This window comes from Dermochelys coriacea, chromosome 7, assembly GCF_009764565.3.
Source record: "Dermochelys coriacea isolate rDerCor1 chromosome 7, rDerCor1.pri.v4, whole genome shotgun sequence".
NCBI classification, from domain to species: Eukaryota; Metazoa; Chordata; order Testudines; family Dermochelyidae; genus Dermochelys; species Dermochelys coriacea.
The window spans coordinates 20,036,340-20,180,518 of record NC_050074.1 but is presented as its reverse complement, the minus strand read 5'-3'; the positions used below and the strand labels follow the sequence as shown (position 1 = coordinate 20,180,518).

Sequence of the window (144,179 nt, the reverse complement as noted above, 5' to 3'; positions counted from 1 at the left end):
TTGGTTGTTTTGGTATTTTTATAAATTTCCAAATTCTCTCTTACAACGGATACTTTTTGTTCCATGATCCTCCTTTATTTCTGCCTAAAAATAACCTCACACACACTATTATCTAAGGTCTGGAGAAATTGTTTGTTTGTTTGTTTGTTTGTTTTAATCATTTTATATAAAGACTCAGCAGCTGGCTGTTTCATCACTCTCTGTGTGCAACTGTGAGAGACATTCCTCTTCTAATATTAGCCACATAGCTGAGATCATCGTAATTCCACCACTACCACCACTTCATAGAGTCCTGTCACTTTCTCCTCATCTGAGCTGGATTTATTGCCACGTTGAAGGAAAAGTAGCTGCAGCTAAGCTAGAGAGAGAGAACAGGCCTGACTTTTCACTGCCATTGTGGTGATGCAAAGGGGGCCTGGAGATGTGGATACTTGTCCATTTGAAACTAAACAGGAATCAGCTGTCAGATGATGAACCTATCTGTGACACTTCTCACATGGGCTGGATTTGAACTGGTGTAATAGGCCCAGAGCCAACTCCCATTGAGATCAATGGGAGTCTTTTCACTGACTTTAATGGGAGTTTGATTGGGCTCTGAGAGGTAGAAGGCCATGTTTCCCATTACTAATCTCTTGAGCCATCTAGTGTCTCTATTTTAAAAAGACAGACAGAAAAACGAAACAAAAACCCAGATCTCTATCTCTTTTATCATTATGGGTATCTGGCAGAAAAAGATACAATGCACAGGATTGCTTTGTTGCCGCATTTAGCAACTCCATTTTTCAAATCCTATCAATGTTATTGCAAATGACTCCACACCAGGAATAGCAAGGGACCATATCACTATGTGCAAAATCAAAATTGCTGTTAAGTGTTCTATCTGGTGTCATACATCAGTTCACAGGAAGAAAAAAATTGTGATGAAAGATAAGAGGCTTGCTATTATCTGACTTCTGAAAAAGAATAACAGGCCGGGGGGCTCCTCGTTACAGATAAAATCTAGGAGGCTCCTCCATTACTTTATGCACTGGGTAGGCAACCAGCAGAGTCCCTACTGTTACAAGAGTGTTTTGTGTCTATGTGTCAATAGTTAATAGAAAATGAGTCAGGTGGCACTAAAGAATATGCAGCATAGTTTATGCATTGGTAGCACCACTAAAGTTCATTGTTGTTGTGCACTGCAAATCACTTCTCTTGTGCAGCTCTTAATGACTGTTACTGTCAGAGATCATGTAACTTTGGATGGATAATTTTATGATCGCTGACAACAGTTTTAGTTATGGTGATTAGGGCAAATCAAATCTCATGCTTCAGCATGTAAGCCAATCACCTGACAGAATCCTGGAGGAATTTTTCCTGTGGCAGCTGATTACAACATTACACAATCTGCTATGGTACATGATCAGGCCATATAACAAGGAGTTGACTTCCTCTGAAGCATCAGATGAAGTGGTATACTGAATCAGACCCATGCTCCACCTTTTCCCCTGTCCTGTATCTGCCAGCACCAGATGCTTTAGAGGAAGGTGTTAGTATCCTGCAGGATAATCTGCCTCCTATGAAGGTCTCACCCTAGTCCCTAATAGTTTGAAATTGTTTTAAGCACTGAAGCATGAGGGTTTTTTATCCCTTCCAAAACTCTTTGTTCGCATGAACTACCAATGTGATATATGCCATCATGTGCCAGCAATGCCCCTCTGCCATGTATATTGGCCAAACTGGACAGTCTCTATGTAAAAGAATAAATGGACACAAATCAGACGTCAAGAATTATAACATTCAAAAACCAGTCGGAGAACACTTCAATCTCTTTGGTCACTTGATTACAGACCTAAAAGTGGCAATTCTTCAACAAAAAAACTTCAAAAACAGACTCCAATGAGAGACTGATGAATTGGAATTAATTTGCAAACTGGATACAATTAACTTAGGCTTGAAAAGAGACTGGGAGTGGATGGGTCATTACACAAAGTAAAACTATTTCCCCATGTTTATTCCTCCCCCCACCCCCCACTGTTCCTCAGACGTTCTTGTCAACTGCTAGAAACGACCCACCTTGATTGTCACTACAAAAGGTTCCCCTCCCCACCCCCGCTCTCCTGCTGGTAATAGCTCACCTTACCTGATCACTCTCCTTACAGTGTGTATGATAACACCCATTGTTTCATGTTCTCTATGTATATAAATCTCCCCACTGTATTTTCCAATGAATGCATCCGATGAAGTGAGCTGTAGCTCACGAAAGCTTATGCTCAAATAAATTTGTTAGTCTCTAAGGTGCCACAAGTACTCCTTTTCCTTTTGCGGATACAGACTAACACGGCTGCTACTCGGAAACCTGTTATACCTCTGGATAGTCTTGTTACCCAAACGTCCAATCCTCAGTGGGATCTTGCTAGGTTCTTGGCCTTAATGACGTTCTGTGGTAGTGAGTTCAACAGTCTGATTATGTGTTGAATGAAAAACTATTCCCTTTAATCAGTTTTGAATGTCACCTTTCAGTCCCCTTGTTTTTGTGTCATGTGACAGGAAGACTAGATGCTCTGACCTACTTTCTCTATAATCATTTGTTATTTTATATACTTTTATCAGGCCCACTGGTGTTCATTTCCTTTCCAAGGTCAACATTCCCAATCTGTTCAACTTTTCTTCACAAAAGAGTTTTTCCAGACCTCTCATCATTCTTGTACGTCTCTGAATGCTCTCGAATTCTGCAATATCCTTTTGGGGAGGGATCACTGTACACACTATTCTAGACAAGGGCATACCACTGCTTTATATAATGACATAATAACATTAGTTACATCAGACAGACACTGCAGGATGTTGGGGTTTCATGGACCATATGTCTGACCTGGTACAACAAATCACTCCGTGTCCTATGGCAAATCACTACATCACTTTGATTACCGAATCAGAGACCGTAGTTGTGAGTTAATAACTGCATCAACCCAGTGGGAATCCTTAGAGGGTCTGTGCATCAGGGCAGTAATGCTGCTTGGTGAAGGAGTGGGAGGGGCACGGCCATGGGCTAATCTCTTCCTTCACCCATTTCACTGTTACTAAAAGGGAGCAGATCTTATGCTCGGGAGAACACAGGAACTGAAATTGTGGCTAGCACCTGTCTAAGGGGGTGTAGGGAAAGGCTCTTGGTTCCATCCACCCTACTTGTCCAGCCATATGTTGAATATCTAAATCAATGGAGTTTCCACTTCCTTCAGGCGTCTACTTCATTGTCCACTGACCTCCCCATAAAAAGCACTAGGGTGTAGTCTTGTGCAATTAGCAAAGCTATTAACCAAAGACTGATGCTACTCAGTGGTAGAGCGCTACTCAGGGACATTTGCTTTTGGACTACTGAATCATCTCCCAAGGGACTACGTTACTGTGACTTGGGTGAAACCAAACAAACCCCATGTATATTCAAAACAGGGAAAATAAGTCATGAAACCCAGGAAATTAAAATTGGAGATCTATTCTGGCATCTTGATCATCCCACCACTCTGGCAATGTAGAACAGGAATGTATTCTCTCCCATTTTCAGGTGGGTTAAAGCCAGGGATGTTGAACAAAACAACTAACTTATCTCCAGCACTGATCATGGTTGTTTCAATCACTCGAACGGAGAAGTTAATGTATTGTGACAGGATCCCCAGGGTACAGCCTGGGACTGTGGAACCGCTGTGCCCCCTGAACTCTCTCCAGCCTGGGCTGTCTCTGACAATGCCTTGCTAGTGACCAGCAGCAAACCCTTCCAGGCGCTGTGATCACTCAGCACAACCACATGTGGAGCCCCACAGCCAGCTAGATTGCATGAATGCTCCCAGAGCCACTCATGAATCAAACAAAGAGGCACCAACCAGATCCCCCCCAGCTACCAGCACTGTACACCAGGACTCTACTGTCTTGCAGTGCTCAAGGTGGGCAGTGCAAATATATTAATTGGTTCACCACTACATCAATGGAAAGTGGATATACACCAACCTTTGCAAAACCTGAGCAGATTTGCCACACACTTCATACAAACTCACTGGTAAAGATAAACAGTAAAATAAAGTTATTGACTATAAAAGATAGATCTTAAGTGATATTAAGTGATCGGCAAAAAGTCGAGGGTTAGTTACCAAAAGAAATGAAATATAAGCATGCAGTCTAAACTCTCAGCCCTATTAGACTGGGCAACAACTAGACTAAGCAATTTTTCTCACCCCACTGGATACTGCAGTCCTTAATATACATATTTTTCCCTTAAATCTGGGCCAGTCTCCTCTGTTGGAGTCTTCAGTATTCTTCTCAGTGTCTTTGTTGCTGCAACATAGGTGGGGGCAGGAGAAAGGCCCTGCATGTGGCTACTGTGTCTGTTTTATAACCTCAGTCCCATGTGTTTAGGGAGCACAAGTCCAGGCATGTCTCAGGGCATTGCTGAGTCTCCAGGCAAGGCTGAGCAATTCCCCTGGTGAGGCCTCATGCAGGTGAGTCATTGTATTGTAGCTCCCATGCTGGACAATGGTTGTTGATGGGTTGTTTAACACCCCGCCCAAGTGTTGGTTGATTTTTTTGCATTTGCCTCTGCAGAGCTAATATTTGGCTGATTCCCCAACTTACAGCATGTTTTAGTGACAACCATACAACACAATTCTCATAACTTCATATGCATTAATGATATACATATTTGGCTAGAGAAATGACTTTCAGCAGATCATAACCTTTCCCCTGATACCTTACAGGGCTTTATATGTAAGATCATGATTATATAAAAATGAGGAATATGGGGGTTACAAATGCTCCCCCAAGGTATAGTATGCCACATGTATCACTGTACCTGGTGCTGTAATGGCCACCATCTTGACCAACACTGGGGATTGATCTGGGCACCTCCAGAGCTGAAAGCATGAGCTGCTCCAGCTTCAGCTAAAGCTCTTTAATTGGGGCTGTAACGCACTCATATCCTCTTTGGATTGGGCACAGAAAGGGGACATGTCATACCCAGTGGGTAATGCTGCTATAAAGCGAGAGATTTGGGTTTGAATCCCTGACAAACCAGCTTTAATTACAAAGGAAGAGGCAAACTCAGCTTCAGCCTGGGGGAGTATGTGAAATAGGGAGGGTGGTTAATCATTATGTCATTCCTAGTCACCTGCCACATATGATGTAGAGATCTAATACTATACATTATCACATGCTATCCAGAGGGAAGCATCTGGTATACAGTCCCTAGATATACCCTTTCCTAGGAAAGTCACTTTACTTCCGTACCTCCAGTTTCCTCATCTGTAAAATGGGGATCAAAAGACTTACCAACCCTCTGAAGATGTTATGGGTGAGGGATGCATAGCATGTTGAGATCCTAGAATAAAACACAACAGAGTAGGGCAAACATCTCCTGAGTCATCTTGAGTGCACATTGCTCCAGTATGGATTCAGATTATCCTGTTTACCGTGACCCTAATGGTCCAAATGCAAATTGAGACCAATGTCGCTGCATGCAGTGGCATTGTGCTTGCCTAGACCAGTGGGGCATTGGGTCAGAGAGGGGCTATATATATTTTCATAAGTATAAACCATTAAAAAATTGCACTCTCGCTATATTCTATTTATCTAAACACATAAGAACTGGAGGGCAGGGACTGTCATTTACTATCTGCATGGACAATGAGGCCCTGACCTACACAAAACCTCTCAGTGCTACCACAATATAAACATTACATAGGACACACATCATACAAGAGACAGAGAAAGAAGGGGGAGGGGGAAGAAACTCCAAACCTTAACTCCTCTCCCAAACTATTCAACCAGCTGCACCAAACATATGTCCTCGGCAGCACTGAGAGGCTGCCATCCACACTTGCTCCTTGGTGCAGGGGCCTTTTTTATTTTTTTTTATAGCAGCCGCCTGTTAAGGTTGCATAGATCAACAGCCAGGAATGTCGCTGATCTATCTTTAAAGGGAATAACACTTTCTCTCTCCTTTAGTAAACAGCTGCATGCCTATGATATGCCGTTGCTGCCAAAACTCTAAAAGATTCACTGGGGATCACACTAATCAATTTTTATTTCTAATTAAACGGCTGCCCGAATTACATTGGAGGACTTATGGACAGAAGAAACCACAGTTCATTTCGATCCTTTGGAAGGAGGTGTGGGGTGGGAGGAGGGATTTAGATGATACAATTGGTAGTATTGGTATGAAAAGAGAAAAAAAAGGCAGCAGCAAGCCACCGGTAAATCCAGACAACATTACAATTTGTGCTGCTAAATCAGCCTCATTCATTTTCTCTCTCTCTCTCTCACTTTCAGAAGTACATGGCTTCTGAGATTACCCTGCAAAAAGCTTGGTAAATACAGCCTGGTTTAGTACAGCAGGCTATAATATGCTAGTTGGTGTGTTTGTACCACTCGGCATAGAACTGCTCAAGCTCTACTCCCACTGAATTCTGACTACTACCTTTATTGGTGGGCAACTAATAAGGAGGTGTCCTGATTTCATTTTTGCCCCTTTTCTGGTCTCTCTGAATGCACCCCCTCCACTGTTAGGCCTTGTGCCGTTACCTATCTTGGTGCAACTGCTCCACTCCTAGACTGGGATCTGGGTACAACATCCCATGTATGCAAATCACTTTTTCCTATGCAGGTCCAATTTGGACACTTGCTTCTCTTCCCCTCAGGAGCCTGTGACCAGTGACATAGAAATGACCATCCGCCTTCTTATAACAGGTATGTTTATTAGCAAATGGAACAAAGAATCAGAGAAAATGGTTTCAAAACAACAGATAGTATACACATATATTTAATCTTATCTAATCTTAGGCTTCTCTACAAGCTACATTAGATGGGTTTCCCTCTCTAGTTACACAGGAACAGGGTGCTCCCAATTTACATTCTTTTAGGAGGCCCCACAGCTCTTGGGACCCGGACAGGTGTGCATTTCCCTTCCAGACATTGTGATTTACCTCTCCTAGGGAAGACTCTCTTTTCCCAAAGCCCCACCCTCTCCGTGGTTGTCTGAGCCCAGGTAACATATTGCTCAATGGCTTTTGTTACAGGGCCTAGATATGAAGTCTTCTTTTTACCTCACACCAGTTTCTCCCAGTCAGCCAGCTAGGCCATCTCAGAGAATGCCCTGTGTTGCTCCATCATTTCCCAGTTAGATTCACTCACCCTTAACGGCTTGTGGCAATCACAGGTCTCCTGGCTGTGGGGGACATGCTGGAACGGTCTGCTTCCTTGACATTCCAACGTACCACCTCAGAACTCGGATACAGCAGATTTTGGGGCACAGATCCATAGTCATTACTGAGCATCCCCACATTTATCACAGGAGGCTGTAAGCCCCAATACTGTCAATTGCTAATGGAGATTTGCCTTTTGCTCACGTGAGGCAAACTTGTGTTCTCGGAGCTGAACCTCCCACGTTCTAGTGAAGGTACTGTATATGTGTGTGCTTTAGCAGACAGATGTAAGGATGGATATGGCTAACGTTTCAGGACAAATACAAAAGGATACTTATTTTCTGAAAATACTTCCACTCCATCAATTGTTAAAAATGGGGCAGGGAGAGAATTGATAATTACACAGTATCTTGTGCGGTCTAGCTGGATGCAATTCCACAAGCATAAGGCTCAGAGTGTAATCTGAAGAATGTGATTCTTAAGGTCTAGAAAACAGCTTCTGGTCTCCCTGTGTGATACAACATAGCTTTATATACCCTGTGGGTCTTACAGAAATGATAGCCTGAAATGGTCACAGGTTCCTTAGAGCAGGCACTCCAAGTGTCTTGAACTCACCCACTCCTGCTCTGAGCTCCAGCTGTCAAGTAACATTTTTCCCATACAACTTCCTCTTGTGTAGTATCTGTCAAGCACACTGTACCTCAACATTATTTAGGAAGCTAAATCATATAGCTGCACAGTTAAATGGATAATCGGAAGGGAGAAAGAAATTAAGAGGCAAAGGAAATAGGCAAGGGAGAAAGATTTTCAACTGACATTTGAAACAGCAACGAGATGATAAGGCAGAGAGATGCAGGAAGGCTATTCTGGATGGGAAGTGCTTTAGAGGAGAAGCTCTTACACCAACATCAGTGATGTTGTGTGATGGGGCTGGAAGTGCAGGTCACAGCTAGATGGTCAGGGAGGAAATCAGAGAGATAAGCTAGCTGGAGCAAGTCCATGGGAGGCTAGAAGTACCAAGGAGGGGTGTTCTAAATTGGAGCCTGAAATGTTTGTACTTGCTCTTGTAATTTTATCTTTATGCCACTCACCCTCAATGGCCTTTCTAAGCTGGGAGAGGGAGGAAAAGAAACAGACATTCAGCTTGCACATCCTCATGAAAATAGGCAGAGTTGGCTCACCACTGAGAGCCCACTATCACTGGCTGTTCAGAAAACTAGTGAAAAATGATTGACATTTGCTGCCAAGCTTGCCAAATAATCAATGATTGTACTTCACACCCCTTCACCTCTTCCCTCTCCCTTCTCCACAAGATCACATTGATTCTGTATCCATTCAAGGGGACTGACACACAGCTCTACAAGGTCAGGCCGCAGTACCTGCATAAACTTTGCTGCCCTCAGTCTAATCCAGTGGTTCCCAAACGAGGGGTGCCATTTGTTCAGGGAAAGCCCCTGGCAGGCCGGGCCAGTTTGTTTATCCGCTGCATCCGTAGGTTTGGCCAATCGCAGCTCCCAGTGGCTGCAGTTCGCCGCTCTCGGCCAATGGGAGCTGCAGGAAGTGGCGCGGGCCAAGGGATGTGCTGGCCACCACTTCCCGCAACCCCCATTGGCCTGGAGCGGCAAACTGTGGCCTGTGGGAACTGCGATTGGCCGAACCTACGGATGCAGCAGATAAACAAACTGGCCAGGGGCTTTCCCTGAACGAACGGCGGCCCTAGTTTGGGAACCACTGGTCTAATCTCAGTGCCATAAATTTGCTATTGTTGGTGGTAAGATTACTGACACATCATGCAGGGTAGATGTGGAGAAAAAGTCTTACATTCAAGTGGCAGCTGGTGTCTGTAAATGCAGACATCAATGGGCAAAAGGGGTAAATCACACAAATGTGCCAGAAAAGCCAAAGACTAGCTTCTTTGTTGTAAAAGCATGACACTCAAAGCCAGGGTCAGAAAATCCGGACTTGGTTTCATGGAGTCTGGCTACTGACCAGTTAGGCAACTTTGGAATGTTTCAGATTTCATACCTATCACGGAGGGCAGGCTGTATGTTCCACATGCTAATGAACAGACTCGGTTCAAATTTTTCCAATGAAAAGTTTTTTCAATTACAACGTGGTCTTCCCCTCATCCCTGCTAAAAAAGAGTGCTTTTGAAAACTTTTTTCCCATTTTTTTTTTACAAAATTTAAATTAAAAACATTGTTGAATTTTTTCTTTTACTGAAAACCAAGTTTTCCCAGGAAAATTTGACTGAAAACTGGATTTTTGGTTATCAAATTATGGAGGCCAATTTCAAGAACGTTTTCATCAAAAATTTATGCTCAATATTTTCCAGGAAAAAAAAGTGGGGACTGGGCAGTTGTAACCTGAGAAATGGGAACAACATGGATACATGGACATTTTTCACAACAATTTTTTCCAGTTTTTGATCAGCTGTACCAATGAAATTCAGTCAAGCCAAAGGGAAAAGCTAATAGCTTCTGCATCTCAATATGGGATGGTAGAACTGGCTTAGACAAATTAAGAACATATTTGAGACTTCACCCAATATTAAAACAGAATTTAATTTTTAAATTGCTTGAGACAAACTTCTGTTTCCAGCCACATCTAGACAGAGAAGAGATGAGCTTTCCAGATTTCCAATCCAGTTTTGTAGACCGGAGAGGTTTGGATATTGTGGAGAAGGTTTGTAGAGGCATCTGAACGTTCAGGTGTTTACCTGAGCCAAACTTGAGAGGTTTATCCGTTACTAATAGGATTATGTAGCACCAGATTCAGATACAGAATTTTCTTTATTTGGTAGGTTCAGATCTGCTAGGCTTCCTTGGCTGGGGAAGAGAATTTGGGAGAGTTTCCAATAGCTGGAAAGAGAGAACTAAAGTGAGTGTTTTGGTCATGGTGGCAGAGAAAGGAGTTGAGTTGGACTTCTTGATGGGGAGGATTGCTGGCATCTGGGAGGAAGGATCAGCTGTGTGTTTTGGTCAAGAATGAGCATGAGAGTTTATGGTGTCAGGTTAGGTGCGAAATGGATCAAACTGAGCATCCTTGGTCAAGAGGATTAGGGACCCCCAGTAGACTGGTTAACATTAATCATGAGGTTGAGAAAGAGTGAATGCTTCCTTGTGGATGATGGTCTTCATTTCCATGGAGTGGAGAGAAAAATCAAAAGGATTTCATAGCTAGGAAGCAGGCTAGAACCACCATATGGAAATCTCGGTGTTTCAATATGGGAACATTTCTGATCCTTTGGTTCCAAAAACTGCATTATATTTGGGATTCTTTTCTTAAGTCAAACAAACAACCAAACAAACATCCCTCCCACCGCCACACAACATTAGGTGCAATACACATTCCCCATCCAGAGAAAGCTGAGCAGGACAACTGAAGAACCAAATTTTTAAAAGTAACCATTAAAACCAGGAAGGAAATTGGGAACTGGTAGCACCAGTTTATTCAACAGCCTGTATGAGTTGTAGACCAAGCTCAAGGGCTCTGATTTAATCTACACATTCCTTTTAATTTCTCAAACAGGTGCATGTAGTTAATATGACAACGAGCAACATGTTGAGAGAGTATGTTTCTGGTAATTTATAACCTCAATTTTACTTCCAGTGGCCAACATTTAAAATACAACCTTATCCAAACACTTCCGTGGCAGGGCTTCATAAAAACACTAAAAGATAACAATTGTAAAATTCTGAAAACATAAATTACAGACCCATAATGGGAGGTTTAAGTCTCCAGTTCACTTGGAACAAAAGCAAAACCATAAATTATAAGAAATACATGCTCCAGAGGAATACCTTGCTAGATTTCACTTTATACACCCAGAATAAATTACCATTGTAGATACGATAGAGCTGTTTACTTATTTTGCTAAAAAAAATGGATACCAGGGAATGCATTTATTGAGAGTACAATATATTATTTCCTAGAGTACCTTGCAGGATGGCAAGCGCAAATGTAATTACTATTACCTAAACTCTTAGGCCAGCGTGACAGACTTTTTGCTAAGTGTACAATAATCATTTAGCAAGAATCTGTTGGAAAACAACACAGGGATCTGGAACACATCAAGATCAGCCAGCTAAGCCCTTGAAATACTAATAACGCTCTTTCATTTCTATCGCCAAAAAGTTTTAAAACTCCAGGAAATGTCATGCTCCTGTAGCCTCTGTGTAGAAATTGGTGCACATTGGCTGTAAAGCAACTAAGCTTTACATTATATTGAAAATGGGAATAAAATAGATTATGTGTATAAGAAGGAAACATTCTTATTTTATTGTGACCAAATGTGTTCTAGATGCTAGAGAACGCACACAGAAAGACAGAATCCCCATTTCAAAGATCTTACACTCTAATTAACTCAGTTAACCACATTATTTCCCTAGTTATTAGGGAACTTCTTAAATCAAGGCACTGAGACTCAGAGGCGAAGTAAATAAACTATAAGCTTTATTGATCATATCTACACTTCACGGGCATGTACATAAACTATAGCACGGACTGATCTCCCAAAGTCATGTCTCAACATACACTGGGCTCAGCGTGGAGAACCTGTGAAGGATTCTCTGGGAGCAGACTCCTTCTTTGTTATCAAGATCAGGAATCTGGAGGCAGGAGAAGGTGACAATGATGAAGGTGCAAGATGGTTTAGGATTTTAACAGTGAGATAAAACAGAGAACAGCAGCAAATAAGCACAGGATGCATGTTAATCCCAAACCAGGAGAATTGGTCTGAATTATTTAAATGTGCTCACTTTTATCTTACACTGATTTACATTCATTTAGCACTTCTCATAGAAAAGGACCCCAGAGCATTTTACAAACTGATTAATAATAATGTTTCACATTTACAGAGTGTTTTCAATTCAAATAAATATCACAAGATGCTGCTCAAACATTGATTCAGCCTCACAGGCTCCTGTCCTATCCACTAGATAACATTTCCTTGGTGTATGTGGATCACTTCATTTTCCACTACATAATGTATGCTGGTCTGGGGTGTTACATGCTGACTGTTTAAACAGGCTGCAAAGCACTCTGAAGACAAAACATGCTGTAAAACAGATTACCATTTATACAAAGCAGCGCCAGTAATACTACTCAGCAGTTTGAGACAGGAAGTGAACATCTCAAAGTACAGGAAACACTTTGGTTTGCCCAAAAGGGATGGAGGCCGTGGCCCCTCTACCATCTCCCTGTCCACCCTGCAGATGTAGCAAGCATTTAGTAGCACCAAATCAGTGGATTCCCTGAGATCTACAAATCCCTTGTTCCTCCGCACTGACTCTACACCCTCTTTGGGGAAATCAGGTAATTTCATGCAATAACTTACCTGCTAAAGTTCCCCCAGGTTATCAGGGGGAGCTTGACAGAGTAAGAAGCCAGACAGTAGCTGTCCACCTGCCCCCTTCTTGCTCACTCCTCCCTATCTATGATGCCCCCTCAGAAGGACTTATCTGGGGGAAGAGGGAAGATGGAGACAAGAGTGCAAAGGCAGCAAGCAAACTCCTCCACTACCCCCACCCCGATCATACCACCCAGTTCCAATGCATCAGCATCGGAGGACAAGGGGGTGACATGGCCCAGTGTAATTAACCCAACTGAAACTAGGACACTAACACCTTATGCCTGAGAAGGAAGCTGAGGGAACCTTATGCTGCATTAACCTGAGAAAAAAAACGTGGCTCCTGGGAAGCATTAAGAATGTGGTAACAAGCCTGTCTGAGCTCTTCTTGGATGTCTGCATCTTCCACAGGACAGGATCCTCGCAACTGAGTCCTATTTGCATTGTCGCTTGAGATCCCTTTGCCCATGAGGAATCTGCCTCATCTCCATTTTTATTAATAATCTCTGACATTAACCTTTTGCCCAGCTTTAAATTCCTGCTCCTCTCATGCCTCGTCCTGCTGGTAAATGCTTCTGCACCAGCCTTCGGATGCTTCCCAGAATTACCAGCACACCCCTCCACCTCTGCTCTCTCCGTTCTTGCTTGAGCACTCTTCGTGCTCACTCCATGCTCTGAACGCAGATGGGCACCCAGCACTGATGCCATGGTGGTGAGGGGCAAAAGGGCAAGGACATAAGTTGGAGACAGAGAGAGACACCAAGGGATTTGTCAAATTAAAACCACGGCTGTTGGGTAATTCAAACATTCCCAGACAAGTAGCTCACTGGGGGGACCTCCCCAGTACCAGGGCTTTGTCCTGGCTGCCTGTCCTTCATTACAAAGACTGTACAGAAAGAGTGCGGTGTGGAAGACCAGCTGTTCCAGAGAAGGGCTGCAATGAGCCCTAAATATAGAGCATGTATCCTCAGTTTTGCCTCCCAGTCATATAGCGGCATCAGGATTTGTTTCCTTGATGCTGATGACTCTTGAAGCTGCCTGCTTCTGCCCAGAGTACAGTAGGTAGAAGCATGGCATACAGTCAAGAGCAGCGGTTCTCAACCCGTGGCCCAATTAGCACACAGCTATGGCCTAGCTGTGTGCTAAAAAAAAAATTCAAAATTTGCGGTTCTGGTCTGAAAGGGGGCGGGGCTGGCTGAGGAGGAGACAGTGTCTGGCAGCCTGTTGGAGCGCTCCTGCCAACAGCGGGGTGGTGAGTGTCACAGTGGGCAGGGTGCGGGAGAGTGGGTCTCTGGGCAGGTTTGTGGGGAGGTGGCACACTCTGGGCAATGAGGGGGTGGGGGATGTTGGGCACTAGGGGTTTGTGGTGGGGCTGCAGCTCCCCCAGATTTTAGGTTGCTCAGCCCCACACGATGGGTCCTGGCTGCCTGGCTCCGCAGTGCGGGGTGCTGGGTCCAGCCCTGCGGTGCAGGATGCAGATCCCGGCTACCTGGCCCCGTGCCCAGGGCTCTGCTCCTGGCCCCACTCTGTGGAAGGATCTCTGGGTGTGCAGCACTAGGCATGGGGACTGTGGGGAACTTGGGTGGGGGGGTGCTATGGTTCTCAACCTGTGGCCCACATAACACATTGTGGGCCAAGATTGAGAACCACTGGTCAAGAGCAATGGCTGGTGTAAAGGAGCATCTCTAATTCCCCTTTCAGCAGCCCTCATTCAGGTTAATCCATTACTAGCATTTAATGACAGTGCGAGGGGGTTGTTCCTTTTCCAACAGCTCCTTATTTTAACCCACTTTCCCCTACTAAAAGAAATCAATGAGCCCCTGAAATAATATTATCCCAGCAGGTTGGTGTTTTACCATCTTCCTGACACTGAAAGCACACACCAGGTTAGGCTCCTCTATTGTGGTCCTCGCCCACCTGTGATCAGACACAAGAGTGGACTTAAGCTCCAGTGGAAGACAGCTGTGAATTATGCAAAGGGCTGGGATTCAGGAAACCTGACTCTTTCTCTGACTCTGCCACTGACTTATTTTGTGACCTTGGGCAAGTCACTTTGCCTCTCGGCTTCTTATCCCCCACCACACCAAATGGGAATAACACTGGCTGGAGCCGAGCCGAATTTTACATAACAAATTTGGCAATTTCACATTCAGCAAAAGCAGTCACAATTTCAAACATGTCACATTTAGGTGCAAAACTGTTTTGATTCACCACTCTAAACTCAACAAACTCCAATACATCCAGAAGTCCAACTAGTGAAAAACAGGGAAAACATTTTTTAAAACCCTACCAAATCCCTCCGCCCCCAAAAAAGTAATTCTGACTTTTACTCACTTAATGGTTACTCACATGTTCCCAAGGACCAATTCCTCACATGCCAGAGATCAAGAAACAATCACAATGCTCTTGAATTAACTCAGGTAGAAAACTGATAGATGACAAAAACACCATATCACCTGTGGCTAAATACTTTTCGCACAGCGCTCACTCAATATCTGATATTTCAGTCCTCACCCCCAAAGGAAACCTGCACAATACCTTCAAAGACAAGCTTAGGATCTTAAATTCATAACTTTGCTAGACACTAAAAATCATGGTCTTAATAAAGATGCTGTATTTTTGGCGTAATACAACAATCTGTAACCCACTAACCCCCTGGAGAGGAATGGTGCGTTAACATATATTCTAACTGCTTACTCTAAACAATCTGTTCCACCTTGTATCTAGCTTTGACACTCCGAGCACCTTTCCCAGACCTGAAGAAGAACTCTGTGCAGCTTGACAACCTCACCAACAGAACTTGGTCCAATAAAAGATATTACCTCACCCAACTTGTGTCTCTAGTACCTGGGACCCATACGGTTACGACACCATGACATACCACAGATCAAGGTATTTATGCTACATGATAGAAGCTATTTTACCTCCAACATGCAGCCCTGGCTAACATAGTATAGATTCATAGATACAAAGGTCAGAAGGGACCATTCTGATCATCTAGTCCGACTTCCTGCACAGCGCAGGCCACAGAATCTCACCCACCCACTCCTATGAAAAACCTCACCTATGTCTGAGCTATTGAAGTCCTCAAATCGTGGTTTAAAGACTTTAAGGAACAGAGAAGCCTCCCTCAAGTGACCCGTGCCCCATGCTACAGAGGAAGGCGAAAAACCTCCAGGGCCTCTCCAATCTGCCCTGGAGGAAAATTCCTTTCCGACCCCAAATATGGCAATCAGCTAAACCCTGAGCATATGGGCAAGATTCACCAGCCAGATACTACAGAAAATTCTTTCCTGGGTAACTCAGATCCCATCCATCTAATATTCCATCTCAGGGGATTAGTCCTATTTACCCTGAATATTTATAGATCAATTACTTACCAAAATCCCATTATCCCATCATACCATCTCCTCCATAAACTTATCGAGTATAATCTTAAAGCCAGATAGATCTTTTGCCCCCACTGCTTCCCTTGGAAGACTATTCCAAAACTTCACTCCTCTGATGGTTAGAAACCTTCATCTAATTTCAAGTCTAAACTTCCTGGTGGCCAGTTTATACCCATTTGTTCTTGTGTCCACATTGGTGCTGAGCTGAAATAATTCCTCTCCCTCTCCTGTATTTATCCCTCTGATATATTTATAGAGAGCAATCATATCTCCCCTCAACCTTCTTTTAGTTAGGCTAAACAAGCCAAGCTCCTTAAGTCTCCTTTCATAAGACAAGTTTTCCATTCCTCGGATCATCCTAGTAGCCCTTCTCTGTACCTGCTCCAGCTTGAATTCATCCTTTTTAAACATGGGAGACCAGAACTGCACACTGTGTTCTAGGTGAGGTCTCACCAGTGCCTTGTATAATGGTACTAAGTATGTTGGAACTGTCTAATATTGTAATATCTTGCCCTTGGCTAACCAACTAAGCTGGCTAGCAGCAGGTTTACAAGGTGACAGATAACTAGAAAGCAGGCTTCATAAACTGTCACGTCAGCTTTGTGGAGTATTTTATCACAGGATAATCTGCAGTGCTCCTATGGTAAATCTTTAACAAGGGGAATTCCTGGCAGAGAGGGAGGAGGGGGTTTAATAGTTTGGCAATGGGACACAGAGTCTTTCACTTCTTAGGCCTGGTCTACACTACAGAGTTAGGTCGATATAAGCCGCCTTATATCAACCCTCTGTAGTATCTACACTACAATGTTGCTCCCACTGATGTAAGTCACCCACTATGCCAATGTAATAACTCCACCTCTGTGAGAGGCGTAGCACGTAGGTCAATGTAGTTAGGTCAAAGCAGTGCCAATGTAGACACTGTGTTGCTTACATCAGACTGTTTTGGCTGTCAGCTGCTCTAGGCCGCGGGGCTCTGGCTGTCAGCCCCCCACAATTTCCCACACTGACAGTTAAATTGGTGCAAGCACTCCTGGTGAGGACATGCACCACCAACAGAAGGAGCTAGTATGGACATGCAAAACCAGTTTAATTACTGCAGTGGCTGTGTGTCAACATTACTCAAGTCAACTTAATTTTGTAGTGTAGATTTGCCTTTAGTCACTGGTTCAAATGTAGCCCAAGTCTATAGCAACCAAAACTCATGACTATCTGGAAACTGTTTTGTGGCCTAAGTGAAATTATCTGATGGTCTGAAAACACAGTTCCCAGTGGAGAAGAGGCCACATTACAGAAAAAGCCATGGTCATAACTGGCATTAACTGGTATCATCATGAGCCATGGCAGCAAGGACTGAATGGGTCCTAAAGACTGAATCATGCTCCAAAAGTTTCCTGATCAGATCTGAGGCCACATTACCAGGAGACAGCATGGGGGAAGTGTGCATGCGGCTGCCCAAAACACTTGCTCTGTGGATATGGAGAGGACCTCTGCCACCAGGTCTAATTTAATTCTAATCCAGAATTACATTCACTAAAACAGGGTATTTCCTTAGCAAAGGAGGCCATCTTTCCCCTGGTCCCTTTTAATGTAAGTCCCGACATTGTTGTGGTTCTCCCTTATGACTGTCTGAAAAGGTCAGTCTCCCATTTCTATTTAGATGGGCATGTTATAAACACCAGATCATTCTAGTACCTGAGCACAAATGACTTCCTAGCAGGGTAATTCAGCAGAGCTCATTCTCACAAGCAGTGGAATGGCACCTGTTGCCCACTGCTGAATAGGTACTAACGTGAGGATTTCCAAAGAAGTCACAGGGAGCGAGATGCCCAGTTCTCATCGAGCCAGCAGCCTCAAATAACTGACGGGCCTAAAAGACGGGCTAGTGAAAGAGAAATAGAGCTTAGGAACAGGTTTGCAGAGTTGGAAAATGAAGAAGGGGCTCAGCAGGTACTTATTGAAGGTGGAAGGGTAAGGAAGAAGAGAAGAGAGGCTAGTCCTATAAGAAAAGCGGAAGAGTCAAGGGAGACTACACCAAATATGAGCCCCAGGAGGATACAGGATGGGTTGAAGAGAATTGTAAGGGAAAATAGGAATGGAAAGAACTTGCAGCCAGAGGGAACAGGGGAGAGACTGGAGAATAGCAATGTCACCAGGAAAAGGCAGGTCTATGTGATCGGGGACTCTTTATTGAGAAGAATAGACAGGCCTGTAACTAGAGCTGATCCTGAGAATAGAAGGGTGTGCTGTCTTCCGGGTGCTAAGATACGGGATGTAGACCTGAGGTTGAAAAGGATCCTCAAGGGAGCGGGAAAGAATCCCCTAATTATCCTTCATGTGGGAACAAATGATACAGCCAGATTCTCGCTGGAAAGTATCAAGGGAGACTATGCTAGGCTGGGGAAGACGCTTAAGGAAATTGAGGCTCAGGTGATCTTTAGCGGGATCCTTCCTGTTCCTAGAGAAGGGCAACAAAGGTGTGACAAGATTATGACTGTCAACAGATGGCTTAGGCAGTGGTGCTATAAGGAGGGCTTTGGGATGTATGGCCACTGGGAGGCATTCACGGACAGAGGTCAGTTCTCTCGGGATGGACTTCATCTGAGTAGGGAAGGAAATAGACTTCTAGGATCGAGGCTGGCACAACTGATAAAGAGAGCTTTAAACTAGGAATTGGGGGGAGATGGATGGGAGATGTCCAGAAAATCTCCACGCCAGATTTTAGCATTGAGAGGGAAGAAGATGAAGTAAGAAAGGATACAGCCATGGGTAGGAGAATGTATATAAGGAGCGAGGGCGGTGTGGATACTAGTCTAATAGGTTATACTGGCTGTAGAATGACTGTGCCTAATAGGGTACAAAATGTGAGCGAGGCCAAACAGCAAAAATTAAGATGTTTCTACACCAATGCGAGGAGTCTAGGTAACAAAATGGAGGAACTAGAGCTACTGGTGCAGGAAGTGAAACCAGATATTATAGGGATAACAGAAACATGGTGGAATAGTAGTCATGACTGGACTACAGGTATTGAAGGGTATGTGCTGTTTAGGAAAGACAGAAATAAAGGTAAAGGGGGTGGAGTAGCATTGTATATCAACGATGAGTTAGAATGTAAAGAAATAAGAAGCGATGCAATGGATAAGACAGAGTCTGTCTGGGCAAAAATTACATTGGGGAAGAAAACTAGTAAAGCCTCTCCTGCGATAGTGCTTGGGGTGTGCTATAGACCTCCGGGATCTAATTTGGTTATGGATAGAGCCCTTTTTAATGTCTTTAATAAAGTAAATACTAATGGAAACTGCGTGATCATGGGAGACTTTAACTTCCCAGATATAGACTGGAGGACCAGTGCTAGTAATAATAATAGGGCTCAGATTTTCCTAGATGCGATAGCTGATGGATTCCTTCATCAAGTAGTTGCTGAACCGACTAGAGGGGATGCCATTTTAGATTTAATTTTGGTGAGTAGCGAGGACCTCATAGAAGAAATGGTTGTAGGGGACAATCTTGGCTCAAGTGATCATGAGCTAATTCAGTTCAAACTAAATGGAAGGATTAACAAAAATAAATCTGCAACTAGGGTTTTTGATTTCAAAAGGGCTGACTTTCAAAAATTAAGGCAATTAGTTAGGGAAGTGGATTGGACTGAAGAACTTATGGATCTAAAGGCAGTTGAGGCCTGGGATTACTTTAAATCAAAACTGCAGAAGCTATCGGAAGCCTGTATCCCAAGAAAGGGGAAAAAATTCATAGGAAGGAGTTGTAGACCAAGCTGGATGAGCAAGCATCTTAGAGAGGTGATTATGAAGAAGCAGAAAGCATACAGGGAGTGGAAGATGGGAGGGATCAGCAAGGAAAGCTACCTAATTGAGGTCAGAAGATGTAGGGATAAAGTCAGAGAGGCTAAAAGTCGAGTAGAGTTGGACCTTGCAAAGGGAATTAAAACCAATAGTAAAAGGTTCTATAGCCATATAAATAAGAAGAAAACTAAGAAGGAAGAAGTGGGGCCGCTTAACACTGAGGATGGAGTGGAGGTTAAAGATAATCTAGGCATGGCCCAATATCTAAACAAATACTTTGCCTCAGTCTTTAATAAGGCTAAAGAGGATCTTGGGGATAATGGTAGCATGACAAATGGGAAGGAGGATATAGAGGTAGATATTACCATATCAGAGGTAGAAGCGAAACTGAAAAAGCTTAATGGGACTAAAGCATTTGATACCGTGCCACATGGGGAATTATTAGTTAAATTGGAGAAGATGGGGATCAATATGAACATCAGAAGGTGGATAAGGAATTGGTTAAAGGGGAGACTGCAACGGGTCCTACTGAAAGGCGAACTGTCAGGTTGGAGGGAGGTTACCAGTGGAGTTCCTCAGGGATCGGTTTTGGGACCAATCTTATTTAATCTTTTTGTTACTGACCTTGGCACAAAAAGTGGGAGTGTGCTAATAAAGTTTGCAGATGATACAAAGCTGGGAGGTATTGCCAATTCGGAAAAGGATCGGGATATTATACAGGAGGATCTGGATGACCTTGTAAACTGGAGTAATAGTAATAGGATGAAATTTAATAGTGAGAAGTGTAAGGTTATGCATTTAGGGATTAATAACAAGAATTTTAGTTATAAGTTGGGGACGCATCAATTAGAAGTAATGGAAGAGGAGAAGGACCTTGGAGTATTGGTTGATCATAGGATGACTATGAGCTGCCAATGTGATATGGCTGTGAAAAAAGCTAATGCGGTTTTGGGATGCATCAGGAGAGGCATTTCCAGTAGGGATAAGGAGGTTTTAGTACCGTTATACAAGGCACTGGTGAGACCTCACCTAGAATACTGTGTGCAGTTCTGGTCTCCCATGTTTAAAAAGGATGAATTCAAACTGGAGCAGGTACAGAGAAGGGCTACTAGGATGATCCGAGGAATGGAAAACTTGTCTTATGAAAGGAGACTTAAGGAGCTTGGCTTGTTTAGCCTAACTAAAAGAAGGTTGAGGGGAGATATGATTGCTCTCTATAAATATATCAGAGGGATAAATACAGGAGAGGGAGAGGAATTATTTAAGCTCAGCACCAATGTGGACACAAGAACAAATGGGTATAAACTGGCCACCAGGAAGTTTAGACTTGAAATCAGACGAAGGTTTTTAACCATCAGAGGAGTGAAGTTTTGGAATAACCTTCCAAGGGAAGCAGTGGGGGCAAAAGATCTATCTAGTTTTAAGATTCTACTCGATAAGTTTATGGAGGAGATGGTATGATGGGATAATGGGATTTTGGTAAGTAATTGAGCTTTAAATATTCAGGGTAAATAGGCCAAATCCCCTGAGATGGGATATTAGATGGATGGGATCTGATTTACTATTGAAAATTCTTTCCTGGGTATCTGGCTGGTGAATCTTGCCCATGTGCTCAGGGTTTGGCTGATTGCCAAGTTTGGGGTCGGGAGGGAGTTTTCCTCCAGGGCAGATTTGAGAGGCCCTGGAGGTGGTTTTTTTTTTTTTTTTTTTTTTTTTTTGCCTTCCTCTGTAGCATGGGGCATGGTTGACTGGAGGGAGGCTTCTCTGCTCCTTGAAGTTTTGAACCATGATTTGAGGACTTCAATAGCTCAGACATGGGTGAGGTTTTTCATAGGAGTGGTGGGTGACATTCTGTGGCCTGCGCTGTGCAGGAGGTCGGACTAGATGATCAGAGTGGTCCCTTCTGACCTTAGTATCTATGAATCTATGAACTGGCAAAACAGAGCATTGCTGGAACTCTGCTCTTCCTGAAAAGTTGGGTCCTATTTAGCCCTCCTCCCCCAAACCATTCTTCATCACATTCTATTTCCCTCTCTCCTCCAACAGTGCATGGGTTTTGTGTGGCCAGGCAATAGTTAACAACACTATGCTTTGTTTTTATCTGCCATCTTTCACCCGAGGATCTCAAAGTTCGCAAACTTCGCATCATGTTTTACAGGTTGGAAAAGAGACCCACAGAGGTTCCACGCAGATGACTTGCCCAAGGTCACACAGCAAGTCAGTGGCAGAATTCAGATTGCCTGACTCATAATCCAACCACTAGGCAACACTCCTTTTATTGTGCTTCTTACTCCTGCCAGCCCAGTCCCCATATATGATAGGCCACAGCTGCTCTGGACAACAATGTTGTATGGGAGTTAGCATTTGGGGGAGCAGATGGATGACAAAGAATGACACAAATTGCTCCCTTGCTGAAGGCATAATTTCTTCTTTTAATTATTTAAAGCCATAAAGTAGATGCCATTTGCTGCAATTTTGTCTGCCCTGAATTACTACTGTGCAGTGCCTGAGCCTTGGCAAGAGCTAAACTCACTGCCCAGGCACGCCACCGTAAACTGCTTTCTTGCTTTCATCTGGAGTGGCAGAGCAAGGGAGATTTATATGCAGGTCCATTGAGTATGCTCAGATTCTATTTTAGAGGCCATGGTATGCTCGCTTCTTGGCAGCTATGCTCCTGGTGAGGGCTGCAAGGGAAATATTTCAGTGGATAAACCTTTGACCTACAATCCACTAGTGAGTCCTAGGAAGCAAGGAGGAGAGCTCCAGCTACTGCTTGATTTCTACAATGCAGATCTTATCTTCCCACTCTGGGCTCGGCTCCCTGCCAAATTCCCTCATAAATATGGTGATGTTGGAGAAGCTAACAGACAATGCAATCAAAGTGGGATAGAGAGTGTCAAAAGCAAAATCATAATGGACATTCAAAAAACATCTCCATAAATACTGAGCATCCTTGACAGCACATGGGAGCGGGGGAGGAAAGAAAGAAACATAAATAAGAAACAACTGATCATCCTTGCACAGGATGTCTGAAACTCAGATAGTACAGGCTAAGAGAAAGCACTGCAGATGACAAATTTAAACCCCAAGGCAGTTGTGCAACTAGAGTTATGGTTTGGTCAGAAAAGTTATCAGCCGCTGATTTGTCAGGAGTTGATTGCTTGGCAGAATCATTGGAAATGGGATATTTATGTCAGGCGCCCAAAATACAGACACTTAGAGGGTAAACTGGTGACATCGATTGCAACTTTTAGGGCACTAAAAATTGTTTGCTCAGTAGAATGATAGACAAGATGGCCCTTTGTTTTCTGGACCTTCTGAAAAAGAAAAATACAAACTTCAAACACTGGGCACAATGGGGTGTCTCAATCCTATACAGGCGGGATGGAGAGTGAGGTGGAGAAAGAGATAGACACTATGGTCTAATAGTTCTCTTTGATTCTATGGGCCAAGTTCTGCCTTCACATCCCCATGTGTAACTTTCACCGGAGACAGTAAAAGTTGTGCTAATGTGTTGGCAAAACTTAACCATGTGGTAGGATCAAACTCTGCTCTTTTTATTTGATGGGTTCTAAAAGTGTTTTATTGATTTAATAAAGATAGCATCAAAATTGCTGAATACCTGGAGAAGGACCTGCTTGGTCCCACTCCTGCAACTCATGTCGTTATTCTAAAATATTTGTTACCCCCAATAACAGTAACCCACTATCTACTGAACTCTGGCCACTCTTTTCTAAAAGTTCAATGCAGCTACAAGCATTTTGTGCACAGCGATAAAATTCAGTAATGAAACTACACGCTTAATAATATACTGCACTTATATAGCTGCTTTGATCAGAATACGTTTCAAAACTGCCATTATCCCTCTTCTACAGATGAGAAAATTGAGGCAGAAAAAAGTTAGTTACCTGATTCTCAGAGTTGCCACCAGTTCTCACTAATTTCAATGGGAGATGTGGGTTCTACACATCTTGGAAAATCAAGCCATGCCTTTTTTTTGTTCATAGCTACCCTCCTCCAGTGCCAGTCAGTGGCAAAGCCAGGAATGGGACCTTGGAGACCTGACTCCCAATCCCCTGTGCTAAGCTACTAACTCAAATGCCTCTGCTACTTAGTGACAGGTTTCAGAGTAGCAGCCGTGTTAGTCTGTATTTGCAAAAAGAAAAGGAGTACTTGTGGCACCTTAGAGACTAACAAATTTATTTGAGCATAAGCTTTCGTGAGCTACAGCTCACTTCATCGGATGCATTTGCTTCCGATGAAGTGAGCTGTAGCTCACGAAAGCTTATGCTTTAATAAATTTGTTAGTCTCTAAGGTGCCACAAGTACTCCTTTTCTTTCTGCTACTTAGGGATCACTTTTTCCACTACTGAAATGCAGCCAGTTCTGGGGTGGAACACAGAAGCTATTTAACAGATCCTGTCAGCACTTCATGAGTATTTAGGGTGGGAAATGAAGAAGGACACCATATCCAATTGAAATCGCAGGGGAGACAGAATATAATTACTCACAACAGAATTGGCCCACACCATCAGGATTAATACCTCCACTTGTCTGAACGATATCACAGGATTTGCAGTGGGCCTGAATTTAAGTTTCATTTGAAGGATGGCACCTAAGCAGCACAGCGCTCTCCTACCTCACGCTGGGGCACCACATGCAACCTCCAACTCACTCAAAAGGAGCCGGGGGATCTAGATACCATGGCTCCTGTGTTTATCAGCAGTTTAAACCATTCACTTAGCCAAAAGCTGGCTGCAAATGCTGGTTTAAAAAAGGGCCGAAAAGCCAAAATATTTCCCTAATCCTCATTCACTTTCCAGCAACTGCTATTGATTTCTGCATTAAGGAGTTAAAGCGGCTCTTGTCTTTCATCTTCTCTCAATGCAAACAACTCTGTTGGAGATTCACTCATATTTCTTGGGACAGAGCATTAGCTCTGAGATTTGCTCTTCCAAGCCTGGATCTTTCAATTGATCTAAAGACTGTTCCTTATCTAAAATCATCCTGTAGATTGACAAGGAGCCCAGCCATCAGCAGAAATCAGAAGCCAAGTGAAGAATGCAGGTGTTGCTGTGAGTGACTGCATGACATGATGGTGAGTTTAAAAAAAAAATTTAAAAAAAGAGAAAACTGGGTGTAATTGAGGAAAAGAAAAGAAAATAATGTTGCTTTCATTACTGCCTCGAAACCACAGAGATAATGAGCAAGACAGTGCTCTTTAACGTTCTAGGTAATCAAAGCATAGAAGAGACAAGGCTAGTGACTAGGGCCATACTGATGTACCACAGGTTCCTACTCACCATCATGGTCGCTCAGAGCATAGTACGGTGTTATGAATTAATTCCATACAGTGGTGAGCTCTCCTGTACTCAGACAAACTCTCTCCATGGAAAAAGAAAAAGAGTACTTGTGGCACCTTAGAGACTAAGAAATTTATGAAGTGAGCTGTAGCTCATGAAAGCTTATGCTCAAATAAATTTGTTAGTCTCTAAGGTGCCACAAGTCCTCCTTTTCTTTTTGAGAATACACACTAACACGGCTGCTTCTCTCCATGGACATCAGGACCACATGAACAATTATTTATCTGGCTATAGAGCATCTTGCTGCTGTAAGAACTCATGACATTTGACCCAAGAGTTTGTCCCTCATGCCCCCACTGAAGATAGATAGCTAACTCGGCCTGCTTGAAGTGGGAAATTACCATTTCTTAAAGGAAAACCCACAAAAAGGGGTCCTGAAGGGAGGAGAGCTCCATATGGTTTCCTCCAACTGCTCTGTCACAAGGATGGTGGCTCCTGTAGTCAATGCCCACCCCCCTGCATAAGCAGGGGTGTGGGCAGTTCATGTGGATGTTGGGGGCACATTTGGGCATGCAAGAAGGAAGATCACTGTTTCAGGTTATGAGATTAAATTAAGCAAGCAAAATTTAATCTGAACATAAAATAAATTTTAGCAGGGACCCCTATTAAGGTGCTAATCCCTAGCACAGATATTGCCACCTACAATCATTAACTAATTAGTCCGCACAACCCCCCTGTAAAATAGTGACAAGGAAACTGAGGCAGATTCATGTGCATGGCAGTTGTTAAAGGACCTCAGTTGAGTGACTCAGCAGAGAACCTGGGGACTCATTCCGGGCACCCAGACAACACAGTGAATTTTCAAAGAATAACACAGGCAGTGCTTACTCCTGCAGGGTACCAGGATGATCTGGAACAGAAGCAATAGGGAATGATCCTACCCTGGCCAGGTATGTGTGGAAAAAGAGTACATCAACACTGCAAAATCTATATATCCCACAGCAGCAATTCTCAGAGCCTGGCTCAGCTGACCTGGGCTCACAGGCCTCATGTTACACAGCTGAAAACAGCAGTGTAGATGTTCCCGCTTGGGCTGGAGCCCGGGCTCTGAAATCTGTCAAGATGGGGTAGGTCTCAGAGCCTGAGCGGGAACAATTACATCACTATTTTTAGCCTTGTAGTGCAAGCCCCACAAGCCTTAGTCAGTTGACCAGGGCTCTGAAACTTGCTGCCACAGGGGGAAGGGTTTTGCAGTGCAGACACACCCTAAGTACCTAACAGGAACTCTCCATCTCGAATGACACTTGCTGCACTCACTGACACCTTGTTTCGCTCTCTCGTTACAGTTTATCTTTTACCCCTTTTTGCTTGATAGTTTTGCTAAAGCTCTGAAAGCTTCACTAGAGACAGACAGGCAGGGAGGAAAGCTCTCCACAAGATGCCCCACATCCCACTCTACCATTCTGCCTTCTCCTGTATCATACAACGATCTAATCTTCTACTGCTGGGATTTTGCTGGGCAAATGCTGCCAATGGTGCTTAACTATGTGGTGTTGCAATGATTATTATCATCATCTATCCATATTGTGGAAGAGGCCTCAACCCAAATAGGGGCCTCACTGCACTAGATGCTGCATAACCACGTAGTTCTCCTTGCTCCAAAGAGTCAGTGTGGACAAATGTTGACAGGGATCTGAGAAACTGTGCTGAGGCTCCCCCCAAACTCATCTCCCATAGGATCCACATTGAAATCTCCCATCAGTCTCCAAAAGCTGAACATACAGAATGGGAAATGAGTGCCCAGGAAGGAGAACTGCAGAAGGGGATCTGGGGGTCATAGTGACTCACAAGCTAAATAAATACGTCAACAATGTAATGCTGTTGCAAAAAAACAAGGATAATTCTGGGATCTATCAGCAGGAGTGTGGTAAGCAAGACACGAGCAGTAATTCTTCCTCTCTACTCTGTGCTAATTAGGCTTCAGCTGGAGTATTGTGTCCAGTTCTGGGTGTCACATTTCAGGAAAGATGTGGACACATTGGAGAAAGTCCAGAGAAGAGCAACAAAAATGATTAAGGGTCTAGAAAACATGAACTATGAGGAGAGACTGAAAAAAGAGGGATAGTCTAAATGAATATTTAGTCCTGCACTGGACTAGATGACCTCTCGAAGTCCCTTCCAGTCCTATGATTCTAATTAATTATTCCATGTAGGGAGCAGTTTCTCCCCTTTTCATTACACAGGCAGTGTTCAGACATTAGCTGAGACCCTTATTTCCTTGTGCAGATGAAATGAAGTTTCACTCAAATGACTAAAAGAATCACATTAGCAGAGAAGGTGACAGCATCTATAATCCAAAAAAATATAGAGAGTATCTTCTAATGTCTGCAACCAAGAGCACACCAAGGTTAATATAACTGCTAAAATGAAGCTCTGTAATGCTTTGGTCACTATAGCAATAGAATAGTTTGACAGAAAATGTACCTTATTTAACAGGACAACACAACAACTTGAAGATTGTGCAACTGAATTTATTTTGCAGCTTCAGAGAGTGTCTTCTGCTGTATTATCTTTGCCCTCTGCTCACCAGAAGGGAGCAATTAAGTTGGCAGAGTCAATGACATCTTCCACGTAATGCATGGATTTAATCGAATCCTGATCCCTAACATTCCCTTGAACTCAAACAGCACATAGTAGCCCCTTCTGCTTAAATGCAGTGCAGGCTCACCTGACGCTGAACATGTCAGCGGAAAGCATGTTTGATTGAATGAATTCACTGCTGGAAGGCAACATTTTCAACACCATCACTGGAATCAGTGAATTGAGTTTGACCCAAAGACAGTTCTGGCTGGAAAAATCAGAGCCAGTAGTTACCGGAAGCCAAGAATATCTAACGTTAATGAGAGGGGAAAAAATAGATAAAATGGAAATAATTATGAACTTACAAACTGTGTATGTTTCTTTTGTTCTATATACATTACTTCATATTCCAGGAATAAAAGGATGGGGGAGGTAGCTCACTCTCCTGTCAAAGCAAGATGACTGGAAAAAATATTACACATGAATTCTAAAACAAAAAGCTTCATTACTCTTTCTTTCTATGGAACAATTCCACAGGAACATCAAAAATAATTGGACAAAATGAAAATCCTTTGAATAGAAACTGTTTTATCACAGCGTGAGATTCAGCTGACTTAAGCGCCGGAAAGAAGAGAACCTATCATCCTCTATAAGGACCAGTGTAGAATCTATTCCCTTACAATGTTTCTCATCATAACTTTCAGTTGAGGCTGGGACTCACTCTGATCTCAGTTATACTGGTGTAAATCCACAATAGCTATATTAATTTCAGGAAAGTTATTCCTGATTTACATTGGTGTAATTAAGATCTGTATTTTTCCCCAGCATGGGTCGAAGAAGCATATGCAATGTTGTTGTAACCATGGTGGTCCCAAGATATTAGAGAAACAAGGTGAGTGAGGTAATACCTTTTATGGACCAACTTCTGTTGGTGAGAGAGAAGCACAGTCTACAGACAACCAAGGCCTGATTTTCAGAAATGCTAATGTAACGCCAACAGACCACGGTGGTTCTTGGTGGGCAAGATTGAACCTGGGACCTCTGGAGCTAATGCATGAGCTTCTACTGTATGAGCTAAATACCACAGGCCTCTAAGCCAAGGCTGTAGCAAACTCATCAATCTTCAGGTGGTTTAGGTGCCACTCGAGGGGGGCAGAGCACCACACCCAGCGGGCATGGGTTACACTAAGGGCTGATCTACACTAACGCTGTAAGTCGATCTAAGATATGCTAGTTCAGTTACGTAACTGAAGTTGACAGAAATTAGGTCGACTTACAGACAGCAGTGTCTATACTGCACTATGTCGACAGGAGATGTTCTCCCATTGACATAGCTTCTGCATCTCAGAGAGGTGGAGTACAGACATCAATGGGAGAGTGCTTTGCCATCGTCTTAGCGTGTCTTCATCAAACTCGCTAAATCAATACTGCTGCATTGATCTCAGCAGTGCCGATTTAGCTGGTAGTGTAGACATGGCCTTAGTGTCTGCAACTCCACTGGAAGTCAGTGGGAACTGGAGTTGCTTAGTTCATATGAATAAAATGGCCCTTAATGATTAAGGGGTTATTCTCCCCTTCAGCACATTCTCCCATTTCATTCATGCCAGTTGTTTGTACCCACTAAGGGAAGATTATAGTAAATAAGTTTTCCTTCCCCCGCAACCAACCCAATGGTTTGCTGGATATGCCAAGTCACCTTTCCTAACATCACATATGGGAACCTTTAAAGCTCAAGAACTAGGGCTGCAGTCACGAGTTACCATACTGGACTTTAACCTCTAAAGACTAGGGCTCTGTTTAAGTGAATGTAATGCTCTAAAAACTGCCTGGTTGACCGCCTTAGTACATGTCTATATGGGGAAATTCCATGGCATAGCTACACCAGAATAATTATCCTATTATAATTATACTAGTATGAGTCTCTGTGTGGACACTCAATACTAGAATAAAAAAGTGATTTCATTCCAATATAAATACTCTGCTTTATTATAGCTATTGTAGTATAGCTATGCCAGGAAATTTCCCCATGTTGGTAAGCCCTTAGGAATTGAAGGGCTCTATCCACCCACAAAACAAGTATAAAATGAGCAATGAATGGCAGTGCCTGTTTTTTCCCTCCGCAGTGGCCTCTCCACTGAGAGCCAGACTTAAAGAACTAAGGCCACAGACAAGCTTCCGGTGGTTTTGTCCCTAACACGCTGATCTGAATTTGAAACTCTGAGCTACAAGTGAATGGCACTAGGAACAGGAATCTATCCCGTGAGTCATCCTTCTCTCCAAGAGCAGGTTTGGACACCACTAGCTTGCCAGTGAAAATTAGCATTGAACATCCTCTCAGGCCCATATGGATATTGGACCACATCATATAAGCTGCCCACAACTTTGTGGTAATTTGGCATGATAAGCAGCAGCATCTCAAAACAAGCCAAAGAATGGAAAAGGCAGGGTGCCAGCAGCGAGAAGCATGGTGTATTTGCAGAGCATCCATGCTAGATTACAGTTATTAATTTCTATTTATAAAAAGGCAACTACTGGAAACTCTGATATAAATTATATAAACAATGTTCAATCCCCCCCCACCATTTCCCACTAGCAAAATTTCCCAATCAAGAATCCCATCAAGAAGCCCCTCGCTTCCCATAAGCTTTTTCAGAGTTTTACTCTCCTTGCAGCATGCTCTGAGAGCCAACAGACCCAAGAACCCAAGAGCAGGGAGAGTAGCTTCCAAAGCTGAAGGACCTTCATGGAGAGTACTCTTCCCGCAGCTTCCTCTCTTTGAAATGAAGGTTGAACCAGCTTGAGTGTCTCCACTGATTGCAACTGCTGCAGTATGGCACAAGCAGAGTGGAGGTCTCTGAAGTCCAATAGTACCAAGTCATTGGCAGCCAGCACTATGCCACTGCACATAGTATTGTGCCAGTATTATCATTTTATCACTGCTCATGAAAAGCCTCTTTTCTCGAAAGACCTGTATAATAGCCCGTTCAAGTGAATACAAAATTGTAGCTATGTTGGAGAATTCTATAGCCTTGTTCAAAAAGACTGTTATAAACAATCTTATTTTTTAAAATCAAATTATATAGGTTTTTAGAACCATTTTTCAGAATCCCATATTTCATCCCTATTAAATTAAAGACTTTCCCATAAGGGTTGATTGTTATGGCAACAAACACCACACTTGAAACAGGCACAGCATGACAGAGAGTTGGGGAGGGGGGGTGAGGTGGGATGGGAGGGGTCCCAGGAAGTGCTTACCCAAAATACACTGATGGTCACGGCTGTTTGTCCCTCATTTTAAGTGGTGCTGAATCCACACCAACATTTTAATGAAAGAAAAAGAACCTATCAGTCTAGTAGGATTTGCTCTGACTGTCCTATCAGTTTGATGAATGAACACTGTCCTTTAAGCATTACTACCACAAAGTTAAAGCCATTCTAATTTCCTACCATACGTTGTTGGAGGTCAGAACCTCTATTTGAACATTTTGTTTAAAAGCAGTGGCCTGTATAATTAGTATTGCCAACAAACTGCGGCCCATAAATTCCTAAACACCATGTGTGCAGCTCCTATTCTCTGGCAAAGCTTAGATGCACTGTAAAGTTAGCTGCTGGTATCTAGAAATATATTAGAAGACACACTGTATATACAGACAGCCATAAAGTCTTTTCAGCACCTCTTACTATTTGTAACTACAGCAATCCAGCAGAACTTCTTTACTAAAAAGATGCAAATAAGATAGTAAACCATATTGCTGTAGATTCAAACACAGGGATTCTTCAAAGCAAGGTACCATGCTAAAACTGCATAGCATCAGCCTGCTATTTAAATGCAAATATAGTAAAACCTTGCTAATTCTCAATAAGTAGGAGACATACTGTGAGTTACTGAGTTAGGTCCTGATCCTACTCACACTAATTTAAGTAAGTGAATAGTACAACTGATTTCAAGTTAAGCATGTGCGTAAGAGTTCGCAGTATTGGGGCCTTCCGGGGTAAGTGAACAAGCACATTAAAAAATATTGCAAGTTCTTTTCCATTTGCAGGATTCTTTTTGTATTGTATTCTGTCTTACATTGTCACGTACTACATATTTATATACACATATACAAATGCCATTTTTATGAAATCCCTCAAAAATCTGCTTATTTTCTGATAAATTAATTGTGAGATTCACAAATTCCCCATCCTTGACTTACTGGGGCACTGCACTTTGAGATGTTAGCTTACCTAGATAGAACCCCAGTTCAAGACAGAAACATATTGTTTCACAGCTCTGAAAAAAATTGCGATCATTTATGGATATAACTGAGGGCAGAATCTGGACTAGATTTTTATAGCACAGCAGCAGCAGCTGAGATCTTTAACATATAGATGCTGTTACATTTCAAATGTAAATTTAATCACTTCCATCAAAATCATGGAAAACACCCCTTGTTGAAAACTACTTCCAGATTCCCACTTACTGTGTCAAGTTTAACCCATTGATATTTAGCATGGATTATCCCACTGCAAGGTACGTAAATAAAATTTTATCCCATAATTTCCATGTTTTTTCTTTCATTTTACAAATCAAAACATATCATTGAGCATTTCCTTTTCCCGGGCTGCACATGCACGGATCTACCATGGGAAACCTTTGCCCACAACCTTGACAATCAGCATGACCACACAGCCAATAAAATTGCATCGCACACTGCTACAGCTGTTTCCTAGGTAACCAGCATGGAGCCACATAAACTGGCTAGATGCAGTGGACAGAAATAAATAGCAGTGACATAATCCTGTAACATTTTGACTTTTCAAGAACAGTTTTAACTTGTTACAAATTTATTCTTTTATCTTCCCCGGTCGATTCACATGTGAGAAGTCAGAAACTCACTTTAGATTTTATAATCCCCCTTTATCACTCATCCTGTAGTATTCCAAGGAGGAAAAAAATCACCACACTGGGCTTTGTAATGTACAAATTATAGGCCTAACCTTGAAGTCCTTACTTAAACAAAATGTCATTGAAGTCAGTGGGAGTTTTTCCACAGTAAAGATTTCATGATTTGGCTCTATATTAGTGACCTAGACCTTTATAATCAACCCTATAATTGTCCCCAGTAGTATATGAATTACATCTAAGGATTGTGTAATGGTGTCTAGATATTAGAGTGACTACATAGGTAGATATTATATTACTCATACTTGCTACAACAAAAAGTCTTATTCTCTTATTCAGTAGAGAAGACTTAGCCCTATGGCTATATGGCAACACTCTGCCCTTGATTGCTTACAGTGGGAACTCTCCCACTCACCCACATGTATGCACAACCCTGAAATCAGAATGTGGCCTTTATTTTTTCCACTACTGACATCCTGAGAAAACCAGGAATAAGGGCCCAATCCTGCAGTCCTTACTCAAGCTAAATTCCCATTAAGAACTGCAGCATCAGGTTGTTAAATCCTACTTACAGGCATTGTGAGCCATAACCTGCAGTCTTTGCAGAGGCTTCATTCACAAGCCCCTGAAATCAGCAGGATAGTTCTCTCCAACAGGACTGCAAGAAGTGGCCTGACAACTAACCAGTGATAAGTAGAATGAACATGATATATTTCGTTCTGCCATTCTTGAGTTATCATGATTGTTAGAAACTCAGTGACACACAACATTGCTCCAACCTTTATCAGTTTATAATTTATGTGGTACTATTTGGCAAATAACCCAACATAATAAACTATAATAAGAGAATTGTATCTTACTGTGTGATACAGTAACTAAGGACATGATTATAAAGCGTGAGTACAAAGTGTGTAATTAAGGACATGATTATAAAGCACGCAGACAAGGTAGATTTGTTTGTGTGGCTGCCTTACCAGGGAATTTCCAGTCTTCAAGCCAGATCCTGCAGTCAGCTGAGCAATACTTATGCAATATTACCTGACCCAAAGCCACTGAAGTTAATGGGAGTCTTTCCATTGACTTCAATGTGCTTTGGATCTGGCCCATAATGGTGCTGATGGACCTATTCATGTGAATGAGGAAGTAGTCACAGTAACTGATCCTTGACTTGGAAAGAACAAGGCTGTTTATATAGCATGTGTGTTGGGGGTAGGGATAACATGGAATCTTACTGGCAATATTCAACTTTTTTTTAAGTCATTAACGTCAATTCCTCCTTTGAATTAAAAAAAACCCCAACAATTGTACGTTCCATGGAACACTTTTTGGATGGCGAAAGAGAATTTATTCATGATCACAACGGTTTTGTGCTTTCTCCTGTGATCATACACTCCAAACCATAAACTTTTTACAGCAAAACAAATGTATAAAGAAAATACCTATAGTTGGTTTTTGCTTAAAATATGAATGAATGCCACATTTCAGCACAGCCCATATGACTTTTATGTATTTTAAATATGTTACTTAATGCTCTTAACTCTTTGAACACTTTCCTTGATTAATGAAGCTCCCACTCTTGTGTAGAATGGCTGCAAGTAGCAAGCGATGCCCATTGCAGCAATATGGAGTAACCAAAATGTACCACTCATTTGCACAGGCTTAAATATACTCCTTTAGATGACTAGAACATTTACTTTGGAAACTCATGGCTATGATCTATGTACAAAATTTACACACTGTATGGTGAGTGTGTGTTGCTCTTACAGTGCTGTCGCTCCTAGTCGTGGGATGGCTGAACTGAAAATTTGAACAATCACAAAGAGACACCAGCCAGAGATAATTTGTTTGGAAAAAGGATAACTGGAAAAGAATATTATTAATAGGATGATTGGAGTTTGGCTTGGCAAAAAAAAATCTGAACAAAATCCTGTTTTCAGGATGCTGTTAAACAAGACAAGATGTGAAACTTTCTCTGGAGCTTAGTTATACATTGTACTGTGCCTGTTAAAATTCTGTAGTACTAATAATTTAACTGGGCCCATATTTGTTTTTCCTGTTGAAGGGCAACAGAGTCTCACACTGAAATATGAACAGCTGACTACTTAGCACTGTAAAAAAAGAAAATACCTGGTAGAAAAGGGAAGGAAATCTCTTCCCTGCATGCCCTCACTGTGTCCATTGCCATACCTATAGCTTGTCCTCTAAACATCAAACCAGCTTGTGATGCTCCTTATCCTGCAAGTTTTCTTCTTTCACATGGTTAATCAGACAGTAGTTAAGTCATAACTTCCAAAGACAAACTGCTCTTGAGCAGTGCAAGGAACTAAGGACAATGACTGTTACATGAGAATCTGGTAAATTCTCTATCCAGAAAATTCTCTATCTCTATTCACTGTCCAGAATGTGGATAATGTACCAGCAAACTCAGGTAAGAAACCTACTGCAGTGCTGTGTGTAAGAGGAGGGGGGCCAAATGAGGGGGAAGTCAATTCCAAAGACACAGAAGGGAAGAACCATCAAATATCTGTGAAAGTCACAGAAAGTAATAAATCCAATCATGCTAAAACAATGCAGCTAGTACTTCAGGAGCTCAGTACTGTAAACACTGTTTAAGAATTACTGACCTCCAAACCTCCATTGGTGCAAAAGCACCAATATGTGTCATTGCAGGACAGTGTTACATAGCATTGCATCCCACAGTGACTGCATTAAAGGACTAGTCTGAAGACATTATGGATTTGTTGAAAAAGATGCTTTTTAATAGAATAAAATCTCTGATTTTCAGCAGAATTTAAATTCTTAGTTTAATGAGCTTGGAGTCCAAGTGGAAGCAGTGGATTCAAGAGGTTAAATATATATATATCTTGAAACAGAGTGCAAGAAAGAGATAAGCAGCATCAGAAAAAAGACTCACTAAATATACCAGCTTCACTATTCAAACCTGACACATCACAAAGCAGGTAACAGTGAAATTTGTTTCTATGTCTGGTAACCAACAGGGTTGAAAAGTCTCTGATTTTTCCATTACTTACTTGGTGCAACTGTAATGCTTTAAATCATTCTTAAGCCCTGCTTGGCATTGCAGCGCAACTCACTGCTAACCAACTGTAGCAAAGAAGCTGAGGGGCTGCATTGAAAGGAGAAGCTGCAAAGGCAACCAGAAAAGGAATTCCTGCTCATCTCTGATCCTAAAAGCTTGTGTCAGGTTAACTCCCTAAAACCACTGTCATGGGATCAAGACAGAATTATACTCCATTTCTGACATAGGTACTGTCCCCTGACTACTATCATCCCCATTCATACATACTCCCCATGAACCAAAATAAACTGGCGTGTAAGATTTTAAACATTCTTTAGGTTCTGCCACCTTGTGGGAGTTTCCTTCCAACTTTTATGAGCTGCAGAGCCAACATTAATTTAACATCACACTGTAGAACATATTTCACAGATGCTGTGAGTAATAGTAGGAAAGATAATATGAGTAGTCCTAAACCTGCAGGACCACAGTGAAATTCACAAGTCCCAAATCCCTGTTTGAAGTTAAGCACCTAGAATAATTGCCGTTTGGAAGAAGCAGCAGCCGCTTTAGAAAGTTACATGCAAGATGCTGCATGCTACTCTACTGCCAAAAATAAATATTCAATTTCCCCTTTCTCATATCTTCTCCCAACACAATTAAATGAGCACCAGCTACAATCTTACACCCAGAATGATGGATGGAGGACAGAAGTGCTGCTTTAAAGTTTATTGGCGTTTGGTATATTTCACCCCTTCCACCAGTGCATCAGCCTTCTGATTTATGCTGCTGTTCCTTGCAAACAGGTCATCACCAAACAGGGCTCAAAGTGATCTGTATTCTTTGGGGGGGGGGGAAGGAAACCCTACCAGAACAATTGTTTGTAAACACACAGTTCAAACAGGGGCCTCAAAAGAGAGGCTGCATTCTCAAGCATCCCTCCGGAGCCAAAGAAACAGATCCCCCCCACGCCCCCCCATGAAAAGCTCCAAGGCAGTTTCTCAGGGCAGTGCACTATTCCGCCACCCCCGTAGCGTCCCCCCCTCGTTCTGTCGCCAGCCTTACCTTCCTCCTGCATTCTCTGCAGGCACAGGCTCAGATTCTTCCTCCAGCCTGGCATCCCGGCACCGCAGCAAGCTGCTGATGAGGCGAGGGGGCCTTTTTTTTCCTTCTCCGGCAAGTCTGCACAGGGCCCCCACCCCCACTCCAGAAGTGCCGCGGGCACGGCGCAGCGAGCAGCGGCGAGACCCAGGGCTTTACAAGGCTAGACATTGATGTGCGATGTGCTCCATCAGTGCTTGTGCAGGAACAAGGACGGGGGTGCAGTGCTGGGGGGGGGGGCAGGACTAACAGAGGCAGCAAAGAAAACACCTCGCCGTGCCGCTGGCTAGGGCTGCTTTAAACGATCCTCTCCTGGCCCACGGCGTGGGACTCTGGCTCTGCTGAGGCTTTTTACTGTAGCCACGGGAGCTGCGGTTCCCGGGGGGGGGGGGGGGGATCGTACTAAGTGGCAGCAGAAGCCAGGGGAGCGACGCAACAGTTCATTTCCTCCCTCCCTTGGCGAAGCCTTTGGCTGGGGGAGCACAAGCTGCGGTAAGGCTGGTGACGGGCCCCCGGGGCGGCTGTCCGGCAGGGAGGTCCTAGCGGCGTGCCGCCAGGGCTGGGGTGGCTGGATTCCCGGCAGGAGGTGCCCGAGGTAGTACGGTCCGGCTCCAGGCTGTATCCGAGTCACCGTTTCCCACAGCTGAGCAGGTAAGAGCAGCCGGAGGAGCCTTCCCCCCCCCCCCGGGTTGGGCGTGATTTTCTGCCCCGTGCAGGGGGGGGGTCAATTTGGGGAGCCCCCGGGCACCGCAGGAAGGTGCTCCCCAAAGAATTCCAAGGGGCGCCGGGGGAGGGAGGAAGAGACAAAGAGCGCTTTGGTCTCCCGGGGGGCAGCGCATGGACCATTTGTGTCTAAACGGGAGCTGCGAGGCTGGGCCTGAAACCCCTTGTCTCCGCGGCCGGAGAGGCTACCCGGAGCCTGACGACACCGGGCGCAGCTCGCCAGGGAGCGATGCCTCCCGGTCGTGCCTTTGAGCGTTGTATCGGCGCCTGGTTTGTTTGTCAACTCAGCGGGGGGGAGGGGGGGAACAAAGGGGGGAAACACACCCAGCCACCCCCTCTGCTGAGCACAAATGAGGCTCCTGCCTCCTCGGCCCCCTGGCACGTGTGTGCCGTCGGGTCGTGGAAGATCGCACACGGCGGACTATTCAGCCGCCGCCCGCCTCCAGCGGTGACAGCCCCAAAACCAACCCCCCTCACACACGATTGTAATTAGGTGTTTTCTCTCTGATCAAACTATTTCAATGCACACCGTCCGCTTGCAAAATCTAGTCTATTTGAATAAGTGAGTTAAAAGGAGTTAAAGGAACTACACCGGCTTCTTAGTTCTCTCGCCTGCTCATTTACCTGGCTTTACCTCCACATTTTCTTATAAAGAAAAGGAGGACTTGTGGCACCTTAGAGACTAACAAATTTATTAGAGCATAAGCTTTCGTGAGCTACAGCTCACTTCATGGGATGCATGTTTCCCATTATTTTCTCCCCCCCCCGCAGTGTGAAAACCCACATAAACAACGAGGGGGGGGGGTCTGTTTTACCATATGACAGGTTTCAGAGCAGCAGCCGTGTTAGTCTATATTCACAAAAAGAAAAAGAGTACTTGTGGCACCTTAGAGACTAACCAATTTATTTGAGCATAAGCTTTCGTGAGCTACAGTTCACTTCATCGGATCCCCTGAATGCATCCGATGAAGTGAGCTGTAGCTCAGGGAAGCTTATGCTCAAATAAATTTGTTAGTCTTTAAGGCGCTACAAGTCCTCCTTTTCGTTTCACCATATGTTATCAAATGCACAATGCAAACAGATCTTTTAAAGGAAAATATTTTTCTGGTCTCTTTTTCTCTAATCTGAGGCATTACTTGTAACAATGATAAGTTAAAAATCAGTCAGGTTGATTTTAAGTTGATGGTGTCCCATTAAATATTGTTCAACATTTACATTTTATAATGAAAACCTGAGACCAAGAGAAATAGTTGCATGATTAATTAATATCATTGATTTTGAACATAAGCATTTCCTGGAATGTCTGAAACTCAAACCCTAAAAGTGAAACTGTCCATAAACAAAACCGTTTCAGTCGATTTTCACTGTCCAAGCTGATCGAAATGCAAAGAGTAAATGAGAAGCACAAAGAGTGACCAGTTTTCAGAGTAGCAGCCGTGTTAGTCCGTATTAGTCTGCAAAAAGAACAGGAGTACTTGTGGCACCTTAGAGACCAACAAATTTATTTGAGCATAAGCTTTCGTGAGCTACAGCTCACTTCATCGGATGCGTTCAGTGGAAAATACAGTGGGGAGATTTATATACACAGAGAACATGAAACAATGGGTGTTACCATACACGCTGTAAGGAGAGTGATCAGGTAAGGTGAGCTATTACCAGTAGGAGAGCAGGGGAAAAAACCTTTTGTAGTGATAATCAAGGTGGGCCATTCCCCCCCCCCCCCAATAGCTCACCTTACCTGATCACTCTCCTTACAGCGTGTATGGTAACACCCATTGTTTCATGTTCTCTGTGTATATAAATCTCCCCACTGTATTTTCCACTGAACGCATCCGATGAAGTGAGCTGTAGCTCACGAAAGCTTATGCTCAAATAAATTTGTTAGTCTCTAAGGTGCTACAAGTACTCCTTTTCTTTTGAAAGAGTGACCAGTAAATAGGACTCTAAAAATTCTTTTACCTCATAAACTAAGTTATTAGTAACACAGAGAAAGAAGTTTGATATATAACTAAATGGAATGTATCCCTTTAACTTGACATGTTGTGTGTGTGTTTACCACAAAGGTGTCATTGTAGCACAAGTAGGAATACCCATGCTAGCTTTAAACAAGTTAGCACAGGAAACTATAGTAGCGAAGATGTAGTAACACAGGCTAGCAACCCAAGCATGAGCCCATCAGGAACCCTGGGTACCTACTCAGGTTGCTAGCCTATGTTGCCATGTCTCTTATTGTTACCTGTGCTAGCTTAATTAAAGTCAGTCCAGGTGTGCCTATTTGGACTACAGTAGCACCTTCACTTTGCAGTGAAGGCACATCCAAAAATTGTCTCTAAAGCCCTGGTTCTGCACCTATGTCCCAGTCCTGCTAACATGCCTGTGTGTGACACTTTGCTCTTATGAGTAGGACTAATTATTTGAAACTGTTCATGTAAGTAAAGTTGCATGACTTGGATCAAAGTTGTTTTTGTTCCTCCCCCCCCCCATTGTAATGACTATTCACAAGTATTTAAAAAATCTGGGGGTGGTTGAAAACTACCTCTGTGATTATTTTTTTTAGGATGCCAGAGTTTTGTTCATTCTTGAACATGCAGTTACAAAGGAGACATCTATTGCGTATGCCACCATATTCATGTTTTTAATTTCCTGAGGGCAACATTTCTTAGTAGTAACTGGCAGACTTTTTGGTCTTTGTCAGACCTTTTACAAGCAGTGGTAGGTCTCCCTGTATATCTCTGCCTTCACGGTGGTAGCTATTTTACTGTGTGTAATGGCAGGTGTAACCTTATAAGATTATGGACCAAATTCTCACTCAGACGCCAGAGGGTAGGGTGCAGTAGATCAGCCAGTTTGTGTTACAAAGAGCTGCCCCTCTGGCCCACTTTGGCTTGTTGGGACAGCTGCAGCACTATGGGGACATAGTAACCTAGGGTGTCTGTCTATTTCAGCTTAGCCGGGGGGAGGCAGGAAAAAGGAATTGCCGTTTTAGTAAGAAAGGGAAAGAGAACAGAAGACCAGCCATACTGGGTCAGACCAAAGGTCCATCTAGCCCAGTATCCTGTCTTCTGACAGTGGCCAGTGCCAGGTGCCCCAGAGGGGAAGAACAGAACAGGAAATCAACAAGTAATCCAAGTCTGCAGCCGGGATACCCATGACTGCTGAGGTAGCAGTAACTTCACCCACCATCTTTGGGTTAGATCTCGGATCTGAGGAATGTTTATAATGGGTAGCGTAAAAGCCAGTTGTTTTAAGGGCAACATAAGGTGGATGGATAACATAGCCCACCACCAAACTGATTAGCAACATTCTGAAGGCTTCCTCTGCATCCTTGTGAAACATGAAGGACTTTCACCCAGAGACACTTAAATCACCCTACCCCCTCAAGGAACCAGTGCTGCAGCTACCATTCCCTGGCTGAAGAGGATTCCTTTTGAATGTCACTCCTGTATTGGCCAGAGGAGTGAGTGGTGGTGAACACAAGACTGACCCCCTCTTTGCAAAGAAGAGTGACATCGTCAGTTCCTCCACACTTAGGCCTTGATCCTGCAAACATTTAAGCACATGCTTAATTTTACTCACATGAGTAATCCTATTGAATTCAATAGGACTACTCACATGTCTAAAGTTAAGCACATGCATAAATGTTGGTGGGACTGAGGCAGTAAGCAGTCAAGCCCAGGAACTGAACCCAATTATCACAAAGATTGCTCCCCTTTGCGAATAATTTTTAACTCCTGGAGCTATCCCTCATCCCAAAACAGGAAATATAACTAGATGCTGGCAACTGAAAATATATTCTAGAAAATCAGCTAGTAAAGTCTGTAGGCAAACGTGTGCAGCTTGCCTCTTTTTCCCCCCACTGTATCCAGTTCTAAGGGACATTTCATGATGAACATCAGCTGGCAGCAATAGCACGGCTATCTCTCAAACTCTGGCATATCCACTAGTGGCAGCACAGCAGCAAAGATTACAGAGGATGGGGTGGTTATGTTGAATCACAAATGATGAAGGGGAGGGGTACATTTCTCGTCTGACCTGCTACTGGAACAATAGCTAGACTGCAACCCTAATATAGTAAACTCCTGTTTATCCAAATGTACTGGGGGGAAGGGGGGAAGTGGAAACTTTTGGCTAACCCTGCATTTGGATGCATGGAAGTGCTGTTAACTAACATAATCCTACAAGGGGACACACTGTGGATTCAGATAATCAGAGCCCTACAAATTTTGCATCTGCATCCAATCTGCGATCCGCAACAATGATCCGGGGATATAAAGTATATATCTGCAGATTTGCAGCGCTTTAGGTATAAAATTTGGATCTGCATGCAGCTGCAATCCACAAAAATGGTCTTCAGGTATCCACATCTGTGGGTTCTACAGATAGCAGAATCCTTTTATCCAAAAATCCTAGTTAACTGGAATAATACTGTAGTGATGAACCCCCCCCCCCTTCTGTCTCCAGCTGGAGTTCTGACATGCAGAGATCTCTTGGCTTCTTTACAGTGAATGTGACAGTGTGCAGCAGTTTGCTTTTAAAGGAAAAAACAATCCTCTGTAGTTTAGGTGGAAAAGTAGGTGATAACTTGGGGAGCTGCAGGAAATCAGAATTCTTTAGCTGAATTTGATCAGTGAATGTCACCCTAAATGCTAATGAAAGGAGACAATGCTTTCTAGTAGTTAAAACATGGAAGTGGATGCCTGGACTGTGGTGTTATATTCTGGCTCCACTATTGACCTAGGCAAATCCTTTAACATTTTGGTGCCTTAGTCTCCCCATCTATTAATTTTGTACAATACTTACCTCACTGGGCTGTTGTGCAACTTATTCAGCATTTATGGGCTGCTCAAAAATATTCACAGGACAGGTACAGCATTATTAGGAAAGGGTTTTAAAAAAATCGTCCAGGGTGGCCCAACTTAGCTCCCTCTAAAGTCAATGAGAGTTTTCAGAAATGTGCTGTTTGAAAGGGTGAACATGAAGATGACAAGTGTCTACCTTTTTAAAACAGCTGAGTGCCAAGGCAATAAATAAATAGGCAGAGTACGAGTTGAAAATATTGCCACATGAATTTTACAAATTGTATGTGCCCTAGTCATTATAATTAAAGTACCAATGCTACTAGGCTGGGAGTTTCAAGAGCGTCCAATGTGAGCGTAACACTGTTCCCCTGAAATCAATGGGTCCTTGCTTGAATAGGAAACTGCTACCTATTGAGCCACTAACATTTTTGCTGCATTCTGGCTTTTCCTCGGCAATCTTCCCTCTGAATCAGTGCCCCAGCCTGGTGGTTGAAGGTTCTGTCCTTTCAGTGGCAACCACCACCAACTGGTCAGAGAGGGATTTTTCAGGCAAATGGAAATTTGGAGGCATGCGGATTGTATACATCTCACACTAAGCTTCATGATTTGGGAGAGCTTGTTTGCCTGGCTGTTTGGTCCCAGCTTAGTGACTGGTGGTGCATTCTTCCTAACCCTCTCATTGACTTGTTTTAAATAAGTACTTTTTGGTATTCCCTCCAAGCAAACCTCCCTGTCCTCTAAGCCATGTTACCCCACTGTTGACAGAGTTCCTGGACAGCCCTCCTGGGAAATGGGAGGGACTGCTGAGGCAACAACCCAAAGTGCATTTCATTTTGAGCAGGCTTATATGTCTATATGTGGAGGCTTTACCTCACTTAGTGAGCTGCTACACAACATATAGTTAGAAACGAAGCCAGCACAATGCTATGATCTTAGTTTTGTTTAATTCCGCAGAAAGGAAACATACTTGGATAATTATTTCCAGACTCACTCTCTCTCTTGCATTACTGGGCTTAATCTCTTTCATTCAGTTTATTTTTTTATCTTTCACTAAGTGGCGTGCTGGGCAAACAGTGTATTGTAAATACATCCAGGGAAAACAATGTTTATGTAGGGCCATCTCCCGTCATTGTTTTGATGTAAACTTCCCATTGACTCTGTGGGAATTTTGCAAATAAAGTGATGGCAAGATATTGCATGTGAATTATGCCATCATTGTAAATTAATATTTACATTGATTCACACATAATTCAAGTATAACTTGTCAGTAAACACTATACAAACTCAGATTTTAAGGTGGGTTTATATGGCTATGTGTAAATACCAATACAAACTAAGTTTTTTGAGGAAGGGACCTTGCCTAACTCTATAGTTGTACAGTGGCTAGTATAACAGAGCCCCAATCCTGGTTGGGGCACCATTGTAAAGAAAAGAAAGGACAGCCAAGTGAGTATGGCATTAGCCTGGGACCTAGGAGACCCAGGTTCAAATGTGTGCTCTTCCACAGACTTCCTGCATAGCTATGGGCAACTCACTTAACCTCTCTGTGCTTCAGTTCCCTATCTGTACAATGGGGACAATAGCACTGTCCTACCTCACAAGATTGTTGTGAGGATGAATGCATTGAAGATTGTGAGGTGCTCAGATACCATGGTGATGAGAGGCATAAGCACATATGCTGATAATATAGATGTTTACAAAATGTTACTCACTTTGGAATAGTTTGTGGCCAGACCTGCAGAGAAGTAAGAGAATATGAGCAATCGTTTCTGTCAGAGGTCCTTGCACAAGGGACTGGATGTAATCTGGTCCTTGCACTTAGTGAAACTAAGAGCAAACAGAGCCCCCTCCTTCATTGACTAGTTCAGCTGGCCCTGGGTGGGGATGGAGAGGAAGTGCACTCTGCATCTTTACAGAGTGGTGGATTAGTCATGTTCCCCGGACCTCCAGGAAGCTTTGTGTCTGAGTAAAGCAGGATCTCTCCAGAAGTTTGTTGTACAGCAATCTGCCTCCACTCTGCTGTATTAAGTAAATGGTTTATTTCCAGGACCCAGCCACGTGAAATGAGTCATTGTTAAAAGTAAGTCCGTCCAAATATTGGTAACATCACAGCAGAATTTTCAGAAGCCTTCACGATCCATTGATAACTTCAAGCACTCAGCAACTGACCTTCCAGTGATCTTCTGTAAATCATCCGTCCATCTCCTTGATGGTCATTCCATACTACAATGACCCTCTACCACTCCTTCGATGATAAACTTTCATGAGGTTATTTCCATTTCTACACATAATGTGACCAAAGTATAAAAGATTGCAATTGTTGATCTCCAACATCAGGGTCTGCTTCCCTCCCATAATATTTCAAACATCAGCATTCATATTTTTTTCTGTCCAAGAGATATGCAGGAGTCTTCACCAGCGCCACATTTCAAAGGCTTCAATTTTCTTCTTGTCAGCACCATTAACTTCCCATGATTCAAATCCATAAATCACTATGAGGAGGAGGAGGGAAAAGAGAGGCTTTTCACTAATTGCAACTTCATACATTTCAAGACAACACATTTCCCCCCCGACACTTTCTTAAAGAAGGCCATAGCTGAGAAGTCATCCCTACTTCAGATTTCTTTGGAACAGACTCCTTGATTGGATCTATATGATCCAGATAATTAAATTCATCTACTGCCTCTACAGCTTGTCCATTAATAGTGATGTCTGCATGCATCTTGTTTCTGTTAGCCATGTCACTATACTGCATTTTGTTTTGTAGCATTCAGAAATAGTCCATATTCCTCACGAACTGTTTTCAAAGACTGCAACATTTGTTGCATTGCATCAGTGATGGTACCAAAGAGTATGATGTCATCAGCATATCTGAGGTCAGTTAAGAGACATCTCAGTGGAATTCCCAGCTCCTTCCTCTTTGTCAAAACCTTCCAAGGCTTGTCTCAGAATAAATTCTGTGTATATGTTAAAGGGGTATGGTTACAAAAAGTTACTCTTGTTAGAGAACAGGGGGATCGGAATCGGTTTTTTTTCAGTGGCTACTGTTACAACTCCCTCCTATGTGGGGCTGTGCCTTGAAAATACCAAGTGGTTCATCTAAAGCAGTGATTCACATTTGCTGTGTAAATCACATACCTTTAAAGGTTTCAGAGTAGCAGCCGTGTTAGTCTGTATTCGCAAAAAGAAAAGGAGTACTTGTGGCACCTTAGAGACTAACAAATTTATTAGAGCATAAGCTTTCGTGAGCTACAGCTCACTTCATCGGATGCATTTGGTATCCGATGAAGTGAGCTGTAGCTCACAAAAGCTTATGCTCTAATAAATTTGTTAGTCTCTAAGGTGCCACAAGTATTCCATACCTTTAAAGGTAATACTGCCAGATTAAAAATCACTGTAAATATCAAATCACCTTCATTTTGTTACTGACAACATGCGAGATTGATACAAAATTTATTTACATTTTGCACTTCACTCAGTATGGACAATAATAATACACTATCAGTTTCACATTTGTATAGAGTGGGGCTATGTCTATGCTGCAGATACTGTTCCGGCAGAGCCCCCTAGTATAGATACAGTTAACACCGAGTGAGGGAGCTTTGCTGCCAGTGTAGGAACACCACCTCCCTGAGTCTTCTGTCAACATAGCTGCATCTACACTGCGGGTTTTGCTGGTGTAGCTGTGTTGGTAGGGAGTGAGGATTTTTCACACCCTTGACCAACAGAGCTATGCTGGTGTAAGTGTAGATCAAGCCTATGTTTCATTTTTAGTTCTCATACACAGTCACACTGCTATAATGCTTGGGTTGCAAACACTGCTGGGGAATGCTTAGAGGGTTGGCTGGAATTTTAAAGGGTAGTTTCATGAAGACATTCCTATTGAAGCTTTTTTTTTTTAAAAAAAAACCAAATCTACATTTTGGGCTTAAGAGTGATCAGCCGCTATCCCTTTCAGCTGTGGCTGAGAAAAACCCTACCCATACAAGATACTTGTGTAAAGTACAGAATCACCTTACATTACCAAGAGTTTATGCACAAGTATAAACTTTGTTCAGAAGCACGCACAAACCACAGGAAACACTGTGGGTTCAAGGAATTTGTCCCCATGCAACCGAATCAGGATCAGGATATCATCATCACCACCCTTTGTTCCTACAGGATGGAAGTGGAAACACATCCATTTGCCTGCTGTGTTTCCAGAAGGCACAGCAACAGTTAAGTTGCCTTCAGCAAGAGGTAAGTTATTACACACCCACACCCCTGCTGAACATGGAAACTACAGCATGAGCAGCAAAGGGCTAATATCAGTTCATGGGTACTCTCCAGTGTGTCCACGCCATGTGGGTCTTGCAAGATAAGGACCCAAAAAGTTTCTTGCTGTTAAAGAAATAAGGCTGCCTGCCAGCCAGGGATCAAAACAGAGTGAAAGTCTGAGTGAGTTGATTGTTTTTTCACCAGACATCTTTGCTTATTTCTGAAAGACACTCTGTCAGCTCAGCCTCCTTTCATTATCACACGGTCTGTCTGTAGTTGATCAGCACTTGTGGCCAGGGCTGATGGGGTCTTTAAATATGTCTACAGACATGCTATGTCTACACTACAGCAGCACAGCTATTTGGATTCTGCCAAGCCATTCCATCAGGATACACCTTGGGATCAATAAGAGAGAGTCTTACTGGATTTGTTCTGCAATGCTGTTTCCCACTTCAATGTAATCTTTTCCCCTCGCCACCCCTGACAGCTGACGACTGCAATACCGCATTGCAGAAGTTCCATACTTCTTACTTCCAATTATCCAGTGACACTAACTGTTATGGGCCAGTAGGACTATGGCGGAGAGCAAGGCAGAACCAGAGAAGCCTGTGTCTTGGTCAGTGCTTACTCAAAAACATCAGTGTTTAAGCAAGCCAGAGAGGACGGTCTTTTTTCCTGCTAACACTGTATTATTTATAATAGTGTTGTGCACACAGCTCCACTGCAGCTGCTGTGTATTGATTTCAGGTCTGCCGAGGCAGATTCTAGTAATTCAATACACTGAGGGGACTGACCATGTTAGTCTATAAAGTTTCCTATTCCAAGTAGTCAAAGTGCTTGAAGCACTAGTTGCTGACACAATTGCTTAACACTATTAATGTTTGCTTGTAATTGTATCATGTAGGGAACAACAGCTACTGGTCCAGTTGTTTCTGTTTGGAACAGTCACAAGGTTGCCAGTCAACATCTTCCTCACGGAAATACAGCGAAGCTACTGCACAACTTTGTGTGTTGCTAAACCAGCTAGAGTTCAGCCAGCAGTATATTTAAAGGCTACTTCTTTACTGGGAATAGAGAATAGTGGTGTTAGCACCCATTTGTCTTTTGAAAACCTGTATGTTCTCTTGTAGTGGGATGGAAACTCTTTGGGGAGAATAAAACTTCTGGTAAAATTCTGGGTATTTTTTTCATTCATATGGATTGGATGTTATCTCCAATATCCCCGTCTCTCCTCCCCCACAGTCCTTTCAATATCCCCTCTCTTTTCCTTCCTTCTTCTCTATTAACTCCTCCTCCTCCTCTCTCTCCCCCATCCACCCTGCAAAGTCACATTCAGACATGGTGACAGGAAAGAAGTTGCACCTGCTTACACCATTCTATATTTGGCCCTTGCTGATGGGTGCAATTATTTCCATTGTAAAACAAACCCATTTTTAGTTGTACCACAGTTGTCAAATTCCCTGTACAATTATACAGCATTGCCTCTAGCAATGCACATTTTTACAAGGTTCAGCAGCATTAACTGCTACCTAGTACATAAGGGTCTAATCTCAACCCAGCTTCTCCTTGGACTGGTGCTCAAGGGAAGTTCCATAGATCAGCTAAATGCTAAAGCGAGGGCCATTGCATATGAGAAGTCAGCACTCCACACAGGAAGATATACAGGAGGTCAGACTAGATGATCTGGTGGCCCCTCTGGCCTTCAGCTCTATGATCTGGCTGAACCCCAGTCTGGGAGAGTTTCCAGTTAGTACATGATTTTTTGGTTTGATGTCAGCTTTATAAACATTTTCACTTGAGCGGGAATAAGCCCTTGCTGAGTACATATCTGTTCTACGCCTGCCTAGCCATTCTCTCAATTGGCACGTGTCTCTTGGCTGCCAGCCCTGCAAGTAAAGAAGTTCCTCAGCTGGATCTCTATCATCTCCTGGGAGCCTTCTAATGCCTGTGACACTTCCACGTGGTGATGCAATTAGGAGCTGCTCCTAGGCCTCCTTACTAACAGCCCAGGCCTGCCATGTTGAGAACATACAGACTCCTTCCTGAGACTTCATTAAAAACCTCAGTGTGAGGACAAGGGACACCCTGGTCACTCGCCTACTGAACTATTGGAGCAATAATGATTAGTATATTTACCAAACACTTCACAGTAAGCAACTTCAGATCTTGTATCTTATATAAAGGCAGCCACCTCTGTTAACAGCAGATATTAAAACACTGTCTCAGATCCACAAAGGGACATAGGTGTAACACAACACTGAAGAAGAATCACAGGAACACTCACTGTGCTCCCCAAAGCCGGAGTTAAGTGCTTAGGCTCCCTATCCAAAGAATGGAGAGACAGAGAGGGGCCTTAGAATGCAATCCACAAAAGCCAACACTCTAGACAGAAACGCCTAAGCTAGCCATGGGAGATGCTGATAAGAGAGCAATGTCCTAAGCCTCACCCCTCTCTTTGAGAGAAGCACCGGAGCCAGGGCTGCAGAGAGGCACCTATCTCTGCTTAGTGATCCACAAACAGGCACCCATCTCCTGGAGTCTGGGGGCTCAAACGCCTCAGAAATCGCTTGTATAAATGAGGTTAGGCATCTGCACACAACTACAGGAGAAGGAGGTGGTGCCACGCACCTTATAACTTTTAGCCCACTGGTTAGCGTACTCAGCTGGGATGAGGGAGAACCAAGTTAATTTCTGCCCAAGTGGGAGAAAGGTGGGAGACCCTGCTCAAAACCTCTCAGGAGAGTACTTTAACCACTGTCCTGTGGGATATTCTGATGCGGGGCTCTCAATGTCTCTCCTGTTGGAGCTGTTCCACTGTGGATGATTAATTCAAGAATGACTGTCTCCTATCTCCCAGGCAGGTGCCCTTACCACCAGGCTACAGAGTCTCTCTTATGTGCATGTGCCCAGTGACTGTTTCACTGTGGATAAATAGTTATTAAGTCAGTGAGAGAGAAACACACAGACACAAACACTCTGTAGCCTGGGATTTAGGCACCTATGCCCCAATCCACTAAGATACTTTTCTTTTTCTGATCGCCAGTCCAGAAGCGGTAAGAAAAAATGTACTAGTTGGGAAATTATATGCACTGATGGGTCAGTACTTCTGCACCCCTTTCATTCTGACATGATTTTAGCTCTCAGTATTTCACTAATGGTTAGAACTTTATATGAACACATCAAACTATTTCAAAATGGCAGTGGAGGAGCATGAAGTTAGTTCTCTAGAGAATGACTAAAATCATATTTGAAATGTGTGTGTCTCAGGGGGGAAGGGAAGCAAAACAGTAATCAGAGATGTGATTTCATGTTCTAATATTTCACAACCCAACCGAAGTGAAAACAAAGTGCTATGATGGCACAAGAAAACTGAGGTTACCCCCAGCCTTCTACTGCCACTCAGCATGATATCCTGCTTGGATGTTCTGCAAAATATTGGACTTTAGTCTTTGTGGATCCTCAGTTTAGTAGAGTCATTTCTTAGCATTGATCCAGCATGGACCTTAACCCAACGTAATTTTTGTCCCCTCTGAAATATGACAATTCTGTCCCATTCTGCTCCTTTGTATTGGGGCTGATGATAGCATGCAACATACACATGTAAGCTTCCCCGGGGCATAGAGCCTGGGTCAGTTTTGTTCCTTACTTCAACTCCTAAGACGGTGTTAATAATTGTACTTCGAATTTCCTTTGCCAGCCAGCTACAGACACATTTTTGTGCCTTCGGGGTTTTTATTTTAAGCCAATTTAGTGCTGGAGTGACAGTCCTGGAGATAGGAGTGCTCCAAGCCAATGACAGAAAAGGAATAGCTCAGGCAGGAGCAATGCTAGCTTCCCACCCCTGTGAGGGAGAGAGAAATTCAGTTTCCATGCCTCTTTGGTCCTTACCCTTGCTGTGGAGACTGCCAGTGTCAGTTGTGATGGTGACAAGGGTGTCAATTGCTGCCAATCATGGGGGTGATTGGAGATATAAGCACTTGTCTTCCGATCACTAGCTCATTTCACATAGGCTATCAAACAACCATCAGAGGGTAATGACTGCTGGATTGGCAGTGGTAACCTACAGTAAAGGCACTGTAGCCCATCATCCGAACCAGTTAATCCCTCTCACATTTGAGTTCACTTGCCATACTTCCAGCATTATTTCATTTCTACAGTACTATGAAAATAAAAGATAAAAGCCATTTATTTCTCATAATGTAGCAGTTTGAGAGAGGATGGGCTATGGGAAGCTAGAGATGTTCTCATGTATGTAGAGTAAATTCTGCTAAGAGTGATCACAAGCACTGCTGTGCTGTGTGGATCTAACAAGCCTGTACTGCCATCTATTGTACTGAGAGAGAGCCAGTTACCAAAGGGGGCGATTAACCTCCATGCTGTTGCTGCAGATGGAAAACAGGATGGAAACCACCTACAGCTGGCCTATTTTTTCCCCTAGATAAACTTTACTTTATTTACTTGATAATTTCAACAGTAAGTGTTCAAAAAAAGACTATCAGCTGCTTCGACTCCAAACATAATTCCTCTCCCTTCCTAAAATGGGCTATGAAATATCTAATTGAGAAAATGTTTACATAGGCAATAAGAAATGAGCAGATCAAGACTCAAACAATATACCTAGCCACTTTAAATTTCAGGATGCATGGATGTTGGAAAAGAAGGGGGAGGCAAAGGGGCATGTTCTTCTAAGTGATCAGCTATTTACTTCTGATGTAGAGATGATCCCAAATTAGACCAATCAATGATTTGATCCACTATGAAGAGTCCTACATTTCTAAAAATGTTTTCTAATGTAGAAACATACAGGTTAACAGCAAGTTCTTGAGCCAAATAATAGTTGCCAGTTAGCCATTCTTGCTAGCATGGGGAGGACGACAGGTAATCCTGTGGGCATAGTATTTTTCTGGCAAATACCCTGATTTAATCACTTCTGTGCATCAAAGAATCACATCACATCACACATATGGAGCCACAGTCTGATTAATTAGTCCAGTCCACCTCCTCTTTACTGAGCATCAAGAACTAAACCTTCCATAAGCAGAAATTGTGCAGAATACTTGGCTTTATGCACAGCCATCAAAGCCCATGTCAACAATTGTTGATAAAACTGATATGGCAACAGAAAAAATAGTTTAAGTAGGGTTTTTTTTTTTGTTTTTTTGGGTTTTTTTAAGTGCACTGCATGTATTTTAAAAGCAAAAGCCTCAAAAGCAAAAAATGACCTCAGGCTAGTTTCCTCAGATTCCCAGAACAGAATCTGCTACTTTGCAATGAACTGAAATCTTGCCCATGCAACCATTTAAGTTCAATATAGATGTATCACTTCTCAGCTGTTTATATTTTTAAATGCCCTAATAGCAATTCAGGGGCATTGTACTAGGGCTAGTAAATTCCGAATAGTGTCCCATTGAAAGAGGCCAGGAAACATTCTATAGGACTCAGATTCTTGCCACCTTGTGGGGATGTTGCCATGAACCTTCTGGTATAAAAATAATTCTATCAAACACAGTGGGAAATAAACACAATCATGTCACAGGCAGTGCCGGTGCTATAGATACAGCTTGTAACATCACCCTGAGGCTGTCACTGGAGGAATGTAAAACAACAGGGTTTAAACTCGGAGGTTAGGAAACAGCATCTCTGGAAAGAAACATCCACAGTGAAAGGCAGCATGTGCTTCTCTACCTGCCACGATCAGTACTCCAAAGATTTCTTTAAAAGAAAATCAGATCATGATTGATGATCTTAGTCAAAGTTTCCAGCCATTTGATATCATCCTGTAGCTGCTCCTTAACATGTACACTTGAACAGTTTAAAGCTACATTTTTAGGCCAGGTTTCAGAGTAGCAGCCGTGTTAGTCTGTATTCGCAAAAAGAAAAAGGAGTACTTGTGGCACCTTAGAGACTAACAAATTTATTTGAGCATAAGCTTTCGTGAGCTACAGCTCACAATGAAGTGAGCTGTAGCTCACAAAAGCTTATGCTCAAATAAATTTGTTAGTCATAGATACTAAGGTCAGAAGGGACCATTCTGATCTAGTCTGACCTCCTGCACAACGCAGGCCATTGAATCTCACCCACCCACTCCTATGAAAAACCTCACCCATGTCTGAGCTATTGAAGTCCTTAAATCATGGTTTAAAGACTACAAGGAGCAGAGAAGCCTCCCTCAAGTCAACCATGCCCCATGCTACAGAGGAAGGCGAAAAACCTCCAGGGCCTCTCCAATCTGCCCTGGAGGAAAATTCCTTCCCGACCCCAAATATGGCAATCAGCTAAACCCTGAGCATATGGGCAAGATTCACCAGCCAGATATTACAGAAAATTCTTTCCTGGGTAACTCAGATCCCATCCATCTAATATCTCTAAGGTGCCACAAGTACTCCTTTTCATTTTTAGGCCAGGTTCTGATTTTAGGGACACTGGTATAACAGGAGTGATCATAGAATTCCTCTGGATTTCCACCAGCATAATGGAGATTGGAATTGGGTTTAACCAAGTATTTCTTTGGAAAGATAATTTGATTGGAAGAAATTCTGTGCTACCCCCATTTTTTTTTTTTTTAAATAACGCTCCATCAGAATTATATTTTTAACACTGAGTAGGCAAAGGCTTTGGAAGAGAGATTTGGAGTTGGCTGAATCATTCACAGATAAAAAAGGGAACACTGGATCCTCTTTTCCCATTGCTGCTCCAAGATTACAAAGCATTAGAATCTCCACTTAGTTGGTAGTATTCCTCTTCAGCCTTACTTCGATGCTGCATTCTCTGCAGACAAAGAATAAGACTTTTCCTCTGACCTGGTATCCCAGCGCAGGAGAGACAGAGAACTGCAAGTCTGTAAAGTGACTTGTAGATGTGCAGCTGGAATTGGAAATCCAGCTTCATTTATAGGACTAGACATTGATGTGCAGGCAGTTCCATCAGTGCTTACAAAGGCATGAAAATTCTCTGATGTATGTGAAAACCCGATTGTGAAGCACCCAAAGCAAATTTTGCTGCAGGGATGGAGCAATGTCACCTGTCCAAAGCAAAAGAAACAGATGGCTGGAGAGAGGAAGGGCAGATAGACTGGCAAGTTTCAAGAAGTTGAGCAGTTCCTTAAAGGGCAGGTGAATCTTTAATTCCTGTGGTACAAAAGTCACAGATGATAGCAGAATAAAGGGGTACATGATACAAAATATTTGAATTGCTTAGAGAATGCTTATCAGTGGAATGAAAAGTGTTTTTAATCTAATTTTAAAACAAAACAAAATATATAGTGGTGTACTGTGATTTTTCCCTGCTTCTTCAGGGCCCAGGTGATGAAAGCACACGAGTGTGGACATAAGCCCAGGCTTAAAGTTAAGAACCTTTGATTCCAATGAGACTTAAAAACACGCTTAAGTGCTTTCTTGAGTAGAGATCAATATTCCCATGTTCACCAAAGAACCCAGCAGAATTTTTATTAAAAATAAAAGATTAAAGGATGTCAACACAAGTTTAGTAGAAAAATTACAGTTTAATTACATTCTTCCTTTGGTTTCTATAATACCATATAGAATTCTCATTTCCTATCAAAATTGTTGCACACTGTTAAACTGTTGCTTTCTAGCTGCGTTGCAGTGATGGTGAAATACAGTTCACTGCTGTATATTTTATAAAGTGCTTCAGGGTCCTTCTGAATAAAAAGTTGCCATCTCTCATATGTAGCGAGAGATTTAGGACCTACACTGTGGTTATCTTAACTAAGTGCATTGTAAACTTGTATGTAAAATGTAGTTTCTAGTTAAAAAAAAAGTTCAAGGCTAGTTAAGACAACTCATTTCAATTTAGCACTAAACTTGGGAACTATAACATACTTGTCTTGTCCACTCACCAAATAGTCTACAAGCAAAAAGAAACTAAAGGATTTGATAACAGCATCCTCTAACCCTAGTGCTGAAGGTTCAGAGAGGCACTTATCTACCAGGGAGAGATTACAGACACACAGTGCTTATATGCTACTCCTGAACAGAGGTTTTGACTTTCTACCTAGACTCAGGCAACAAAAGTAGTAGTGTATAATAAACATACAGTCATTCTCATTCAGAACCTATCATCTGCAGATAGACATATTTTATTTTCAGTTTGACACAGCTGAAAATAAGGAAATGGTCTTCACTCTGAACCAAAGCTAGTTTAGGTTTAAAAAGTTTTTTATCTTCATTTTTCTTGTAAACATTTCTGACTTTAATGCCTCCTTACTTGTACTCACTTAAAATCTAGCTCTCTGTAGTTAAAATAAACTTGTTTTCTTTAATTGAAACTAATCTAGTGTTGTGAATTGTTTGGGTAACTCTCTTTAAGGTAGCAGACTGTTGTATATTGATCTCCTTAAAGAGGCAACAGGCCTAATATCTGTCCAGGAGAGGGCTGGAGAATGCAAAACACAGGCTTTTCGGGGGGGGAAGTCCGGGACTCTGAGTGATTTGGGCTCACGCTGTAAGTAGTACCCAAGGCTGCTGGAAGCCAGAGTGTGGCTGGTGTTTGCTGACAGGCTGCTGGGGTCAGAGCTGCGGCTATACAGACACTCAGGGTGTGACCTCCATGCTGTTCAGCTGTTTGTGAGGAGCCCAGGGTAGGAGCTACAGCAGAAAAGCATAGGAAGGCACCACAAGTTGCAGGGCAAGTGGTTACACAGGCTCACAGCCCCTCACTGGTTTGGACTGCACCCCAGAGTGTCATACCCACTTTTAAAAGGTGCATGTTGACATGGCGCAGATTGCTTCCTAAGAGCAACTTGAACATGAATGGGAAAAAAGCTTGAAAATTCCACACGGAATTTCTCTCACCTAAAAGAAGTTGTGTGTGGTACATGAGATGAGATATTGTGCGAGAAGGTAGTGTGCCAGACCAGACCATGTGGGTTTATAAAGTGTGGGTTTGCGTTAAAAAAAATGCTTAAGATTAAAGTTATGGACAGGTAACAAAGATGCAAAATAGACAGGTTTTATTGTATTTTGAGGCTTTGCTGTTCCTAGCAGCTGAGGTATAAGCATTAGTCTCAAAATAGCAAAATCCATCAAAATTACAACTTATTTTTTAAAGCCACATATTCTAATTTTAATTGATACAAAAAAAACCCCAACTTTGCATATGGACCATTTTAAGATAATGCAGGATTCTGGGCCGAATCCTGCAAGGTGCTGAAACTCCTTAGCTTCCACTATTTTTAAATTTTCTTTAATACGATCCATTATAAGCATCATCTTCACCAAAAATAATAAACAAGCTCCTGTGTTGATGCAGCTATGTGGAAGTAAACAAAATTAGGCCTCTTTTATGCTAAAATGAACAGCATACTAATGAGACATACTGAATCAATTATTCCTAAGGGATTCATGACTATCAGTCAGATTATAAAAGCTAGTTTATTTAGACTTCACATTTCTGATAAGAAATTCTATGTTAAGCAGAAGACAGCTACATTGAAATTGAAAAATTAATCACCACGGTTGTTTGAATTAATCCAGTTCATCTCATTTTGCTTCACAAAAGTTCAGAGCTGTTCTTATTTTAGTTCCCCCCCCCCGCTCCCCCAGCGCCCACAACCACCATATACACGTGAAAACCCTTGATAAATTGCTTGTATGCCAGAGACTAAACTAAGACAGTACCCAATAGGTTGGAGTTAACCATCAAGCCTTCTTGATGAAACCATGTGTAAAAGCTTGTCAGTTCTTAGACAGTAAGAATGGGACTATTGAACTGACATTTATAGAGTGCTTTTTAAATCATCTGTCTGAATGCACACTACGGAGCAATGAATCACACACCTAAAACAGCGCTTGTGTGCAGACCAATCCTGCACCCATTGGGTGCTCAACAATCACATATCTGCGTAAGTTTTCATTACTGTTGGTCTTCCTGATGTTAACTGAGGAAGGGAATGCTGGCTAATGGTTCTCTCATAGCTGGACTCCATAAATTATACACTATAAAAGAATGAAATTGATTGACTTGCTCCACAACATATTGCAAAGATAGCAAACCAAGGCCTTTCCCACTCCCAGCATTGAAGATTCCACTGCACTTTTTGCAAGAGCAGGTGTGTGAGCGCTAGAGTCCTGGCCAAAATTTTATTTTAGGTAACTATCTAAATTCCTCCTGCAGTTTCACCTGGATTCAGTTCTTCTGTAGCTCCTTTCCTAAGAGAGTTATGTAAGGCTTAGAAGTTTGCATGATAATGGCACCTGCAAGATGATCATGTGAGGATTTCAATGTAAGTGACACATTGCTCTGCAAGTTAGGGGATCTCAAGTGGAGAATTCCCCCTCCCAGAAAAGATGTGGGGAGATGGATAGGTTACTAAGAAGTCAGAACCTGCACTGAGTTCAGGTTTACGGCAATTTATCTTTAACAATTTGACTGTGGGTGGGGTGCATGTATATGCATGTCCTGGTGTGATTTGTAACAATTATATTTTACTGAAATGAGAAGTGGGGGGGGAGAGGGGGAATTGTGCTTTTTCCCCTACTTTCCAGCAATGCTCACTTTTCTTCCTCCCCCAAAGCCTGAAGGAGGCCAACTTTATGGCCATGATATCATCTACAATCTTCTGTTTCTGTCCCCACAACTTTAGTTTTCTGTTAATGAATCATAAGCGAGTCCAATCAGCTTTATTCACTTTATTTCATATTCCCCCAGTATTTGCTCTTTCAGAAGTCCATGTTTATTCACTTATCTCTTAGAATACAGACATACTGTATTAAATTCCCAAGTACCTAAAAAATAGGATGATTTGTTGATTTTTCCCATAAATACACTTAAATAGATAGGGGCCTGAACCAAATTCCCAGATCCAAACACAAACGCTGGAGACATCAAATTTAAATTCTAGATGTAATGTTTAATGATAACTGTCATACATAATAAAGGCCACAACATTCTAGTATCTTAATTGTTTTTGTTCCTCTGTAATGAGATTTACACGTTCCTTTTCTAACACTAGAATAAATTCCTATTCCTCTACTCACACTGAGTAACATCTACTGACACAAATGGTCCCATTTCTTCAGTGGGAACATGAGTGGAGTAAGGAGCTACTCAACACAAGTAAGTGAATTGGAATCAAGCCAACTGAGAACTATCAGAGAGTTCTTCCTTTCCTCCGGCCACGTCCATTTTTAGGTCTGTCCACAAGCCACTAAATTAATGTAAAGAATCCATTTGACTTCCGTGGGTTATAGCTGGAACCCCAAATACACGATTTATTAGGTATCAGATCCCTTATTCATCACAGCTCAGAGAATGTAATCCACTGGTGAATGTGCATTATAGGTTCCCCTCTGTGCTGATCCACAGAAGATACGAGTTTGTTACAGCCCCTAGGCATAGAGCCCTGGCTCATGCTTTGTGTGCGTTTGCCACAAAAGTGGCCATCACAGGATCAGAAAAGGAAAAAACTATTTGTATTCCCCACAACCATGACACTTGGGCTCTAGAAAGAATAATAAAATACTGTATATACAGCAGAACCTAGACTACCCAAAATGCCTTGTCATATGAAACAGCTTTGTCTCCCAAGATTACTAATTACATTGAAAATTCCTTCAATTAACTAAAACTTATTCTCCATCTACTGCCCCACACTCCACCCCTTCATGACATTCCACTAATTCAGGTTTAATGCCAACCTTTAAAAACAGCCAAATTCCTGATAGATGTTGAGCATCCATAAATACCAGTGAGCAACCCCCACTCTTACATGAAAGGCCATGGCATCCTTCATGGCCAAACAGACTAGAGCAGATGGGACCTCAGTTTTTTCTCTCTTTCTCCAAAAAGACACAGACAAATGTAACTTGATTTAACTATTTGAATAAGACAAAGGGCAGAGCTGGCCCTGTGGCTATTCGAAAGAATTGTCAAAAAAGCTCACTCTTGGGGAGGGAGGGAGAGAGTTCAAAATGGGGGTATTTATTAGGCAGATTTTAAAGCTTTGTGTTAAAGCGGTGCCTCTCAACCTTTCCAGACTACTGTACAGTATCCCTTTCAGGAGTCTGTTTTGTCTTGCATACTCTCAAGTTTCACCTCACTTAAAAAGTATTTATTTACAAAATCGGATATAAAAATACACAAGAGTCATAGCACACTATTACTGAAAAACAGTGACTCATTTTTACCAGATAATTGATAAAAAAGTCAACTGGACTATAAACATTGTACTTACATTTCAGTGTATAGTATATAGAACAGTATAAACAAGTCATTGTCTATATGAACTGTTAGTTTGTATTGACTTGCTAATGCCTTTTATGTAGCCAGTTGTAAAACTTAGCAAATATCTGGAAGAGCTGATGTACCCCTGGTTGAGAACCACTATGTTAAAGGTTGTTGTAGTCTGGTTCAATGAGACATTTTAAATCTCACTTATTTCTCACAGTCACTCACATATTGACTGCTGTGGGGTTATAGATAGTCTTTTCTTGTTGCATTTAAGTGTAGGTATTGAAACTAATGTGAAGTGTAGGCAAAACTAATGCCCAATATCTGGTTTGGGCCCAAATCGAGTTCTGTGAATTTGGACACTTTAACCTGCACTGAAACCCATTACTTCATGGCCGCAGTGGGGCTCCAGGGGTGCACCCACAAAGATCCCCATTGAAGCAATTAAGTTAATAGGACTTGATTCAGGCCCAATGTTCCACCCTAACAGAGCCCACTGCAGGATCAGGGCTTTGGTAATCAATATACGGTAGAACTAGGATTTTTTCTGAAGAGTTTCAGTTAACTAAGAAAAAAATAATCTTCACCCAAAAGGACTATAAGGTCTCATGCAACAAAAAGGAAGAGAAGTCATTTTTTTTTTAAATTAGGAAGAAGAAAAAAAAACCCCGTAAAGCTCCCAAATGGGCAGGGAGACTCAGGAGGAGGGGCAATATAGGAACATGACTCCAGTCTTTTGAAATTGACTATATTTCAAATTGTCAGTGTCCCTTTAAATTACTCTGTCCTCTTCTGCTGCACACAATAGGGATTCACTGACATTTTTAATGGACAACAATATGTCTGACTCGCTTAGGGGATTATCATTACTCTAACACAGCATTTCATTCTTACATATTGGAAATCATGTATACTGTAATTCAGGCAGTGTAATTTCCTGTGTGGCACTTCAACACAGGAATAGATCAGGGATTTAAAATATATTGTATCTAGACTTTGACTTTGCAGGTAAAGTCAAAATATGGATGTTAAATATCCGTCATTACACCTGTTCCATGCATGAGTGGCCATTGCAAAAAAGGCACTGGATTATTAGCTATGAGGGACAAAAAGAAAAATCATACAACCCTGCCTCACCCCGGGGCCCTTGCCTCTCTCACAATGTTTGATCTTTTTTCTCTGAACCCCAAGCCCTGGAGTTGAGTGATTTTTGAGATTTCATTTTTTTTTTTTTTTTTTTTTTAAAGTAAGTGTCTTGCCTTCCAGGCTGCAGAAAGCAACTTGAGCATGGCCCCTGCGACGGCTAAGGGCTCAAAACCCAGAGGCAAATAAAGAGACTCAATTTAAAAAAAAAAAAAAAAAAAAAAAAAAAAAAACAAAAACAAAACCCACAAATCTCAGCGCGCAGCCCCTGTGCCCTGGTTTCTGGGCGCGGCTGGCTGGATTTAGCGCCTGGTTCCCGGCCTGCTGCACCGGCAGCGGCCTACAGCGGGCTGAGGAAAGCGGGGGTTTCTCGGGGGGCCCCGCGGCCCGGTTACCGTAACGAGGGCGCAGCGCCGGGACTGGGACCGCGGCGACTCTCTCCCGCCCTTCGAGCGCGGGCTGCGGCGCTTGGGTGGCTCTGCCCTGGGGGAAGGCGTTCGAGCGCAGCAGCAGGGCCGACGGCCGGGGAAGGCTGAGGGCCTAGGCCATAGCAACGCCCGCCGCACCTGCTACCCGCGCTGACCTCCCCATGATGGCGCCGGAGAACTACCCGAACGCGTTCGCGCTTCACGGCACTGTCGCAATCATTCAGGCAGTCTGAGCTCAGCTGCGCTTTACGGCAAGATGGCGGGGCCGGGCTGTGGGTGGTTTATGGGCCCGCTCGGTGCTTCGTAATCTGCTTCCCCTGTCCCGGCGCAGGGGCGCCATGGACCGTAGGAAGAAGCCGCTGGAGGTCACAGTCGCCTCGGTGAGTCTCTCCCTGTATCCCCTGGGTAGGTCTCTAGCCTCTTCCCCCCGATAGCCCCCATGCCCCAGACTGGTTCCTGCTGCGCCCCCCGGCTCCGTTCCCCGCCCCCGGCCCCGGCTTGCGTCCCCAGCTGGGGAGTGGAGCCGGGGGGAGACTCTACTTGCTCTCCTCCCCCAGGGTGCTGCAGCAACCCGCCCCCTGGGGCGAGCAGGGTAGCTTGGTCTGGTTCCCAAACTGGGGTTCGTGAGATGTCGTCACAGGGGGTTCTCGGGGAAAGTTCCCTAATGGCGGACAGAGCTGGGAGCCCGGGCAGCACGGAGCCCCTTGCTTCCGGGAGCTAAGCAGGTCAAAGCAAGCATCGCTGTCACCCGGAGGAGATTTAAATGTCAAGGCGCCTTATAAGAAATGGAAAGGGAGGTGGATATTTTTTTTTTTGCCGTTTTTAAAATGAAATAGGCAGCTAGTATTGTTTTTAAAGTTATTATGAAGAACAAGTTTAAACTTCGTTGTAACGTGCGTTGTTTGCCTGGACTGCTCAAGGCCTGAACGCTTGTGTGGGAGAAACTCTTTTGAGTTGGCTTTTTTGTTGTGGCTGTATAGCACCAGCTCATCCGCTTTTGGCTAGAGTGTGTGAACGGCCAGCCTCCATCTGGCTGGAATCAGTAGATGCATGGATTCTGCTATGTGAAGACAGAGATAGAAAAAGTGGTATGGTGCATCATAAGATGACACCATAGGGTGTTACCAAGATGCTAACATTAGTGGGGGAAGGGGGGTTGTCTAGTAGGACAAATCTCAAAAGCTCCTACTTATGTACTACAGCAACAGTAAAGGATTTTAGAACCATCTATAAGATGTTCAGGCTTCATGCAAGAACAACAGAAGTCCCTTCACATCGGTTTTAGTTCCTCCTGGAAAGTTCCCTTGGGTTTTTATTCAGTTGGTTTGTAGCTCATTACAGATAATTTACATGATTTTTGTATCTCTGAGCTATTTTATTGTAGTTGGTAATCACACTTACATGCAACACAAATTAAGTTAAGCAAAACGTGTACTTACCCAGTTTTTAAGAGCCCTCTAGAAATTCTTTCCTCCTACTCAGGTAGCTTCTCTGTCTGAGAGGATACATATGAGAATTGCAGCACTCATCTCTCCATCCTGATTGGGTCCTGGTAAGAACACAGCTACTTTATACCCCATGTAGAGTTGGTCTGGAGAAACAGCTGTGCCTTGTATATTCCAGCTGGTGATCTTTCTTTGCCTCTAGCTATTGAGTGTGTTTGTTTGAAACAGGGATGAGGTGCTACTGGACAATGAGGGTTCCCTTAAGAGCTGTAAAATGGTCTGTGTGCCCTGTTACATACCCACAAAGTTATATAATCCTTGGGTTGGTCTAAATACAGAAGGTTTAACAGCATCTAAGAATAGTCTTTCTCCAACCTCCATGAGAAAATAAAATGCCATGGAGTAAACATGGGGTATTGTCTCCTGCCTCACCCCTAACACCTCAACCCTATTAATAAAAAATAAACCCTAATGTGAAAAAAATACTTTGCACTTAATACTTTTTATCCAAATATCTCAGTGTGTCTTTCTGAGGGATGCTGCTGTGCTTTGGCATGGCAGTTGTAGCCGTGACCTTACACTTTCCCCTTCAAACACAGCACACTGAACACTTAGCCTGTGCACCTATGTCAGTACTGAATTTGCTAATGTTACAAACCCTAAATATAGCCTGACTATTCTGTGAAGGAGATGAATGTGAATGTATTTCCTGATTTTTTTTTTTTATTTTTTTATTTTTTGGAGGCAGAAGGAGGTTTTGTGAAGATGTATAGTTTCTGACTGTCATTGGAAATGCCTTCTGTGGACATTAGGGTATAGTTGATTGATTTCCCATAGCTTGATATATTTCCTTGCTGTTAAGCGTATGCTTAAATGGAATTAAGATTGGTTAAGTGAGACATTCCTATCAAACATGAAACATTTGTTTATGGAGCATCCTTCATGGGAGATTAAGTTTCTATAAAAATCCCAAACATGAAAGCAGTAGGTAACTTCATTCATACCTAAGAGGTTATCAGGACTTAAACATAACCTGAAATAAGGTGGCATTTTGTTGTTTGTTTGTTTGTTTGTTTTTCTGTGGTATACTTTTGTTTATAGTCTAAGCATCTTTCATTGATTCATTGAAGTCTTAGATAGTTTCACTCCATTATTTCTATTATTAATGTTCTATCAGCGTTTTGTGTCTCAGGATAATCTAGCAATTTAATTGAAACACAGCAATGAAAATAAATAGGGTTGTATCCAAAACATACGTTTAATGAACTTTTGCATCAGTACTTCTGACAGTTTAGGAAAAGCTTGGTTGGTTAGCACCATTGTGTTTGTGGCAAATTTTAATACCAAAAAAAGAGGACTTGTGGCACCTTAGAGACTAACAAATTTGAATGCATCCGATGAAGTGAGCTGTAGCTCACAAAAGCTTATGCTCAAATAAATTTGTTAGTCTCTAAGGTGCCACAAGTACTCCTTTTCTTTTTGCGGATACAGACTAACACAGCTGCACACAAGGACAACCAACAGCCTGGTTAAATTTCTTGTAGAAATCAGTTTACTGTAGGACTGGCTGAAGAAGCCATTGGATCATAAATGGTTTTTTGGTTGTTTGGGGGTTTTGTTTTGTTTTAAAAAGGGACTCCCACACTCCTGAAGGCAGTTGTTCAAAAGCACTGCACCTGCTGAGTGAAGTTTCTTGAGCCCAGAGTCTCAAAGGTATTTAGACACCTAACTCTCTTAAGTCAGTGGGTGCTAGGTACCTAAATACCTTTGAGAATGTGGGCCTTGATAACTAATATTTGTGGTGATGATTAATACCAATGGGTGTTGCATATTCATATGTATAAAAAAGAAAGTCTAAAAGCAGCAGGGAAGAAGGTACTTTTTATAAAGACATGTCCTTTTTATAATAATAATAAAAAAGCTTTGCTTGCCAGCAAATCTCCTTAGGGGTTACTTTTTAAATTAAAAACAAACTATTGCTAGTTTATTACAGTCTTTGACTCAAAGGTGGTTGCTGAAAACTTTATATGGGATTATGCCCATTTTGTTCCTGCAGATTTTCCATTATGGAGTGAAGGATCAGTAATATAAATGGAAGCTTTTAATTAAATTATCTAACCACCTAATCATAAATTATGTTCTGTATCATTATTTTGGATTACATATTGCTGCAAATGTCACAAAGTTCTTCCTGTTCAAATCACTGCTCCTATTTTCTACATCAGAAAAGCAATCAGTTTATTTTATTACAGGTGTAAGTAAACACTTGATTTCTCACATAAGATTCTAGAAATTTCCTAATTATTTTGTTAAAATGACTTTTGTTGTTTTTTATTGTGGGTGATGTAGTTGGTAGATTTAAAGGCTGAACTCTTCCGAAAGCAAGAAGAATTCAAGAAGGAAAAACTTCTGAAAGATGCTGGAGTCTCTGTAAAACCCCAAACAACAAACAAGGTAGAAATAAAATATCCATCATTACTCATTATTTTTCTGTTTTTCTTTGTTTTTCTAGGCATCTTCCAGAATTGAAGAACAAGCCATTAGAAAATGTAAAAAGTTATTAATACAGTGTTTCGTTTCCCGTTATAGGACAAAAGTTGTGATGGCTTTATTTATCAAATTTCTGTTGACTCGTTTCTAGTTGAGTCTCTCAAAAATGAAAACTAACCGTTCAATTAAATTGCTAAGCTGCATTTAAATAATCTCTTAATCTAAATGAGCCCCAACCTCCTTAAATGCCAGCAAGAAAAAATGAGCTTTGAATTTTGACAAATCCATGATCAGTTGGACTAGGAAAGCACTTTCCAGAGTCAGTGAACCTTCCTGGAAAATGCCTGGCCTTCAGCTCCTATTCATTTATATTGAGGAAAATAATATCAGATGCACTGCAGTCTTCTACTTCGGTCTCTACTGCACTAAAACCTCTGTTCTTTTTCCTAAAATAACATATTGCATAAACCTGACTTTTCAGTCATATTCCGACTTGGTTTTAACATTCAGACCAAATGAATTTGTGTGATCTTGTGGCTGTCTTGTAGTAGACTGTAGTATTATTGCTGTGTTTGAAGACCATGCAGCATTTTTGCCTTTACATGCTAAAAATCAGACTTGTTACTATGTTATGTGTAGAACTAGAAATAGACATCTGGAAGAATTATGCAAAAAGATCAGAATTATGTGCCATTTTGAAGAAATTAATAGTCAGGTTATAACACTGAAAAAATATCAGTCCCATAACTGGCTATGTTGTTCTGTATGAAAATGTCAGTGACTAGTTTTATGAAAGTTATTTTTGTTGACCCTATCTAATTAAGAACACAAGTTCTCTTAGAATATAAGAGATGCTATACTTGAATCAGTACTCCTCACACTAAGTCTTTGGCATCGTTCTTCCTGATAATCTTCACTTCCAAGAACAATATGAATTATTCTTAGATTTGTTTTTCCTTTAGTAATATGTCCAGTAAGCAACTATTATCTTTATTTATAGCTGCTCAAGAATAAAATTTGTGTTCCAAATTTTGAAATAAAAAATCATAAACTCATGTTAACCCCTTCGTTGGTTCTCCTTCCTGTGCTGTCATAAATTTAAGATACCACCTGCTCCTTTCCACAACACAGCAGCAGGATTATATGAAGAATGTTTAAGCAGATAATTCCAGAGCCTTTCTTTTTTTTTTTTTTTTCCTTTTCTTTTTTTTTTTTTTAATGGTCAAATAAGGTTGAAATCCTGTGTTTTAAAAACATATGTTCCACAGAAACCAAGTATTTGGAATAAGCAGAACACAGGGGTTTCAAGTCGAGCTGAGAAAGATGTTGAGCAGAAGATAGAAGAAGATCAAACGTTAGAGAAAGCGAGGTAATTTTTAAGTTACAGCAATTCAAATAAATAAGAGGAACAAACGCTTGGTAGAATTTCTTTACGCTTGTAACAAATTTCATAAAAGAAATCATACAAATAGCAGAATGTAGGTAAAAGTGGCAGCTATTCAGTTTTTACTGGGCTGCAACTCGTTCGTTGCTTGTTAATGTCTCTCCACTTGCTGCACTTTGAGACATCTACACTTCAATGATTGTATCCACAGAAATTTGACAGAGTATAGATTTTTCTTTTAAAGCATTTTCTTCCATATCAGTAAAAGCATGTATACAAACACCACAATCAGTATTTTGTGCTCCAAAGAATACTTTATAATTTTTGCAGAAAACTGTCTCTTACCTATTTATATATAATATAAAATAAAAACATGTTTTTGAGGAAAATTACAAGTCAATGACCTGAGTCGGTTAGTTGTATAATTAAAATATACATTAAAAATGTGACATCTGCTGGTTCTCTGCAATAAATTCCCCATCTCTTATGAATACATAGGTGTCAACCATTCCAGGAGCTAGTTTTAAGGTATTCTCTCTGGTTTCTGTGTCCATTTAGATCAGTGGGGGGCAACCTGTGGCCCACGGGCCACACGTGGCCCATCAGGGTAATCTGCTGGCAGGCCACGAGACAGTGTTTATATTGACCGTCCGCAGGCACGGCCGTCTGCAGCTCCCAGTGGCCGCAGTTCACCGTTCCAGGCCAATGGGAGCTGCGGGAAGCAACGCAGGCTGCAGGGACATGCTGGCTGCCGCTTCCCACAGCTCTCATTGGCTGGGAACAGCGAACTGTGGCCACTGGGAGCTGTGGGCGGTCAATGTAAACACTGTCTCGTGGCCCGCCAGCGGATTACCCTGGTGGGCCGCATGTTGCCCACCACTGATTTAGATGGTGTTTTCTGAGACATAGTATCTCATGCCTTTTACACTGTGCTCCATATCTTGTTGCCTGAAAGTAATTACCATAGAGAGGTTCTGGGCTGATATACAGTTTATCTTGGTATTTCATCTAGACAGTTGTAATTAGAGAGAGTAAGTACAATACTTACTAACATTTATATGTTGCTACCTATTTGATCATTTCATTGAAGGTGAACTATGTTACTTTTTATTAAAAATTGTTTACAATACAGACTAATCAGGAATCTGTATGTTCGTAGAAATGTCAGTTACAGTTTAAAACAAAATTCCTCCTTTGTTTAGCTGTTAAGATCTGAATTCTGGGTTCTACGATTCCACTTGCTACAGTTGATAACTTCACTGATACCTTCAGCAGTATAAGAAAAATGGTGCTTTTCCTGCAGTCTCCCCTAAGCCATTGTTTGGTAAAAACTCTTGCAGTTCATCTGTAAGGGAAAGTATCAAACATTATTGTCATTTATTCCATTGCAGTCTAAATAATGAAAGACTATTCTGTTTGTGGTGTATTTGGCATCATACTGTAAATATAACCTGCTTTTTCTTTAGGCAGAAGCTGGAAGAGAAAGCAAAGCTGTATGAGAAGATGACAAAAGGAGACTTTCCAGGTGAACAAAACCTGCCTAAAACCAGTATATATTTTAAAAACCTTGCTTTTATTTGGTCACTCTAGAAACTGGCCACCTTAACAGTCTCATAGTTGACAGCTGTTATGCTATAAAATACAGTACTTCTGTTATTCAATAAATGTACCTTTTACATTAAATAAGCTTTTTGGAGGCACAGCATACAAGCTAATTGATTAACATTATTTTTGCTGAGAGAGAAAAGCCAGTGCTAAGGAAAGAATATTACTTTTTTAAGGACAGTCCAACCTAGGAAAGAAATGTGAGAATCATTTGGCTTGATCATCAAGCGAGAGAAATATATTCTGGCTTCTTAGTATAGAACCCTAGAAAACTAAAGTTACTTTGTCATGTTGACATCCTTGGCTTTTATCTATGCTTCTGCATGCTTCCTTTTCTCTATATGAAGAGTTTAACATGGGAAAGAGAGGAGCTGACTGGCTGGTCCATATGTGAATGCCAGTAGCTAGTAGGGTCTGACTTCTCATCTCCCAGCTTTGACAATCTCTAATCTATATACATACATCCACTTTCCTCTCAGCACACATCCAGTCCTTTTTGTGTGATGTGACAGTTAATAGTAGAAAGGCTCAAATTTAATCCTTCAGTGCTATCTCTTTCGCTAGTTTTTATGTGCAAGATCCATCATATAAAATGTAGTCTCATCATTCTTCTCTCTTTTGGAAAGAGAACTCAAGTGACTGCTGAGGTGCATTCTACATGCAAAATGCATCCTCATGTTAAACTCAGTCTTAAGTAATTGTCCTCTATGAACACCATCATTGGAAACTGAACTATTGAATGTAGTAGCCTGCTGTACCCATTCATCTCTTTCATATTCACAGTTTGTCAAAGAACTATTTTATTCTCTCTCTAAAATAAAATTAGCCATTTTAAATCTGTTTTTCCAAATGGTAGAAAGAAGGTTATCCTAACACTTGCGTTACTGCCAGTTTCATTTTCATGTTAGGATTTGAATTAGTATTGTAACTGTTAATTAGCATAAAGATTTTTATTTTTTTTAAAGAAGGTGTCAGCACAGTTGCTGTGAACTCTTTTCTGGGGTATATGTAATTAATTGCTTTAAACAAATGAAGTTTACATACAGAAATACAAGTCATCCCATATAGCTGAATTTTCTTGACAGTAGACGAGATTAAAGCATTGTCTGATAGTATAGTCAAGGGCATTGTTGGCAGCTATGAAACTGATTGTGGCTATTCCATATTGATTTCTTGCTCAGTTGTGTTCTTTTGATGCCTGTTATCTAAGAATTGATTTTTCTGCCCTAGATGAAGAAACTGAGGATTTGTACCTTGTGGATTTCACTCAGAAGATCATAGACAAACGGAGAGAAATAAAAGATCTGTGCGAGAGTGAAGCTGCTAGAAAGGCATCAGAACAGGAGGAAAATGAAGAGAAGACACTACCTGAAATAGAAATACCACCCCCAAAGGACCCCAGTGAAGAATGGTTGGTAATGCTGTGTGGACAGAACAAGTCTGACAAATCTGTTTTTATTTTTTGATAATCTCATGTGCATTTAGTCTAGTTTATAAAACTTGAATAAGGAATCATTCTGGCTGATACCAGTCCATCACTTGTGATTATAACATTTTCCCTTTTAAGAAGCACTTTTTTCACATTTGTCTTTTTACCCTGCAGGAAAGACTTCAGGTAGAATAAGTTATTTGTGTATAGTTTAAGATTAATTTGTTTTTTAAAATGTATGTAAAATTTTTAGTTTAGTTTTATCTAAATGCAATTATAGTCTCTCTTCTTCTGTCAAAGCTAAGAGCATGTAATCGTGTGACGATACCTCCTCAAATCCAACTCTTTCCTTTGGAATGGATAACGACACAGGCATTATTGATTTTTATGAACTAGTTCAGGGAAAGGCTTTCATTATATAGACCAGATTATGTAGATTGACCTCCTTTTTAAAATAGGGTTACATTTTCAAACTGAGAAATGCGGTGTTTAGACGCCATTCCTATTCACAAACAAGATTTTGAGATCTGGTACCCATGCAGCTGTTTGAAAGTCGAATAGTAAAAATTTAGCTTCTTAGGGGGGTTTTGGGGTTTCTTTTTTTTTTTTTTTTTACCACTTAAGATCACTGAGACAAAATGTTAAACTAGGTAATCTACCAGTTATTTTTCTTTTAATGCTATTATATAAAAGAGGTGAATGCAATAGGTATTAGAATACATAATTTATATGCCTTACGGAACACTATTTTCCCTTACTTTCTCAACGACATTAACTTGCTTATGGCAGCTGGACTTGGGAATTCTAGGAGTTTCAGTGTGTGGGGATGCTGGGCTGTATGAGAGCTAAATCATATTTATCTAGTGCTTAAGGTAACAAATTTAAACTGAGCCTTTTTAGATTGAAAGGGGAAAACCTTCAATCTTCCAGAAAGAGACCCAGAAGTTCAAAGTTTCTCAAATTGCTAGCAAATTTGCAAGTAACATTTGCTTCCACAACTATGAATTTTAAACGGATGGCCCACAATAGATGCTGTTTTAAGTACCCAGGGTTTTGAGATGTATTGATTAAGAAAATGTGCTACGAATAAGAATGATCTTAAAAGGGCTCATACATTTTCCTGCTGAAGTTATGGGAATTCTGATCCTCTTATCAATGCAGACTGTACATCTGGTGTGTCCTGCATGGAAGCATTATTTAACTAGACTAATTTTTATTGAAATAACTTTGCCCCCTTTTTGAAGTAATTATTTCCTCTGATCACATGACTTTCAAAGTCAGCAGTAGTTTTGGGTTTCTGGCATTATTGAATGTACAGATTTCCTTTATATGGAGGAAGACGGTACTTTACCAGCATTTCTTTAAGCTCCAGAATTTTAAACTACCCATAAAATCCCTTCTGTAGTTAAGTTCCAGGTGGCCAATAATCTTTCAGCAAAGACACTGTAGATAATTATGAAACCTGGCTAGCTAGGTATTTTTCCTGTCTGTTCATAAATAAAACAGTGTATGCAGAAGAAGTTTTTACTCCTGGTAATCAGGTTTGAACAACAATAACTAGTCTGAAAAATAGCATTCCAGTTTTTCAATTTATTAGTTTTAAGACAGGAGATGGTCATTTTTGTTTCTTACAGCATATGAGGGGAGTGTGCCCATGGTGAAGAATCAGAAAGAAATATGTGCTACTGGTATACTACTAGGTCTAAGGTGAAACTGTCAAGTTATTCTGTGCCCTTATCAAGTTTAAATATCAGAAATGTAAGCCAATCTGTTCTCTTTCCATATACTTTTTCAATACTTGTCTTCACCCCACCTCAATAAAATGAAAAAGACAATTCTAATTATTTACTGATAAGCCCCCAGGAACATTATTGTCTCAGCACTGTGGGGCCCCTATCTCATTGGAAGCCTTTGGGCACTACCATAGGATTAATATATACTACTAATTATTCTCCAGCCATGTGTATACTCTTGGATCTTAGGTCACAGATAGAAATATTTTTTTCCATTTTCGTATTGTTTACTTGGTAAAAATAAATGGCACTAATACTAAGCTCTAAGGGTATGTCTGCACTGCAGTTAGACCCACAGGTGGTCCGTGGCAGCTGACTTGGGCTCGGGCTAAGAGGCTGTTTAATTGCAGTGCAGAAGTTTGGGCTCAAGCTGGAGCCCGCACTCTGGAACCCTCTCCCCTTGCAGGGTCCTAGAGCGCAGGCTCCAGCCCGAGCCTGAACATCTGCACCACAGTTAAACAGCCCTTTAGCCCAAGCCCTGCAAACCTGTGTCAGTTGGCACGGGCCAGCCATGGGCATCTAATTGTAATGCAGACATGCCCTCAGTGCCCTTAACGTTTATTTAAAAAGTATAACTTAATGAAAGAATAAATCTTTAAAAGTTTAGTATTTGGGGACTATTTTGTACTCTGCGTCAGCGATACTTTGTTGGCTGTATGTCTTGAGTTTCCTAAAACGGTACCACTAGAACTACTTGATACTAAAGAACTCTTTGTAGCATTGGTGGACAATAAGTACCTCTGTTTCTCATTCTCCCCACAGTTTTAAGTGGAACATTCACTATGATAAATAGCTTTACACAAAGTACACTATGTAAAGGGAGCTTCAAAGGAACAACATTCTGTGTGATTTACTAGGCTTTTGTAAAACCACTTGAATGATCACTGAAGCTCTTAGTAAATGAGCCACAGACTGATAATTGCATTATACTATAGCAATTTAATATTTGTTTGAGAAGTCAGTGCTGCATCATTATTTTCACCACAGGAAGCAGATATTATGCTTGCAATTTTATTTCTACTTGGGAGCTACGTGACATAGTAACTTGTAAACAGTTTTCAAACTGTCTTATCTTGAAGGAAGACAGCTGGCTCAAAATGAGATATATCTGTTACAAACCCTGTTTAAAAATGTGTCCTTTAAATTGTTACACTAGGCTCGTTAACTGTTAGGATGGAGGTAACTTTAGTACCCTGAATGTGAATATTCTCTATGGAAAGTATTCAGTTACTTGTATCCTTTGGATAAGAGTTCTGTAAATCTGAGAATATAAATTGCGTGAAATTCTTGTTGCTTTCATTACAGGGTTGATTATGTGGATTCCTTGGGCCGATCTAGACGCTGTATGAAGAAGGATTTGCCAAATCTGCTTAAAATGGATAAAGAACTTCAGGGGAAAAGGTATGGCTTCTCTAAAGAAAGTATTTTCTCCCACAGGATTTCATAGATGTGTTTTATGGGAGGAAGAGAGTTTGTACACACACTTGGCAGAGTTGTGTAACCAGATTAACTTAATTGAAGCCAATCAAAGTCTTTTGACATTGGTGTAACTGCAGAATTTGGTCCAATATATCAAAAAAAAGAAGAGGAAAATAGTCAGTGCATGATGGATTGATTTAAATCACCAATTCTAATAATGATTTAAATCACCAAGCAGGAAACCTTGATTTAAATCACCAATTTGAATCATGGTTTTGCATTTGTACTTTTAAATTATGTTAAAAGGCAGCAGGAAGGCAACACACATACACATCAGTCATCACTGTTGGTAACTATTAAAACATGATGCTTTGCAAATCAGTCTTTACACTGAATTTGGTGCTGCTGTTTGGTAACTAGAAGATACACTATCTATACACAAGAACAACAAGGAGTCCGGTGGCACCTTAAGACTAACAGATCTGTTTTTATTCATAGATTGGGAGAGAATCTTTTTTTTTTTTTTTTTTCAATCTTTGCTTTTTCAACTCCATTTGTTTTTTTAAATTAGCTAGTCATTGAACTGAACTAGTTGAAAAAACTGAAATAAAGAAACTATTCTCTCTGCCCCTGTAGAAGATTATGCTGATGTCAAAAACCTAGTTTAGCACCTTAGCAAACTCTGGGTCCAGTTCCATAGTCTGACTTTCTTTAAAATTTAGCAGCAAACATGTACTGCTTAATATTGTTTTTTGTATTTAATCTAAATGATTTTAATAGTTTGAACCTTAACATTAGATAAATTTGATTTAAAAAAAAAATCAAATTTTAAATGTTTGTTTTTAAAAATAAACCTGTATTTAATTTAAATTAAAAATTTTTTTTCTGTTTTTAAAATCATCAACTTCTATCCATTCTTATTCAGTGTGTTTAGAGTGTCACAATCTTTTGTGTGGTGGTGGTTTTATCAAAACTTCCTTTGTGAACACATGCATTTGTCCTAAGCTATTTTATTTCACTGGCAACTGAATTAATCCTCTGAAAAGTGTGTGGCATATTCATATTTTAAATGGTACCTGAGTTGAGGCCCTGTATGCCAAACTTAATACTCAGAATATAAACTACTAAAGCTCATATTCTGATGGAAAATGCTAATGAAATCCAAAAACTTCACTGTAGAGCATTGGCTCATATTAGCCCTACAAACAAAGGTCTATTAAATTAATTTAGCAGCCTATCGGGTACTTGACTTATTTTTTTAAAAGTTATGGTCCTTCTGTAGAAGTTGTTGTATTTTAATGTGCCCTAAACCTAAAGAATCCCAGCAGATGTATATATTTTTTGTCCTGGATGATCTGATTTCAAGGCTTTTAATAAAGTCAAATACATGACATTGAGTGAATTTGTTAGAACTCCAGTTGTATAGTTTAATTACAGCTATTCTGATAAAACTAATGGCAGAAATGAAAATTATATTGGAACAAAATGTGCCATAATTGAGCACTTATATTATTGAGTTGTAAGCTTTCCTCCTTGAAAATTTTACAGCCTGTTCTTTATAGTTCGAAACAGAATGAAGAATATAAAATTGCTTAGGAAGTACATTCTCTGTATTCACCTGGATAAGTGGTCTGCAATCATATTTTGATCTAATCTAGCTAGATAATGGGGGAGAGAACTGTTTCTGCCTCCCAAGGGAAAACACAGAAGTATTTTCCCCCTCAGCTGCTGATGTTGCTCATTTAAATGTTTCATTTTTTACATTAAACAATTAAATAAATGCTGTTCACCTTTTTTGTGTCCACTTACATTGGTGAAAGTGTTGCTGTTATTCTGCTTTTGGTGACTATTCTATTGAGCACTGGTCATCTCCCATTTCTTCTATTTTCAGTTATTAGTGACTTTACAATGCCTGTGAAAATGGTATCAACTTCTTCTTAAGGATCTTTAATTAGAATTAGTTTACTGTGCTTTGCCAGATGTGGTATTGTGTCCTTTCTTTCCTCCTCTATTCTGTAATGTGCTATAAATTCTCAGACTGTGCTCACGGCGGTAGTATCTTGGCGCCTTCCGTTAGTGTTCTGCAAACCAAGTCCACACTCCTGAGGAGTAATTAAAAATGGCTTAGCCGTTGTCATACTTTCATTGTTCAATACCAAAGAACCTTTACACTTTGTTTGGGTTTTGTTTTTTTACTAGACAAGGCATTGAGGAGAAGACTCTATTGTCTGAAGATATGAGACGAGAACTTCAGCGGCAGCAATGGGAAAGAGAGGAAGAAGAGGCCCTAAAGAAACCTGTGGGACCCATACATTATGAGGACATTAGAGAAAACGGTTTATATTCATTCCTTTGTATGGCTTATCTTCACTGTAGGATGGTTTGTAGAGGAAGAAGGTGTAATTTACCTCTTAAGTATAAAAACTACTCCAGTATAAATATATTCTCACCTTGTTAAACTGTGTTAGAAATAGCCACTTAATTTACAAAGGGATGCATGCATTCATCTCCTGACTGAAAAAATAAATCAGGAAAAAACCTCCTAGTCTCCTAAGAAAAGTTGCTGGGAAGCATCTCACATGAGTCAATTAAAACTAGACTGGACATAACCCTCTAATGCTATTGTCAGGCAGGGCAGTGGGCAGGATGACCTAATGAATCTTTCTCCAATAACTTACACCATGGTGATTTCAAGGTTGCTGAAGCTGTAAATCTGATGAAACCAATTGTTGAAAATTGTTCCTTTCAGAGGCCAGACAACTAGGCGTTGGCTACTTTGCCTTTGCTCGTGATAGAGAACAGAGAAATAAGCAAATGGAGACTTTGGAAATGCTGAGAGAGCAGGTATGAAGCTAAAAGTAGATCCTTAGCCTGTGCTGGGACCAGCCTTGGCTCCCCATCTTTATATATAATTTTGGAACCTTTGCACTGTATACCGGCTAATAAATGAGTTGGAAAATAGTAGCAAAACCAAAACTACTTGTGTAAGATGTTGAACTGCAGAGCATGGACAACTGTAATTGTCCACTAATGATCTTTGATGCCGAAAGGCAAAATATTTAGAAATAAATTTTCAATGGAAGTAACCTGAAGTCTGCGTGCAAGAAAATGTTCCCTTGTACATATATTTACTGTAGTTGTGTCAACGAATGGATATCTAGACTTCAGAATAGCCACTTCCATGCACAGTTGCAATAATTGCACATATACAGCCTTGATAAATACACAGCCATAGCTCCTACCCACTGGAATTTGGTCCTTATAATTGAAAAGTAGTTCTTCAACTTTAACATTTTGTATTAATTTCTGAGTATAATATTAAGAATGCTTTTATCTCATCAATATAGGGGAAGGGTTGCAGGAACAGGTACAAAGTTACATACGTAAAACAAATGTTGAAATCCTAAAATAAACCCTTCCCCCATTTTGGCTTTTCATTCATGGATTTCTTTTGAGTTGAGGTTGGGTGTAGCTTCAGTGAAAAACCTGTTTCTTCTACTCTCTGGAAGTTTTCATCTTGTATGTGAAATAAGTAAATTTATATCTCTTCCTCATGCCTCTCTATAGCAAGCTACTTAAAACAGAGACATGTTTTGTTTGGCATACTTAGCCAAATTTTACTGTACCGTGCTCACAGCTTAAACCAATGGCGGTAAGTATTATGCCTGGTAGTGTGTGCAATTTTGGATTCAAGGAATGGGGTCATTTTCCTCCCCATTGAGACAATGCAGCTGATAATCAGTTCATTTCTGGGGATAAGTGAAGGAGATGCACAGTTGATTATAACCAAATGCAGGATTAACTAATGAACATTTTCGGTTACTGTTAAGACCACAGACCAAAGGACTAAACGTGAACATTTAAAGGAAAAACGAAAGGCAGTTCTGAAAACAAGGCTTTCTAAACTTAAAGCAAGAAAAATAAAGAGACTAAGAGAAGATGGACTAGAGGAAGAGGCAAACAAACTGGAAAATGAAGGTATGGTCTGTAACAAGTATCTTTGTTTTAAAACAAAATCATTCTCCCTCAGTATCGTGGAAAAAATATTCTGCTCAGATTGAATATCTGTGTTTTGAATACCAACATTATATATTTTGAATATATTAAATTATATGGCTTTGAAAAAATTAAGTTTAAATTAATTGCACATAGGTATAAAATCATATATACTAAAAATAATTCTTCCCGTGGAGAGGCAAATGTTGTGTTGCGTGCATTGTACTGCCTTTTAGGTTCACACCTGCCAGGAAGAATTATGCAGGTCCATTCTAAGCTAGAATTGCATATATTTAAATGGTGATTTTTAGGATGAGCGAGGATAAAAATGCTAGCCAATTAATTGAGGTATGAAGAAATACAAGCAATTTGTGCAGAGCTATCTTGTCAGGTACTGTATATTCATAAAATTAAAAATGATTGAGGGTGGTAATTTAAGGGTCTGAATCTATATTCAGATGACTGTGCACAACTATCGGAGGCATACATTTTCTATTAAGCCTATAGCTTAATTTATGTATGCAGAAAAACCCCTACTGCTATGTGATTTTTTTTTTTGAGTTTTTTTAAGTAAAAGGTTCAGTACGTACAAATGGACACATTCCAAAGCTTATTTGTAACTTGATGGTACAAAAAAGAATTGTAGTACCCTCTAGTAACAGCAGTCTGTAGGTGAGCATGATGAGATTGTCTTCACTGCAGAGTTAAATTGAGTTATCTACACTTAAATTAACTCCACTTGAGTGAGAGTGGCCACACTGTGGAATCACATTCAAGCTACGCTTCAGAGTGGTTGTGTTAGTGGCTAAGTTGTACCAACTCAAGCTTTAGCCTAGACCCTCTGATGAGTCAGCCACCACACTCAAATTAAGAGTTTTTGTGTGGATGAAATTCAAATTAGGGGCAACACTCAAGTTACAAGCTCTGAAAGAGGTGAATGTCAGAAATCATGTAAAGGGAATGTGGCCTCATTTCACAACTTGCAGACATAAATTTTTGAGTTCTAATCCCAACTCTACACTGGCTCCATCTATGGTATTGAGTCAAGCTATCTGCTTCCTCATCTGTCAAATAGAATTAGTACTTTCCACCTCCCAGTAATGAGAGAGTGCTTAAATGTAAAGTGCTTTGGAAATGCAGAACAGTAGTATATCAGTGTTCTGTATTATTCTTACAGAATAGAGTAGAATAAGAACACAAGTTTTTTCTAAGATCACTGAAGTGGAGATACATGCAAGTGATGTTTTCACTCTTTCCTAATTTCCCATCGTCAGTAGACCACTCAGCCTATTCCTAGGTATGTTATTAGGTAATACGTTTCCAGCAATCTCTTCTTTTATACTCAAAAGCTAATGAAGGGTCATGGATTCATTTCTAGATTATCTGGCTTATCCACTATGGTTTCTGAACTAATACACAGTAAATTAAAAACAAACAAACACCAGTCAGATGCATTTCATTCTAATTAGATAATTGCTGTAGACGTTATCAGTGTGAATGTGGAGTAGCTCTTGTCATATATCCTAGGATATTTGAAAAATAAACCTATATCCTGTTAACAAATTTCTTTTCCCTTCCTCAAAAGAAGAGGAAGCAATTATTGGACCACTACCAGCTGAACCAGAAGCCCCTGTGGCTCCAAGAGTTGCAGAAAGTAGAAAAGTGGAGGTCATCATTCAGGAGAGAAAAGATACAAAGGCTGGTGTGCCCTATGTTCGAGAGTGGGATAAAGGGAAAGGTAAGGAAACTGAACTATAAATGTAGCATGGTATAGTAAAAAAACACTGTTTGTTAGTGGGCTCAGCGCTACTGTCATTTTTATACATGATGAAGCTGAGAAGTAAAGAAATATACTTTCCCTTTCCATATCAAATTTACATTGTCATTCCTTTATGGTGAGCCTAGAAAGAGATTGACAGCTTTGACCATGACATGAGCAGCTGCTGTAACATAACCTAGTTTTACCGTTCACAGAGGTTATTGGGTTCCATACAAAGATACTGATGGAGGAAGGTTGAAGTGTGAATTCTTTTAGTTTATAACCTATCCTGATATGCAAAATAATTGCTGTAACTTTATACGATGTGGTATAGATGGGCAGGATGTGTCACACAGAAGAGCCTAAACTCTAAATGCATGAGTAGGTAGAGTATTGCACTAAATTACATAAACAGACACCATGAAGGCAGATGGAGTAGTGCGAGGTCACTTTCCTAAAATGCTTCATGGTCAAAGTGAATTTTGAGAGAAGGATTTGAGAGAAAAGCAGAAAAGCTCTTGGCACACAGCGGGTGGAGGCTGTTCCATGATTCTTGTGAAAAAAGGTGCATGTAAGAAGATAGGAAAAAGAGGAAACAGTGAGAGAGATGTAGGCAGCATTGGGCAGATCCTTGAAGGTGTGGACAAGCAGTTTGAACTTAATATAAGAGAAGTGTAAGTGTGTGTGTAATAGAAAGTAGTAAATTTGGAACTGAAGTGAGGGCCCTCCCTCCTAATGAGGTATAGTTAAATATGTGGCTACAGCAATTTGTATCAAATTGTCAAGAGTTAAGTGATGTAGTTAAGACCACCATATTAATTTATACTGAATAAAAATGATATTTTACTTTTGGCCTTCTGGTTATGAGGTAACATCAACCCCACTACAGCATATGAGGGTAACTTAGTTTAACTGGCCAAACTTTTTCTGAGAAGTGAACAGAAGTGCTCTATGAAGAAAGTAACTAACTTTATATCTCAATCATTAATATACATGTGCCCTCCACTCTTCCCATGCCTTTATTCATGCTGTGGTTACACATGGAGGCATCTTCCTTTTCCTCAATGCCAAGTGATTTTACTGTCCTTCAGATCCTTTCTCAAAACTCACTCCTTTCATCTCACTCCCTGCCATTAATCTAATCTCAGGTACTCTGGCCTGAGTGCACCGAAGGAGCATTGTGACACAACGCCTGACCTCGAGGCGCTAGAAAACCACTGGAACAACACTGGGATTTACAAAGCCTGAGTTAGGCACTTAGGCACCTTAGACCAGGGGCAGGCAAACTTTTTGGGCTGAGGGCCAAATCGGGTTTCCAAAATTCTATGGAGGGCCGGTTAGGGGAGGCTGTGCCTCCCCAAACAGCCAGGTGTAGCCCAGCCCCTGACCCCTATCCAACCCCCCCCCGCTTCTCACCTCCTGATGGCCCCCCTGGGACTCCTGCCCCATCCACCACCCCCTGTCCCCTGGCCGCCCCAGACCCCCCTTCCCTGACTGCCTCCTGCTCTCCCATTCAACCCCTCCTCTCCTTCCTGACTGCCCTCCCAGGACCCCTGCCTCCATTCAACCCCCTGTTTCCCACCCTCTGACTGCCCGACCCCTATAAACCCCCCTTACCTCCTTACCACGCTGCCTGAAGCACTGTGACTGGCGGCGCAGCTGCACTAGGGCAGGCCGGGCTCTGCAGCTGCACTGACCCAGGAGTTCGCAGTCCCCCCACCCACCCAGAGCATTGCGCCAATAGCGCAGTGAGCTGAGGCTGTGCGGGAGGGGGAATAGCGGGGGAGGGGCCGGGGGCGAGCCTCCTGGGCCAGGAGCTCAGGGGCCGGGCAGAAGAGTCCTGCGGGCTGGATGTGGCTCGCGGGCCGCAGTTTGCCCACCTCTGCCTTAGACTGTGATTCACAAAAGGCAACACGCTAGATGGAGAGCTGTCTAACCTAGCCCAGGGGGAATGCTGACAAGAGGGCTGTATACATTTGCACAGGTGCTCACTCTCTCTTGCCCAGTGACTGTTCCACTGTAGATAAATACTTATAGTCATTGGGCCCCAGAGCAAGACAAAGAGACTCTGTAGCCTAGTGGTTAAGACACCCACCTGGGAGGTAGGAGACTCCAGGTCCGCTCCCCCTGCTCTAATCATTCCATTATTTATCCACAGTGGAACAGCTTCTGATGTGGGGCCCTCTGTCTCCCCTATTGAATAGCCCACAGCGCAGTGATTAGAGTGCTCTCCTGAGAGGTGGGAGACCCTTGTTCAACTCCTCTCTCTCTCTCTCTCTCTCTGCCTAAGGGAGGAAATTGAACTTGGGACTCCCACATCCCAAGCAAGTGCTCTAACCACTGAGCTAAAATTTATAAGGTGGGCTGCACCACCCTCATGTCTACCAAATCAGGCCCTGCACACAACTTAAGTGGGCAAATGCCTATCTTCCCCTTGTTTTTTAATCATTCTGGGGCATAGGTGGGAGATACCTAAAGGGAGGAAGTAGTGCACATGCCCAGAGGCAGAAATATAGGTGCCTAGGGACAGTTGTCCTGAAAATTTAGACAGTGAGTTTAGGTACCTACAGGGGTATCACTGTTCTCAGGCTGTTGACAGGCACCTCCTACTGGGCTGGCACTGAAAAATCCTTAGGGCTGTCCCATCTGCCTAGGTAGGGGTCCCTATGATACGAATTGTATTACAGTCCTTTTATGTTGAAGTGACTTTTGGCTCCCATTCCCCAAGTCCATTGTGTATGGTCTCAGATTCCCTAACCCCAAAAGGGAGTAGCGCCACCAACTGCCTATTAGGCTCACCTTGGGACTTGCTGAACCTACCGTACGTGGCCAGTACCCCAGGGTTGTTGTCTCCTTGTAGGCACAAGGTGAGGAGCTCCCTGAGCTATTCCAGAAGGCTTCCAGAAGTCATCTTCGGGAGCTGTAGAGCTGCCATCTGCTCTCTCCCAGACCTGCCCAGAAGCTGCTGGGAACTTCATGGTTTTAAGCCCTTATTCCACCCTTGACATGATTGATAGGGCCAGAGGAGTGGGGCCAGCCTTGCCCCCAGCAGCTCTTTAACCCCTTCATTACCGGTTCAGTCTTTATGCATCCTGTCACAGAAGTTTAGGCAGCAGTTTTGTGCATTGCATTGGAGCGAAAACTAGGTCTTAGGTCTTACCTAAAATAGGGAATTAGGTACTTAATTCCTTTTGAGCATTCAGGCCTCTCGCTTCACATTCTGGCACCTCGTTGTTAAATAAAATAAAAACAGATGACTTATATTAATCATATAAATGTACAGTCTACAGTATTCCCCTTCTATTGATTATTTGTGCATCTCCCACCTTCCTGCCCTTAGCCAACATGATCTCTTGTCATTATTCTTTGCTCTCTTTGTGGTTAGATTGTAAGGACCTCTGGCACTCTGACAAAAACTTTATCACCCTCTATAACTTGAGGAAAAAAATGTTAGTTAAGCCCCCTGCACTCATACTTGTGGGGGTCATCTTTTTTTTTGTCTGTGTTTGTACAACACCTACTACGGTGGGGACATGAGCTATGACCGGGACTCCTAGATGCAAGAAGTAATGGGCTTAAATTGCAGTAAGGGAGATCTAGGTTGGACATTAGGAAAAATTTCTTAAGTGTAAGGATATTTAAGCACTGGAAAAAATTACCTCGGGCGCTTGTGGAATCTCTCAGTGGAGGTTTTTAGGAACAGGTTAGACAAACACCTGTCAGGGATGGTATAAATCAAGGGTTCTCAACGTTTTTCTTCTGAAGCTCCCTCAGCATGCTATAAAAACTCCACTGCCCACCTGTGCTACAACGACTTTTTTTCTGCATATAAAAGCCAGGGCCAGTGTTAGGGGTAGCAAACGGGGCAGTTGCTCGGGGTCTCATGCCACAGGGGGCCCTGCAAAGCTAAGTTGCTCAGGCTTTGGCTTCAGCCCCAGGTGGTGAGGCTTCGGCTTTCTGCCCTGGGCCCCAGCAAGTTTAATGCCAGCCCTGCGTAGTGGACCCCCTGAAACCTGCTTGCGGCCCCCTAGTTGAGAACCACTGCTCTACAAAGTGCATAGACCTAAATTACAAATAAAATTTGAAAAAATATTTACAAATCAGTGATTTGTAAATCAATTTGTACACTGAAAGCAGTGTAAGATGTGCAGTTCCTTGCTTTGTTTAGAAACTTTTGTTTGCTACAGTTAATATTTGTATTGGAGTAGTGTAAAAAAGCCATCTTCAGAACTAGAGCCTCTTTTTTGCTATATGTTGTACAAACCCACAGCACCTGCCCCCAGGAGGTTATAATCAGTTGATAGGTTCCTGTACCACTGTACCTGGGGTAAAAAGCTGTTCAGTTCATCTTCAAAATAAAACGTATTTTTCGTGAACTTGAGCTGTTGTCACATCATTTTGTAACTACTTTTAAAAATTTGTCATGGGAAATGATTGACAGTAATAGAAGTTAAAATGCCTACCACCGGAGGGTATAGCACATTCTGACATGGTTGACTACCCGAGCATAATTGTCATTTTTTAATATTTTTGGGTTCTTACTGCTTTGATCTCATTTAGGTGGGCTTCCCCTTATAATTAGCAACTTTCTTCTTAAAATAACCAACATTCTTTAAGATAAAGGGTAAAAGTTGTCTTTAAAATTTTAAGTGATTTGGTTCCTGAGGTTTGAAGCAAGTGGAGTGTCAGCTTAATACTGATTAAATTAAGTGAAAGGCTCTGTTGCAGATTATTTCAAGCAATTCAGTTTTCCATTTCTGTTTAAACATTGAAGGAGAAATTCCTTCACAGGAAGGGAACATAAATGATCTTTGTACAGTAAAATTTGTGTAAGTTACCATGTTTTTCCTATCTAATAGAGTTTACTTTTGGACAATGGTCAAAGAAATGTGCAGATGAACGAGATCCAGAATTTGCACCACCTTCCAATTACTTTGTTTGTCAAAAGAAAGCCAATAACTACCAAAGCCGGAGTTGGAACAAGCTTGGATCCTCTCCTGAGAAACTGGGACAGGAGTCAACACAGAACAAGCAGTTTCCATCGATGCAGAATTACCGCAACAGCTCAGAGGATCAACAACCAGTTTACCAAAGTCTAGATGACATGTTGTCTTACTACAAACAAATGACTTGAGCTTATCAAAAGCATAAGCAAGAATCTTAACTTAAATAAATGAAATAGAATTATGTTCTTAGCATTCACCTATTGTTTTCCCCAGATTTGGGGGAAATAAGGTTCCTGTAAGTAGATATGTTATTAATTAAAGAAATCTGTCATGTGAAGTAAGGCTGTCTGAAATGTATCACGCAACAGCCACACATTTGCTACATCAGTCCTGTATTGTATTAAAAGGATAAGTTTTGATGGTGGTATTTCATTGTGGAATTTGACACTTATTCTTTACTCTATAACCCTATTCTTTGTCATTGTCCTGCATTTTGCCCCTATTTTGAAATTTACAAATAGAGATGTTATTTTAACTAGATAAAGCTTGTTTTAGTCCTCTTTTTTCAATGACACTTCCTCCCTTCCCCCCCTCCATAAAAAAGGGATGTTGTTATAAGAGCTAACATCTAAGAAGTGTCAAATTGAGAATATTCTGACAAACTGAAAATCAAGTCCATTGATGATATGGTCAAATACTTCTAAAGAAACAACATTCAGCCAGTTACCCCTATTTGCTAATTAAACCATCTGGTGTTAAATACAAAACCCATTTACCAACATACTGACATTACTTTTATATGCTATTGCAATAATTGTAGTATAACCAAATTGATATGCACACTACTACTACACTTCAGTTAGCTAAATAGACAGTGGGGGTGGTTGATATTTAGAAAAAATAAATTCTGATTTCAAGGGGCAATTTGGATCATTGGAGTTTGTATTTTGAAAGCTTATACAAGGACACCAAGATAGAAGAGTTAATTTGAAATGAAATTTCCCAAATTGATAGTATTTATAAGGTTAAGTGACAGTGGCAAAGTGATAAGCATGGCAGCAAACACTGCAGTGGGCATGGAGACAGTCAATGTTTTATTCTTGTAATAGTGCTTTTCATCCTAGAGTCTGAGAGTGCTTTGCAAAGGTTGGTAAATAAGAGTATCCCCATTTTACCAATAGAGTCAGGAGTGCCAAAATAACTTTGGTTTCATATTTCTGTTAGAGATTTAGTGCGTGTAAAAGGTGCTGCAGATTGAAAAGTTTAATCCACCCAGTGTGTACAGCTCAGCTAACAGTGCAAACTTCTATGCCTTCCTCTCTGATGTTTCAACCCTGACCTGGACCCATTTTTAAGGGTCGAGAGGGGATGTCCATCCCCATATCCCTTTCATCCTCTGAGTTTCTCCCAGTGTGAATGAATTTGAAGCAGCAAACTAGAAGCAAACAGTTTTGATAATTTTGTTTGAGCCATCCAATCACCTCTCTCCTTCCTGCAAAACAAAAACACATAACCATGGATTTCTTTTTAAAGAACTCAAAACAATTAGCCAGTTTACACTGAAGGAAAATGTTCTAAATCTGGCCACTTTTACTGACAGTCAAATTTTTTAACTTTTTTTTTTAATAGTGATAAGGTGACACAACAAAAATGGATGTTTTTCAGCTCTGATCTCTCTGGTTTATGTGTCAAAGTAAATGCCCACCAGATGGCAGCCTAGTACTTACTTGCTAGTAACAACTCACTGCAATTGTTTTCATCCATGTAGACAATTTATGTACCATTCCCTTCCCAGTAGCATTGAGGAATTACCTGTATGCATCTCCAGTACATTGACAGACTATTATAGAACCCATAACAACTATCCCAAATGCTATACTGAACAATGTATAGCTCAGGATCTCTGGGCTAGTACGCAGCCCTCTTTACATTTAGGCAACTGCATTCAAGAACGACACTTGCAGATGGAACCCAGAGTTGAACGTGGAACGGGCAGGGCAGTCTCAATGGAGTGTCAGTAGTTGTGGAATTTGCACACATCATGCTGAGGTTAAATCTTGCAAACTTTAGGAACTAATGCATGTTTGAACTCGTTTAGCAAATAGCTCAGCTCTACGATGTCCCCAGCACTGTGCCCCTGGAATAAATAACCTAGATTCCTCTTATAAATAAACAGCTTCAGTGTATGAGGGAGGGGAGAATGGTTTGCTAGCCTAGAAATGTTGACATATCATTTAAAGAATGCAGTACTTGTGGCACCTTAGAGACTAACAAATTTATTAGAGCATAAGCTTTCGTGAGCTACAGCTCACTTCATCGGATGCATTTAAAGAATGTAATGGTAGCTAGAATGTATGGCAATGGAATCTGTTGAAAAACACAATTGGCTTTCGATCAGAGATTCAAGAGTCAAAGTCCTTCACAAATATTAACTAAACACCTTCAGGAGGTAGGGAAGTAAATATTACCATCTCCATTTTGTGAGAAGGGAAATTGAGACCAGTTATGTGACATGTTCAAGGCCACAAAGAACCACCAGCAGAGGAGGATAAGGACCTGGGAGTTCCTGATTCCCAGTCCTACGTTCTGACCACTAAGCCACACTAAAACTGTACTATATAATTCTGAGGCTCTTTTCCCCTAATTTACTGCTTGTCAATTTACCAATCGAGATATGGGGAGAACTCTTCTCCCCTCGCAGAATCAATCTAAGCCTAAGTCCATTGTGCACATTCTTAAATTTTAGGCCAGAGTAGTTTTGATGTGTAGGTGAGCAATGCTCTGTACCAAGTGGTTTATGCTGTAGGGTTCTGACCAATTGTGACATGTAAATGTTCAAGTTTTAGAATGTAGAACTTGGAACAAGTAGCCTGTTCTGTTCTCTTTGGCAACTAATATAGCTTATAATAGCAACATTCATGTTTGGATTACCTTTTAGTGGGTTGGGGTTTTTTAATCAAGAGTAGGCTGAATTTAAAGCTGTGGGTTTGATACATCTTAAATGATAGAGGTAAGAAATTCAAGATATTTTACTGCAAAAAGTTCTAATCTACTGTTGGTTTCCATTTTGAAGCTGTGTTTTGTCATTACTTACTGAAAAATAAAATCTCTGGTGTTCATTAACTAGATGCTAAATTGTACTTAGTATTTGTACTAGACTTGTTCTGATCAAAACCACATCCGGAGTACCAAATAAAACCGGTTAGGAAAACCAACAGTTGGTTGCAGCTAAGTGAGCAAATCACCCAGGCTGGAAAAGCGTTATAGCCTGGTTAAAACACAAGACACAATTAGAGCTAATAAACATGATGTTTAGAGGCCCAATGCAGATTTCTTTGCCTGAATGTCTTGAATAATTTGGTATTGGACTTGTGCATGTGAGCTCACTAGTGGATTTTTCTGCACATATATCACAATCTGACCATAAATATCTTGTGCAATTAGGAATAAAGGGTGGGTTTTTAAAGGTGCCAGGCACCCAACTCTTGCTAAATTTTAGTGGGATTTAGGTACCTAACTCCCTTGGGTGTCTATAAAAATCCTAGCCTAAAGGTATAAGATGATCCCACATACAGATATGGCAGTTAGAAAGTAGCAAAATACCTTGTGTGTTGGACATTTAACATTCTTTTAAAGTGGAAAAGTAGACATGACTGCTGTAATAGACGTGCAGCAGTATGTCATCTAGTCCATTCGTCTTCCACTGTAGGAGTGTCTCCGCCAGCCCAGATTTCAGTACTTTGTCCAATTCAGCTTTAAATGACCCAAGCAATTTGGCTCATTAGGGTGTTAATCATGGACTCCTACTCAAATTCCAGCAGGAGACAGCCTTCATAGTTTAAACACCACACTAGCATTTATTTATTGTCCTAAGCTGGTGTGCAGTGTTGCTATACACTTTTACACTGCCTTTGGATTCCACACCAGAAGTGGCTGCATTTCTGCAATGGGTGAAGCAATTCCTGCATGCAAGTTTTTATCTTTCTGGGTAATATGTTTGCATTACTTTCCTCCTAGGATCTCAACACTCTGCAAATATTTTCAAATCAAGATTCGCATCACTGTTCTGAAGTAGGGGAGTTTTGCTGTCCCCACTTTACAGATGAAGTGAAATTATAGCACACTATGTCTATCGTTCAAGGTCACAACGCATCTGTGGCGGAGCAGAGACTTGAACTCAGGTCTCTTGTCTCCCAGGGCTGCGTTATTTGGAGTAGAAACAGATTTAATTGGATCTGAGCAGACTCCTGCAAAACAGCAGCCAGGATGTTTTAAATTTTGGGCTCAACTTGAATAACAAATTGTTCGTTATTGTTTCCTTTGAACTCTATTCACATCTGTTCCTGTTCTATGTTCCTATTTTGCCTCCCATTTTAATCACTGACATTAAGCTTTCCACCATCCCCATTCCACTCAGACTTCCTGTTTTCTGGACCTTTCTGATTCTTGGATATATGTGACTTGGGAACTGTAACGTCCTGGGTTTGGTTCTGAAAATGTGCCTAAAAAGCTAGACTTGGAATAAAGTAGAATAATTGAAGGCAAAGGGTACTGATTTCCCATCTTATATAGTAAAAATGGCAGAACAGAAATTAAAATGAATGTAAAAATTCATCAGGAGTCAATTTGCCGATGTCTGGATTAGCTAGCCCTTAGCCAGCCACAGAAATTTGAACTTTCATAAAAATCAGACCGACACTTCATTAGTTCCAGCTGAAAGTTTACTTTGTAATTAAGAAAATTTGCTTCCTTTTCCTAATTAACCTAAATGTAATTGATCTTCCACACTGAGGCACCTGCAACTATATTTAGAATAAAAGTAACCACTACCACTCTGGAAAGTTTAAAATATCTTTAGTTGCATGATGGTAGTCTGGTCTAGACAGGAGACCAGACTTGTGCTCCGCCACTAACTCACTCAATGGCTTGATTTGTGGCAAGATGTACTTTGCAATAGCCACCTTTATAAATTCACTAATTAATTAATGGGAAAGTGCAAGGTGATGGTGACCTTATAATCAGTTGCATTTTAGTCTCTTGAAACCCAGTCTTCGCCCTGGACTCTGCTATCAAAGTGGTAAGGTAGGCATGTTCAAGCTGAAGAGATGTGCTCACCCTTGCTTCTTAATGGCCTAAAGTCTTTATCATCTCCTCCTCCTCTTCTGTTATTCTTAGTTTCCTTGCCCACTTCTGTATCTGTAATTCACTCTCCAGGACCCATACCATTCTCAGCATCTCTGCTGGGGCTGCCAACAAGAGTACTATCTGTGGGAGCTGATTCTGTGAGGTGCATAGCTGTGCAGCAGGAACTCCAGCAGCCATCTTACTTCCTATACCACCAAAAGCTGTCAGAAGTATAACTTTGAAAAACAGGCCTAAAAATAAATAAATGATATTCAATGCATCAGATAGTTTAGCACCCAATTGTGCACCCAATATTTCAAATGCCAGTACTATGACTACACACAAGTATTTGTGTATGCAATTAGCTAATTAAATATACTTGTGCGTGAAACAGCTATATGTTGGTATAGCAACTGTCTATGCAAATTAGGGATACAGCTTTGCATGCATTTTGTACCTACAGTTGCATACCTCAACTTTATGAAATTCAAACCCTATTTTTCAATTAATCCAAATATGCACACACAGATCAGGCATCAAATACATAATACTGGCCAAACATATACTCAATTAAGAGAACCTGGTGTAGCCTCATGTATACAGAACAGGGGTTGTCAAAATCATCTGTAGAAGTGGTCTGTATGTTTATGACAAGTATTGCAGTTTGAAAGCCTCTGAGACTTGGTACCACAAGTGATACGTATTTAGAGAATGGTTTTTATATCTCATATACACTTAAATGCCCTTTGCTGTCTCAGCTGCATATGATATTTCCATTCACTTTGTCTTTCCGCTGAGACATTGCACTAGATTCTGTTCTCATTAATACTAATGTAAGTCAAACTGATTTATCTAAGATACTTGTAGCATGCAAAACATTAATTTTTAGATGCCAAATCCAGAGTAGCTCCAGTGTATGAGGATTTGGCCCACTGTCCATAAATTTGAATAAATTAATTTTAAAAAGTCAAAATGAGACAAGTACATAGCAATTATAGATATCTTTTATTATCTTTCACCTTTCTACCCTTTGTTCTCTCCCATGCTTTACCCCATCCCTCATTTTGATGTTTCCAGCTTAAATTGTAAACTCATGCACACCAAGGCATGCTTGAAACAACAAGAAAACGGTCTGAAATTCCTGTGTGGTATTGCTGTGTGCTGTTAAACAACTGCCACTTTCCAACAGAGGTGGCTTCATTTCAATACTGGGGGGGAGTGATCCATTTGTACATCAGTTTAGTTAGTTTGCAAAGCTAATCCATTTTGCAGTCCACCCGGATCAATTAACACCTTAGACTGTAAACTATTATTATTATTATTCAAATGTAATCATTACTAGCACTTTTTACTATTATTCCAGTGGAACATATTCCTTTTGGTCACCTTGTCTGCAGTATAGGCCTATGATGGAAGATAGATTTTGTTTCATCATCTGTTTTCCCATAGATCACATCAAGTGAAATAGCTACATGGGTGATATGAGTGCCAAAAGGAGTGATGCCAAGTTGTATGAAAAGTTTAAAGTGGCAGCACCGGAAATGCTGGCCCAAATCATCCAGCTGCTTGCATTGTGCCATAAAATGAACATCCATGTGCCACGAGGGGTCAAGAACCTCTTCGAGTTCACATGGGAGGAGCTAACAGTAACGACAGAAAGGAAAGCCATCACTGGAGAATACTGTCCTCTGGTCTATTTAGTCCCCACCATGGAATCATCTTTCTCTAGCACGACCTACAAGAGCCGTAACGGGAGGAAATCTATCCCCAAAGGCACAATGTCAGAGCCCAGCTACCTGTCTCCTTCAGCAGAAAATCAACAAATATTCCTCAAGTTCCAGCAAAGGTCAGTCCACCTGCTGAGTGAACTCCTCAAGCTGAAGATGAAGGTGATGATTGATTCTGTTACTGGTAAGGACACCTCAGTAATGTAATTACTTAAGTTTGCTTTCGCTTCATCGACAGAACACAGGAGTCACCGCAATGGAACCTGCCCCTAGCCTGGGAAACTGTGCTAGAATCTTCATGGTAACCCCTTGCTCCCATTAACCATGTTGAAATATGATTGTAGCAAGTGTGCCTGTGACTCTAGCATGGAGAGGCCCTTAGATAGTCATTCAACCCAGTTATCTCTACATCTGTTCAATGCCTTTGAGCAGATATGGCAATTCAGGTAACTTTCTACATAGTTGTCAGTCACAGAGTTTAAGGCCATATGGGACCCACAGATCATCTAATCTGACCTCCTGCACATCAGACCACTACCCACACCTAGTTACTCTTGCACTGAGTCCAATCACCTGGATTAGACTGAAGTCTTGCAGCCCTCTGGAGAGTAAACTATTGTGTGCCACAGGGAGGGAGCTAGGTGCATCAATGCCTGAGGCCCCTGCAATCGCAAAGAACCGATGTGGTGAGTGTGCCCAGATGAGCCTAGTAAGCAACCCCCCATCCAGCATGCTAGAGGAAGGTGAAACCCCCACTCTCCAAGGTCCCTGCCAATCTGACCTGGGGGAAACTTCATTCCCACTCCCTAAAATGGTGATCCCAAGCATGTGAGCAAGATCCAACAGCTAAGCATCTGAGAGAGACCATTCTCTGTACTGCCTCAGTTAAACTGATCTGATATGTCAAACTTTTCAAATCACACCATCAGCTCTAGAGGAGACAGCATATTAACACTTCTATGCACTTGTTATCTTAGGGAGAAACTGATTTATTGATAGAAGATGTCATTAACAGGGAGAGACCTCTAATTTTTTTCTACATGATTTTTTTCCCCTCAGGATGTAGTTCCGATGAGGTTACCAGAAAGTTTTTGGATGCAGGTCAGCTGCTATGTCCCAAGAACCAGGAGGAGGCTGCTGAATTAATGGCACAAGCACACAAAAAAAGAGGTAGGGGTAGAAAACAGTATCCATGTTTTTGAAGGCTGTGATACAGTTGTATCCTTCTTATGGGAAATAAAATAAATAAGCTTAATAGTTTGCCTGTATAAGTGGGCCTTTTCTTACAAGGATCTCAAAAGGCCTTTACACATGCTAATGAATTCTCACACTACTCCATGAAGGTATCCATTTTACAGAGAAGGGGGACTGAGGCACTGAGATATTACCTGACAGAAAATTAATGGCAGAGCTAGGGAAAGAACCCAGGATTCCTCAGTTCTAGCGCTCTCCTCTGTCCACAATAAATAGATTTCCCACCTCTTTAGTACTCTTCACTGTACTAAATTCATTATTATTAAGGGTTCCAAATAAGTGTGGGACCCTACTGTACTAAGTTGTTAACAAAGAAGAGCTCAGATGAGGCAAAGAGAGATTGAGTGACTTGCCCAAGGTCATGCAAAAGGCTATGAAAAGTGGGGAATTGAGCCCAGATCTCCTGAGTCCCAGTCCAGTGCTTTAACCCCAGGAACATCTTTCCTTTCTTCCTCCGGCCTCAGGTTTATAAACCAGGCTGACAAGTCTTGTGACACAACTGAGGCATCTGTCTTTATTTCCATAGCTATTTTCATTTGAAAGTTCTTGGTTGGTTTTAATTTCTAAACCCCAGTTTCTGCTTAATCCCAGTGTCAGCAAGCACCTGCAAGCCCGTCCCTATTTCCTCCACCATCCAACTAATACACCAAGTCTCTGTGTCCTGCCTCACCTTCTCACTTGCTTCAAAGGAAAACAAACTACCAAAGGCCCCAGGTAAGTGTGATTCCTAGGGAACGCCTCACCCTCACCGTGAATAGCGAGTGCTTTACCCTCAGCCAAAAGAAAGGCCTATATAGGAGTTTGTGATAGGCAGGGTGGGGGATCCCTCATCTGCATTATTAATATCAGCGTCACTACCAACTACAGTCTACACAGGCAAATATACCAGCAAATGATGGGAGATGCTATACAGCCTGGGTGAAGTTTTAACTGAACTATCTTAGTGTAGTAACGGGAGCCATATATGTACCTAAGTGCCTTACAATCTTTTTTAACATATTTATTTACCCACCCAATGCCCCTGTGAGATAGGTCAGTGCTATTCTCTCCATTTTGCAGATGGAGAAGTAAGGCACAGAAAGGCTAAGTGACTTGTCCAAGCTCATACAGGAGATCTCCTGATTTCCCGGCTAGCATCCTAACTCCTGGATCACCTTTTCTCCCTCCTCCCCCAACAAGCAATCTTCAAGATCTGTTTATTCAAATGAATGTAGACCTATGTTTCATTTTGGTATTCTGCTTTTTTCCCTTCAAGGCTCCTTCCCGAAATCCCTTCTAGTGTTCTCATGTGTGCGTTACACATACTGACTTCTGCTTTATTCCATTACAGTTACAACTGTTCAGAAATTTCCTGATGAAAAAGGAAAGAATATTTTAATGAAAAATATCCCCATTTTTCAGATGGTTTTAAAATTACAGTGGTTTGTAGATGTGATGGAGCAGGGTCTGAAAAGGGTACTATGGCCATTCAGAGACAAGCTACTGCTTCTTCTTATTTTTAGGGGGGAAATTAATATATCTTTCAGACAGGTACAACTTGTCCATGGTGAAAAGGGGGTTAATGTAATCTCAGCTCCCCCATCCCTTTGCACAGATAAGATTCTCAGAGCAAGGGCAATAAGAGGGACTGTTTAGGAGACTGGCTGCTTTTAGTCTGTGCCTCAACATTTACTTTTGCAGGTTCCTCTAAATTCAAACCTATGCAGGAAGTAATAAATGTTGACCATCAGCATGACCCGTGCCCTGAAGCCAGGCAGAAGCTCAGAGAAATGTGCCAACATATGTAAGTATCTCCAATGGTCAAGGCTAAAACCTAAGGCATGGGTGGGAAAAAGACTAAGTGGTGGGATAGGAACATAGAAAAGTCCATGCCAGATCAGATTTATGGTCAGTCTTGTTCAATATCATGTCTCCAGCAGTGGCCAGCAATAGATTTTTGATCGGAAGACAACCCCATAAGGAACAATTAGGGAATAATCTACCCACAAAAGTTTCTTCCTAATTCCTCTCAGTTAGTGGCTGGTTTACACTGAAGCATGAGGGCTCATATCTCTAAAACTGTTTTTGTCTGATAGGTTTCTCTTGTCTGATTAACTTCATGTTTCAAGGAAATATGCATTTTAAAGAGTTGTGTTTGTTTATCTGGCATAGAAACAAATACTCTGAGCACATCTGTATTGGCCATGGAGCTATAGGCCCTCCTTCCCAGGTAGCTGACTTGAATTGAAAGACTAGAATGCCCGCAAGGTTCTCTGGAAGATAACTTTTCACAACAATTTATAATAGATAGATAGATATAAATAGTGCCTGTCATCCTGAGAGACCCCAAAGTGCTTTAAAGACCACAGAGATTTCAGCCATCTCTGGAGTAGAACGTAATATCCAATCTGCGTCTCACAACAGTGTCAGAGGAGGGGAAGCAAAAGGTTAGGTTTTTAAATTGAAACTGCAGGGGGAATTTATGATGACACAATCTGTAATTACCCAAATTGGAATTTAGTGAGGATGCTATGGTTAAGGCTCCTATTTGTGAGAAATGTTCTCTTTTGATCTTTCCTGACCACAAGAAGATAGTTGTTTTTAGGTCCTATTAGGATGTAAAGAGGAGGAAATGATCAGTATTAGTAAATGAAAGGGGATGAACTCAGTAGGGGAATAGAATATCTTCAAGATGTATAGAGTATTACATCACGGGGGGGGAGTTAAAAAGAAAATAAAAACTATAGCAAATAAAGTGCTATAAAAAGAAGAAGGAATGGGTGGTTCAGAGAATTGCTAGTAAGGAATGAACTTTTCACGCCTATATTGATAGGCTGGTAGTTGTTACCATTGGATGGCTAGTTGGTGACCAGTCTCTCATCTGGTTCCCATTGGCTAGCTATCCACATGACAGAAAATTGGTACTGAAGGATGCCCTTTGTGGTAGTCCCAATAGAGAGGCCAAGAACTGACTGAAAGAGCATCCCTCTCACTTCTAGAGATGTCCCCCCCTGACCCAGGTCAGGGATGAAGCACGTTAGCGAGTGGAGAGGCTCTGCAGTAGCTTGCACTGTATCTTATTGTGTGTTACTTGTTTTGTGGATGCATTTCTTTTCATCCAGTACCTTTCAGAATCAGTAAACTCTCACTACTTTAAAACAGAGAGTGAGAGAGAGAAAAAAATTAGTAAGATTCTCTAAAAAGAAAAGTGGGCAGGGTCCTTTCTTGACAAAGGTGTCCAAAAAAAAAAAAAGCCTGACTTGTACAGTAGTAATCTCAAAATAAATGCAGAGGGCCAGACCCTCAGCTGGTATAAATTAATGAAATCAATAGAGCCACACCTGTTCATGCCAGCTGAGGGCCTCACCCCCTGGCCTCATGAATTTGGAATGTTTCAGAGACAGACAACTCCTTTATCCTATTCACTTTAGAGAGGAAGAGAAGGCTGCAATGAAAGCAAAGGGCCATACCAAGCCCCTAATAGTGCAAAACTATGCCATTGTGCTCGGGTCACCGTCCATCTCCTCTAGGAAAAGTGGGCTGATGGTCCCACTGCCAACAGAACGCAAGCCTAAACCACCAAAGCTCTATTTTGCCTTTCCTGATGGGACAGCATTTATTTTGTATCCTTCTATTGAAACCAAGGGAATAGGGTGGTTTATAACAGGATTTACAGGGAGATGCTTCTTCTGTACCACTCCACAGCCACAAACTGGTCACACAATATCTGGCCCTAGATTAACATAGGCTCTCCTGATACTAATCCCCCTGAACCACATAGTAGTGACATAGGTACCATTGCCTTTCCTTGGTGAAGTATCAAAATGTACGGAACATGGTACAAAGAAAGAGTTGCTGAGGGAGCCAGGCTTTCGGGTTAGTTCCCTACAGATGTCCAAAGAGGAACAAAATATTGAGGATAGTTACTGAATGCTCATACTAAGGAGAAATCAACCCCGGTATATCCTAGGGGAAAATAGTGTTCATCCATGAGTCAGATATTTTTTGGTGAGGGACTGGGAGGGGAGGATTTATAGTGACAAGATTAATAGAAGCTAAGGTTGACTGCCTTCCAATGTGTCTTGAAGCGAAAGGAAAACAGTGCTTTTTCATGGGCTAAGAGAAAATTCAGACTGGAAAGTGATCAGATTTAGTCAGACACACACATACACGTTCCTGCCTATAACACATCATTGTATCACATAATAACCCAGGATAACATAGTTGAGAGAGAAGATGAGTTCTCCAGGTGCTTTGAGGCTCAGTGGATTTCTCGAGGCTACTTTGATCTGATTTCCTGTGAGCACCCAATGACAGATTAACCTTTCCTATTCCCTCAATTGAAACTAACTTGTTCCCCCTGCATTTGTTCCTACTGCATTTGTCTTGATCCTAGATATCAGAGAGCCAGCCAATGGGTTCTAACAAAAGGTGTGCTCAAGCCACATTGAAACAAAAAGTGGAAGCATTGTCTATAAAAGCATTGTATAGTATTTGCTTTGGTTCTCGCCTGACTGCTGGATGAAGTCCCATGTTTAGGACCTAATCTCACTCTGATTGACGTCAGTGGGAATGGAGAAGGTCATTTGCTTTTGCCATGTGAACATAAGGATGACTATACTAGGTCAGACCAATGATCCATCTATCCCAGTAGCCTGTCTTCCGACAGTGGCCAATGCCAGGTGCTTCAGAGGGAATGAACAGAAAAGGTGATCCAACCCCTGTCACCCATCTGGTCCTTACATGAACCATTGCTAGGGATGGGTGAACGCCAGAAGACTCAAAGGTTTGGTTTACCAAGCACTAAGAAGCTCAGATTACTCAGCCAAACCTCACCTAAGGCATCCTAATATAATAGATATCATTGGCCTGCCAAACTGTGATGTGAATCTCATGGGAGCAGGTGATTTCTAGGGCTTTTTCCTGGGCTGGAAAGACCATAAGAAAAGCCTCTTTTGCGTCATTTACAATGGTCACACTTAAAATTCATTTGAAACACACACTTTCTATTCATTTGAAAGATTTTACTGGCTGGAGAGAGATTTCTATTATAACTGGTAGACTCTCTCAAACTGGTAGAAAGTGCAACCACTGTTAGTGATCAGCTGCCGGGATGATTAGGGTGGTGTAAACATTTAGGTTAGATAGATGGAATAGATTAAATTAGATTTTGTCCCTTTTGCTTCTGGTCCTAATTATGATCAGGAAGTTCAAAGACATGGAAGTTATTATTATTCATACGGTAGTAGCACCTGGGAGCCCCAGGCATGGAGCAGGACCAGTTTGTGCTAGGTGCTGTACAAACACAGAACAAAAAGATGGTCCCTGCCCAAAAGCGCTAACAATCTAAGCATGCACTTTAGTACATTTAGAAATGTAACCAGGCTGTTTTGAATCCCCAGATAATTCCAGTTCAGGTTCAAAGAACACACCAAGTTTTGGATCCATTTTTTGTGCTACCCAAGCAAGTTTTCCCAATGCTAATTGTAGGCCAGTGATTTTCACTGAAAACCCCTTTGCCTACCATAGCTGAAAATGCTGGCATTCAGCTATCATTCATAATTAATAACCCCATCCATCCCCCAAAAGATGCTGAAATTGTTGGGGATAGTGGGGAGACATGCAGCATCTTTCCCAGCATAATTTAATTTTCATAAATTAAACTTTCAGTTCCAGTCCTTCAGGAGGTTCACAGACTGTTAAAAGGCAAGGGGGGGACAAGGGTGCAGTCTGAACTACTATTGAATCCTTCCCTCCATCTCTCAGGCAATTTCTGCCCATTATGTTTCTCCAAAGGAACTCCATTGCAGTTCAATTTGTGGTTGTTTCACAAGAGCTCATGTTCAATTTGACCTTTTGACTGAACTGGGAATTAAGAATTTAAAGCACCTATTCAAAAAATTCATATAATTTCTCTAGTTTAAATGAATTCATTCATCATGTTTTATCCAGTCTCTGCTTTCTAATACCTTTCTAATATAAATGTTTTCCAATATAAAACACAAAGGGCTCATTTGGCGACATTCTTCCTTTTTTTATTCTGTTTCTAGCTCCTCACTTTGGTTAATAGAATCAATTGCTGCAGTGTTGGTTGTGATGATGTCAGTGAATTAAGCCCTTAAAGAACTAGCGCTCAAGCGAGAGACAGACCCTGTGCTCAGTCAGACAATCTTTATTCAGCTGTCTGTAATTCAACCTAATCTCTAATAGTTTAGCAAAATGCACATATCATCAATACTGAGGATGAAAAGGAACTTTGGAAGTATTTGCTGCCAGGATCGGATGTTTGCCTCTATGCCAAGATGCTATATAATATAATATTATATAATGCTATATAATATTATGCTATATAATGGTAGCATAATAGTAACTTTGTAGCTGATAGTTATTTCTAGATGGAGGAATTGCTCTTAAGTTTTTCTACACACAAATACCCACCCAATTACCTTTCAGGCTGAGTGACTTATTTTAGCATCAGAAAAGCATCAAGAAAGAACTAAAGTAAAGTTTCCATGGTGTATGTGTGTATGTCACCCTCTTTGTGATAGTCTGCAGCAGAACTGGTTGGAAAATGATTTTTTTAAAATACATACACAATTTTCATTAACATTTTTAAAAAATCATTCTTGTCAAAATGGTCATTTCAAAATTTTGACTTTTTTGAAAAGCTTAACCCCCCCTACATTTTTTGGCAAACACACCGCTGAACACCCAAAAACGTTCAAGGCCAAAAACATGTAGATTTTTGACTGGAAATTTTCAGGTGTTTTGTTTTCTGATGAAAAATCAACCATTTTCAAGGAAGCAGACACTCTGCAAAAATTTTCACATAGTCAAATTTTTTGTCGAAAAATAGTTTTGACCAAAGATCTTCATCTAGCTCTCATCTTCCTCAACCATGAGGCTACTGTCTCTACACATAAACACAGTCCTTAGAAATTTGAAGTACATGAGAAAAGGCATTACAGCTTCCTAACTACAGACACCACACTTATTATTTATTTTAGTAATCTATATTGGTGCTGTTCATCAGTAAAGCTGTCAATTACAAAAGACATTTTAACAAATGCCTTGCTTGCTAAGAAAATTCCCTAGTTCCTTAATATTACAAAAGTTTGATCAAATGTATAGCCTGTCAGGGTTCCTACCCCACTCTGAACTCTAGGGAACAGATGTGGGGACCCGCATGAAAGACCCCCTAAGCTTATTCTTACCAGTTTAGGTTAAAAACTTCCCCGAGGTACAAACTTTGCCTTGTCCTTGAACAGTGTGCTGCCACCACCAAGCGTTTTAAACAAAGAACAGAGAAAGAGACCACTTGGAGACGTCTTCCCCCCAAAATATCCCCCCAAACCCTACACACCCCCTTTCCTGGGGAGGCTTGAGAATAATATCCTAACCAATTGGTTACAAAATCAACAAAGACCCAAACCCTTGGATCTTGGAACAATGGAAAAATCAGTCAGGTTCTTAAAAGAAGGGTTTTATTAAAAAAAAGAAAAGTAAAAATCATTTCTGTAAAATCAGGATGGAAAATACTTTACAAGGTATTCAGATGTAAAACACAGAGGATCCCCCTCTGGGCAAAACCTTAAAGTTAGAGAAAACAGGAATAAACCTCCTTCTTAACCCAGGGGAAATTCACATAAAACAAAAGATAAACTAATCCACCTTGCCTGGTTTACCTATACTGGTTGCAATATTGGAGACTTGGATTAGGATGGGTTGGAGAAGATGGATTTCTGTCTGGCCTCTCCCAATCCCAAGAGAGAACAACCACTTAAAAAGCACAAAACAAAAGCCTTCTCCCCCACCCCCACCCAAGATTGGAAAGTATCTTGTCCCCTTATTGGTCCTTTGGGTCAGGTGCCAGCCAGGTTAGCTGAGCTTCTTAACCCTTTACAGGTAACAGGATGTTGCCTCTGGCCAGGAGGGATTTTATAGCACTGTATACAAAAAGCTGGTTACCCTTCCCTTTATATTTATGACATAGCCAAAAATCATAGATCTTGTACTGTGCCCTGAATATTGTCAAATTCTGGTTCTAGTGGCCATGTGAATGGAGCTGGTTCCAGACATGTAGGACAAAGGTATTCCCTTAGAGGCTATTCTGTGGTACAGAACTTATGCTTCTGCCAGGGTACTGTTAGGTACTGTGAGTTTCAGGAAATGGGGTTAGTGTGATGGTGGGGGAGGAAGGGAACAAAACAAACATTTTGGGAGGCCAAAAATGTCTTGGGCACTGTGAAGTCCAAATGCAAGAACTGGAGTTGGTGCATCTTATAATGTGGCAAGACACAGTTGGACAGAGCATCCCAGAAGGTCTCTTATATGTAAGTAAAAAGAAAAGGAGTACTTGTGGCACCTTAGAGACTAATACATTTATTAGAGCATAAGCTTTCATGAGCTACAGCTCACTTCATCGGATGCATACCGATGAAGTGAGCTGTAGCTCACGAAAGCTTATGCTCTAATAAATTTGCTAATCTCTAAGGTGCCACAAGTACTCCTTTTCTTTTTACGGATACAGACTAACATGGCTGCTACTCTGAAAATGTATATGTAAGTGTTGACAGTACTTGACAGTATGTATAAGTTACCCAACAGGAAATATTGCTGCTTGCCAGTTCCCTGTGTGCTGTGTGGGAAAAACAATCACCCTTCTCTTTAATAATGCTCCAAGTCTAGCTCTTCTGGCCTCTTTTATAGCTGACTACCAGGCATGTGTGCATTATTCCTTCAAAGCTAGGTGAGTGGATTTTAACCTACTTCTATAGTGTAGATAATACATGGGTGGGGGGGATGGGTAAAGTACTGATGCCCGTTTTCCAGAGCTGTTGAACAGCTCCCATTGAATCCTGGGAAATGTGGGAATTCAACACCTCTGAAAATCAGGCCGGGGATCTAATATAAATTATTGACTGAGTCCCCAACAATCGGAAATGGTGGCTTATTGCACTGGTGTAGATGGTGGTGGAAACAGTGGACAGAGCAGTACATGATACATTGGCATGTATCAAAAACAGACTGAAAGAAACAATAACCATAGCTCTAAAACAGAAGAGCACATTTTGTGAGAGAGCTTAAAATATTTGCAGCTAACATTATAACCCGTGCATTACATAAAGCCTACTGATACCTAGTGCATGCAATGACTTTCTATTACAGGTGCAACCCTATCAGAACACAGATATGGTACGTTGCAACCCTAGGGGTTTTAAATCATCCAGAGGGATGGTGTCAATCGGGCAAGGGGGAGAAATCTTTCTAAACTGTAACATTTAATTTCTAAGGTATGAGGACTTGCCAGTGCTCTTGGATTATGGTTTTTCATTCTTTATTATTGTCTATTTATTTGTATTACAATAGCACCTAGCAGCCCCAGACTTGGATCCAGACCCCCTTTTCTATTGTATCAAACAGATGCTGCTTGTCTTTACTTTCAAGGCCCTTGTAGGCCTTTCCCCATCTTCTCCTTTGGACATTCATTAGGCAATGTTGCCATATCCGTTCAAGAAGAGGTGTGCAAGGCTATTTTAATGAATTAGTAGGTGGTTTTTGTTGTGTTCTTGTCAGTTTAGGCCTCAAGCCTGCAAACACTTAGGCACCCAAATAACCTTATGCATGAGCGCAACAATCCCATTGACAACTCATGCATAAATTTACTCATGTGCTCAAGTGTTTGCAAGACTGGGTTCTTGGTAATTCTGTATTGCTTCCATTTGTGTTGTGCCTAAGATTCTAGGCTCCTGGAGTGCTTTTCCATCTAAGGACACCAGCATACTTTACAAATATTACCTAAGCAAGCCTCTGAACCCTGTGAGGTAGTCATTATCATCTCTATTTTACAGATGGGTAGACTGAAGGCACAGAGAAGTTAAAAGATTTGCCTGAGGTCACATAGCTAATTGATGATGAACAAAGGAACACAACCCAGAGGTCTCCACTCCAATCAAATGGTTCCTTCTCATTAATAATAACTGAATATACTATAAAAAAGAGTCTCCTATAACTAAGGATAGGATTCTGCCATGGAAGTCACGCCGAATAGCTGGCCGGTGGTCAGCCTGGGATCACTAAACAGCTGGCCGGTGGTCAGCGCCGGGGCCACCGAACAGCCGCTGCCAGAACAGTGGCAGCGATCAGTCCTGGGCTGCCAGAGCAGCAGTCCCCAGCCTGCAGACCAGTGGGGATTGCTTCATCTGGGGCTGAAGCAGCAGCGGTCAGCCCTGCCGCAGGAGCAACGGTGGAGCTGGAGCAGCTGCAAGCCCTGGGAGTGCTCTGTTTCTACCCACAGGGTATTTTTAGTGAAAGTCAGGGACAGGCCATGGGCTTCTGTGCAATTTTTTATTTATTGCTTGCAACCTGCCCCTGACTTTTACTAAAAATACCTGTGATAGAATCTCACCCTGACCTATTACTTACTGTTTATGCTTATCATCCCCATCATTCTTTCTGGAAGAAAGATAATTAATTCTCCTGACCCTTAGTCTTTGCACAGAATGGTATTGGTGCTTATTAATGGTGCATGTAAGAGTTTAATCCCAGTGGGTGTAACTGATGGTTACAGTGCATGCCATAGCTGAGGTAGAAAAGGTCATCAGAGAGCTGAGCAATGTGTATGAAAGGGAAGGGGAGCAGAACAGAGCAAAGCTGTTCAAGTAGTAGTGCCCAGGGTTGCACTGGGTTTATGAGATTCTCCGTAAGAGTGTAAAGATCTTAGTTGAGAATTCTCCCCTGAGTGTTGGATGTTTATTATGATCATTCCAGCCAATCAACACAAAGTCTAACTAGTATTTCCCCGTCTGTCCTGCCCAGCTGTTCACTTGCATTGATGATGGATCTTGAAGGAGGAGCAGTCAGGGACAGAGATGGATATTTGACTCACAAGTGGAGTTGGGCTTCAAAGACCCAGACTTTTCAGTCTTTAGAATTTCAGGTACAAAACTGAACTCTTGCTAAGTGCCAATATTCACAGACCTAATAGAGTCAAAAATTATGAACATTCCCAGACTTCAGAATAGCTGTCCGTGTAGTGTGGTTTTGCACCAGGAACACTTTCAATCCTGTCTGAGTTCTTCTGTTCGATGTGATGGTGGTAGATGGATTGTATTTTATTTCTGCTTATTCCCTCTGATACTACTTTTGCACCCAGTCTTAATCTGCAGATTATTTCTAATGTATCAAATCTGCAATAATATGGCCTTGGAAAGATGTAACTTGTCATCTCAGTTTCCAGCTATAGCTTCTTGAAAAAGATGGGTCTGCAGCATTATTAGCTCAAAAAGAAGCTGTGTGCCACCAGATTGAGGAGACCTTCTTAAATGAAGGCTGAAATTTTCAAAGTCTCTTAAGAGATATAGGTGCCTAATCCTGATTACTGTTTATGGAAGTTTGGCATCTAAATCACTTAGGTGGCTCTAAAAATCTCAGCTGAATTGTTTAACGCTAACTCAGATAGGACAGGTTGAATGGACTGAAGATTTGTGAACCAGAAGCTTCACTGGTTTGTGCTCACTGAAGAAAATATAGCTGACGCTAGGCTATCTCCCAAGAATTAATTACCCCAGGATGCTAATTGTTTCTGTTTGAGGGTGTTCTCCTGGAATACTGCAGACTAAAGCCCAAATCCTGTGAGATGTTGTTTTGAGCACCCTCAACTTTTGGTCTGAATGAAGCAACCATACAAGTCGGAAATCACAACCCTGTGGGGCTGTGACAAATTCACAGAATTTATCTTTGAGGAGTTTCTCATACATCATTTCATTTTCAGAACCCCCTGTATTTCCTTTTAGTCACAGTTTTGACAGAAGAGAGATTTTCCCATCAAAATCATTTGAATTTCTGCATGTTTTCAATATAGAAACCTGCCCCAGATTAACAAATGAACTCAGTTTTGCTCCAAGGAGGCATAAACCCTGGAAAAATGTGTTAGAGGTTTTTCACAGACCTGGGAAGCTGTCGGGTGACAAGATGGATACAAATCTCCTGGAGAAGCATGTAGTTGGAAAATAGTGGCAGCAAAAATGAAGGCATAATTTACCCTGTCCATTATCTTCTTCAGATAAATGAACAGCTAAAACTGAAGGTACTTGGTCAAGATTCCATTACTCTTTCTTTTTCCTGTTTGAATGAGACCATCAATATGTCTTTGTCAAGAGCTTCATGTGCACACACACCCAAAGCTGAAAAATGGGTAAGCAGCAGTAATGTATACATGAATTACATCCAGGAGGATGGCTGATGGGTTCCCCACTAATTGCTAACTAGTTTTAAATCCATTAGCTAACCATAGTATGTGAAATATGGCTGAAATATTGCTATTTTCATTGACTTAGTCAAGCCTATTTACTAGAGTGATAAAATAAGGACAGATCCTAAACTTGAACAAAACATAAAACTTGTTTTCTACAGTGGAACTCATTAAAACCCTCAGTGTTTGTTCATCTCTCCCTCTCTCAGGCTTTACAAAGGTGCATGTCACCATGGGACACAGTGCAATTACTAAGGAGCTATCTCCTCTTCTAAGAATAGGAAGGTACCATAGAATCATAGAATATCAGGGTTGGAAGGGACCTCAGGAGGTCATCTAGTCCAACCGCCTGCTCAAAGCAGGACCAATCCCCAACTAAATCAGGACCATAATGATTGCAGGGGACTAGAGAGGCAAATGTTGAGGTTTTAATGGTATCTACTCTAGTTTTAGATAAGTTCAGTTAATATTTTGAACTATTGTTTTGCATGTGACTTTGCATTTCTTGATTTTTGAAGTGGACCAGAAGCAGAAACTATTCAGTATCGAGCCTGATCCTGCATTTCTTATATATCCCAAATGCTCAATGAACCGTCAAACTGTACTGGTGCTGCACCTAGTGCAACTGAGAAAGGGGCAAAGATAACTTTTTGCTACCTCGGTGCCCCCAATCCAGTGACTGACCTGGTATCTGATCCCTCATGGCCACACCAAGTTGTGGTCAACTACAACAGAGCCCCGCCCGGGTTGTTCTTGCACCACTTGCATCATCTTTCCCTGACCTTGCTGCCTTCTACATAGGGATTGAGAAGAGGATGAGTGTAGAATCATTGTACCAGTTCTGTTCCACCCATGGCTTCTCCTTACCCTGGCTTTCTGATTACAGTGTGCTGCTGAAGCAGTGCAAAGGAGCAGAGGGAGGGACTGCAGGAGGGAGCTGAAGATCTGGCCTTAGATGTGCAAAAAATGCAGGATCAGGCCCATAGTGAGGCATGAATGACCTATTTCTAAACTACGGGGTGTTATCAGAGACATTCTTTACATTTGTAACTCTTAGACTGTGAGCTCTTCAGGCAGGGATGGTATGGAAGGTACTTATTGCACTGTGGATATTACTATAATACAAATATTAAGAATAATCAGCAATATTTCCCACTGACTTGCAACCAGAAATGCTAGAATTCATGTGAAAGGGTGGTTTTCTTTCAATTTCCAGCCTAGTTTCCTGATCTGAGGAGTGTAGCTAAACCGTGGGTTATGCTTCACCCACCCTTCCTATGCACTAGTGGTGACATTTACTCCAGGACAAGGGGGCTAGTGCCAATCCTTATGCACTTGAAATCCTGTGTTAAGGGTCTGGCTGAATGGGGCTTTTATGGTACATAAGTAGGTAGTCAGCAGGAATAAACCTTACATGGGACCTCTGTACTGGAGTGAATTGCCCCCTGCGCCGCAGGCATTGCGGTATAGTGCTGTTTTGCTTGCAAATGCTTTTACCTCAGGTTTTGACTTATCAGCAAAAGCAAACATTACATTTAAGGAAAGTAGATAAACAATACATCCCCCTGTTTTAAGACTGGATGTTTTTAAATTGCTTCCCAAGGCTCCTATTGACCTTTGAAAAGTAACCCCTAGGAACTACATTGAAACCTGCCTTAAAGACAAACCTCTCTTTTAAGAATCATTCCCAGGTCCTTCCCTAAATATTTATATTGTGGATGCACTTTTATAGAAAGACAATCTTTCAATTAAAATGCTTTATTAGCCCAGAGGCTGCCTTCATAGCGTGCCTGAGTGACATATTTCTCCACCATTTGGTATTAATTGGGCCAGACTTTATACTTAGAATTCATCATCCTCCCAGCTGGCATTTTTGTTTTTATTGTTTTCACTTTTAGAAGACAGATAAAATAAAATAAAAGGTTTATTCATCATACAGAGAGGAAATCTGTCAACTTCAAAACCAAACAGTGTGTGGCAAATAAATACATGTCTTTACTTGCTGCTAACCTTTTTGCCAATTTAAGATGAAAGAATGTTTGAAATCCCATTTCCTTTTAAAATCTTTTCTTTACTTTTTGCATTTCCCTCTCAGTGACATTTCCTCTCAGTGATATGGTCAACTTCATTTTCAGGTTTTCAGTGCTGAAAAGGCAGGACTGCAGGGGAATGTCTATTTGATGGGAAAATGAATGTTACCATTGAATTAAGAGAGGGTAAAATCTTGGAAGCATTTTTTAGTGGTGATAGATTTGTAAAAGCTTATCTAAATTTTGGGCCTGATTGTAGTGTCCTTTAAGAACTCTAGATTTGGTGTGGAATGCTAACTTCATTTTTCTAGTATCTGAGAATGGGCCAGATCTTCAGGTGTAAATTAGTGTTGCTCCAGTGACTTCAGTTTACACTAATTAGGGATCTGGCCAATTTAAATCACATATATGTAGATGCTAGACATTCTGGATAGCTTTCAAAATGTTCTTGCTCTCCATGTTTGAAAATGCAAGTTTCACTGAAATATATAAATTTCTATGAAATATTTAAAAATCTATTCTCACTATTGTCAAGGGGAGTTTGCATTCAGTAGGAAACATTCTTCAGAGGTCAGTGCTGAGTCAATATGGAACTGTTATGCTGTAGAAGGTCATAGAATTTAAGGCCAGAAGGGACCACCAGATCATCTAGTCTGACCTCCTGTATATCACAGGCCACCAACATCACCCAGCACCCGCTCACTAAACCCAACAACTGAAATTAGTTCAAAGTATTACAGCCCACAGAAGACTAGACTATTATGTGTCATAGGCAGAGAACAGGAAGGACAGGTGCACCAATGCCTGAGGCCCCTCAATGGCAGCAAATTGTTTACGTGAGATGTACCCAAAGGATCCTGGCAAGCAAGCAACATCCACACACTGCAGGGGAAGGCAAAAAAAACCCCAATGTCACTGCCAATCTGACCTGGGGGGGGGGGGGAAATCCGTTCCCAAACACATATATGACAATCATTAGACCCTGAGCATGTGAGCAAGAATAAGCCAGTGAAGCATGAGAGAGAGAGAGAATGCACGGTGCCACCTCAGAGCACTGGCCCATCCTGTCCAAGGTCTCATCTCCAGCTGTGACCATCTCTGATGCTTTGTAGGAAGGAGACAAAAACCCCAGAACACATTGCGGGGGTGGGGGCTGGGGTGGCAGGAGGGCAAGATCCATTCCTGATCTCTGCAGGTGACTGGCTGAAGGCTTGAAGCAGGAAATTTTAGGAACATCCCACATGAACCAGAAGGGACCCTCATGGCTGCCAAGCCCTGCCCTCCACCATCACAAGTGATGCTGTCATACAATCCCACTCTTACATTTGTCCAGCTCTCTCTCAAAAATAATCCCTCCACTTATTTGATTCTCTATGGACTTGGTCTCTTCTTTTACATAGTTAGTGGTCATTCTCACTTTGTACAGCACTGTAGGGTAATTTCAATGCCCTCTGTCTGAGTTAAATCCTCTCTAAAGTTCACCTGAAAACTTCAGTTTACTTTGTTTAAAATGGACACATTTCTATTCCGCTTTCCATTTCTATAATTACCTCCTTTAAGACATCTCTCACTACAAATAAATACAATAATCAGCCTGTAGGAATATTTACCTCCATCTTTTACTCCATTTAAATTTCCATTTAAAACAAAATCACTCTTTCAGTTTTGTACATCACTTTCCTTTTCTCTGTATCCAACTCTGTCAAATTTTTCTATTTCACCTCTCACTGTAGTGCTTAATACTCGGTAGGAAAGAAAGTATATACACATTTATGCTGTATGCATAGTGCCTCTATTTTTTTAAGAGTTTTTGGTTTATTGTTCTAAATAAACTCTTTTATGCAAAACAGTAATAAGTAACAATATCAGACCTACATCTTTATGTGTCTTAACCAATATATATTAATTAATAAAATCCAACAATAAACCAAACTCTCTTCCCACTAGACCCAGAGACCACTCTTTCCCTCCTTCACATGGAAACAACCAGAAAGTTTTCATATGGGTAAATTATGGAAATCCTAGCTGCTAAGGGCTCCTTCCCCAAAGCACCCAGCGTCAGGTACAGCTCATCCCTCTTACTGTGTACCCAGAGGATGCACATGTAACACCAAGCTCTGTAGACTTCAGTTTCCTTCCCATGTAGGAAACAGTAGTAGAAGCCTGGAGAGGCTCAGACAGGAAGACTACAGAAATCCCCAGACTTTCAAGACTCCTTCCTCAAAGCAGTGAGTATGAGATACAGTCAGGTGTGAAGTGATAAAACCAGGGCCTCCTCACCTCTGAGATTGAGAACAGCAGTAGCCAGGAGGAGCCTTCACATCCTCATGACACCATTTGCTCAACATTGAAACCTGGATGCTGGATTTGTCCTTTTCATTTCATAGAAACATAGAAATGTAGGACTGGAAGGGACCTCAATAAGTCATCTAGTCCAGCCCCCTCCACTGAGGCAGGACTAAGTATTATCTAGACCATCCCTGACAGGTGTTTATCTAACCTGTTCTTAAAAACCTCTAGTGATGTAGATTCTACAACCTCCCTATCTGTCTGCACTTGTGTGCATAAAGGTCCTTCTACCATTCTCAACTAATCTGCAGGAGAGAGTGGCCTTTCAAACTGCATTTTTCTCTAGCTATTCGTGGCCCTAAAATAAAACTGAATCAAAAATTTAGTTATAAATTCTAAAGAGCTGTGAGAATTTTAAGGCATTTCCATCCATAGGGTTTCAAGATGCAAAGGCATTGGAGAAAAGAGGGAGGTTGATTATTTGGCTAACTTATTTTTGATGTCACGTTTCCATTGGATAGGAAAGGAAAGAGGAACAACACAGGAGGGATGTGATTAGGTGATTTAGCTCCGATACCATATTTCTGCTACCTAATACCAAACTATTATCAACAGAGGACAGGGATTAAACGAGAAGATGAGGGAAAGTGAAATCATCACCTAGTCATCCTCATTCTGGGATGGGCTACCAGTTAAGTGGGTAAAAGATCCACTCTTTCTGTGAGACTTGAACACAGGACCTTGGACTAGGAAGTAAGACTGTTATCAGCGAAACAGGTCTCTAACAGGACTGCACCAGCCTCCCCTCAATCATAATGTCATTCAAAGTTTGAAGTGCTGGAAACATGATTCTAATCTTAACTAACAATGGTTGGGTTTCTCCTTTCACTCTTTAAAGATACGTGCAAAGGCATGTGACGGAGAGGAGAAGGAACAACTGGAGAGAGCCTTGGAAGAGATTAAGAAGCGATTTCAGAAGACGATGAAACAATTTATAAATGCCATTTTGATAGCTTCAGGTATCATATTTTTTGCTGAGTGCCAACAAAGTGATTACTCCTGTACATATGTATAATAAGTTCTGTTGTCTCCACCAAGGGACTTACAGTTTAGCTCCGACACATATTAATGCAAGGATGATGATGTAAGGTCAAAGTACTGGAGAGGCTGGGAGAGAGAATTGCAGAAAGGCTTTCTGGAAGAGATGGGCTCAAAGGAATGAGTTGAAGGGAAAGAACGATGTGGGTACTGAATAGAGCAGAGAAATAATTGATTTCTGGTTTAGTGTCTGAACCAAAAAAAATCAACTTGGATTGACCCCAAATGGAAATGTTTTGGAGGTTTTTGCTGAAACAAAAACCTGAAAAAATCTTGTTTTGGGTCAAATGAAATGTTTTGTTTGACCTGAAATGATTCCCCCTCCCGCCCCCAGTTCTTTGGTTTTGTTTTTGGGTGGTTTTTATCCTTTTTTTTAATCTGTTAAATTTCTAAACAAAATATTGTTTCAAAACTAAAAGTTACATTTTCAAAATGTAACATATCAAAATGTTTTGATTTTTTGAACATCTTTTCTTTTTTGGAGCCAAAACTATTATCCCTATCTGACCAGAATTCATGAATACATTCGACTGACACTGAATTTTTCAAAGAATGATTTTTTTCATCAAGAAAATTTCACCCAGCACTAGAGCTGAAGTTACTTTGATTAAAATATTTGAAGTCATTTAATACTGAAATATCAATGGATATGTTGAACAGCAGATTTGAAGGGGGTGAATTAGAAGACCTAATAGAAAATTTGAATAAAGCCATACAAGTTAGAGGTAGACTGAGTAACTCCAGAATACCTACATACACTTGGGAAGGTACATGAATCAACAAGTTACCCAGTGTCCCATTCACCTTTAGGAACCTTGTTCAAGTTCTCTTCCGGTCTTAAGTGAACATATTCCATTTTTGCTTCATCAAACTATCATGGAACTCAAGTGAGTGAACAAGATGCACTAATTTTAAAAAGTGACTTAAGAGCATCCAATATGTGCAGCCAGACCAAGGCCAATCATGCACAACCTGTCAGAAAGAGGGGAGTGCAGGCATAGTGCTTCCAGAGCTGTTTAGATTTCATAGGTCAACAGCTAAACAGTCACTCTGGTTGTATGAATTTCTGCAGGGGTAAAACTCTTGGGGCCTTTCAAACCAAAAGCCCAAACCATCCCCTTCAACTTGAGCTAAAGAAAATTCTCTAACAAGCACATCCTTAAATGTTGTTTTTTATTTGGCAGGTATGATTCCTATAGAATATCCAATTCTAGAAGGAGCAAAGTATGTCAAATTTAAAAGGAAGGAATTGTCATCTCAAGCCTGGGCTAAAAGAGTGAACGAACATGCTCCAATAGCTTCAGAAATGAAAAGGCCTCAAAAACCTCCTAGCAGACTGATTGACCAAAGGATTCCTCCCAAGCCTTCTCGCAGACCCTTGGATCAAAGGAAACCTTCCAGTCACTTGGATACCGTGACCCAACCAAAGCCTGCACCAAGGTTTGCTTGGAGATGCCTGCACTCTTCCTGATTGGGTAGAGGACACAGTGTCACTGAAATTTTGGGTTCACAGTTTATTTTGATCATAGAGGAAATGGTTGTGTGGCGAATGAGGTAAGCAGGCAGCAGGCAGGATTAAACTGGATTCTTTGAGCCAAATCCTTAGTTGGTGTTCATCAGCATAGCTCTAATGGGTTCAATGGAACTCTGCTGACATACACTACCTGAGGAGCTGGCCCTTTACATAATGTAATGGCACCATCTTGCCTTCTTTTTCAACCTGCTCCACTGTTCCTGCTGCAGTTTCCGCTAGAATTCCTAAGCGCATAGTACATTTATTCCTCAGTGGATGAAATCCCCATAAATCTCTATACACAGGAAGACTGAAGAGAGTTTTATGATCACATCCTAGAGAGAACATTTAACAGTTGCCCAGTTTGTTTGATGGGTCAGAATATCTGCACCACCACAAGCCCTAGAAATTGAATATTCCTGTAAGATAAAGCTTAGGTTCTACATCAAAAGAGTGCTGGTATAGGCTCTGATCCTGCATTAGTAGAATCAATGGGAGCTTCACCACTGACTTCAAAGAGTGTAGGATCAAGCCTTTGTGAACCAGCTCAATCTGACCTGATTCCCTAGTATTAGTTTCCAAAGGTTTGTCTCCATCTGTTGGAGGATTCTTCCCCACGGTCACACATTCCTGACGGAACACAACTGTTAGTGGGAGAGAAGTTTTGCACTTCTGCCTCTCAAAGAGACACATTCCTTTGATGTTAGGGAATATGATGCTGTTTAAGTTGAGACAGCCCCAAGTTGCAAAATCAGGGTCTGGATGCAGGTTCAAAGCCTTCTGCAAAATTTGGGAGGTTCAATTGAATGGGTTTTTTGGTGGGGTTTTTTAAGCCTCTCTCTATTTTACATGCAAGCCAACTCAACTTTTTAAAGGGTCAGATTTCCATGTCTTAGGCATATTGGAGCCTCTGCCTGAAATCATGGTGACAAAGTGACCTGTATTTAACTACTTTCTTGGATTACAGTAAATTACATAAATATCTACTGTATATTATGTACTTCTGGTATGTATGTATCTAAACTGAACTTTATATGCCTTGCAGAGTTAAAACCATTTCAGCTGCAGAGACACACTCTGCCAGTACCTGGGCATCATCTATTGCTGACTGCCCAATTGTGCTCCGAAGGCTGCTCTCCAAACAGGACACTGGCCTGGGTTGCAAGTGCGTCGTGAAAATTCCATTTGTTACCGACTTGGAGTTTGACAAGTTTATTTCAGCCCCCAGAAAGTCCGATCAGATCCTGGTGATCTTTGTCTTGTCATCCCAAAACCCTTCCTATTCTCCCTTCTTGGAATGGATGTTACAAAGCCTTTACACGGAAAAACAGCATGGCCGCCCATCCCCTTGTGTTCAGGTAAATTGCGGTTGGGGTGAAGGATCGGAGGACAGGAAATGCACATAGGCAACCCAAAGCAAAGGGGGACTGCCTCGTGCTTTTCAAGAAACATAACATTTAGATTTCAGAGTAGCAGCCACGTTAGTCTGTATCCGCAAAAAGAAAAGGAGGACTTGTGGCACCTTAGAGACTAACAAATTTATTTGAGCATAAGCTTTCATGAGCTACAGCTCACTTCATCGGAGAGTGAGTGACAGTATTAGACTGACAGTCTTGGGGATTATTTTGGGGAAGATCTATGGCCTGTGTTATGCAGGAGGTCAGACGAGGTGGTCACAGTGGCCCCTTCTGGCCTTGGAATCTATGAATCTGAGATGGTAGAACTCTTTGTGGAGCAGCTACAACACACAGCAGCAGCAGTTCAAGTTTTCTCATGCTGTCCACTAATTTGCTCCAACTTTGACCTCGGGCACAGAGGAACCATTACTAGCGATGTGTGGGGGAGTTCAGACTCCACGTTCATTAAGTCACTGTTAAGTTATAAAATTTGTCCCTAAACTACTTAACTATTTCCCCTTGAAATGATAAATATGAGGCTTTTTGCTTACCACTGAGCTGCAGAATGTCACTGGTGTGATAACATGCATAGACCAGGCAGAAGAGATGTCTAACCAACACAAGATGTCATTCTGATTGCTACCATTAAAAGATGAAGCTTAATAATGACTGCACCCACATTTTGCAAACTAGCCACCAGGATGTGCTGCTGTTCTAGTAGAAACAACTGCAAGTGCAATTATCTTAATCTCACTATTGATGTCTCAGAACCAGCTGCATATGCAATTATATGGCAATTATAAGAAAAACAGCCCTTAAAGAGAGAGATTCAAACTACATCACTGTCTCCAGTCCAGTTCAAATATTGAGGATGTTGCTACATCCGTATTATACATATTCAGAAGATAGGTTCTACTCAAACGAGAGTATCACATTAATTACTGAGTTAACACTTTATGGTGAAAGTCATTCCGGACTGGATTAATAATAAAACCAAGCAAGTTTCACTCAACAGTGACAGTGAAATGGTATAGCAGTGTCAGAGCTCAGAGCCAGCATATATGTAAAGATTTGAGAATTGTATTTCCAACCGTTTTTATACACAGTCCTACGATTAAATGCTGGCCTGAGTTCTAGACGTGGTTACAGTCCTGTATATACACGACTCTGTGTCAAGTCTGCAACTCCCAGCATTCTTTAGCTTATCTGGCAAAGTGTCACAGTCAGCGAGAAGAAATAAATGATACAATCAAAGAGCATTTTATGTATCGCTAAGGCTATCTAAATGACATATCTTTTGCTGCAGTGCTTCAAGGGCCTGATCCAAAACAACCTTGCATCTGGCCACAAATGTGGCAGAGTAATTAGACTGTAATTTCATAACACTGTACTCCTAAACCCCGACCCCCACAAAAAGTCAAAATCCCAACTCCTCCCCATACCTTGAAAAGGCAAAAGTGCCAGAGACTCCAGGAAGTCCAGTCGGGACTTTGATTGTTCCTATTGATTTTATATGGAAGGCGCTCAAATACTATGGTGATGTGCAGCAGTAGAAAACCCCAAAACATACAGATGTCAACCTCTTCTGCTCCAACAAATGCAGTGCAGCAACTCATTTCTATCAAAACCTTCACAGATAAAATATTTTGGTGATCCCTGTTAACTAGTTGTTATGTCACTTGTATCATCTAAAACTAGACTGGATATGTCCCTCACAAATACTGCTAAGGAGCAATACCTTTTCATTGGTGGGATTGACAAAAATCACTTACATTCTTCTCCATCGTCAATTTCAGTGATTCTAACACATTCCATTTTAAAATAACCACCAACAATAGGGCTTTATTTTTTAGCTGAGACCCCCACGAGAGTTCCCAAAGACCTATCTTATTCTATTCAAGTTTTTATACTGTGCTCATCACTGTAGTATTAGCCCATTCCATTAGTGCATTAAGCCACGTGGCTACACATCTGTTACCTAGAAAGAATGAATGTGTTTGTCCATCTCTAGTGCAGGTGTGACCCTTACCGCTTGCTGAGGTATGACATGGACAGTGTCATGAGAAAAAAGTCTCCCCTGCCACCTCTGCTTGTGCGGAAGCATGCTGTCACTCCGGGAATGGTGCTGGTAAGTCTGGAAGTTTTGCCACTTGGAAGGACCCTGAACCTTTGGCTCAGTGACTCAGTCAGAACACTATGTCTCTATGATTTATGGTACTCAGGGTGACTACATTATACATAGTGCTGCCTGCCAGCGAGCTCCATTGTAAATGAGGCTGAGTACCAGCCTGATCTGAAGGAGAAAGAGTCACCGACTCATTAAAACATCTGTTTGTTGGCTATGAATCACATTAACTCTAGGAAGGATGGTGGTTTAAGGTAGGAGAGAAGTTCCTTTACAAAAAGTTGAGATGGGCCAAAGCTGCAATATTTTGATATGGATCCTGATCCAAACTTCCCCACATTTGGGTGGATTCAGATCTAATATCTTATAATCTATCTTATAAAGATGGGCCCACACCATGAATTTCCCCCAAAATTTGAAGAAGGCTGAATCCAATGCCTCTAAGAGGAACCCAAGGCCACGCTGTATATGTTCCTCCAGTGCACATCTTGTCTTCATTCATTATCCATATGCATTACCAAATCAGAAGGTGAATGTGTGACAGGAGAGTGTCTACAACTGAAGAACAGAAGGCACTTTTCTGTTTGGTCACCAGTCACATTCCTGTTTAGCTGTAGAAGTCTTCCTTATTTTGTTTTTACCAATACAATAGCTATTCAGTTTCATCCAGCAGCTTTTGTCCTAGGCTGTCTGAGCACAAACTTAAAGTGATGTACAATCTATGTCAGGACTCACTTTACCCCTCCCTGAAATGAAGCCACTTCTGGGGTGGTGTGCATTAGAGCAAGACTACACAGCCCAGCAAGACTACTGAACGCTTTAGGATGGGAACTGAAGAATAACATATCTGGATGAAACTGCAGTAGCAGTTTAGGGTGGCAGAATGTTACCAACACTGGAATTGGGCTAGGACACTGGGATTGGCACCCTTATATTATGAAAAGTTTCTAAAGGGCTTTTAGTGACCACAAGTGGCCCTGTCTCATCTGGTTAATGGATTTTATTGTGAAATACTCACTCTGATTCTGCTCCCACTGAAGTCAATGGCAAAACTCCCATCTAGTGTTGCAGGGTCAAGCTGTCTATGTGGTAATGTTGTGCCCATATAGCCCCCATCTAGCCTAACATTTAAGCACATGTTTAAAGTGAAATAAGTAACCCTAATGAGCACTCACTTATGATTAAAACACTCTACAAATAATAGACACAGTCATCTCAACACTAACAGTAACAGCTACCTCACTGAATAAATAAGTATTCATCAGATATTCTAGATAATCCCTGTGGGTCAAATCTCTTGTTCACTTCAATGAGAGTTTTAACCAAATAAGGACTTCAGGATTTGCCTTCAATATTTAAGCACTCAATGAATTTCTGTTAGTATAGTCTCTTCAGCTGTTCTACTCCAAAAATGTGCCAGTCAGTGTCAGTATGTTGGCGATTCCTAATCATCTGATGACTATGAATAATTTCACCAGCCCTCTCTGATATCTGGCCAAAACCCTGTCCTCACCCAGTCTCTGCTGGTATATGGCACCGTCTTTCCAAAGATCACACAATTTACAATGAATCCAGCTTTTCAAGCTGCTCTGTGAAATAAGCACCATCTCCATTTAACAGCTTGGGAAACGGAGGCAGGAAGGAATTAAGGGCTTTGCCCATACTGCACACTGAGTCAGTGGCAGAGCTGGGACTAGAACCCACTTGCCAAAGGCCCATGTTTTGTACAGAAGAAATACCGTGATATTGAACGCCTAGACATTCCACTGCGTTGGGAAGGGTTATTTACATGGAAGTACAGTTCCCTTCTTGGGAGTCCTGGCTCACACAGGTTTTTTTTTGGGTTCATTGAAAGAGGCACCAAGTCAGATAAGGCTGTATAAGAGAGCCTTTTAATGAATGCCCTACTGTGTTCTAGAATGGCTCTTTTACAGCCCTGTAAATCTCTGACTGTGGAAGTGTAACACTCTTGTCTCATTGGACAGACAAGACCAGGGATTAGAATGGTTATAAGGCTGTTATTCATTCCTTTTAGCAACCAGAATCCATTGGCTGACCTCTGCAACACACTTAAGCTTATTGTTAACATACAGTCTGGATGTACAGGCACATAAGATGTTATGGTCAAAACAGAGGTCATTGCAGAAGCATTTGAACTTCATGAAATAGTTTTGTTTGAAAGGACTTTGATTTGTGGAACCAAGAATTTACTGCTAAAGTTTTTCCGAAGTAAGGACCTAGATGAAGGGATGAAATTTTAATGGCAGATTTGTTTAAGTGTAGTTATTAAAATAAGGTTTTGATCATTGTTTGACATGAGTAACTTTAAAGCACAAGGGAGGGGGGAGGATTACAGTTTTGAAAAGAAAACTAGGGATGGTCGAGGGACACAGAAATATAGAAAAACTGAGCCAAGCCAAGAAAACAGCATGAAAATCAGGCAACCTGGAGTCTCACTGCAGCTTTGCTACTGATTCACTGTATGCCTTTGGGCAAGTCACTTAACTTCTCTGTGCCTCAGCTTCTCCATCTGTAATATGGACATGATAATATTAATTTGCCATTTTGTAAAGTGCTTTGATAGCCCGGAATGACAGCTGCTGAATAAGTGCCAATTATTCCAATAGTGCTTGAGTAGGCAGATGTACAATAGCTCTTGCTATGCCTGTTTAATCTCCCCTCCATGTAACACATTGCACCAATTCTCATCATGCCACTAAGTCCAGCTCCCACACCCTTGTCCCTGCCCCACAAATATTTTTTATCTTTGCTGCCAGCAGTAAACAAATCCTGCACATGCCCATGTCTGACCCCATGAAATGCACCAAATCCCTTGGGAGGATTTAAAAAGCCTTGTGTGGGTGGTGGCAGGAGAGGGGAGAGGAGTGTCTAGGAAAGGTCAATTGGTCTGCTCGGCTGGGCTGCATGTTGTGATTTCTTCCTGGACAAATGCCACTGTTCGAAAATGTGTAAATGCCTCTTAACAGCCACTGCATTGGTGGGTATTATGTGCTCTGCTGAATAACTGAGCTGAGCTAATGCAGAGAGCTGGAGTAGAAAGCAAAATTGTAAGGCTCTCGCCCAGGGAGGAATTCTTTGTCGAGGAGTATTTGAATAGATGAAGTTGATGTTGGCCATTCCGCTCTAAATGACCCTTCCTGATTCCCCTTCCTCTTCCATGACAGTTACAGAAAGACTGACTCTTATGGACTGATAATGGCGCTTTACCTTACCGAACCTCTTGCACCTTTTGTAGACATGTGCTCTACTAGGTACTAGTGTGATGGGAACCACCCAATTGTCTTTTATGACGTTTGCAGAAATGAGTTTGGTCCTGAGATGCTGTTACTGCCTGACATCTCCTTCATTCTTCTTAGGGTAGGCCTCCTGACCCTTATACCTAGTGCTTAATGTGTAATGAAAGAGGTGTCGGGATTCAAGCAATTAGGTACTGAGGCTCAAGCAATTTTTTTTTTACTTTCAAAACTGACACAGCAAGCCCAGAGGTGCCGGGGCTATGAACAGGTGAGCCCAGAGGTGCCGGGGCTATGAACAGCCAACCCCAGAGGTGCTGGGGCTCAGCCCTGGCAAGCCTTGACATGAATTAAGCACTGCTTGTACCCCCAGTGTAATTAGCACTGAGCTTAATAGTTTGTTAATCACTTGAAGAATTCTCCAGCCTAGCCCCACAGCAAAGAAATATCAGTTGGAGCAGAGCTGGACAAACACTGCCCTGAGGTTTTTGTAAATAATTTGGTGACATCTAAATTAAGTTCCATTCCACATCATGCACATCCCTTTCCCACAAACACTCCTACATGCCTGCAAGCCATTTCTTTTCCTGTTTGTGCACAGCAAAAGCACTCAGGTAATGCCTTGAGTACAGATTTGGGGGTAGAGAGGGTTTATCTGCGGACACCTGTGTGACTGTGTTTGCATAAATGTTCACTATAGGACTGCTCAGGTGGCCATCTTGAAATGTCTGTCGGGGTAGAAACAGACCCGTGCAACTTAGGTGACCAATTCCATAGTGTGATTATCATATTGTGACTATCCCGTACTTAGAAGAATTCTTACATTGAAGACTTCCTGAACAAACGGTATGTTGGCATTTTGTTTGTGAATAGCCAATACACTTGTAATGAATGCAGTCCTGGCTGGACAATAAGAGTGTGGCTCCAAAAGACCCAACAAGCCCTCCTCAGATCGTGACGTCTCCACAGAAGTGGAAGGGACTTTTAAATGTCTAATAGCTGCAGTCATTTTACTGAACTGTTGCTTTGCCTGCAGGTGGGCTGGGAAATTAAATATCTCCCTGAAAGGGGCTTATGAGTAAATAGATTGATAGGGTCAGATCCTCAGCAAGCGTACATTGTTGTAGCTTCATTGCCTCCTTTGATTTACATGGAGCTACCCAGATTTACACCTGCTGAGGAACTGTCCCATAACATATAAAATTAATTAGGGAATCTTGATTATTTTTTTTACCACCTTCCTGTTAGTTGTTTTCCTGCTAAGTCCCTTCTGGCAGAAGCACACACAATGTCACGGAACGAGCTAGGAATAGAATCCAGGAGTCCTCATCCTCCATCCCCTGTTGAAGCTACCAGACTGTTGTTGGGGCTGCTTCAACATAGCTGTTAATTGAATATCTGCCAAACTAACCGAGGTTTGCTGCGGGCTCTGTAGATGCAAAGAGTTGGACTTAACCTGATAACTGGTGAAAATGATGTAATTTGCTATGAGCCTTCCAACAACGAGGCCCTGCTGTTGCCTCCTTTGATGGTGAACCTGAACTATATCATCCGTAACGTTCCTGTGGAACACAGTTGTTGCAATTAAAAGTGGAAAAGGAGATGGAGCCTGGGATAACATGGTCCTTCCCCATTCCGGGGCTTAGAAGCTAAGCAACAGACTCTTGAACATTGTGCAGGGTCCGATGGGCAGCCAACGTAGATCATACATTGGGGACATTAAGCACTCTGGTTGGCTTGCTCCTTTTAGCAGACAGGCTGCTGCATGTTCACCCGTCTGTAGCTTGCCACTGGGGACAGGCCAAATTAGACAGAGTTGCTCCAGTCTCAAGGTAATAAGCTAATTCATTCAACACTACTGCATTCCCTCAGTGCCTGCTAGTCCCCTGTGCTCCAGAAGTTGATGAATATGGCAGCCAGAGATGCAAAATACTTGGGCACATTGAGACTGATTCCAATTTAGAAAGACCACCCTGCAATGAGGAAGATATTTCAACTCCCAACCCCCCTATGTCTCCCCACCTCTTTCAAACAGAGGGTAGATCTGAAGGGAGAAATCAGGATACGTATCTATAACTATCTCAGGAGACATCGAGTGGCACATTAGCTTTGTTCAAATGGACATGGAAACATCTACCCAATCTTGTAAAGTGTGGGTAGGCAGGATAGGAACACAGCAATTCAGCTTGAAAGTTTTTCAAGTAAATGGGTATATTGCACCTTGGTTTCAGACACACCTGCTCCTTTTCCAGATCCTGTAGCTAGATGCCTGATGTCTTTGGTTTTCTAAACATGGAGCCCTTCTGGCTTTCCTTTTGTGAGAAGATATGAAAGTGCTGGTAGCAATCCTAACATCAGCGCGGGCTTTCAGTGCCTTTCTACACCCTCTGCTGCTGCTCCTTGCAGTTCAGAGAGATTAATCGGATAACGCCAGAGGGAGCTGCTGGCGTTCAGAACTCAGGCCAGCTGCCCACACACGGCATTTTGACCAGAAGAGAGATTAACTTGTGAGGCAATCGGTGAGCTTCAGCTTTGAAACAACCCTTTTCTTCCTCACACAGATGTACAAATAGAGCAAGTGTGTGATCCAGTAACCACCACTGACAACTGCCCATGAACTTTCCATATCTCCCTGTATTCTGTGCCCCACCATCCTGATCTCTCATCCTTCTACTCCCCTTTCCTGGCCCTCCACCCATTCACTCCACTCCTTTTGTCACACCCTGCATATATCCCTGTCTCCATCCTATTGCTCTGACCTCACGTCTTCCTATCCCACCCCGTTCCCCCTGCCTAATCGTTGTGCTCCTTCAATCTCCACCCTGCTACTCTGATCTCATATCCACTGACTCACTCTACTCCACAGGTCTCCACACCTGTTGTCCCCCACATCCACTTGTCATCTCGCTTCTCCACCTGTCTTTGCCATCTTCATTCCAGATCTCCTCCCCACGGTGGTCTACAGCTGGAGCAGAGTGGCTCCTTCATTTGTGTTATCCCTGGGTTGTGTTCCACTGAATCACTTCTCCTCCGTTAAGTCTTGGCTTGAAATCTTCCCTTTCCCTTATGATTTTATATGCAAATGACACTATGGAAAAAATAGAATGCATAGTATTGAATTGTAATGCTTCTCCTTCTGCACTGCCCCAATTAGGGAACAGAGTTTTTAGGGCTGTCAAGGCTATATTAAGATTTCATATGGATCAGGTATATATCTATTCATTGCAAATCCTGAACTACACAAAAGCTGCTGCAGAATGTTTCCTGCTGTAAGTAGAAGGTGGAAGTTGAAGGACCGTGCTGTGCCTAGAAGGAGGCTCAGCCCAGAAGAGGTGGGTGCAAAGGTAGCTTTGTGATAACTTTTCACCTCTGATATTCCAGGCTACTTTGAGGATAGGGATTTGGCCCCCAATGTAAGCTAGAGCGGATCCTAAGGCTGCTCTAACTGATGGTAGTTGCCATCAGCCACCGCTAGGCTGTTCTGTATTCCACAACAAATGAAGTACTCCATACTCTAGACACATCTCCCTTCCTGCCCACAGCCAGCCCCTTGTGCTGGGGGCTGCACGGGGTGCTCTAGGACTACCTATGTCACCCCCTTCCTGGGGGAATTCTCCACAGGCCCATTTCACCCCTTTTTGATACATATACATCACAGGAGTGGCATGAAGAAACTGCAGAGTGGGCCAGAAAACTCCCTGTAGTAGAGACTGATGAACCTCAGCAGACTCAGAGGTTCAGCTTGGGTTTGTACCCAAGAATTTAGAACCCAGATTTGCAGAAAGTTGCCCACAATCCCCAGTTACCTGGAGGTTTCAGTTAAAATGGTCAGCAGTGAAACAGTTATGTTTCAGAGTTAACTTGTCATTGATTAAAAAGGGTGAAATGTTCATGTATATTTTTTGTGAAAAATACATCCCATTTTTCATCTAGCTCTAGAGCTGCTTGAAAACATTCACATTTCGATTTTTTCCCCAGTTAAATTGATGATTTTTTGCAAAAGTTTTCATAAAAAATCTTACTATTTTTCAGCTGGCTGCATTTTCATCCCAACCCAGGAAAAACACAGCTGGTTCCAGTGGGTATCAGTTTGAGCATTTGGGTTCACTTGGCCTTAAATTCCAGGGGAAGGGGTTAATAAATCCATACAGTCTGAAACAAATGATCAAAAGAAAATGTAAATAACCCTTAATTTTTGCACAAACTCTAGTGCTTCCTTGATCCTCTGATCTGCAAGATTAGGCTTGAGGTCTCAAGAAAACAGGACCCAGGAGGTACCTGATATCATATAAACAGCATCCATCTTGAATGTTCATGCTTCTGTTTCTATTCCTAGCCAGCATTTATAAGTAAAGTGAGGCATGCAAATGGAAAAAAGTTGTCATGTATTGACACACTCACATCACCAGCTTCACATTAGTCTCATACACACATCTATTAATTGCTCAGCCATCCTCTCCTCCAGCCTCTGTGATGCTTACAACAGCTGTTCCAGAGGAAGAAGAGGTAATGTTTTGAGATTTGAGGTTGGCTCAAACAAAACTCATTGAGTGTAAACCCACCACAAATCAGAATCAATATTTTCTCCCAAAAAACTTCTGACAAGGAAACCACCAAACTCTGCCCAGCTCTTCGACCTTGAATAGCTCCAGAATTCATGCAGCCATACGTATGTTATGCTCACATCCAGGGCAGGCTCTAGGTTTTTTGCCGCCCCAAGCAAAAAAAAAAAAGGATGGCCGGAATGCCACCCCTGGAATTGTGCCGCCCCAAGCATGTGTTTGCTTTGCTGGTGCCTAAAGCCAGTCCTGCTCTCAATCAATCTACCCTACACTATTCCTAAAGCACAGTGTAGCATCTAGTTGACACTAATGTTCAGCGGTTTCATAGAAACATTGCCGGCAAAAGGGCTTTCACAGTGTGGAGGACAGTCCCATACTATTCCATTCCAAAAGTAAGTTGAATTCCAGTCAGCACTGATGGTGTTAACTGCTTTGAAGGCAGAAAGTGTGTTTGCAGCACTCAGAGGCCCTAACCACTGGGTGAAAACATCTAAGAGTCCTGTGCAAAACAGGAAAAGGAAGCCATTTGGCCCAAGCTTTCACGCTTGGTTTTATTTTTTTTTTATGGCAAAGCATTTTTTTTTCCTCTTTCTTCTTCCTGCCTGTTTGTCAACAGATGTACGCTGGAGGGAAGCTGCTCTTCGGGGGCTGTGTTTTCAACGGATATGGCTGCAACAAGAAGGACCTGCTGAAGCAGATCGGCCAAGCTCGCCTCGACTGCAAGATGGGTCACTTCCTGCCAGAGAGTTTCAAATTTAGGTAAAGCAGGAAATGCGGGGAAGGGGGCCCCATGTCACACTGAGGTCTGTTTGTGACATGAATCTGGCTAACTAGGCGAAATCGAGGGGGCAGTGATAAGGAGCGTGGGGGCATTGATAAAGTCATTATCGGCCATTCCAGTTAATAAACAGCGTGAACGGAAAAAATAATGGAAAAAAAAAAGTAGGACCAAGTGGAATATTCTTCCCTCACGTGTTCCTGGAAGCTCCTTAATTCAGAGCACTGTGACTCGATAGACAGAGGCATAACTAAGAGCTTGATCAATCATCCCTACTATGTGGGCATGCCCAGAGCACAGACACAACTCCCTAAGATCTGGCCTAGCATGTACTAGGAGGGATGTGGAGGAGATGTAGCCATGCTGTTACATTTCAGTTAACAAAGTCAGTGGGCTGCCTTACAAATTTGTGTTGAGCTTTTCAAAGCCAATTGGATTTAACCACAACTGAACATCTCCATCTTGACTGCCTGAGATTTCATTTCAACAACCCATTACTCCATTATGCCTGCCATTGAGGCACAGATATTTTGCCACACTGAGGTGTTCACCTTTATTCTGGTATTTGAGGGTTTCCTTATATGTGGAATGGGAATCTGTTCAATTTAGTTATTGCTGGGAGTCAAACTGTAGTTTTTAATGGCCCGCCACTATTCCGCTGGGAGCTACATCTTAACTGCGATCTATCCCCCTTGCAGTTCAGAGACATAGCTGAACTATACGACAGGTAGGGCATGTCTCCAGTGAGAATTTAATTCACATTAAGGTAGGGTGTGAATTTAACGCAAAATAATTATTCCGTATTAACTCCATGTGTGGATGCTCTTATTCCAGAAGAATTCTGAATTAAACTGATTGGGAATAAGGCACTCTCATTCCAGAATAAGGGCATCCACACAAGGAGTTATTCAGGAATAGCTATTCCAAAATAATTCCCTGTGTAGACAAGCCCTTAAATTCTCCCATACTTCAGGGTGTATCTCTTAGGTAGGGAGATGCATTTATTGGACTCACCTTGAGACATTTACTACTATGCGTACATTTTCACATTCATTTCGCAGGTTTTCCCCCCTGTATATCTGAAGAATATATATATTTTAAATGTAGCCCTTAAATTGTAACCAGCAGGCAGTTATCTACTTCACTGCACCACTCTGGCCTCTGTGCTGTAGCTATGGTGTTTTAGTGATCCACGGAGGTCCCAAGGGAACTGCTTGGCACATGCAAGCTGCATCAGATGTGTGCTTATTTGCCCAATTTACATGACATATTAGATGCCAAGGAAATGGCAGTTTTATCACTTAATTCAAAGCCAGATATACAGGCAGGATGGGAACCTAGTTCCCTCAAGCACAGTCCAGGCCTTTGAGGGTACTTCAGTATCAACACTCTTCTCCTCTCTATTTTATAGCAAGGCTGGAGTCTGAGCTCCAGAACCTGACTCAAAGGTTTGGGTTGTGCTATTGAGTATCCTGACTTCAGTGTCTACAATCCAGACACATGGAAGGATTTCCTCACTCTGAGCCCCTTTGATTTAAGAGGCAAATCCTGCTCCCCTTCTCCCACCCCACAGGCACAGAAAAATCCAGAGGTCACTTTGATCTGGCAAACAATAGCAGTGAAGCCAAGGCAGCTATCAATCTGATTTTCAATGCGATTTGTGCTCCTGAGTCAGGGTTTGTCTCCAGGGGGACAACCAGGAAAGTTAATCCAAATCAACGAAAGGTGTGAATTTGAAGTGGGCTAGTCAAACCGCATTAAGTTCTTGTGCAGATGCCGTTATTCAGAATTAAAGTGGCCTTAATTCAGTTTATCTTAATTCACTTCCAAAGTGAATGTCCACACATGCTGCAGTCACACCTCTGATTACAGTGGGCACATGTCTATTTTTGAAAATCCCATTCTAAATCCAATTAAATGGCTGCTCAAGGCAAATCAAAACCACAGCTTGGCTATAACTAAAATAAAATAAATGAAATCTACAATAAAGAAATAAATATACAAATGAATCAAATAAACGCAATATTCAAGAGGTAACAGCCTACTTGAACTGGGAGGCATCATGGCCCAATGGATAGGACCTATACTGCTAATGCAGAGATCTCAATACTAGTTCCCACTCTGCCACTCTCTTGATGTGTGTCCCTGGGCAAGTCACAAGGTAGCTTTTCAAAAGCAGCTAATGGATTTAGGCGCTCAATTACTTTCGGTGAGATGTCAGCTCCGTAAAATCCTCATGTGTAAAATGATGACAATAATGCTGAATCACCTTTGTAAAGCAAAAAGAAAAGGAGTACTTGTGGCACCTTAGAGACTAACAAATTTATTTGAGCATAAGCTTTTGATGAAGTGAGCTGTAGCTTACGAAAGCTTATGCTCAAATAAATTTGTTAGTCTCTAAGGTGCCACAAGTACTCCTTTTCTTTTTGCGAATACAGACTAACACGGCTGCTACTCTGAAACCTTTGTAAAGCACTTACAGATTCCAGAGGAAAAGCATTAAACATTAGCTGTTATTTAAAATGGGTAACTCCAAATAAATGTCTTTCCAGTGCTTTAAGGGGATATCTCATGCTGTGCATGCCGCAGGCATTGGTCTGTAAACTAGCAATGAGAGATATGTGCCAAGATTCCATCCACAATCGCTGCACTATGCCAAACTGGGTGCCCCAAAGAGCACATCTAGCATTCAAAGGGTTAATTGGTGCTGGGTGTTGGGAGTTTATTAGGCCAGATGAGAAAATCCTTAGCTGCACGTATGATATAGGAAGGGTATGAACTCATTTGCAGTCTCTTACAGTAACCCTTCCCCACCGCTGACTAATGCCTGTTCGTTCCTGTGGTATGTAATGTTCTCTGCCGTCATGTTCATGGAGGTCGAAGTTATTTTTAATGCAGCTGTAATATGGGTAGCAAAAATATCCAGGAACAGTGTTAACTTGTTTTCTTTTTCACTTTAATCTTGCTGCTCTTGGACAGGAAACACAGACTACACTGTGTACTGGAACCCGTCTACTGAGTGTAGTAGATTGATACAGCAAGGGTAATTGACCCTTTCACTGCTGGGCACTAGTGGTTTGCTTGCAGGAGCTTTTATGCCTTTGAAGGACTAAGGTAATTGAAACCTCTGTAACTGCAGGTTCTCTTTGAAACACTGAAAAGGTCAGTGCACGCGCTCTCTTTCTTTCTCTTTCTTTGTTGTTCATCTTCTTTCTTGGCATCTTATATTTCTTATCTGTACTAAAATTTGAGGACCAGATATTTTATTCAGTCCTTGCTCCAAGCAACATTCCCATTGACTTCAGTGGATGTTTGTTTGAGTAAGGACATCAGGTTTAGGAAGACATTTTCTCTTTGGGCAGGTTATTCCATAACTGTTTTCTATGAGGTTTCCTGCACCTTCCTCCAAACCATCTGATGTTGCCCATCACCGGAGACATAATATTGGATTAGATGGACCCTGGGTCTGATGTGATATGGCAGTTCCTATGTTACTGTGAATATAACATAGAAAATCCTGCAGGTTCTATGTCAGGGGTCTCAAAGTCCCAGCCCGTGGGCCATCTGCGGCCCAAGAACCTCCCTACTGCAGCCCACAGAAACTTTTTAAAAAGTTATTTCATCCGGCCCCCATGGCTGCCAGTTGGGGGGAGGAGGGACGGGAGGGGAGCGGGCAGGAGAGATTTGCATGCCCCTCTCCCTGGAGGAGAGACCCATGCAGCCACACTGCTGGCTCTGTCTGCTGCAGGTGCTGCCCCTCCCCCTGCTCTCCCCACCCCCCACCGCAGCTCCCATCGGTTGGGGGAGAGGGACAGAGGTATCGCTGGGCAGAGTCAGCCATGGAGGCAGCATCACTAGTCTCCGGGCAGAGTCAGCCAGGACTGTGTGAGGCCATGGGAGCAAAGTGACATTATTGACCTGCTGGGAGGATCTGAGGACTGGCACTGGCCCTAAGGTAAACTAAGTTTGAGACCTCTGTTCTATATTGTATAGGGCTAAACTGATCAGCCCTTTTAAACCCAGGACCATAGACATTTTCCAGGCTGCTTAGATGTAGTAGCAGTCACCTCAAAGTGGCACTATTTTGCATGACCTCAAGGCAGACACAGCAAGCTTATCAAGTTTTGTCTGGGGACCATCATACTTTCAAAGCGATTCTCACTGTGTGTTTGTGTATAAAGGTTTAACAAAATGCATTCTCAGAGCCATGAGGAAAGCTGCTGACCCAAAGCATGCACATTCTGCAAACCCCCTCTCTAAAGGAGGAGAGCTCAGTGCAGCCAACTCTGGAGCCAGTCATTGCTGCTTGGCTGTATGACTTGGGGGTGGCAGTGATGGTCAGTCAAGAGTAACACAAAGTGCTCGGGTCCAGATCCATCCCTGTTCCATGTCCATTCATGTCAACGGGCCTAAACCTGGGGTAGATTTGGCTCCATTTGTCCTCTGGGTCTGAGTGTGCTCCCAGCCCTTGTGCATTTGGAATGGATTTGGGAGCTTACATGTGAGGCTGTGCGGACTGTGGAGGGAAATGGGGGGCTAGCCCGATAGTCTTAAAATAAAGGCACAGGGTAGATTAAATTGCATTAAAAAGATGGTAGAGGAACCTCATCTGAATGGACTTTTCAATCACAGCCAGGCACTAACCAAGTGCAATGAGGATCTGATGTCTGGGGTGGGGGGTCTATGCAGAAGGCACAATGACGGCGCAAGACTCAGGTATATCTGGGGGCTGTTGTGTCCCAGGGAGTGACCCGCAGTAGCAATGTTTGCTGTATTTCAGACCATACCATGTTTCACACAGCCCCAGGGCAGAACACTAAAGAGCCTCAGACAGTCCTATGTTTCAGCACTGCATCCCCTTAGAGTGGGGTGGTAGCATGCTGATAACAAGATGTCTCCGTGCGATGGGGACGCAGAGCTGTAGGAATCAGGAAGCCATTTTACGTCACTGGGGCTTGTCCGTGATCTTATATTCGGACTGACGGATGAGGCCAAGATAAGGGAGGAAGCAGAGAGACATTGCATCGTGGCTGCAAGCATTCATTCCCTCTGCACAATGTGGCGAATGGGAATGAAGGACGGGTGGGAGAGTGAGGTGGAATGTGGCTCCTCCTCACCCAACCTCTCCCATGGTCATAAATAGATTGGCTCACAAAAACGAGAGTGAGGATCAACTATTTGTTCCTAAGGGCTTCCACCTTCCCTTTTGCTGGTCTGAAGCCAGGAATCTGTAGTGTGGAAAATGTAGAAATGTAAGGCAAAATTTTCCCTTCTGATCTGCAGCATGGTGTAGAGACTACAGCAGGCGCAGGTGAGATGGGGAAGAGGGCTCAGCAAATGGCAAGTCTTTTAGCTGTCAGACTGGAGAAGAAAGCACAGATTGGCTAGATGCTGCAGTGGAAGAATGAATAGGGTTTGGTGACAGCCTAGAAGTGCAAGTGAGATGAACAGGGCTAAATCTGATAGTAGTGCCCTTCCAAACAGGGGTAATGGGATGGAGGATGGCACATTTGGTGATGGAGAAAGGAGACCGTGAAGGAGTTCAGTTCCAGTTGTGCTGAAGTTGACTTGGTAGTGGGAGTAATTGGAGATGTGGGACCATGCAGAAGGGGAGAGGTCAGGGCCATCAAGTTTTACATGAACCCAATAATTAGAACATGGCTTGTCATAGACAAGACGAGAACAAGGGCTGCAGTCAATGGCTGGAGTCTCCCAAGGATTTAACACAGGTCAGTGGTGGTGTGTTTTTACAAAACAAACAAGAAAACAGAACCACACTACCAAGTTCAGCCAGTAACAGGAAAGCACCACAGCTGTGTTCTCTTCTGTGCGTGCCATTGTGAACTGCCTGGGGTGTGGGCAGGAAAATAAGCCAAAGGCTTGTGTAATAGGATGCAGTCAACATAGAAAAGGAATGCTAGAAAGTGGCAAAAAAAAGGAAAACCTGTCAGTCTGAAGGTCAGTGAGACAAATCTCTGGCACTGAGTTTTCAGGAAAGGTCAAAGGTAGCAGAACTGTTTATGAAACATTTAAAGACAGGTCCATATCCCACCCCACCCGCTTGGATTCCTAAGAAGTCATAGCAAGTGATCAATATTTCTCTTGTTGAAACAAGTCAGAGAGTGGGAGTAAGAGGAAGGTGAATACATAATGGCTTTGTCATAAGACAAATAGACAATCTAAGACAGAATCGAGCTTCCTAGAGTACTGGCCATTTAGTAGTATATATTTTAAAGGATCAGCATGACAGCAGTAAAATATGCAGAAGTCATAAGATTTGCTCAGCTGCTTTAAGAGTCTGAGGTCCCTGCTGTTTCTCAGTGCTATTGCTATTAGTTTTTATTAGCACTAATAATATTGCAATAGTGTTGCTATTGCATTGAATGCACCTACAGTGAAATTTATCTCAGGACGGGGTATGCAGAAAACAATACAAGACTGTGTCTCAGGCAACCACAGACGCCTTAAATCCCACCGAGACTAAGGAACTGGGTTATCCAGTTAATGTTTCAGGTAGTGATGGATTATGCATTGCACATTTATCGTAAGTAAAGTCCCTGAGTTTCTGCTGGTCTGCATAATCGGCTGTAATAAATTATCAAAGAGCCAGCCGCCCCCATCCTAAACTGCATTAATGCCTGTGCAGTCCGTCAATGTCTCTGTCCATTGCTGTGAATAATTGAGTGCAATGACACAGGCTGGAACTTTGCTAATAGTTAAAAGGCTTTCAAATTAAAGCAAGTAATGGAGGGAACAAAGAAGACTGACTGCAAATCATGTCCATAGGTGGGTCATTTGGAGCTTTATTCCTGTTGTTGGAAGTTCGAATAGCCCTCCATATACATCCCCCAACTTTCTGACATCCCCAAAATCAAACCAAAACAACTTCTGCTTTGTAAAGGCTCTTGGATAAAGCCAATGTTGATTTGATCCCAGCTTTTCTTTTTTCTGACATTCATTTTCGTATTGCATTTCTTTACTGTTGCTTCCAAGGAAACTTTCAAAGCACCATACAGGAGAATCCTGAAAATGATGTTACTTCAAGCATTAATTTTGTGGGAATATTTCCTGAAAAGCACAGCCCACTGAAAACTGAATCCAGGTCTTTAGAGAACTTGAGTTCTGACTGATCTTAGTGCTTAAAACCACAGGAAATCCTCTCCAATAGTATGCAACCACAGAGCAATTTCTTGCTCAGGCAAATACCAGATGGCAGGAGTCTATGCTGGCATGAAGGATTTCCTCAGCTTTATAACACTTTATAGGATGCTTTTCATTCATGGCTTTCAAAGCACTTTACTCCAGTGAGAAAGTGTCATTTCCATTCTCAGGGAAACTGCAGTGTAAAGAGATTTAGTACGGTTAGTCAAAAATGTTCTGCCAAACTTTTTTTTGATGGAAAATTTGTTTTTTTGACAGAATGAACCTTTTGGTGAAGTGTCACCTTTCTCTGGAAATGTTTAATTTTTTTTCATCAAACAGGTACCCCAAAACTGAAAAGTGTGTTGTTTTTGGCTGAAAACTGAATGGAGTTTAGTTGCAACATGTCCCATTCTCCTCCCTGGGCTGGGCTCTTCAGCTAAACTTCATCTTCTGTGATGCACTGTGGCCATGGGCCTTACCTGATGCACTGCCTTCCCTCGAGTGAAGGGTGTGATTCATCATGAAAAATGTAGTCGGATCAGGGAGCCTGGTCTATAGAGGAGAATGGGAGCATGGGACACACAAACTGTAACTCCCATGAGGCACAGCCCCTGCATTTCCATACTGAATATTTCATTTTCCATCTGAAAGATTTTGGTTTTTGATTTTTGGCCAAAAAGTCAAAATTTTCAGCAGAACTGAAATAGTTCTGCTCCAACCGCCTCCAATAGTTCCAACTGGTTCTATTATCAAGTGACTTTCGCAAGCCCAGTCAGGGCAAATCTGTGAACAAAGCCTAGATCTCCTGTCTCCCAGTCCTTTGTCTTCGCCTCTCAATCACAGTGCCTCCAACTTCTGAATAATGTGGACATTGTTAGAAGGAACAGGAAAAGAAGATGTAAGAGACTGCTAATTGCTCCATGCACTCTGGCATTGGTAATAAACAGGTCATATAGAATGTGCCTGTCTGAGACAAATGGGCAGCCTCTGCCCACTGCTCTGAAAGCAGGGTTACAGCTGACCATTTAAAATGTGTATCAGACTTGCTGATCCATCAGCCTCCTTTTTACAGTATCCCCATAAGTCTCCTGAGGTACAGTCACCCTCACACATAGTATGGCCATTGACACAGTTGGTGCAGTTAGCTGGAAAGATCCAGTACTAATGTTAATAAAAATTCTGATAAGAATAATGAAAAACCTGCCAGTTGCAATACAAAATATTGCTCTTCTGGGAAATTAAAGGTATGGTGGTATCCATGGTACTATGGTGGTATCCATGGTACTATGGTGGTATCCATGACGTATACCCACCTGCACCCATGTTGCACAGGAAGACGACAACAAAACCCTAAAGCCTGTGTGAATACGTTTTCCCCAACCTGGGATTCAGTTTAACCATGCCCATGTTGACAGAAATCGCCATGGCTAAACATCTCATTACATTATGCCCAAAATACCATCAGTATCTAAATAACAGGCCACGGCAGCTGGAGCACTGGAAATTGAAGCTGTTACCTCTTGATTGGAAAGGGCAGCAGCTCCAAGGCATGGTCTCACCTGTGGACAGCTGGCTCTCCTTTGATAGCAGCAATTTCTGTTGCTTGAGCTGTAAGTCCCTTTATGGATACTTCAACGAGAAATCTCATTTTGTTTTATCAGGAACAATCCAAGATAAAATGAGGCAAGTAGTGAAAAATAAAGCCCAAAGCTTTTCCACCCTTAATGTCAGAGATCCTCCATCAAGCTGTGATTTTCCACAATCTATCCTGCAAAACAGCATGTGATAACTATATCAGGTCACTGCAAAATGGGACTAAACTTTCAATATCTTCCTCCCAAGGATCTCATAAAGCAGGCTGATTGGGTCACCTCTCAATGAATGTGCCTCCCTTGGCACTTCTATTGTATTATATAGCTGAGGCCATTGATATGATGTTATATACTGAGGGCTCTTTGCTAGCGTCTAGCTCTCCAAATGTGGTACAGTCTTCTTTAACATGTTTTCCTCATAAAAAAAAACAGCTACAAATGATTTGGGTAAGCTACAGCGAGTGTCCAGATCATGGACAACAGAACTAAGACTCGTGAAGTCCTGTAATGCAGCCAGCCTAATTGCTGATACGGGTGCTGCCTATAAGGAGTTGTCAGTGCAGTCTTTACTTGGGCAAAGTTTGATGCCTATGATCCAGATCGTCTGTTTCAAGTACTAGTGCTAAACTGTACATCAGGAACCTGCTGGGATTGTGAGTAATCAGGCTTATGAATTAATTTAGCTAGGAAAAAATAAATGACGCAAAGAAAGAACCTATTAGAGGGGAATTGCAGGTATGCATTCTCCCTTAACAAGAGAATGCGATCACAGGTGTATTTCGTAATGGACTCTGCTCATCACTTCATTACACAAAAGCTATCAGCCCCATTTAGTGTAATGAAGTTTCACTACTCACTTCACCCTTTAGCAGCCCTCTGGAAATTCGGTTTCTTGTAAAGCTGTGCTGCTTTATCTGGGGGCTAGCAAGAGTATAAAGAAGTAGTTAGGAAAAATGCATTTTAAAGGGAAATTGTTAAGCTTAATGAGCCCCAAACTTGACTTGTCTCATTTTGTTCTCTTTGATTCTTACATGTGATTTTCCCCCCAATGCTCTCTTTTCTATAAACAGTGCCAGCTACCCAGTCCTAAAATCTATCACACCACCACAGTAACCCTATGACCACAAACTACTGGCCCTGGCTTAGTTCTCATGAGTCACACTGCAAAAATGAACTAAAGTCTAGCACTTATAAGCAGCCCTCCTTATCAGCACAGATCAGGAAGTGCTTTACAAGTATGAATGAACATAGTTGTCTCCATTTTACAGGTGTTCAGAGACGTTTACCTTTGCTAATACGGTGAGATAGTGGCACAGCTGGGAATAGGACCCAAGTCTTCAGGCACTGTGTGCACTATCCACAGAACGATGGTGTCTCCCACACAAGCCACTGTGAGCGTCTAGGGGGAATTCGAAATGGGGGGTAAGGTTTTAGTTCCAGCTTGCAAGGAGCGGTTATAAGGAACAGTGTGTATGTTTTCATTTTAAATAATGTCGTATTTAAAGACCATTCGTTTATTCTGAGGCATGATTCCACTCACAGCTGTGTGAGCATTCAGGACAAACTTTGGATCATTTCCACCAGTGAATATGTTGCTTCACTGGGAACAAGGCAACATATCAACTTGGGCAAAAGCTTTCTTTTCCCCCTTTTGATTCCACGCAGCAAATTTTTGCCATTTTCCATGGCAAAGCCCAGTTTTGTTGAACAAATTGGCAGGGGTTTAATCTCCCTCACTTTTACAGAAACCAGATAGAGAGTGGGCAAGATTCAGAACTGGTGTAACTGGGTGCAACAAGAACAATGCTGGAGTAAATGGTGTGTACGTGGACACACTAATTGAATTGTACTGCTACCATTTATATTACAGTAGCTTCTGCAGGCCCCAACTGAGATCAAGGTCCCATTGTGGTACGTGCTGTACAAACACAGAGTAAGACATAATCCCTTCCCAAATTGCTTACAGTCCAAATACACAAGACAGACAAAGGGTAGGATAGGAAACAAACTCAGAGAGAGGTGCGTGACTTGCCTGAGATCACACAGCTAGTTAGTGGTAGAGCTGGGAATAAAATTCAGCTCTCCTGACTCCCAGTCCAGTGTTCTGTCTACCAGACCATGTTGCCCTTCTCCATTTGGCTATTGACGGAATTCAGAAAAGGGCTAGATAATTTTAGATCCAATATTTAGTGGCTGTTTAGGCTTAGGTAATAACAGTTATAAAAACTCATTCTTCAGGATGTAAGATGATGATCTTATGGTCAAGGCAGCAGACTCTGGATTCTGCTCCTGGCTTTGCCCTAGACTTCCTGTGGTCAGGTCTGGACGTCTGGTTCTGGCCCTCCACTGGCAATGCTGAACAGATGCTCTTGAAATGCTAGTTGGCAATACCAAATGCAATTCTTTTTGCCTCTGCAGTTCTATCCCTGTGGAAGACCCTGATCTGGACAAATTGAATAGCCAACAAGATTCAGTGAAGACAACTAGTGAAGAGCCTTCTTTAGTGCCCAAGGGGAAAGATACTCCCCGCTCAAAGCTAAAGATGTAAGTCCAGGGAAGGCTGTCCCAGGGTAGGCTGCCCCTGAAAACGCCAGGAATTAGCTGAAACATCTGCAAGTGTTCCCTATTAGCTGCCCTCGGTTAAAGACTTTTTTTAAATCAAGGGTTTGGTATTTAGAGAAAGAAGAGGCATGGGAGTGATTAATTTTGCAGGCTGCTGGGGTTTCTGCTAGTTCCTCTCTAACCCTGATTGTAAACAACATCTTTTTTTAAAATTGGTGCAGAGAGAAGCTAAGGAAAGGATTGGTGTCTTTTTAGCTTAGGATGCCATTTCTCTCCCTCCACTCAGAAGACAACTTGCTACAGTGGGAGTGGCAATTTTAATGGAAAAGGTGACTCTGTGTAATCTGACCTTTCCTTAAAAGTGCTGTAGGGAATGTGGTGATGCACAGAGATCCTCAGGAAACATGTCATTTGTTTGTGTGCTTGCACCCCTATGTTAGTGAGGAGGAACTTTTAAACACTCCTTGTTTGGACTGAGGAGGGACTAGATGGGGGTCTCTCCTCTGCCTCACCCTGATTCCACTTGGATCTCATGCCACCGTGTGGTACCTCTTGGTAGATGCTGACTTTAGCACAGTGACCGTGGAACTGAGCTCAAGTCAGTAGAAGATTTGCTTGTGAGAGGCATCATATACATATGACAGTTTTGGAAGGACAGAGCTGTATTCTGCCACTGGGCTCAGTTATGTCCTCACTTGCTCTCATTGAAGTCAATGGGATTGTGTTGCATGAAGAACTAGGTTCATTGATTTCATGGTACTTTCAGCACCTAAACATGGGCTTCAGCCATGTTACCTAAAGGAGAACCGTTCTAGTTGTGAAATAGTAGGAGGCTCCATAATCACTAGAACTAACCAGTGGAGTGAGACATTATCTCATGCATTAGGCCAGTTAATTATCTTAGATACGATGATGATATGCACCCTAGAATTGTGATGGCTGGTACTGATGACAGGATGGATGTGGGGATCAGTTATGGCTGATGAAGTTTTTCCCACTATTTCAAAGGTGCTGAATGCTCTGACGAGCTATCTTGGTGTTCCAAATTAATTTTCCATCAGTGGCTTCCATAACTATGATTGCCCAAATTCAAATCAACCCAAAATTTGTTTTATTTGCAGTCTCAACATAATTTCCATACCTGTCCATCACTCAGCTGCCTCAGCATTTAGCATAAATGATATGTTCTACTTAGGAGAAGCCCAGCAGTGGAGTTAACAAGGGGTAAAACAGGTCAGGTGTGAGGCACACTGGCAGACCAGTGTAGAGTTCTGAAGATTGCAACAGGGGATATGTGGGGCTATGTGCCATGATGTTGAGATGCATTTACCGAGCTATGGGTGGGTGAGGAAAGCCTGCGCAGAAGTGAAGGAGGCCCCTTGGTCCTGTAGTTCAGCTGACTGGGACAGCACCTGTTAGATGTTGGACTCTTAGATTTTCTTGTTCTGATGAGTCAGTACTGATTACATCAGTCAAGTTACTGTAGTCAGTATTAAAACAGGACTGACCAACAGACTGGACATTCAATCCTGGGAAATTTAAAAACATGCTTTTCTAAAAGGAGTAAAATAGCATTGTCTTGTGGAAAGCCACTTGCAAATTAATTCTTTTTAAATTAATGACATAGTTTTTTAGTGCTTCCACAATAAGGGGGAGAAGGGGATCTGATTTTGTGCCTCTGAAGCCCTTAATAAGTTAAGTGATGTGTCTAGAGAAACATCCCCCTCATCTGTAGAGTTCAAGTTTTAGAGGAGTGCTGTCTAAACTTTTAAGCACCCTAAATATGTAGAACTTTTTGCAATCATCATAATCCTTGGTAAGGGCGAGAAATTGTTGAGAAGAGTGGCCCATAGGATTTAATGAGGAGCAGTGGGAGGAAACTGAAAAAATAACATGTAGGGTGATTATTAGTAAAAGTATCTTCACAGTGAGGTCTCAGACTGTAGGATAATATGCCTGGGATAGAAACTCCATCCCTCAAGTTGTTTAGAACTAGCCTAGACAAAGCAATTGACTGTACACTCCAGAAAATGGTTCTGGATGAACTGGTGAATATTATCACACAGTAGGCCTCTCCCAACTCTAAATTTCTGTGGGTCAGATTCCACTCTGACATATGCCTGTGAATCTCCCACTGGACACAATGGGAATCTGCCCATGAATATACATAAGGACAGAATGTAGCCCAAAGAATCTATCAAAGCCTAGATAGAGGCTGAATTCTGCTCTAAAGTCATGTCTACATTGCCCTGCAGTTTGGACTGTGAGGGTGTGAATAGCAGCATGCACCAAAATGCTGCGCTGTAACTCCCCCATGTGGATGCAGTGGGCTCAAATTTACATATCCCTAGTTCACGCTAATATCCTCTTCCTCAGTTGGGACTAATTGATTTGACAGGAGTTTCTCTGGTGTAACAGAGAGCTAAATTCAACCTTATGTTGCCGCTTTGGTTTGGTTTGTTGCACTTTGCTCCAACCCTCACAGTTAAGACTAATCTAGTCCTCTCCTGTTTTCTCATCAGAGCCCAAATGGGTGGAGTAGCAGCGTGGGGTCAAGTCAAATAAGACATAATTAGGACTGTCTTGGGCATTTAAATGAGTTAGCCCATTTCTAAGGAGGCTGTTTTAATAGGTATCATATCTTCATATTACTGAATTGTGCTTTTCTTAACACGGCTTTATTTTCCCCATATGAAATATTTAGGATCTGATTTATAGATACCTTCCCTCAAACTACAAGACAACTCAACCTCCTTTACCCTCTCTGTATGTTCCTTACTAGATTAAAGCCTTTGACAGCCATGCAGTGCATCTTTTCCATGCAAGAGCAGCACCAGCAGAAGCAGAAGGAAAACCAAAAACCGCAAAGAGCACAAGCAAAAGGCAGCAGAAGAACTAGTGAGGCTAGAAAATAGACACCCCAGGCATCTACTTCACACAGAGATACGGACATAGCTACATCTTTCTAAACCTGCTCTGCCATTTTGTCCAATCTGCTATATTTTGATTGTTAGTAACAGGAAATATTTACTTTTAAAATCTCAGTATAAAATTGCAGTCAGCAAATGCTTCTTGGTTTGCTTAGTCTTGTTTTCCTCAAACCTTAAAGAAGGTTCCTCCCCATGTACACTGGCCCCAGTGATTGCACAATGCCTGGAGAATTCCAGCTCGACAGAAGAACCAGAGAGAAACCAAATCATTGAGGATTCATGTGAACTAAGTGTCTGCTTTAACCAGTGTCCAAAGACATCCTAGAATGTCTTTGTAATGGAGGTAGGGGAATGAGCTAACACTGAACAAGTCCAGGTGAGCCAGGAACGTAGACGAATCTCTGCGATAAGCTTGTTGGCGTATCTGCATTTTCGAGGGCTTGCCTTAAAGGTGCAAGAAGCAAAAAAGGGAGAATAACAGCCTGTTTAGATAATACTCTGGCAACCAGTGTGATAGTTCACTCAGTTCTATATGACTGGAGTGGCCCAGGACTGGGATAAACAAGAGACGCTGGTGAGCAGTACTAAGGCGCCCTGGTAGAGTTGTGAGAAGGGGGTTCTCCAAAATAACTAGGAATAAAGCAGGTCGGGATAGAGGGATTTAGACAGAGCTGTGGGGGTGACCCCACAATTGGAAAATAACTGAGTTTGATACAGGTCAGAATGAAGGCACATTGGCAGAGGTATTTCAGTGTATCTCCAGGCAACCCCAACCAGTGGGCTCCTGCCATGTGGTGCTCTGGTCAGAATTTAAAGCTACCACTCACCCCCTGAAATAGGATTCCAATCCAGTGCAACAGCCCCTGTGTCCGTCAGGAGGATATTTCACATCCCTTTGCCAGCAGGAGTGAATCTGCCCCATTTTCTGCAGATAAAAGAGGAAGGACATCAGGGAAGAGCTCCCAGCTGATTGGAGGTGGAATTTATCTAAGGTTAAATACATAACAAAACTGCACTGGCATAGTGCCCTTGTTTTTACATACATATGGAGAGCTACCTTCCAACAACATTTAAAGAGAAAAGGTGGGTGAGGTAATATCTTTCACTGGACCAACTTCTGTTAGTCAGGGAGACAAGCTTCTGAGCTTATACGAACCTGAAGAAGAGTCTCTCTAATATCATGGGACCGACCCAGCTACAACACAACTGCAGTGGTATTTAAGGCAGGCTTCTTTCTTCATCAGAACCTATAGGTAGGCTTTTCTCCAGAACATTTCATCTAACTCACTTGGCTTCCAGGGGCACAGCAGCCTCAAAGAAGCCAGCTCAGAGTCAGCCACTGCAATAGCTGTAGATGCCAATGTTTCTTTAGCAATATTTATTGTTCGCTTTTTATTGATACATTTGTTATCAACATCTGTCCAGACAACGGGTGGTAGAAAAATCTTGGCTCTTTCATTTAAGCACACAATCTGGCATGCACTTCAGCAATTGGCTTTGTATATGTATAAAAAAAATCCACCCTCATCTTGTCCTCTCAAATCCTTTTGAGAGGATACATATTTTTAGGGGTGTCCATCTCTCTTTGCCATCCCATGAGCTCTTGTCTTATTGGACTTGAATTGTCGAGTAGGTCATCACCAATTACACAGATTTGGATTTTCCTCTTGTATTAAAGTATCCCTTCAGGGCTCCGAACTATTGTCCATTTGTCTAGGAGCCAAAGGAGTAAGAGGGTATCCTCAAGCAGTGGGAGGCACCTCTACTTTAAAAGAAGGAATGGGTGAAACAAAATGAACATGATCATTGTCTAATTATAGGTTTCAGAGCAGCAGCCGTATTAGTCTGTATTCGCAAAAAGAAAAGGAGTACTTGTGGCACCTTAGAGACTAACAAATTTATTTGAGCATAAGCTTTCGTGAGCATCCAATGAAGTGAGCTGTAGCTCACGAAAGCTTATGCTCAAATAAATTTGTTAGTCTCTAAGGTGCCACAAGTACTCCTTTTCTTATTGTCTAATTATAAGAAAAGTAAAAGAGGTTAAGATTTTCATAAGCTAAGGGATTTAGATTTCAGAAGTCTTGAACAGATATTGTACCTTTGGGTCACTTTGATTAATGAACCTAGCTGAATAGCAAAAATTGAAAATCATCTTGCAATGAATGCATGTGCTGCAGACAGACAATTACTGCATAAACTGCACACCTACCCATGCAAGGAACTGAGCCCAGAACCTCAGCCTTAGTGCCAAAAAACACAGCCCTCTGCTGCTTGAGATCTCCTTCAACTAGTAGTAGTAGCAGAACTCTTATCTTCTCTCTGAGGCAGACACTGGAGATCAATATTTCTCATTCATTCATACACCCATACAGAGTACTACAGTATTTCTTTCTTTCATCACACTTGTTAGTGTAACATTCTTCTGTTGACCATTAAAGACATCTGTCATTATATTTAAAGGGTCATTACCACAATTCAGATTTTGGATTTTTAAAAAGTGTTTTATATAAATCGGCTAACATACAGCAATTTGGATATCTCTGAAGAACTGTGTAAATTGTAAATATTATCTAATGTAATATACTAAGACCTAATCTGCTTAGAACATTTCTGTTCCATTTAAACATTCGCACACATCATTTGCAACTCAAAAGAGTATCAGAATTGTCTTAGGGCTGCTGAAAAACCCAAAAGTGAAACCGATTATGACTGGGAAATGAAACTGATCCACTTAGTTTTACTGCCTAAGCTAAATGAAGTGTAAGTGGGGGAGGTGAAGGAAGGAAACAATAACAGTGAAGAAAACAAATTAGAATTTTTTAAATTCTTTCATCTTTCTGTTACTGGTATCACAGATACAGCTTTTTCTGTTACATTTCTAGGTCTAGAATTTGCCCTGATTTACACTGTAATTTCTATTCTCATGATGTACCTTTAATTTGTTCACTTAAAGGTAACTGAAAAAAGCTAATGACTAGAACTGGGTGTGAGTGCACTGCTAAAGCACAGATGTGTGTGGTAGGGAGAGCGAGTGGATTATGTGCTCCCCAGAAAGGCCCCATCCTTACCAGTGCTGAGCACCTCCTGGAAGGTGCTGAATACCCTCAACTGCCTTGGGGAGTTGAGTATGTGCAGCTCCTCACAGGATGGGGACCCAACCTTGAGTATCTGGGAGACACCTCTGTGTTTCAGTAATTGAAGGGGAGTGCAGGGCTGAAAAGTCTCCCTTGCTGGCAGCTTGTTGCGTTGATTTTACTCTTGACTTCATTTGATTATTTCCCTGTCGTGTTTTGTTAGTGTCAGCAAGGAAGAAAATCAGTGCCATGAACTATCTATCAGATTTACAAGTTGCCCTCCAAGCCATAATGCCTAATTATTATCCAGCTGCTACATGTATCCTGTGTGGATTGACAGTGCAGATGGGCACGAGAGTGAGATGTACTAAGCCATTGTCTGAAATGTGCTGTGACCTTTATTCCTTTGTTCACTTTTTTTCTTCTCTAGGAATAAAGATACCTCAGGAGCAAAACATGGATCTTTAAATAGCACAAAGGGTACAAATAAAAAGCCCCTACCATGAGAAATGTGCTTGCCAAAGGAGCTCATGTGAAGAGTGCACATTGCAACCATAGCGATCATGGATTAGAGTGCTGACCTTTTAAATGATAATATTCTATCAGCATAACATGATGTACAGCTGGGATGTCAGGGTTGCATTCCCATTATTGTTCCTTATTATGAAACATATAATAATGCGTTGCGCTAATATAGCACCTTTCAGCCGAGGATCGCAAAGCAATATAGAAATAATTATTAGCCCCATTTCACAGATGGAGAAAATGAAGTAAACAGAGATTAAAATGCCCTGCACAAAGACACCCAGGGTATGTCCACATTGCATGGTAAACCTGGGCTTACAATTGCTGGACTTGGGTGTCACAGACAAGTCATACTGCACTACAAAGACCTTCTGATATGGGTCTGCAGCTTGATCTGCATCCACACTGCAAAATGACAGAACTTGGATCCGAGTTATAGCAGGACTCAAGCTGTGATCCACCCCCCTAGCGGGGTTCTAGGACCCAGGTCCTGAGTGCTTGCTGACCTGAGTCGGATTGATTTGTGTGTGGACGGAAGCACAGGCTTGGGCTCAAACCTGAGTCAGAGCCTGGATATAGCGTGCACTATAGACACACCCATCAAGACAAAGGTAAGATTTGAAGCGTGACTCCAAGTCACATGCTAGAATTACATAGCAATGCCACTTCTCTGGCTCACAATAGAAAAGAGTGAACCTCAACAGCTCTGGAGTTTTAGATAAGCATCAAAAGTTTGTACGACCTTGTTCCATCCCAAACTGTGTCTCTTGGCTCCTCTTCTGTTCCTCAGTCTCTTTGAATGGGTCTTTTGTCTGCTTTTCTCCATACACAATTCACTTTGATGGCTCTTTTCATACCATCTCCCACTCCCATAGTGTGACAGATTTGCTTGTAAAAACATTTACAGTTAGAAAAGCAGATAAAATCAATGTGAACGTTTCCTCCGTCACTTTCTTCTGTCTCCGTTTCCTCTTTTAATTTTGACCTTAGCAACGGATGAGAATAATAGTGTAAACATCTGGGGGGTTTTTTCTACACCATACGGTTCCCAAATGGAAGCTTGAGAAGCACTGTGACTTCTGTGTCAGTGCATTCCCAATAGAAGGAGGGAAATGCTGTAAGGAAGGTGCTGACTGTAAACAGAGGTAACAAAACAGTGGTGACTTATCTTACATTTTCTGTGCACTAAGAGTTTTAGTCTCCCCTGGTACTGTACTGTAGTTTTATGATTCAGGATAATTGTTATGTGAAATTTTCCCTTTGAATTGTGACTCCAGCCCTACAGGCTCCTTGGGGCTCTCCAGGGGTCAGTGAATAATTTCCAGAAGTCAGATATGTAAATGTGACCTAATAGTGTGGAGTGAGCTAAACTTTCATTACTTCTTAGCCTTCCTGATACCAGAGCCAGGGCCAGGAGGCAGACTTTGATGGAACATCATTTGACTCTGTTTTGGTGATGCGGCCTTATGAGCCAGCATTGCTTACAAGGGGTGAGTGAGGCATAATTGTTCAAACAAATGCTACAGGGGACTCCTATGGATGTTAATGGGTATCAGTGGGAAAGATTATACTGTAATTTTCTGACTGCAGATTCTTAAAATTGGACATTTTTACCCAAGGGCACCACTACTGAGGAGAAGACACTGCAGATGGCTTTAGGCATAAGTTAAGTAGGGTTGCCCATCTGAGGGATGTAGTTCTGGGACCACCAGAATCATGCAGACCCAAACCTCCCTTCTTCAGCTGTAGAGCTTCTGCTTTCCCAAAATGGCATCATGTGCATCTGAGGCCTTGATTCTCAGCTACATCTAAGAATAATTTTTGGAGTTCCTTAAAGCCAATGCACAGGATTCTGGGGACCAGGTGAACATGACTGGAATAGAAACAGGGATGTCTTTGTGAGGGAAATGACACTGGGAAGGAACTCGTTATGTTGCTGAGCTGGACAAATTGATGTAGGGGTGGGGGGGAACAGCTGGGATCAAGAGGCTCAGGTCCCCTCTTCACTTACCTCAGCTGCTGGGTCCTTTCAGGGAGCAGAAGTTTGAGCCCTTTCTTGTTTTTGAAATGGGCCAGAGTTACTCCTCCTGACACTCCCATTGGTGAGCTTTAGTAGCTGCTTCCATATCCATTCAATACAGATAGCAAGTTATCAAGATTGTGAGAACAGGTATAAAATTCCTCTGCCAGCTCTCAGCTTTTTTTCTTCTTCACCTTTCAATAAAGCAGGCAAGTGCTGGATGCAATAGCTTCATAACAAAGTGCCCTCTGTAGCGTGTGATAAATTAATATGGGCCAGAAAATTGCCATAATTAAAACAACATTTTATTGCAGTAGCTGTCTATTTCTTCCCCATATTATCTAAGAGATGCTATGTGATTTTACACAGCTGATGCCTGTATTAATCCTGTGGGGCAGAGGAGGACAGAAAGAAATCTAGATGAATAGTTAAGATCACAAGGGAATAATTACCCTTTTGTTTATCATCTATCTATGATATTTTTGAGTCACTCACCATGGTATCTAGGCAGTATAATCACAATAGACCCAAGGGAAACAATCTACCCCACCATGCTCTTGGAGAACATAAAATCCTGGATTGCTACTACTAAACTCAGCCCTAAGATTTAAACTTTCTAAAGCAGTGAGCATGAAGATATTAGGCCTGATTCATTTGCAGTGATGTAAAACCAATTTAACTCCATTTAATTCAGTGGAGTTCCACTGGGGTAAAACTGGTGTGAGAGGAGAATCTAGCATCCCAGGATCTTTAAACAATAGCCCAATTATTTATCAAGGAACTACAGTCCCAAAGGGTGAAATTAATCTCTTCCCCTCACAAAGCCCAGGTAATCAGACTTCAGGCAAGGAACTAGGCAGAATCAAGGGAATGGAATTCCCCAATACAGCACAGCCCCTCTGCAAGCTCATGGGCTGGAATAACAACTAGTGCCCATGCCCCTCTGTACCCCCTTCATGGAGGTTTTGGCTATTGGATCTATATAGTCACAGATCCTGTGGATCCCCTGAATTCCTGTCACAACCTCCCACACCCACACTTTGTTCCAGCTTATCCAGAGTGCTGCTCTGGTGCACATTGGGTATGGGTAACTCCTCAATGTACACCCAGCTTCAGCAGGACCAACAGCTGTCTGGATTGTCATCTCCAGGCATCTCTCTCCATCTGGAAACTGACAGCAGCGCCTCAACTCGGGCTGAGGCTTTGCTTCTGGGAAGTAAAATGAGGCAGACTCTCACCCACCGCCCCTTGGGTTAGCCTTAAAGCCGTAGCTGCACAATTTCCCATAGAATCATTTCTCACATGAAGAAAAACCGCCCTCTCATCAGGGTGATTTCAAGTGAATTTTGTTGTATAGTTTCAAAGTAGCTTCCTGAATCACAAGGATTGAAACAAGAGAGCTTTCGAGTCTGCCACAGCCTGCTGCTCTGAGAAAGGGATATCATCAACCATGACAAAGACATGCTGCACCGCATCTCCCTACCAGAGATACTTACAATCTGTGCAACTCAGTGATGTGCTCTGGTAAGGGAACCCAGTGCCAGCTGGGAGAATGTAACTTATCTCAGCATGGGAAAATGTAACTTATCTCAGCAGCCTTAATCCATGTGGAACACATCCCAGCCATATATTCTGTAGACAGCCTGGATTATTTATACTGAAAATCTTTGGTGTGTAACAAATTCAAACTTCCATTTAGTACAACAGCATAAAAATCAATATATTTAGTAAGTGGCATGCACTCAACCGTGAGTGCCAACCTCAGGGCAGGCTGTCAAGAAGCAGGGCAGAGACCCCCAGACTGGTTGTATGTTCTATAATTAGATTTTACCAACCCATCAAGAGATGTGAACTCCTGAAGCCCTATAACAATCTTACCACAGCGTCACAGCCAGTCCCTTTGGACACTCCAGTCTATCTTGCCACCCAACGAAGCTGGACTTAGTTATAGTTGGTTGCTATACACCAACAATCTAAAAAGATTCAGGTTATTTCCTGTCTCAAGGGACCAGTCGCTTAACCAACGTCATTGTCAATTTGTACCCCATTTCTCACCAAAGACAATGCTTGTAGACAATCCTGTAATAAACTAACTAAAGATTTATTAGCTAGAAAAAATAAATGAGAGGAGTATTATAAAGTGAAAGCAAGAAAACACATATACACAAATGAGTTATAGTCTATGGCAGCGTTTCCCGAACTGTGTTCCACGGAACACTGGTGTTCCACAAAAAGAAAAGGAGAACTTGTGGCACCTTAGAGACTAACAAATTTATTTGAGCATAAGCTTTCATGAGCTACAGCTCACTTCATCGGATGCACTTGGTGGAAAATACAGTGGGGAGATTTATATACACACACAGAGAACATGAAACAATGGGTTTTATCATACACACTGTAAGGAGAGTGATCACTTAAGATGAGCCATCACCAGCAGCGGGGGGGAGGGGGAGGAGGAGGAAAATCTTTCATGGTGACAAGGAAGGTAGGCTATTTCCAGCAGTTAACAAGAACATCTGAGGAACAGTGGGGGGTGGGGTGCGGGGGAGAAATAA

General features: G+C 41.8%; 3 protein-coding genes and 1 long non-coding RNA gene across 9 annotated transcripts in view; 3 read left to right on the top strand and 1 right to left on the bottom strand.

The window, feature by feature from the left end:
* Nucleotides 1-36,970, bottom strand: part of GRIP2 (glutamate receptor interacting protein 2) — a 490,758-nt gene extending 453,788 nt beyond the window's left edge. For 2 of the 4 annotated variants that reach the window (XM_038410475.2, XM_038410476.2), the window contains exon 1: nucleotides 36,555-36,920. In XM_038410475.2, coding sequence (XP_038266403.1) covers nucleotides 36,555-36,609 — 55 coding nt within the window. In that variant the 5' untranslated portion in view covers nucleotides 36,610-36,920. Of the gene's footprint in view, nucleotides 1-36,554 lie in introns of all 4 variants that reach the window. The other 2 variants (XM_043519666.1, XM_038410480.2) reach the window with 2 other exon arrangements.
* Nucleotides 36,971-37,019: 49 nt separating this feature from the next.
* LOC122461172 lies at nucleotides 37,020-47,544 on the top strand. The gene is made up of 3 exons (XR_006282955.1): nucleotides 37,020-37,241; nucleotides 46,274-46,351; nucleotides 47,274-47,544. It is a non-coding gene; the product is annotated as an uncharacterized LOC122461172 (long non-coding RNA).
* A 12,413-nt stretch (nucleotides 47,545-59,957) lies between these two features.
* CCDC174 (coiled-coil domain containing 174) lies at nucleotides 59,958-82,935 on the top strand. Of its 3 annotated transcripts, none has more exons than XM_038409337.2 (11): nucleotides 59,958-60,509; nucleotides 63,924-64,028; nucleotides 65,333-65,433; nucleotides 66,915-66,973; nucleotides 68,284-68,464; nucleotides 71,581-71,676; nucleotides 73,894-74,030; nucleotides 74,444-74,538; nucleotides 75,525-75,672; nucleotides 77,279-77,428; nucleotides 82,309-82,935. In XM_038409337.2, exons 1-11 carry the CDS (start codon nucleotides 60,468-60,470, stop codon nucleotides 82,581-82,583), a joined length of 1,389 nt encoding a protein of 462 aa, XP_038265265.1. In that variant the 5' UTR covers nucleotides 59,958-60,467; the 3' UTR covers nucleotides 82,584-82,935. The 3 variants fall into 3 exon arrangements, with proteins under 3 accessions (XP_038265265.1, XP_038265264.1, XP_038265266.1); XM_038409336.2 differs by having other exon boundaries at nucleotides 77,276-77,428; XM_038409338.2 differs by lacking the exons at nucleotides 59,958-60,509; nucleotides 63,924-64,028 and adding an exon at nucleotides 64,107-64,123 and having other exon boundaries at nucleotides 65,296-65,433; nucleotides 77,276-77,428.
* Nucleotides 82,936-88,968: 6,033 nt separating this feature from the next.
* On the top strand, nucleotides 88,969-136,141 carry C7H3orf20 (chromosome 7 C3orf20 homolog). Its single transcript, XM_043519664.1, has 17 exons — nucleotides 88,969-89,430; nucleotides 90,306-90,416; nucleotides 91,092-91,214; nucleotides 92,181-92,283; nucleotides 93,911-94,102; nucleotides 99,076-99,228; nucleotides 101,298-101,418; nucleotides 102,544-102,675; nucleotides 107,950-108,070; nucleotides 109,334-109,589; nucleotides 110,708-111,020; nucleotides 112,026-112,122; nucleotides 112,197-112,198; nucleotides 113,071-113,187; nucleotides 121,617-121,759; nucleotides 132,932-133,057; nucleotides 135,858-136,141. Exons 1-17 carry the CDS (start codon nucleotides 88,992-88,994, stop codon nucleotides 135,988-135,990), a joined length of 2,682 nt encoding a protein of 893 aa, XP_043375599.1. The 5' UTR covers nucleotides 88,969-88,991; the 3' UTR covers nucleotides 135,991-136,141.
* The last annotated feature ends 8,038 nt before the right edge of the window (nucleotides 136,142-144,179 follow it).

Coding starts and splice junctions, on each gene's coding strand:
- CCDC174 (XM_038409336.2), top strand. CDS start 60,468: ATGGACCGTAGGAAGAAGCCGCTGGAGGTCACAGTCGCCTCG. Junction 66,974..68,283: donor GACAAAAGGAGACTTTCCAG/GTGAACAAAACC, acceptor TTTCTGCCCTAG/ATGAAGAAACTGAGGATTTG. Junction 74,031..74,443: donor TGAGGACATTAGAGAAAACG/GTTTATATTCAT, acceptor TGTTCCTTTCAG/AGGCCAGACAACTAGGCGTT.
- C7H3orf20 (XM_043519664.1), top strand. CDS start 88,992: ATGGGTGATATGAGTGCCAAAAGGAGTGATGCCAAGTTGTATGAAAAG. Junction 109,590..110,707: donor CAACCAAAGCCTGCACCAAG/GTTTGCTTGGAG, acceptor TATGCCTTGCAG/AGTTAAAACCATTTCAGCTG. Junction 113,188..121,616: donor TCACTCCGGGAATGGTGCTG/GTAAGTCTGGAA, acceptor GTTTGTCAACAG/ATGTACGCTGGAGGGAAGCT.